Below are 119,479 nucleotides of genomic sequence, written 5' to 3'. Positions count from 1 at the left end.
GTCTCCTCTCCCTCTTATCTACATACAGCACTCCCATAAAGCGAGGGGAAGCTCGTTAAAGACATCAGTGCTGAAGTTTGCTATTCTCAGAGGAGATAACAGGGATCAATTTTCACAGATCGCCTTCACAGCTCTCAGCAAGCTCACTGCACAGAGCCGCTGAAAACACACACACACACACACACACACACACACAGAAGGGTTTGTAAACTCACATTGGAACAGCATCCAAAAAACAATTTATCAGTCAGTCTCTCTGTCTAAAGGCGTGTGATATTTCCTACAGGCATTATGTAGAATATATCAGCAGTAGAAAACATCTATAAAATATTTTGGATGTGGGTGTGTGTGTATGTCTGGGCTGCCACTGCACAAATCCGCGTACATGCTGTGAATGCAGTTTGTTGTCAGCCTTTGTGTCGAAAAATGTATTTAACCTCAGTTTAAATGGGAACACTTGCGAATGTGATTTAAATTTTGGCATCTGTTTGTAGTGTGATAGCTTGTTATTCCCTCAGAATCTGCTCGGAGGATCAGCTGATGTGTAGGTGTGTTTGTGTGTCTTCAGTGTGTTGAGACAGCAGACATAAATTGCACCCCCCTATCTTTCTGTAATAATAAAAAAGTTTTAGATCAATTTTGGACTGACACACACTAAGTTATGACTATACCTCTTCATGCCCAGCTGATGCTCAACTGTTTGCTCTTGTCTCACTGATCCATCCAAAGCTGTGAGTCACCCGGGGACGTTGTCTCCCTGAGGGATGACTATCACCAATCAATCCAACAGCTTTAGCCAACAAACAACAGTACAAGACAAAGTAGGAAAATGTGCCACAACGGACACTATTTTGTCATTCTGTGCTGTTGTCATCGTGGATTCAATTTCCTATCTCTTGCTCGTCTTACAGCCCTCTCCTATCTCATTTCTATTTTTATCGACAGGTGACCTGTAACTGGTTGGAGAGAGGGAGGAGAAGAGAACAAATGGAAAGGGAGTGGAGAGAAAGAGGATGAGAGAGAGAGAGCAGGACCCAAGAGATTCCTCATGCAGAATGGGAGCCCCTCACCCTGCCGGCTTGTGATTTGAAAAGAACAAAGGGGACTTTGCCTGAAGAAGGCCAACGGGGCTTTGACATCAAATCACTGTTTTGCCCTGAAGTCTGTGCCTTCTCTTTGTCTCAGTAGGAGTAGTCATGGTTGTAGTCTGAACACAGAAATAAGTCATTTTTAGTCCCTTTTCCTCTTTGCAGTTTTCTGCTATTGATGTCTCATTCATAACAGCCCATTGCCATGGAGAAGACATATTCACTAACTGCCCACTATGATGAGTTTCAGGAAGTGAAATACGGCGGTCGCTACAGCAGTGATATCTTGAGCAACGGTATGACCCTTCACCTGGGTGGCAGTCTGGATCGTCACGTGGGTCGTAGTCGAGGAGGGACCTGGTCGAACAGTCGAAACAAAGATCAAAGCAACACCAGCAGTAGCGGTGGGCTTCCCCGATGGAGTCGGAGAGAGATTTGCCTCCTCTCTGCTCTGGTCTTTGCAGCCGGCATGTGCGTCATCTTGGGCAGCATGCTGGCACTCAAATACATTTCCTTGGAGGCCCAGCAGGACCCGCAGTGCAGACAGGACTGCCAACGCAAACGCTCCCTGCTGCGGGCGGCACGCTTCGTTCAGTCCAATATTGACCCAACCATCCAGCCCTGCCAAGACTTCTACTCCTTTGCTTGTGGTGGCTGGCTGAGGCGCCATGGTATCCCTGAGGACAAGCTCAGCTATGGCATCATCACCGCCATTGGGGAGCACAATGAGGAGAAACTACAGCGCCTCTTGCTGGAGCCAATACGGAGGCGTGGGCCCGACTCAGCAGAACGTAAGGTCAAGGAGTTCTACCGATCGTGCATCAACATCCAGGAGATCGACAAGCTGGGCTCTGAACCTATGACGGAGGTGATAGACAGCTGTGGGGGGTGGGACCTGGTATGGGCTCCCCCCAGTGCTGCTGGGTGGGAGAGAGAGGGCGCTCCACAGAGGCCGGACTTCAATGAACTGCTGTACAGGACCCAGGGGGTGTACAGCACCGCCGTGTTCTTCTCCCTCACTGTCAACGTGGATGACAAAAACTCCTCCAGGAACGCCATCAGGGTGAGAGAGCACATTTGTGAGAACATGACGTGTTTATAAGACCATGAGTGTATTAGAGTTTCTGTAGCTATGTGTGTGTTTTCCTAGAAATCTTAAAAATGGTCAGATACTGCACAGTCAAAGACCTATGACATTCTTTGAGGTTGATTAAATTAATGGGACTGAACCTGAGGATGGAGTTTCATTCTTAACCTTAAAAACACATTTCTGTGGTAAAAATATTCTAAATTAGAAGGTTCTTTTTATCTCTTTCTGGTTCTTTTGACCATATCTCACAGCCTTTTTCAGTCATTCAATTAGATTTCAACGAGTCATTCTGGTCAAAATTGCTAAATACAGGCCTCCTGATAAGTATGCTGGTGGTCATTATGTAAATTATTGCTCCATTAATAAGATTTGAAGACTTATAATAGCCTTGATGTCTGATGTGTGTGCGTTGACTGACAGTTAGTTCACCTGGCGCTTTCCCTGGCACTCGCACTGAGTTGGACTATCGTCGTAATATTTCAATAAGCTTAATGTTAGCTTGGTTTTGAGGTCGCAGGGCATGTTTCCAGAGTGTGAAAGCCAAAGAACCGCATTGCTTATTTGGAAGCCCCTGGCTCCAATTAGAAAAGATGGCACTGACCGTAAGTTGCAACTCTTGGCTTCAAAACAGTTACAGTGAAAAAGAGCAGGTGACGTTACACCCATAGGTTACACCTCATTATATAGCTACAGTGTATAGTTAAGACACCTGAGCCAGTTCCATTTGCTGAAAAAGCTTGTGCGATATGGTTGAAAGCTCCAGAAAAAGCTAGTAAGTGAACCTTGAGTTTATAATATTTTGTTTTAGAGGAAGTTTATTTTGAGGTTTTCTGACTGACAGACACATTAAAAGCTGTCAGGCACAAGCATCTAATATTGTCACTAGCCTGTGAAAACCATGTATGTCAATTTTTAATGAGTTGAGAGAAGCAGTCCTGCTTTCAGCTTTGTGACAATGTCTTTTTCAGATAATCAAAGTGGCTTTATAGTTGTTTGTTCAGCTTAAAAATCCTGAGTAGTTTCCTCAACCCATAAAAGAATACATAATCCTTCAGTTTATCTCATAATACTACATCAACACATGTGGGGAGATGCTTAAATTTTCACTGAACAACACTGACATTAAAGATTTAATAAAAGATGAACGTCAGTCCAACATGCAAAATGTGTGGATATGATTTATTCATTGAATTTAATGATTAATTCACATTTTTAGCATATGTTTAATGGCTTGTAATTATTGGCCTCATTGTCGATCATTATTACATTAACTAACCTTCGAAAGTCCATCTGTTGGCAGCTTAGCACAACATATGTGATCACGTACCATAAAATATTAATTATAATAATAGTTTGTGTGTGTGCGTGTGTGTAGATTGATCAGGAGGGGCTCACACTGCCTGAAAGAAGCCTCTACCTGGGCCAGGATGAGGACAGTGTGAAGGTAAGAATGCTTCTTCTTTGACTCCTTCCTTCACTCCACCTCACTCCTCTCATTCTTTCCCTCCTTCCCATCATGCTTTCCTCTTTTTCCTCCCTTCTTCTCTCACTCCCTGTTTGACATCATCCTCTTCTTCCCTCTCTTTTCTCTCACTCCTCTCTTCCCCCATCTGTCACATTGACCGGTCTTCATCAATCCACCTGTTTTCCTCTGTCACCCACTGTGCTTTTGTTATCCTGTCCACTTCACCACATGTCATCCTGTCACCGGCCATTACTGATGATGTCGCAGCTCCTCCTGTCTATTAGCGTTGATGTCATTTTGCCTCTCAGATCTTGGCAGCGTACAAGGCCCTGATGGAACGCTTGCTGAGCATGCTGGGAGCTCACAATGCCACGCAGAAGTCCAAGGAGATTATACAGCTGGAGACCCGTCTGGCCAATGTGAGCTGGTTGCGTGTCTGCCCTTGTGTGTGTGTGTGTGTGTGTGTGTGTGTGTGTGTGTGTGTGTGTGTGTGTGTGTGTGTGCAGTGTTGAGTAAAAATCTCCTCTCTCTCCAGATCACTGTATCAGAATATGATGACCAAAGAAAGGACATCAGCACCATGTATAACCGCATCACCCTCAGGCAGCTACAGCGAATCGCTCCCGATGTGAGTACTACACACACACACACACACACACACACACACACACACACACACACACACTCACTCTCTCACACACACACACACACACACACACACACACACACACACACACACACACACACATCATTTACAAGTACAAGCACATCCATTTTTGGTGGAAGCAGACGTGATGGGTTGAGATTTGAACTCCAACTGAGCATTTTAAGTAGTGTGGCGAGCACACTAGGGGAGGGTGTGTGTTTGGGGAAAGAGGGAGTGGTGAAGCTAAACGCACGCACACACACACACACACACACACACACACACACACACACACACACATACATATATATATAGAGAGGCCTAAGTGTCTCACAAAAGATGTCAGCCCTGCAGACGGGGGAGATTGAGGGACGAAATGAAAGAAGTAGGTTGAGAGAAAAGGAGAAAATGAGGAGACATTGGGGGGTGCTGGAAATTATTGAGGGAGGGAAGAGAGGAAGACACTGCAGATAACAGAGGGAGAGAAAGAGAAAGAGAAAGAAAAAGGAGGAGGAGGAGGAGGAGGAGGAGGAGGCTCTCCCCTGAAGCTGCAGGAACACTGACAGAGAATCCTCAAGATGTTTCATGGTTGAGGGAGGGATGGATGAGGAATGGAGGGAAAAAAGATAGAGTGTGATTTTTAGTCATACAGCCAAGAAAACAGAAAAAGGAAAGAAAAGGAAACATGTTTAAATATGAGTGTGAATGAAAGGGGTCACACTGACAAGAAAAAAGGAGGACGCGGAAAGAAGAGAAAGACAGGACAGTGCTAAACAGCTTCACTGTGCTGCTGCTCATTATTTGATTTAAATTGGATCTGGAGTACAAATGCAGCCCTTGTAAAAACCCCTGGTGGTTTTACTGTAATCCTTTGCACACGTGGGACGCAATTTGCATCAAGAGACGTACTTTTTAATCTCAGAATGATAACTCAAACCAAAATCAGTGAAAAAGTATAAGTGAAAGATAAGAATCAGTCAATTCACTACAAAATCAAAGAAAAATACTTGAGATCTTGGTTTATAAACATCAAATCTCTAATTTTTTCTCCAGTTAAAATAACCCAGTCAATCTCTTTACTGTGTGTAAACCTGGAGCTTTAAAATAGAAAAGATCCATCCATCCATCCATCCATCCATTTCCTGAAAACATGACAGTACACCATGATATCTATCAGAATGGTGTTTCATGCTGGCTGATACAAAACTATCAGAAGAAAAATCAGGCTGATAAAATCAATGAAAATGGGGTTTGGCACTATCTATACATTTTGCATTACCAAGGCTCAGAGTGTCCTATCACTGTAGTGTAGTGTAGATATTTGTGCTGTATTGGGAAAAATATATATCTAAATGTAGGACATAATGTCTGAGGCAGAACTAATGAATAGCAGTTCCAGGCGCTGCACAGTCACACAGATGTCACACAGATGTCACATATTCAGATTAATTAGATATCCGCACAGGTTGGAGCTACTGTATGCTGAAGTCTAATCAGGCAAAGTGACAACACCTGTGTGTGTCTACCAAGCATGTGCAATGTACTTAATGTTATGCCTATTAGTGTTGTCAGCATGAGTAGCAGAACATAACTTTATATCATGAGTTTTACAGACTTTACAAATGATATTATGCGTAAAGTTTATGCAGTGTGACATACTGTGTAAATGTATGTCAGGCGATGGTCTATATTTTCCCATGAAAAGACCTAAACCAACACTTAATTGGTCCTAACATGTATTGTTTGTGTATCCTAAGTCATATATATTATTCCTCTGTGCCGTACAGCTCCACACTGCACTGGGTGACATTTTCCTTCATTATGATTCAGCGTGACTGCAGTTTATGTTCACTTAATCCCACAAACACTGTCCTGCTGCTGTAAATACTCACGAAAGCAACACATGTGTATTCATCCACAGCTCAAACTAGTCCCAAACAAACGCACAATTTACTCCGGTTTGAGTAACATTAGCTGAAAACTACACTGGCTAGCTTTTTTCAAAGATGACATTATCAAAAATGAAACTATATATTTGGAAGTGGTTTTTTTCAAGATTTAACCTCAGGAAGAGCAAATAGACCAAGAAGAGAAGAAATAGACACATATAGATGAAAGGGGAAATTAAGCTGGGAGCCACAGACAGGGCAGGGAAATAATTAAGTATTGAGAATCTTTTTATAGGTTTTGTTGACAGTAAGAAAATACAATAATCCAAGCCTTTAACCCTCACACAGTGCTCATATTCTGACTCATAATTAGTTTCTACACCAATTCACATTCATGAATTCCCCTTCAGTCATTAATACATGTGTGATTAATCTTATGGAAAAAAGATGTTGACAATCACTATTTTATGGTCCAGTTGAACATGTTATATAATATGAAGAATACATTAACATGTTTGACATTTTTTTTTCTTTCTTTCTTTTTTTTAAATAAACACACACAGGCCAGCTGTACAAAAAAGTAAAACTATTGTGTATTTAACAATTAAATGAAAGAAAATAAATAGATGTTTTTTAGGAAGATAAACTGCATGACTCTTTAAAAATCTAACACAGTATCATTCACACCAAAGCTTCACTGGAAACGCCTGCTGGACAGAATCTTCCACGACAGCTTCTCAGAAGACGAAGAGATCGTGGTGCTCGCAACTGACTACATACAGAAAGTCTCTGACATCATCAAGACTACTTCAAAGAGGTAAAGGACAAGAGAACGGGTGGAGAATGGGTGGGGCTGGATCTGAAGGTTAGGGGTGAGGAGGAGAGGAGAGAGAGGGATGAGGGTGTAGAGGTGTATAGAAAATCGATGAAATTAAACGCATGCATTTTTTTTAGTTGGTACTTTTTGAGCGTGAGTAAGCGCTTTTGTTTGGGGTTGTTTTGTGTGTGTGTGTGTGTGTGTGTATCGCATTTGGTTTAGGGCTGTCACTGTACTTTGGGCTACACAACACAAGTGTCACAAGGTGTATGGATTGCTTTTTGAGCGCTGTGCATGTATGTGTGCACATTTGAGTGTGTTTGTTGGAGGTGAGTCACTATTGGGTGAACTTCCAGTTCTGCTGCAGCTGATTATTATTGATCTATACCCACACCTTCCTACCACCTGCAGACTCAGACAGACACATGAACTGAAACACACACACACACACACACACACACACACACACACACACACACACACACACATTCTTTCCCCTTCTTCCTCTTGACAGACTCCAGGGGAGGTCTTAGAGGGCTGCTACACGTCAGGATCTGTGTTACAGCCACTGACAGCTCGCCAATAGTCACTGAGCTCTACACAAATACACAACAGCACTCAAGCCTCATACATGGCTGACTGGCTGGATGACTGGCTGGATGACTGGCGGGTACATTACTTGCTTGTCATTTATGTCTGAGGCTGGATACATGTCTGTCTGTAGAACAGCATAACCTATTCAGATATTTTGGTAATTTCATGACTCACCAGTTCATGACATTATAGGCTACATTCTGCGTTGGTCATTTTATTACCTGCTGTCACTATTTTGTTGTACACTGTATTGTATGATAGCTAGATTTGACACGGGTCAGGGGCTTCATAGACAATCCTGGTGTAGTGTTGATCAACTGTACAAGAGTCAGTGAATCCACTTTATCAGGGTTGAGTGACATAGCCACATCAACAAAAATCCATTTTTTTATCATGGGTTGTGACACGTGTCAGTGAAATGAGTTACTAGAAGTCCCACAAAGAAATGTACGGTCATTTTTGTTTTACTAAGCCAGCTCTTTGATTAAGTAATCCATTAATGCATTTAAAAATGACACAATGGGTGTGATCAGTGGGGGCAAGTATTTGTTCAACTGTGTGGGTGTCTGACGCTGCTATCTGACGCTGTTGGGACACAGTATGAGTCAGAATGAAGGTTTCTCGGAACGGCCACATTTCTCAGAAAACCTTACTGCTACCTCATCTAGCCTTGGTCATGTTAACCAGTGTGTCATTAGGGAGCAGGGTTGGAGGAGGGGTTTTATTGTTGTGCTAAGTAATGACTAGCGACTGACAAATTTGTACCACCAACGTCATTTTTACTTGACATGGAAGCTTCGGTAGCTGTTATTAAGGGCAACATTTTCACCCTGATTGTGATGTGCCAATTTGTTTTGTTGTAATGTTTGTCTTTCATGGATGAACCTAGGTAGCGAGCTTACATTGGAGGAAGATGCCTTCACCATTTATTGCAAAACCTTGATTGGTAGATATATTTTGCAGTGTAAACAGCTGTCAGTGGGCACAACACCAGACCTATTAGATTCTCTGAACAAATCAGAAGTATGAAGAAGCAAACTGACTACTGTACCTATCATAAAGGACGTAACGCTTAGCTTCACTGCTTCTTAAAGTACTGTTGAGCTACAAATCTACTTTTCCTCTTACTATAAAGTAAATACCCAAATAACCTTCCTAATACCATAAAATAATTACTATTACCCCCATGCATCGGCAAGGTGTTGGGCAGCGTAACTAACAACTGCCCCCTGCTCCACTGTTGCACTTAAGCCTGTCTCAACTGGCAGTCAGCACTAACCCTTGCAGAATGGTTGTTGGCCATCACTTAAAGAAGGACTAGCTTTTGGTTATACTTCTTTTCCAGTTGCATTTTTACAATATTATATTTTAATTCTACCTTCATTAGTATTTTACATTATTTCAATGAATCAGAAACAACAAACAACAGGATGTTTTCTGCAGTGATTGGGCTCAGCTCCCATCAGTGCTACATCTCTTCCATATCAAATGTTCAACCACATGTACTGTTCCTGGTCTCTTTGATCTGGTCTCATACTGCTCTCTCTCATTGAGTGAGGGTCATATCATTAAGGGATCTATAATCCCTTTGTAATGGTTACCATTGCTGCTGTCACTTCCCCCGCAGGTTGCAGAAGCTAGGTTTGATGCCCTGCATCATCCATGTTGTTTATCAATCTTCTATTCGAGTTGCCTGTCCATCCATTCCCCATGATGGCTTTAGTAATGGATTCTTCTCTATGATTCAATCATCCTTTCTCTCCCTGTCTTTTGCTCCCATCGTCCTCCTCCTGTGTTTATCTGACATCCCATCTTCTCTCCCTTTTGTCATTCAGTCTCTCAGTCAAGTTCTGTAAAGTCTGTAACGTTTGAGTCAGGCCTCATTGTGGAGCCAGCTCAAAGTTTAAAACAACTTCTCTTTTATGAGTTGTGGAATCAAATCTCAATTGTATTTTCAGCTTATGAAACCTGCCTCAGTTTGTACTTTTGATTAAAAATAACAAGTTCAGGTGATACGAGTAAATACATATTTTAAATTGCACTCGTTTATTTCTCACATTTCAGATGTAGGGAAGCATATTTCTGCCAGAGAAAAAAAGTGATGAAATGTAAACATACATCAAAATCAGACTGCGTTAATCAAAATTTTAAGATAATAAGACAGACTTACCAGAAGTAATAAATCATAAAGTGAACCACAAATCAGCCAAGTCACACATCATACATACAGAATAGTCATGTAATGATCTGGGTAGCAATATGATAAAATTGCTACTTTTCTAAAGACTTAATAAAAGCCAATGCTGGGTAATAGGACAGTGGTGCATTTTTATGACTTCTTGGACCTCAATGCGTAATGATGATGAGAAGCACAGCTGATAAACAGGCTTACATAGAAAGCAACGGGTGCAGGTGTTTCAGGTGTGACATAGGTTATATTCTACCAGTGATTTGCCTGTAAGCCTACATTTTGACTTGATACATAATTGTTAAGTCATAATTATATGATAATGGATTTTGACTTTCTTTGTCAAATTAGGAGACAATTTTAAAAAGTTACTTTTTACTGTAATTTTGTATCTACATTCTTGTTATTTAATTTAATCCTTATTTTTTTCTGGACAGCAATCGGCTTCCATACAGTGACAGTGGGATGTAGCAGTTTGAACTTTCGACCCAATCCACAGACTCTCCCCAACTCTGTAACTTTCTGACTAGTTTGTCTTTGTCTTTCATCATCCTCACCAAACTCTTTCTCCTTGGCTCTCTCCATCTGTCTCCTCCCCCTCCTCCTCCACCCTCACTACATCTCTCCCTCTCAACTTTGAATAACTCTCACTTTTCCACAACTCCTTTTTGATCCCTCAACACTGTTCAGCTCTCCCTTCCCTCCATCTGCACATCTTCCACTGTTCCCTATCCGTCTCTGTCAACCTCCTACTCACCTATTCATTCTTTCTACTCTGTTGCCATTGTCTCTCCAAATATAAGACGACCTCACTTTTTCAGACATACCAATGTGGTAAACTCTTCAAATGCATTTATTCCTGTAGTAGTATTTTAGTCTTTAGTCTGCCTCTATAATCTCTATCTTTATTCCTGTGTTGTCATTAAGAGGCCAACTTTGCAGCAGGAATATTGATCGGTAATCGGCAGGCACGTCATTCGGCATAACCATAACCTAACCTCAATTTACCCCCAACTTTAACCAGGACCTCAGAAATGACACTATGTGTTTATAACGGAAAGGGTCCCCAAGAGGTTTAATAAACGCACGCACACACACACACACACACACACACACACACACACACACACACACACACACACACACACACACACACAACAGAGACTCATACATCCTAATGGAGGAACAGTTCAATATTCAATTTCCTTAGGGGTGTTGCTCATTAGCATAGCTTATGAGAACTAGGTAAAAAATGCACCTGTTCCTCACATCAAGAGGTCTCTCCACCACTGACTGTTATTTGACAGTTACACAGCTTGTTGCAAGCAAAAACACACACAAACAAATAATTTAGGATTAGGGTTAGGGATAGAGTTATTGATAATGTTCCTTTAATCAATATTTTCCACCTCAAATGCATTACAGTAACAAGTAAAACAGCGTAATATTATCCAGTTAGTCAATCAATAAAGTCATTTAACCAGAATGAGAGTCTACAGACTCTATGGTAGCAGCTCTGAGGTTCTACTAAGGCTCAGCAATCCTATGAGCTAAATGCAAACGTTAGCATACTAACATGCGCACACTCACACAGTGACAGTGCAAAATGCTAATGTGTAGCAAGTATAATGGTTACTGTGTTTGTCATCTTTGTTTAGCGTGTAATCATGCTAACATTGGCTTATTAACGCACTAAACTCAAAGTGCAACAGAGGTGAGAGTGCTAGTGTAGCTAAAAGTAGAACAACATAATGGCAACTAAAACAACATAATTCATCTATTTTGTTCATATTTATGAATTGTATTCAAGGTCATTCAACACAGGATATTTGAGTTTCCTTAAATACACCCCTGTTTGCTTTGAAAGCATTACTTGTACTTCTGTCCAATTTCTTTAATTTCCCTTAATGTGGGCGATGGAGAGTTGATATTTGCTACACTACCAGTGCATGATAAACCTGCATGACTGCCCAGTTGCTAATGCAGCCAAGGCTTACAGTCATCATGTAACCTATGGAATAATTCAATTTACACACCACACACACACACACACACACACACACACACACACACACACACACACACACACACACACACACACACACAATCTAATTGTTTGGCTTCATATAGTGAGAGTCAGGGCTCGTGGCAGAGGTCTTGGTCCATTGTATCCAACCAGTAGAGCAGTTGCAGAGGAGGTTTGCTCTCAAGGCCACTATTGGTCCACAGAAAATCTTGTACTCTTTTATACTCTTTTTATACTACTACTAAACACAGTATAACACAGTTGAAAGGTGAAAAAGTGACAGATGAGTCATGAGAACACACAGGAAGGTGCTTGTTGGACAGCTGTATGTTTCAGGATGAAAGTGCAGGCATTCAAATATGAATGAATCATGTTTCTACTGTGCCGTCTTCTTCACATATTCATTTCCTGTTTTTTTTGCTTTGTCCTGTGACTCTTTTCCTTTTACCCATCATTTTCCTTCTTTGTTTGAACCTCCCTCCTCTCTCTCTTCTTGTGTCTCTTTGGTTAAAGTTGCTATTGACAACTCAGTCTGTCCATCGCAGGCTCATTTTCTCTTTGTCCATTTCATAATGTCTCCATCAGTGACAATACACGCTCCCCCTATCTGTACAGACATTTATTGACTAAGTCCTTCTCTTCATTGTGCTCTCTCACATTGATGTCTTCCCCATCATACAAATCTACTGACGGTAACAGTCACACATCCATCTCCTCATTCTCAGTACATCTTTTCTTCTTTCTTTCTTTCCTTCTTTCTTTCTTTCTCTACATCCCTGTGTGTGTGCATGCATGTGTGTATGTGTGTGTGCAGTCTCCATGCACTGCAGTGACTGTAGCCAATCCCATTAGCCAGATGAGCAGGCCTCCAATGAAGGGGAAAGCATAATGACAACACCGGAGTCTCTCTCTCACACACACACACACACACACACACACTCCTCCCTCACTGCCACTCTCCCTATGTCGGCTCCCTCCGTTCATCCCTCACTCTCCAGAGTGTGTGTATGTGTGCTTGTGTGAGCACGGGAAGCTGTTGTGTGTTATTTTTGTATTGTTTTAGGCCGTGCAATTTGATGGAGTGTCACCTGGCTTCTGAGCAGCAGAGTGTATTATTTTGTGTGTTTTAGCGTATGCGTGCGTGTGTGTGTTTATGACTAACCCATAGAAATGAGACGGTGGCAGTCGAGAGTTCACTTCCTGCTTGGTCCACTGCTTTTAAAAATATACATTGAAGGTAGTTGTAAAGTATTGTCAGATGAAGCGGTTCACTGAGTTGTGGATTTCATGGAGCTGTAGCTTCCAGCAAGTCAAGGTTTGCTTCCCGGCTGGGCCACCTGAGCTGAAAATATATGCAGTTGTGCTACTGTAGGGAGCCGTGAATGGAAGTCTCCAGCAGAAAGCATAAATGTGTATGATTTTCTGTCTCTATGGTGTTTGGGTTTGCAATTTCAAAGCTTAGTTTTTTTCTGTTTTCAGATCCCATTATTTCACTTTAAGTTTACATATGATCAAACTACACTACACGATATTCTCCTTACCTGCTGTCTGGAAAAACTGTGTAATTCTAGTAAAGTTTAGAATAGAGGAGGCCTCCCTTCCCTCATTACCTGTAGGGTCATTATCTGTGGTAATGTGTTGATGCAGTGCACAGGGACAGTGTCTTTTCATCTCCCTAACTAGCCCCATTAAAATCCATTCAGCTAATGAGCCTTCACTCAGTCCTCCGGTGATTAAGACCTACCGCTTGATCTGTACAGCACTGTCACCAACGGGCCGAGGGCTTTCATTTAGCTCCACTGTGACTCCATTACGGCACGGAGCACACGCTGACATATACATATGTGGCTGTTTAGGTGAGAGTGAGAAGATTTGACACTGTAGGAAGCTTCTACGAAGACAAAGATAAAGTGATGTGACACAATGCTGCTTTTAGAAGTTTAGAAAATAAATGTGTTGCCATTTTAGGTGATGTTTTTATGTTGAGGGAGACTTGGCTCCTCATTAAATCAATTACTGTACAAATAAAGTAGTTAACAGTTAGTATTGCAGCATAAACTCAAAATGCTGAGATGATGTTGGCACTAAATTGTTACTATAGATGATTCACATTTTTAAATAACCTGATGATCTCCAGTCATGCAAAGCAACCTGTAATATATATAGAAAACCAACAGCCATAAAGAATACTTAATACTTGATCATAGGGTGTGCATCATTTTCAGCTCCCACTATCGCTACTATTCTAGCTTAAAGAGTAACGTAACATCAGCTGGAAATAGTTTATGCTGACCTCTAGTGGTGTAACTGCACACTGCTGCATTGATGTAGAAGTGTACACCAGGGTGTGTTAGTACACTGTGACGTCACTGTTGGGTGTGATTACACATCCCGTGAGATGCTACTCATATCCATACATTTACTCATTTCAGCTGTTACCAGACTACAGCATCTCCTATGTACTTTAACAGTAAATCAATATTTAATCCAAAGTTTGACAGAGAAAGTATGAAAGAACAATGATTTAATGTGGGGGTCAGCTGTAAGGTTCAATCATGGGTCCGATTGTTCAAGGGGGGCCAACAGAGCTTTACAAGGGCAGTGAAGATATAGGGATATTGTTGGTATAATAAGTTGTATATACGTTGAATCATTTAATATATAATAATATAAATTTACACTTGACATGACTTCAGAGTAAGTCATAGCCAGTGTGGTAAAGTAGAATACAAAGCTCAGCAGTGTATGTAAAGTTAAGACATGCTGTGAAAGGATCTGTTTTAATTGACTCATCAGGCAAGACAGCTGCGATCAGTTAAAAAGCTTTACAAAAGAAATAAAAGTAAGAATGAATTTTTATATAAACCAAATTGTGGATTTCGTCCCTCATTTCTAACAGCTCTACTAAAGGACCTCTTCATGGCCAAAATGAACATGAGGAATTATTACAACCACCAATAACTGTTCAGCCAATATACAGCATATGAGTATTGCATTCAGGTTTAAGACTATTCTTTAAGGCTCACTTTAAGCAACTAGATCCACTTATTTAATGTTAGGAAACAACTATTTAACAAGCTGTTTGGTACTTTAAAACAGTGGATCATATTTTAAAGGCTTCTTTTACAGTTTCAATATAAAAAGCTACTGTATAAAGCAACTAGTAATTAGAGACGTAGAGTAAAAAGTACAATACTTCTCTCTAAAATGCAGTGAAGTACATCGACAATTTATGCACACTTAAAAAACCACCACTAGGTGTCACTCTGACCTGTGTCATTACGAAAAATAATCGCACAGGTTATTTCTTATAATTGTACATGCTCTGCTGATTTGAGGTTTTAATGATTAGATGGTGGATTATTATTCCAGTTTACTCAACTAGATTACTCCAACAGATTACACTCATTAGTTTTCTTCAAAGCTGCTTCGAGCTGAGCGTGTCCCACTCCTCATCACATCGGTGCAGAGATGCTACACTGTTTCCATTATCATATAGATGACTTCCAAACATCTAGCTGCACTTCTGGGCACACACTCCCACACGGATACTCCGCACACAAACACATGTATTCCTAAACTCGCACCGTCCGACACCAGCCGACAACAAAATTAGCGAAATTAGCGAAACACAAACCAGCTCATTAAGCGAAGCGGCCACATCTGTAAAACATGTTGATTAGTAGACAGGCCTGATGATCAAGGACACCACCTGAGTCTCTCATTTATTTATTTAGCCCCCCCACCCACAACCCCCTGCCTACCTCCCCCCTCTTTTCCCCCCGTCAATTAAATTCACTTCACAAGTGCTTTGTTGGCGGGACCTTCAGGGTGCTGTTGCCAAGGCGCTTTTGATTTAATATCTGTCATGCACAGGGAAAAATAAAAAAAAAAGTATTTAAAAAAAAAAAACAAAACGGGGAAACAACAACAACAACAAGCCTCAAGGTTCACATGGAGCCTCACAGTGGGAGAGGGGGGCATTTGTCCCCTCAGGGCAAATTAAATGTGCGGCACCCAGTGGGGGCATGAGGACACACCAGCACTCCATCGTCTGAGGGAGAAGACACAGCTTGAATACATAAATGAATGATCCATTTTCTCTCCTCCCGCGACACATTTTGCTCGCCCCCTCTGCTGCCTCTCCGCTGTGAGTCACTCTGGATTAGAGGGAGTCACTCTTTAACTGCTGGGTCCTCTTGACTCCTCACCATTCGCTCTCCATCACTGTCGCCCCTCTTGTTTTTTTTTTCTTTTCGAACTTTTCTGACTCTTAAGAGGCTCAGAGGGCAGATGGAAAAACAGAAAGTTTGGGCCAGATGGTAACAAGATTACAGTGAGACTCAGTAGATGTCACTTTAACAAAGAGAGCAAAAGAGGAAGGGAGCCGCAGTCTAACACAAAGGCTTCTGTATCACACTTTAAGCTTTCTACTATAGCAGATGCCTTTTCTTGTGCTTTATTTAATCACTGGTTCCCTTCTGTGGAGCTGTTTATGGATAAAACACGCCAGCTTTTCTTTATTTGGGGGGGAAGCATGTTCAAAAGTGAGGGCAATTAACCATTTCCTCTTATATCCTCCATCCCAGGGTTCTACATAACTACATGCTGTGGCGCATTGTGGCAGCGCTCAGTGAACATCTGTCCACCGCCTTCCGCAGCACCATCCATGAGTTTTCCCGGGAGATCGACGGCACTGAGCAGCAGCTGGAGCTGGGCAGACTGTGCCTCACACAGGCCAACAAACACTTTGGCATGGCCCTCGGAGCCCTGTTCGTCCAGCAGCACTTCTCCTCACAGAGCAAAGCTAAGGTAAAGATGGAGGTGGACAGACTGATACTTGTTGGGACAGTGGGATAATGGATAGATTTTACCCATATTCTTGAACAGTAGCCAGATTCCACCTATCTGTCCAGTAGATTTAAAGATTTAAGATTAAAATGTGAACTCCACATATAGATCCTCACACGACCAAAACTGTGACCCGTACCTGACTTGTGTTTTTATGTTTTTAAGACCTTAATCCCCCCCCAAAACCCAACTGGTACTGCCAAATCTGAGACCCCAAACTGACCAGTGGCTTTATTTTTGCCAGCTAATGCGACACATTGGCTGCACTCTCTTCCCCTCTACTGGGCATCGCATATCTACATGCAACACATGACTCTAAATAAATATTGGCACAGTCAGAGAGAACGAGAGGAATTGCTTAATGAATTACATTTGAAAATAACCAAAACGCAAAGCCAAGCTGGAGCACTAAGCTTTAGAAATGATCTGAACCTGAACAGAGGCTAAAATACTTTATTGGGATCTGTTGGATTTGGGACAGGAAGCACAACTTTTTTACACAAGATTCCACTTGAACCAATGGAAATAAACTGGCATTTGGTCATATTCTAAGACCAGAAACTAATCTAACACCAACAACACTTAAGTTTATTAATACACTGTATGTGCTGTGATCAAACTGTGATATCAATTTATTTTTGAGAGATTCTTGGATACAACTAGTGATTTTATGTCTGCCAATGTGAAGCTGGGATATATTTCACAGGAACTGACTGCTGTAGCCTATTATTGAGAACATTTAACAAAATATTACATCTAGTTTTCATCAAAATATGTAATTTTCTGACATGCAGAGACAACATCTGATACAACATTTTAAAGACTGCAGTGGACAGAGCAGCAGTTTACAGTGAGGTTGAACAGTGTGTTAATCTGGAACTGCCTGATCTCTCATTACTTATTAATGAAGATGTTTCTGTCACGACTTAAAGTAAAAGAAATATGCAGTAATGGGAAAGTTATTTTCAATTTCCAATAATTGGACAAGAATCTCAGTTATGATGAAACCACACAACCTTCAAAGACAAAACTGACCTTGGCCTTGAGTCTATTACTGAAAACATTTAACAACATTCCTATTATCTGAGACAGTTCCAATTTTTGGAAGCAAATTTTTTTTATTGTAATATCTTTTGGGCACAGGTTACGGTCAAAGGTGTTGTAGCTGTGTATCACCATAACTCAGTATGTGATAATGATTTGTATGAATGCATTCAAATGTGTAAATGTGTAAAAAAAAAATATCTTTGAACAGATAGATTTCATTTTTAAATCCACAAGGAGAGGCCATTGCTGACACTCCATCAACAAATGAAAATTATTTAAACACATCATTTCCAATGTTTGAGTACATGAAGATACTGTATGTACAAAGGTTTGCAGTTAAACATCTATCTGTTTGTGGGTGAAAACAAATCACACAGAACTGAATTGCATATATTGTATTGTATTGTAATGTGTGTGTGCATGCATGGACACTGCACACAGTAGTGTTAAAGGTTAGCATATTCATATAATATCAATCTAGATAATGTCATATACCTGGATTGCAGTCCAAGACCAGTGTTGTTGAATCATTGTGGCATAATGTTGAACCTGAATCACTTTGCAGGGATACACTGACTCGCTGACTGAGTGATTCATGTCATTTGTTCCCAGGAGGTATTGGGATGTGTTCAAGACTGCAAATATGTAGCTGTTTCTGGTTGCTAACGTTCAGCTGCAGTGATTCAATAAAATCTAGATTCATATTATATGCATAGGCTAACATTTAACATTACTGCACACAATGCCATACACACACACACGCACACACACACACACACACACACACACACACACACACACACACACACACACACACACATAATGTTTTGAAAAGAGGACAGCCATAAAGATGAATGGATTGCCTGTGTATGTGTGTGTGTGTCAACTTTCAAGCCAGACTTACAAGGTGCTTCACAAAATACAATATCATACAAGATAGGTATGGGGAGGCTTTTCTCAGGTGGTGGTTAGCCATTAGCTCTGCTAGCTATTAGTGTAGCACCAGGTATCAGGAGGAATACACATAGTTTGGCCATGTTTCACTTCACTGAATGAGACTGAAGCACTGAACGATTCAGTGAACACGTTTTTTAATGAAGTGACTCAGCACACTGAAAAGGACAGTCCTGTATCAGCCCTGTAGAAAGGCACGCCTGCCTCAGCCTCTGTGCTTGGATAATTAGATGATATTCCTGATTGGATATGTTGATATCCAATCAATGCATCCCCATTGGTTATTCAGGAGGAATTGTCAAATGTAGACCAGAAGTATTTGTACCCACAGGTCTTATTTTTAGTTTTGATTTATTTGTAGCTGTAAGATTAGTATTCTGTAAACCTTTGTGCCAATCTTCTTTATGCACTCACACACTGTGAATTATGTTTTTTTATTTGTTCACAAAATGGCATGTAAAGCTACAGTCCCTCTTGTAAATTTAAAAAATTAAATCTATTTGTTCAGATAATGCATTTGATCAACACATTTTGAAACATTCACACATTCAAAATGTTTCCACACATTCAGTATGGTCATACACAGCTACAATACATTTGACCCTAATTTGAGCCCATAAATTATGTAATTCCCACACTTTCCATGGCTGTGGCAACACTGGAACTGTTTTCTGATGATGTTTTTATATCATTCATTTCTACTTTATCATTTTTTGGCTGTTCGGGGGCAGATAGGGGGGCCAACTTGTTTCTAGTTCTTATCCACTCCACTTTTTACTTCCATTTTGCACACAGCCTGGGTCAGTCACAACTAAGTCCCCACCTCAACCCTTCCATCACCTTTGGTCTCTTTCTCTTTTACCTTAATCCTGCCCCATATGTATTGTTATATCAGTCTCATGTCCATTCTAGGACATGGGGATATGATTTCCAATGGGATTTCTAACCTCTATAACCCTATACTCTTTCTTTAAGCCCTTCATCATCTCCCCCATCTTCTTCTTATATCCTTACTGTCAAGCCTATAAGCTTCATTTTACAATAAGCCACCTCTCTTCTTCTTTTGCAAACTTCTAAATCTCCCATGCTACCAAAGCCCAGGACTATCAAGCATGCATGTCTGGCACAAGTTCTAGGTGTTAATTACTTTTTATGTACTTTACCATAATTGTAATTTAGGTTCCCAAGCTCCTAATGTTCCATTTAAGATTCCAATATCATACAAATGGTCCATTTCAATAAGGCTTCGAGCCAGTGGTGCCTTTCTGATTAATAAAATAATAGACAGGGGATTTTTGGGACGAAGCCTAGAGTAAGCATCTAAAATCATTCAAACTATCATGAACTTCTTCCTCATGTGGGGGATTGAAAACTTCAAACTGTTACTGTTCCAAACTATCACATATTCACTATTGTCCATGTCCACACTGATCATTTCACACTGCTGGTAGATATCAGTCTATAATATGGTGGCATGTCCACACAGGCTGGAGAACCTGTGTACCTATGAACCAAGCCAGCAGTGATGTGTCTTGACTTGCCTTGACTGACTTGCTGATGGTGCTTACCTCAGCAAGAACAAGAATTAATGAGTCTCAGGAGCTGAAGCTGAGAATCAAGAGACAGATAAGGAAAGAGCAGCTTTCTTGTTATCCTGAATCACCAACATAAAAAAACAAAACACATCCTTGTCTTTCAGGAATAGATATTCTGTCTACAGTAGTATAAGATAGCACCAGTAGAATTCTTTAAAAGTAACCAGAGGCTTGAGCAGCACGTGCTCTCCAACATTATTAAAACCCCTAACATTGGTATCTGGCAATTCTGCAAAACATTGTCTTCTTTCTTAATGACTTCTGTCTACATTTACATACATCTGTACATGGAATCTATGCGGTGATGGCAAGCATATAAACTATTGTTAAGGTGTGTTCAAGGTTAGGCAAATAACCCTCAAATGTCAAAGTATGCAGGAGCACAGCCCAGTATTGAATTATATTCATACTGTACAAATCTGCAAAGGATGATTAATGTCCAAATTGAGTGTCAGTGCAGCGAGCATGTATAACTTTAAAAGAGTACTTCACCAATTTAGCATAGCACTCCTATAACAGATACTGTCTTTTTTATTGATTCTTCATCTTTGTCAAAACAAACATTGACCAAGACCTTTTCCCATAGACTTACATTGTGAAAGAGATGCCTGGCCCTGTACACATTTCACTAACAGCATTTGATTCATTCAGTCCAATCACATTTCAAACATCTAGTAGGAACCACACAATAGAATGATTGTATCCCCATTCAAGTTAGCAAGTTAGCAGACGGATAAACCGCCGGTGGAAGTCTGCTCTGTATGGGCCCAAAAAGCATGGACAGTATGTTTTCAAATTGCAGGTCATTTCTTTACTTTCATATTCAAAAGCTGACAGGTCCCAATGATGTATCCAATTCTCTTTGTACATCCATGATTTGTGTGGGTTATGCTATGTAACACATGTAGCCTCAAGCTGCTACCCATAACCAGAAATGGGGAGTGAGCTTGCTCTTGTTTTTCCATATACACAGTAATCCTGACACCTGTAAACTGACTCTGATGTGTAAAACCAGTGACTGAACCTCGTTATAAAACTTAATTTATCGCCCTACATTAATTTGTGACTTACATGTATTGCAGAGTCAAAGTTAAAGTGTCCTTTTTCATTCAGCTGCACCATTCCAGTGGCATTGGTGCTTATAGCTAGAATATAGAAACATATCTCCAATACATTTTTGGAGTGATTTTTAAAGTGAAATTCAGTGATGGTAGAATGCACAGGCTTTTGCTTTATGGTGTGTTTCAGCTGCACAGAGGGTCAGAAGTAATCTGATATTGGACATGGGAATTTGCATTTAACACAATGGATTGATCAAAACTGCAGCAAAGGTGGCAGAAACACCACCAGTGAAGGCTAATGTAACATAAACTCAAATGATCAATTAGTTATAGTAACTCACAAAGATTTTGTGTAACCATGACCTTACACTCTTTAATTACACCTTTAATTATTTGGATTTGGGTGATTCCACAAGGTAAAGCCTCTGAAAATGTGGCTTCAAATATTCAGTTATTCTCTAACTTTAAATATTTATGACTGCATAAGCACCAGTCCTACTTTAAAAATCATTATTTATCAAGAGTTTAACACTGGAAAAATTAAGCTAATCTGCTTCTTCAGGACCGTTGGGTTGTAGTTTGATCATATTTGGTGACCACAAAACCAATCAAATTAAGCTGATTATATTGTGTTTATAGTTTATATATTTTCAGTGATTGATGTGATGTGATGTGATGTAATGTGATGTGATGTGATGTGATGTGATCTCCATCCAGGTACAAGAGCTGGTGGAAGACATAAAGCATGCCCTGGACCTCCGGCTGCACGAGTTGGACTGGATGGATGAGGCCACCAAGGAGGCTGCCAGAGCAAAGGTTCGGAGAACGAACTCAGCTTCTCCATCACGAACATGAATCCCTGCCAGATCCGATTAGTATTTGAAAAGGATTTAATTATTAGTTGCAATTCTTTTCTTTCTGGGGGTTTGATTGATTGCTCGGTTAGATGGAAGTATGCGATAGAATACATCAAGGACTTGACATTGAGAAGTGAGGATCGCCTAATCCGGCACTCTCTGTGGTGCTGATTTAGGGTCTGCACTGCTAGATATCCCTTCTAATACTTTTACAATCTGAAGTTATAATCCTTTTAGAGGCCCATGCTGAATATAAAGAGCTTCCCTGTAATCCTATTACATTGGGTTTGCTTGATTAGTTGATGCATGGGTGTGTGCTCAGATGGTTGTGTGCCTGGGTCCAAAAATTGGTAGTTATTAGTTACTCCAAGTGGATATAGGGTGTTGTTGGGTAGGTTTAGTTGTTTCTCTCTTTCTTTCTCTTTCCATCCATCATCCTCTCCTCCTCTTCTCTCCCAGCTGAAGCACATGATGGTGATGACAGGATATCCCGACTTTCTGCTCAAACCTGAGCTCATAGATCAAGAATATGGGGTGAGTCATGAGCTTTCTATTTCACTCTGCGTTATCAGGTCTTCCTCACCACACACAAGCCCCCACACATCATACTCACAAATACCATTTTCCCCACATCTCTCTCTCTATTGCTGTCTCCAGAATGATATTCCATCAGGTATTACCATGTACCCCAGGAGATTGTATTCAGATGGAGCAAAAATACATCATGCACAGGAATGCATTAACCCAAGTGACACTGGCGTCTTCGTTCAAATATATACAACAAATGCATTAAGTATGTTGATCCAATCAAGGAGAACATGAACAACCTGGGAGCAGTCAGGCCAGCCCTCAAAAATATGCAGTCAAAAGTTTGTTGATGGAGAACTGTACACTGAACATGTACATCTGTAAGCAACTATGCTGGTTAGCGTCAGTGATGGAAAGTGACTAAGAGGCCAAGTAAAAGATGGAAAAGGGCTTCTAAAACAGATCAGCTCATACAGAGAAGAAAAGGAAGGTACCTCTCAAATGCATAAAAGTGAGAATATGCTGAATATGTTACAAATAAAGGCCTCTAATGGCATGGAAAACACAAGACTTGGATTGGCCTTGATGCTGCTTGAGAAAGAATCCCAAGCTTGAATATTGGTGCAATCCAGAGTAGCTGCTAATACAAGCCCTTTTGTGTTCTTCATTAGTAGTGCTATGGAGCTATGTGTACATGTGTATTTACATCCTTGTCAAAACATTGCTCTACAGCACTACTAGTGGTCAAAAAGTCCACAGGGCCCCTTTAAATAAAATATCACTGTAGTTCTTCAATGTGTGTATTGCATTTATACAGATAACCAAACTTGGTAAACTTGACTGGACTTGAGCTCCAATACATATCACTGGACTGCTGATGACAGTGTATAATAGGTGGCTGTTCACAGTTGCTACAATACAGTTGCATTAAATTTGATTTGGGGAAAAATTTGCCAGCTTCTGAATCATTAATCTTACCTTATGTATTTGAGAACATTTTGGGAAGTAAGCTTATCTGTTGTCTCCAAATTAGTTGAAAATATCAGCACCACTCTCATGTCTGGAAGGCAACTATGAAAGACTGGAAAGATGGGTTAATGAGCTTAAGTGGCTCTGTCCAAAGGTAACAAAGTTCACCTACCAGCACTCTCATTCTGAACTTAACTCATACCCATCTGTTTCACTGGCTCTTTTCTTCACATTACTAAGCACACAGACTCAAGGGTTGGAGGATATAGCAGAAACTCCATCTGCCAAATACCAGCTAGTTTTTCAATCTGTCCAGATGTGTATTTTTGTCACAAATTGACAGAGGCACATCTGGCCCTATACGATTAAACAAGCAAAGAGATTACAAAAAGCAAGATGATGTGTTTACTGTCAGTTCAAAATAAAGAGATGTTGCAAAAGAAAGATACATGAAGTCCCTTTGGCAAGTGAACAAAACAATTCTTAATCTGTGTACATCCTACTGCAAATCCATTATTATGTTAGATGCTGAATCATAAAGAACACATATTATCGCTATGTACTACTACTTACTTCATATCTGTGGTTTTGCAGTTTGACGTGGACGAGAAGACCTACTTTAAGAACATCCTCAACAGCATCAAGTTTAACATCAAGCTGTCAGTGAAGAAGATCCACGAAGAAGTGGACAAGACAGCGTGAGTTTCACACCTCCTCACATTACTCTTGCCACAAAAGCTAGCCAACTCAGCTCCCTGACACGTGGCGCAAAGTCATTAAAGAAGGTTAATACATTTGAATTCCTGCCCGAGCTCGTCCAGCTGTGGCTTGCACAATCTGTACTATGTTTGACATGCCTAACATGTGTCCCTGTGCGTCCCTTTTTAGTTTGACATATTTGTTGATACACCACTAAATCAAACCAACAGATACATAATCGACATACACAGCTGGAGCAAATCCATTTGATTTACTTATCTATAGCAGCCAGGCAGCAGAAAAGTGCTGTGGGGCATGCGCTTCATTTTTTATACAGTACAGCCCGCCACGCCTGGATTGAGTGATTCTCTGCTATGACAACACATTACAGTCACATTAGTATTCCAAGGTGCCTAAAACAACTGGACAATATCATTATCACACTCGACACCCTGAAGAGTTAAATCACATCCTCCCTCTTTATCACCAAAAAGTGAACATGCAGTCCGTCTTGTCACAAGGAAATAAAAAATAAACACTCCTCCTCCTCCTCCCTGTGTTTGCAGCCTATGCAGAGCCATCAGTCTTTCACTCCTAGACCAAGGGCATCTCACACTTTCAGAGTTAGTCATTTGGGGGATTTTCTGCCAATCAATTGGTCTGGCTCTAAGTGGATTAGAGTAAAGGAACTGTCCGTGTTTTCATATGCAGGGAGGAACTTCGGCCGTGGGACCACACACACCTAATATTTCTCACCGGAGGGGTTTAAAGAGCGAGAGAGGCCAGCCTGGCATCACCAAATGGTGTATGAGTCACACAGCAATTTCTGAAGTCAATTTCACATGTCATTTAAGGCAGTTTAGCCCATGTGATTGTCAAGTTTATTTCAGTGAAAACTAAAAAAAAGGCAGACATTTCTTTTATTCTTAGTGAGGAATACAATATTTTCACATCTGAGAGTTACATAAAATAAAAAATAATAATATAAAAGCTCAGATAACTACACCATGCAAAGGCTATTATTCAAACAACTTGTAACTGTAATTTCACCAATGGCAGTATCCATAGCAACCACCATAGCAACAATAGAAAGGCTTAATGAATCTTCGTAATAACCGACAAACTAAACATCATATACATTTACTGAATGAAGATTATGAAAGGAAAATGCACATTTTTGACTAGAAATGTTATCAAAAACACATTTTAGTATCGAAACAATCTTAAAATATAGCATCTTTGCACTGATAATCAAAGGAAGGTCAGCATTTTTTGTTTCACTGAGTTCATGGGGACCAAACAGCATTAAATGATATGCAGAAAGCACAAAAATGTGTAAACATGACAGGCCAAATGTCCTCAAAAGTGATGTGTTATTTATATGCCATCCCATGAGATCATTTCAGAGAGACAGAGGTGTTTGGGATTCTGTTCAGGACTAGGGAGTGTTTCGAGGAGATAGATGAGTGATTTGAGTGTGTGTGTGTGTGTGTGTGTGTGTGTGTGTGTGTGTGTGTGTGAGAGAGAGAGAGAGAGAGTGGAGGATCCCATCTTTAAAGCCCTGTTTATTTTGACTCCTGTTTTTATACTCAGGTGGCTTCTCCCACCCCAGGCCCTTAATGCCTACTACCTCCCAAACAAGAACCAAATGGGTGAGTGCGTGATCGTTCATCTCACATACTGATATTTGTGTTCTCTCTTTCATCTGTCTCCACACACATACGCACACACACACCTCTCATCCCTCCCATTGCTATTCTGTACCACGATGTGGGCCGTGCATTAGTTACACGCAATTACACCATGTTGCCGTCTGTTTTCGACATGTCAAACGCGACGGCCGCTTAGAGAGAGAGAGAGAAAAAAGCGTCCACCTCCTCATATCATATTCCTTCTCATCACTCACTCTGCTTCGATCTCCACCTCACATACTTAATACCCCCCTGGAGGAAAAACAAGCAGTAACACCTTCCCGAGTTTTTAACAAATCTAGCCTTGCGATTTCACCCCTCCCTCCCTCCCTCCCTCCCTCTCTCGTCTTCTCCCAGACTCAGCCCGCTGTCTGTGTCTGCCTGCCTGCTGGATTAAATCTCTCGCTGAAAAATCAATAGTGTGCTCGCAAGCTGATGCTAGAGGACAGGAGGAGTCAGACAAACACAGTCATCAGGGCCTCCTGGGTCATTCTTTTTAACCCCACACATAATTTCTCTCACTCCACGTGCTGCCCCTTCACTTTATGGCTCTTGCTCTTTCTCCTCTGGTTTGATTTTCATACTCTCACTAGCTCTAATCTTTGTTTGTTTTCTAATATAATCTAATTATTTTTATTTTACTGTTACATGAAATAATAGATTATTCTTAAATTGCACCTCTATCTTTTAGCTTCCTTTAGTTCATTTCACTCTGGTTCTGTTTGAAGGTAAAGAGACAAAGACATATACAGTACATTTTTACAAATGTGTGCAATTTCAACAATATTAGTTGAACAGTTGTTCTTTTTTTTCAGATTATTTTGCACATATGCTAAATGGTTTAAATATGACCACAATATGTATTCATAGTGTTTTCAGAGAAATGGATTCTGGTTAGGGTAAAACAAGCTGGTTTAGTCTGTAAAATGCTAAAAATATATGAAAGAAGACTGTGAGGTCATGCTAGCTCATTGAGGTGTTATTCATCCACAGCAATGCTTTGTGCCAAATGCTAACTGCTGAAGATTAGCTGATCAAATTTACAATGCTAACCATCACAATTTAGTGTCACTGGATATATTTTACTTGACTGGAATATCTTATGTTAGCTTTAGCAGAACTTAAGAAAGCATTTTGCACATCCAGAACAAGGATTGTATGGGTTTAACAGTCCAAAAAATCAAGATATTCACTATGTCGTTTGCCACTTAAATAAAGTCAAAGATACTTACGATACAGAGCTGAACTGTTCAATGCTAAAATATCTATTTAATGTAGCTAGCTAACTGAGCTAGTTAGCTATGTAAACCTCAGATGTGGAAACACGAGATGACTGAAATGTTTTAATGTTTGAATCACACAATCTGAAATGTCGTATTCAGATTGTGTGATCAGAATCAGAATCAGAATATCTTTATTGTCATTCTAACAGGTACAACGAAATTAAGTGCAGTCCCTGGCAATGCAACAGAGCTATTAAATAATAAAAAGAAGAAACACATAAAAAACAATATAAAAACACATAAAAACTGTATAAAACAACCCACTCACTTGTCCACATAACAATATTGCACACAGTCCTTGTTTACAGTAATCTAAAGTGCATATCCAGTGTAAGACAGAGGAGCATGTGTTATTTGAGTCACTGCCTGGTAGTATTTAATGTAACACCGGCTGTAAGATAGAAACTGTGTTTTAGTCTGTTAGTGGGTGTTTTGATGACCCTGTATCGTCTGCCTGATGGCAGCAGTTCAGCAGTGTGATGAGTCCTGTAAGATGGCTAGCGCTTTCCTGAGGCAGCGGGAGCTTTGTAGGTCCTCCAGTGGTGTCAGAGGGCAGCCGATTGTTTTCTGGGCCACCTTAATGACCCACTGCAGCGCTTTCTTCTGTGCCACTGTGCAGCTGGCAAACCAAACACAGTGGCAGTACGTCAGGATGCTCTCGATCGAGCAGCGATAGAAGGACACCAGCAGCTTTTGAGGGATGTAGTGCCTCTTAAGAACCCTTAGAAAATAAAGTCTGCTGGGCCTTCTTCACCAGCTCTGCTGTGTTTGTGCCCAATGTCAGGTCCTCTGTAATGTGGACTCCCAAGAAGCGGAAGTCTGAGACGGTGATGGTGTCGAGGAGGTCAACAGGTTTATTCATCATTAGAAAAACAGCTTTCTCTGGATGAAGTGTTAAGTTGTTTATATTTAAGGGACAGAGTAAACCACTTATTTGGGCAAATAGAGTGATTCTTTTCTTTGTCGCTGCCCTCTATTGCAGCAACACAATAAGATTTGGGATGATAGTGTAGATGCCTTTTACATAAATATCTTGGCTAGTGCAGGTTTAAAGTCAGTCAGGGTTTTTCATTTACTCTGCACTGAACTTCTCCCTCTGTGCAGCCCGCAATAAAAAGCTGCTCCTCTCTATCGTTTGTGTGCCTCATCTTGTGTCTTTATCTCTCCCTCAGTCTTTCCAGCCGGCATCCTTCAGCCCACTTTGTACAACTCTGAGTTTCCACAGTAAGTACCCGTCCTCCTGTCCCCGCCTTTCCTTTCCCTGCCACTCTCCGTAGGGAAGCAACAACATCTTCGCAACCACAACAAAGGTCATTAAAGGCAGTGTTAGTGTGCCGAGCCTTTACGTCCCAACACACCTGATTAAACCAATTTAACTACCCACCAAGAGCTCAATTACTGAACAAGGTCCCACTAATGGAACAGGTGTCATTGAGAAGATGCCTCCCTTAAATTTGAGCCCATCTAGTAAATTGACAGTGCATGAAAGCAGATAGCTTCTCCGCCCGTCTCTATCTGATCTGTTTATCTCACTTGTTCTCGTCCCTCTCTGGCTCTCAAAGAAACTCCACATGAGAAATGTTTTAATTAATTATTGCAGCACCATACAAAACAATCCCTTACCTCAAATTAGTCATTCATTTAAATCAGAACACAAATTATTCCTCCTCAGCTTTGGGTTTTAGATAAAAGCTCTTTGTGTTTGACATTCTGCTATTTTGTGGCCAGTATTAATATTTTTTGGATTAGCTGTTGATAAGCAACGTTTTTCTGTGGCAGCACACAAAATATTTAAAAATGATCATCTTTATTCCATAAAAGGACTGCGCATTTTCTCCAGTTTCATTCTTGTCCAAACTAATATTTTTTTAATTGTGTTATTAGATAATAAAACTTAAGTGAAATCCAAACCAGTTAAAGTTTTAGTTTTAACACAATATCTTAACAGGAGCTATATAGTATAGGCTTACCTTTTTTATTTTTTAAAAAAGCCACATTTCTCAAATATTAAATGTTCTAGCATATACAGGCGCACACAAACTTTATCTGAATTAACAAGATAAAAATGGACAAAATCTTGATTTACATCAGGAACTATTTGGTCCATGAATACGCTAACAAGATTATAATCCAACCAGACAAATGATGCCAACTTTTCATACCTGGCACATTTCAGTATTAAAACAAATACTGAGGTTCAATGCCCAGCTATCAGTATTAAACAGGAATTCTATAAATAAATATTTAATCATAACTACCAATGCATACATGTATAGAAAATGATCAGACTGTCTCACTAGAATATATTCAGGGTTGGGACTCCTATAAACAACCAGTGTAATATTGATTAGTTTAACAGAATATTGATTTAGTAATCAAACCTTGACACTGAGGGGTGAGAACATTCTGACTGATATATGATAGTGATAAATAAATTATAGGTCCTCTACTCTCTCTTTTTAATATTTGCTTTAAAGCAAAATTATAACTTTTGAAAGAAGGAATAGCACAATTTTTGTTACAAATAAAAATAGTTTGATTCATAAGCAAGAAAACACATGCTTGCTCATTTCAGTACACTTTTGCTGGTACAGTTTTACTTAATCTATTATGCCCAGAAGTTTATGATAAAACTAGATAACGTGACTTCAGATTGATATTGCTTTGTAACATTTTGTTCGGTAGAAGTTACATAGTGTGCCTTTAAAAGATCATGCTGTTTAACCCAGTAATTACAAACTAGGTATACCTTGCTTACTTATATTTAATCATTTACAACTGTGTGCAAATTTTTCAAAGCAAAAGTTTAATAGATTAATTTCTTCCTTCTAGACTGCCACTGATTTCAATTAATTACAGTACAGTATGAACATCCACTCAAGACTAAAGTGAGAAGTCATACATCACATCACACTTAAAGTTATGTTACCAATACAAGGTAATGCATTAGAGCAGGGACTGTTTTGAAATGTTTTTCATGGTTGTGCACCCAGGCATTATATAATACACAAACATAGACAATGTAGACATTTAAATGAAATATTTTTTTTCACATTAAGTGATTGTCAACAAAGTCCTTGTTAATGATAGAGTTCCCTCAACCGCACAAGGGGAAAGTGCTTCAACAACAATCTTTTTTTCAGTGGTTCCTAGTGGTGAGTGAAAAAACATAACATGAAGAAAACTAATTGTTCACGATGATGTATTACCTGTCTCAAGCAAGTTTCAACTCTGTGAGAGCTGATTTTCATAAAATACTGGCAGGAATTAAAACCAAATCAATCTAAAAAGTTAAAGCATGGGTCAGAAAATGGTCATTGAGGAGGCGACGGCTATCAGTAGAGAAAAGACTTCTAACACCAGGCACATCATTGAGAGAGGGAATTCTAAGGTAAACAACTATTTTTCCTTCTCAACAGACCCTTTGTTAACCAAAGCTATTCACCAAGGAGCAAAGCTACTGCTGCCAGGAATCACTATTATTCTAAGACAACACATACAATACTAATCCAAAGAGCTACACCTCCTGCATTCATATCAACTCCACTGAGCAACCATACACACACACACACACACACACACAAACACACACCTCACAAATATGAGATAATTAGACCTAGCAGTTTGCATACCCAACATTAGCTAACACTTCTATGTCTTCATTAAAGGTGATCACCGCTACTTCCACTACCTGCTACCATGCATGCTAATCAATATTAATTAATGCTTATTTTAAAGTGTGTACCTGCCCCCTTTAAGTTATTACTGCAGTAGCCCTCACCTCCCATAAACTCTCGCTGCCTTACTTCTTTACACACACACATGTGCACACACACACCTCTCCGCTATCACGTCGAGTATAATGAAGCTTCAATCAGGCAGTTAGTTTAGCGAGGGAGTGGGGCCTGGTGTGAGGCAGCGTATCGACTAGCTGTCAGAAAGTCATTTTCAGACGTAGCCATGTGAATAGCCCTGAGTCTGCCCTCTCATCGCTCTCCATATCTGCATGTGCAAAGACAGCACTCTCGCCCTGGACCAGGGTCAAGGAGAGGTGGAGTCACCTGCTTTTTTTTTTTTTGGGAGGCTGCTGGCACGGGTGGAGTAGGCATGTTAGTTGTGGACCAGTGGGTGCATATAAAAGAATGGAAGCTGTTCGATGGGAACATGTTACAAGGTGTTGAATTTTGTGTCCGCAACTTGGTGGATAAAGATTTATGTTCACACTGCAGCCGGAAATGTTCCAAGTGCTGATTCTTCCCTCACATGTGAAACAGATATGTGATGTTTTCTAATCAATGGCAATCGGAGGCACATGGATCCAAAATGATATCCCAAGTGAAAGTTTTATCTTCCTTGGCTGAGCAGAATTTGTAATGAGGACAATGGGACGAAATGAGGGAAAGGAAGGCAATAGTGGACTGTAATGAGACACCTTCAATCAGTCACAAGGCATTGGTCTGCTCTAAAGTGCAACCAATGAAGACCAAAGCTGCATGCTTAACAGTTTGAAGGAACAGTTTGACAGCTGGGGAAATACATTTATTTGCTTTGTTGAGTTGTTAGATTAAAGGATTGAAGATGTTAAATATAAAACTAGAGCCAGGAGATGGTTATCTTAGCTTAGCATACAGGCTGGAAACAGTTAGCTTCCAGTGCCTCCAGTGTTAAATCAATGAACATGCTATATCTTATTTGTCAGCCAGGCTAGTGGTTTGTCCCTGCTTTCAGTATTCATGCTAAGCTAGTTAATGTATCCAGGTTCTAGTTCCATATTGAACTGACAGTTATAAGTAAAAGCATCAAACTTCTGATTTGCCTCTCAGCAAAAGCTAATAGTGTTTCCCAAAAAGTCAAACTATTACTTGAAGTGAGACTGTGTGAGTTGTTTTTTAAGGCTTTGTTTCATTTCTTATCATTTCAACTTTTCATAAAGAAAATGAAATGTGCTGTGTCTTCTTTCATAGTGTAGGTAACTGGTAGATAGTAGGATATAATGTATAATATCTTTCCTCCCTGCTGCCAGGTCTCTGAACTACGGAGGAATAGGAGCCATTATTGGCCATGAATTAACACACGGATATGATGACTGGGGTAAGATTGACCACCTCTTCACCCATAATCCATGGCAACAAAGCTAATTTTATTATCATTGCTTTGAACCTTTCTAATTCACAGAAAGATGAAGTGCTCCCTGATGATTTGTGTAAATTGATGACGTGTGTAGGTTGTCTGCAACTGTGCATTAAACAAAATTATTAGCCACAATCTCTAACTTTCATTTCAAGTCAAAGTGCTACCCTTTAAGATACAGCAAAAGCATTTAATGAATGTGTTAAAGTTCTGCCAAGTTTGTACTTTGGCAACTTCTTTGACAGACTGTCAACCATCTATTCTACATATTTAGTTGGCTGACAGTCCAGTTGGTTCATATAGCGGATACATCAGCCAAGGTTAACTTTTGCCCCCCCCCCCTCCCCCACAGTTTGACTTCTGTGACGTGCTGGGCAGCTCTTTGGACTGTGAAGGAAAGTTTTAGGTTGTGTTGTCTTCATGCTAACACTGCCCCCCCTGCCCTTTTGCCCTTCATCTTAGTGATGCAATGGTTCATGTCCCTAGGGGGCCAGTACGACCGTCACGGCAACCTCAAACAGTGGTGGACCGAGGAGTCCTACAGAAAGTTCCAGAAGAAGGCCGAATGTATCGTCAAGCTCTACGATAATTTCACAGTTTACAACCAGAGGGTGGGTTTGCACACTCATTGCACAAGTCTTAACACCCTTATGATAACACTATAATGATGTCATACTGTATATTGGCTTGTGATTGAAGATTGCGTGCTTATAACAGGAAGCCGCGTCATCAGATTTGAAAAATGTTGGCGTTTACTTGGCATGGAGGTTCTAACAAAAGATATTATTGAGTTGCATTTTGCCAAATGTTGGTCCAGCTGAGTTACGTTAAAAAAATTACAATACCAGTACCAATCCAAGTACCCTTAAAGTCATACAGATACCAACTGAGTACCTAATTTGATACTCATCATGTGAATTACATTTCATAAAATGTCACCATTCCTCTACATCTAAATGATTTAATTTTTACACAAATGCATTTCAAGTCAAGTTCAAATTATTAGTATGTATTAATCAAAGAACACTTGCGCTGATTGGCAAGTATTTTCTAGCTTTGGGTGCAAAAAGGATCGAATGCAGGTATCGTTTGATGGGAGATGTTTCGATACTACTTGGTATCGATTTATTTCAGTTGCTATCCAGAATGAGCTTGCCCAATGCTGCCATCTCAGCCTCTGCTTTTTGACCAGCTTAGCATAAAGACTGGTAAACTGGGGAAACAGCTAGCCTAGCTCTGTCTTGAGTATCTACTTGTACCCTAGCAAGTTTGAGGTCCTGGTAGATGATTGCTTCATATTTAGCATAAAGTCATACAGTAAAAGTGGTACCATTCTCCTCATCCAACTCCTAGCAAGAAAGCAAATGTCTCAAAATACCAAGTGATCCCTTTAAAAGTACTGAATCATAGGAAAAGACCAGGAAGCAGTAACTTGTCCTTGAAAAAGATATGCTGTTTGAAACTGTCCTTTAAACCACATACCAGATCCGAGAGTTAAGTACATCAGTAAGGTAAACCTATGAGTTACATATACATACCTACACACAGGTATTAACACAGAGATATTAAGACATGTTATAGTGTCAGAAGTTCAAGTTTCTTTCTCTGCATTTAGGTGAATGGTCGTCTGACACTGGGGGAGAACATAGCAGATATGGGAGGACTCAAGCTGTCATACTTCGTAAGTAATACCAGATAACATCATTGTTCAAATACTGCAGCTATGTGGCATCACAATGTTTAAATATTACACTTTGTTCTTTTACACTTTATGTCTCTACTTTCACTTTATGTCTTTATTTTAATCATTTATTTGCATTTAAATTACGTGCAGAACTGCTCTGGAATCAGATAAAAGATCAACATATCGACTTGAATTTCCTTCCTCTGCTTGTGTCAGTGTGTGTACGTTTTCGACTGTCTGGACAGAAAAGGTTGTCTATTTGTCTGTATATTGAAGTTAGGATTATTTTGTGTGTAGAAACAAATTACAAAGGAAATTAATGAAGGATTTTAAATAAGTCATATCAAATGCAACTTTGTCAATTTCAACTCTTATTTTCCATAGTTCATGGTAGGTATTTACTGTACAGGGTTGGGGAGTAACGGATTACATGTAACGGCATTATGCATTTAAAATACAAAATATGAGTAACTGTATTCCGTTATAGTTACAGTTTAAATTGGTGTATTCAGAATACAGTTACTTTCTTAAAAAAGATTAGTGATTACTTTACTGCATCACGCAGGTTGCACTGTGTGGATGCAGGTGGCATTATGCACGCGCAAATACGCTGCAAATCAATGCGCAAGAGCACTTTCCACACAACAGCAAATGACAATTGTGGAGAACGACATGAACGACCAAGAGGAGGAGGACAAAAATGCATTTTTGCCATGGAAATACAGAAAACATTTTACCTACACACCTGGTAAAGAAGGTCGCAACATCAACGTGCAGTGACAACGAAGCTGCTTTCAGCATTGAGAGACGTCTAATTCGAAGAAGCATCTTGAGTTAAGTCGGCTAATTAGCGTTAGCTAGCCGGTCGGGTGATGTAAGTTATAACCATTGGGTGGGGAGTGGAGACTGACAAAACAATCACCCGGCAACTATTAACCCTTTAAGCCCAAGAGCCCACGCCGGCGGGGTCAACAGTGCCCCCATAAATTAAAAACATCTCAGGGCAGTTAAACAAGCACAAATATAGTCATATGACACTGTGACTCACGGAACAAACCGTCAAAGAAAAATCCAAACAAACTTCCCATTGTAAATATACAACTACAAATTATGTCATACCTTTGCTATTTCTATGGTTAAAAGTTGTGTCTGGTTGCATAATATTCCTAGTAACAGCTACTCCAATGTCTCTGGATCATTTTGAGTCGATTCAAGCCAGTTTCCATTTATTTACATGGCATGGGGGATGAATTGCAGATAGCCTGCCTCGTCGTCCTCAATGCGAACACACGGTTTTAGTCTCCATCTAGTGGTTGAACTGTGCTTTTGTGACAGATTTAGCCAACTGCAACTACTTTCTAGAGGGTGTGAAATTTCTGCTGGAGTCCAATTTTTTCTTCATTCATCAATATTTAAGAATAAAAAATTTAATTTTAATTTCCCTAATTTCTGAGCTGTGGAAATTAATAAAGGTAAAATAAATTGAAGAATGTTGACTCTTGGATGCCATTTTTCTTTAGATAGTATCAGTTGCAGGACAAAGCGTACCACATTTTTCTCTGAAGACAGGAATACGATCGTAAAAGTAACCCTCCCAACACTGTGTACATACTGTAACATTTCAGTGATTTCCAACATGGAAATAACTTTGTACATGAGTTGAGGAGTCATAATTTCATTAATCATTCCCTGCATACTTCTCTGTCTGTCCATCCAGGCATATCAGAAGTGGGTGAGGGAACATGGTCCGGAGAGGCCTCTGCCCGGTCTCAAATACACTCATGAACAGCTGCTCTTCATTGCCTTTGCACAGGTACTGAAGCTTCTCTATGGAACCCACACCACAGTCTTTCATTACATTTACATGTTAAATCATTTAGCTGCTGCTCTCAGCCGGAGTGACTGATCATACAGAGCAGGTAGGAGTTATAAATTACCCCAACATTAGCTGATGGATCCATTAACCATTGGAGGGACAAAAAAAGCATTGTGTTGATGATACTACAGTGTCTCCAAGCACTAGACCACCCTGCAACTATTACATCTATCATTTAAATCCATCAGCATCATTGAAATTCATGGCTTATTGTAGCAGTAACAAAATCTGGAAAGACTTTTTTATGCAATCTGTACTGTTTAGCCCATTAAAAAAAAAACTTATGCTAAAAAGTAAAGCTATGAAGACTGAATATCATGAACTTGACAAAACTGTTTTTTGAATATCTAAACAGCAACACATAGCTTGTAGTAAGTTGTGTATGTGCAGATTTGGCTGATCACATCCAGTTGTAGACAGGTTTGTTTTGGGCCAAGTTGTATCCAGGTTGGGTCACTACTGCATTAAAGGGGCATTCCACCAATTTCACTCATGAAGATCTGTTTACTTGTCAGTAGAACTATTACTACTCAGCCTTTGAAAACAGATGTATAGTGTCCACTGCAGCTCTGAGGGAGCATCCTGAAGTCTGAAATTTAACCCTCATGATGTCATTCGGGTCCCTTTGGATGTGGCTTCAGGTTTTATATTTTCAACAGAAATCAAGTCAACAGAAACAGGAAATTACCAAGCAGGGTTATTCTAATGAAATATACTGTTAAATTATATTATGGGAAATGTAGGACACCAGGGTTTTGGATCAACCTCCTCATCTCATTCTAGGAACTATAAATCAGAATATTTGACCGTGCATTTGGTTTAAATCTGTCTCTAACATGTCCTGCACCTTAATTAAAGTGCAATATTAAATTGCCAGAGCGACCCCTTATGGTTCTATGTTGTCTTTTCAGAACTGGTGTATGAAGAGAAGATCTCAGTCCATCTACCTACAGCTGCTAACTGACAAACATGCACCAGAGCATTACAGGTACAAGACACACCCACCAATACAAACTTAAAAAACACTCACAAACACAGAGAAAGCCATCAGTGTGTTGCATTTGTGTGCATTGCTTTTTTATTTTAAGAATAATCTTCAGTCACAGCATATCATAAAAAATGACACAATGTTGGGAAATAAGTTAAAGTACTTTACACTTAAATTATCATATAATTATGCAACATATGTGCACATACACACTTGCAATGTCCACATTGCTATAAAATGTTTCCATTTCCTCCCCCCTGCAGAGTCATTGGTAGCGTTTCCCAGTTTGATGAGTTTGCCCGTGTTTTCCACTGTCCGAAGAGTTCACCAATGAACCCAGTGGAAAAATGTTCAGTATGGTGACCTCTCTGCCTGGCCTGTTGACCTTCAGATGACCTTCAGAACACTCCCCACCCTTACTCACACACACACACACACGACCTGTCCTACATCATACATTCATTAAAGCTAACAGGATAATACAGAACGCATACAGCAGCCTGATCAATTATAGAAGTCTATACTTTGATTGTCCATTGACAATTCAGTCTGTATTAACCAAACTAAAGCATGGGTCACGTGACCATCGATCATGTACATACTATATCATTTGATTATATATATTTTTCTATGTTTAAATTTATTTTCAAATCATATATTTTTGTATTTTAGCCGATATATCACACTCATCATACGTAGGGTTCATAAGCTGTTTTTGTTTTTAATTGAGTAACATGTTTTCTCAATTGTTTCTCTTTGTAGCACCAGATAGAACAATCTCAGCATATCAGATGATGTAGATTAAGGATTGGCAACAACCAGTGATTTCAGTCCCTGATATAAACTGTACAAGGACCAACTTAAAAATGAACTGGGATCAGTAGCATCCTCGTGCCTGCCAAAAATGTTGCTGTTCTCTCAATTCAGTACTGGAGTGTGATTTGTGTCGCGATGCTGCGCTCTTGTGGCTGCAGAAAGTGATGGTCACTGTTCAGCCGTCATAATTGTTGTATCGTTTGCCTGCACTGGTCTCTTGTTACTGTGAGTATTTGTAGGGTTTTTAAGATTTGTCAATTTTTACAAAAAAAAAAAATAACAACAACAACAAAAAAAAAAAACAGAAGGCGGACTCATGGTTGATGATTTTTCTCAGGATTTGTAGCCAAGTGCAGCACCAAAAAGGTGGATGCTTATCTTTGTGTATCTACATTCAACTCAGACTACAGTACAAACAGAACGGAGCTGGTGTATTGATCAAACATTGGACAGAAAAGGAGAAGATTGTTTTTCCTCACTGGAATTCTTGGCAGGGCCATCAACTGATTCAAGTATTTGAGCCCCTTTCCATTGGAAATGGAAGAACCTCAGCTATTGGATTATTCACGTCCCTGCGTTTCCCGATAAACTCTGAATGATCTTAAACGAGCCGGGAATCAAAGTGGAAGTGAGAGCATGAGGTCACATCATATATATTCACAGTTAACTCACCAAATAACAGAAGCCAACATTCTTTACATAATAAAGTACAACTGTGGTTAATGGAGAATCAAGTATTTGTACACAGTGTTATTAAAAAAAATACTTTTGTATAAAGAATATGTTGCTACAAAACAATGAGAATCTTTGTACAGTGGAGACGTATATCAGATGTTATGGTTGTACAGTTGGTTTTGATGAGAGTGCATGTTTCCTTCCCTCATGGTCAAAGCTGACCAACTCGAAATTCTAATCAAAATTCACACACACACACACACACACACACACACACACATCTGATTCAGCTGCTGGTTCACGTGTGGCTGCTATCGTTTCCTCGCTGTTGGTCACTGTTTGATGTCTGAATAAATACAAAGGATCACTGTGGTGCTCAAGTCTGTGTGTGTTTTGGTGGGTGTGTGTGTGTGGATGTGTGTGTGTCATTATCAGTGTGTTACCAGCTGTGTCCTCACAGGCTGGGTTTTCCAGCGACGTGAGCCAGCTCTCTCTTGGCCTCCCAGCGTTGGATGGTAGACGTCCACCTCTCCCACTCCGCTTCCCGCTTGTTTAAAACCTTCAAAAACCCAGCAAGAATCAAACATCATCATTTATAATGGACCAATAAGCACAAAAGAGTGGTTTGGTCTTGGGCCATATTTGCTGTATTTGCTTGGACTCGTCTCATCTGTCCAAACAGTCATGCTACAGATGGACACTTTGCATTGTAGGATTGGTTTGCTCACAACATCAATGCCAACATACTGATTCATAGTTTAGTTTACATTAATACATTATCAAGGGATCATGTACATAAATACATGCAGATAGTGCATTTGGGGACAGAATCTACACATTGTTGGCCTTGTTATTCAATTAGTTGGTTGTGAAACTAATAAGAGGGAGATTGGGAGAAGCAGGGGAGCTGTTTTGACTGTTTTTTTGGTTTGGGAGGTTAAAAAGGGGTCTTGTTTCAGCACAAATTGGGCAGCGTCTATGTTAGGTTACATAGATATCCAACTGGAGTTTCTGGGTTTATGTGGGCCAGTAAGGCTGGGATGACATTACATTGACATTGATGAGAATTAGATGATAAGGTTTTATTTTAGTTTTTGTTACTTTAAGATCAAGTTAATTAACCCTAACCCTAACCCAACAGCACCCATAGGCCCTTTTTCCTTTGTAGCTATTCTCTTGTGTTTTTGTTCCTTGTAAATAAATGATTTTATTTTACCAATTGCATCTGGTTTTATGTTGCTTGCCCTTCCTTTATTGAGCTGGGTCGTAACAAACCTCCTTAATCTGCTGGAGTAAGGGAAACCTCATTACGGATGTAACACTGAGAATTTCAGTGGCGCAGTACCTCGTCATCATGCTTGAAACTTTGTCTGCCTTTTTCTATAAGCAAAAACCAAAATGTCAATGTTTTAGTTTGTCACTTGCTGATGATGCAATTTTCAATTTTAAGTCTGAACTGAAATGTGGCTCAAAAGCTACACTTTTCCCACAAATCAATAGAATATATTATTCATTCTGACCACGACTATATTAACATTTGGAGTCAGATGCAGAAGTATTAAGACATCATATGGAACAAACACTTAGCCAGAGGTGTTTTTTGACATTAGTGGCTCTTGAAAAGTCACTGAGTATTAATATGTATATATATATATATATATATGTATATATATATATATATATATATATATATATATATATATATATATATGTATATATATATGTATATATATATATATATATATATATGTGTGTATATATATATACATATATATATATATATATATATATATATATATATATATATATATATATATATATATATATATGTGTGTATATATATATATATATATATATATATATATATGTGTGTGTATATATATATATGTGTGTATATATATATATATATATATATATATAAATAAATAAGTACACACAAAATAAATACTGTAAAAACCAGTGTATAAGTGGCAGTCTATTTTGGAGGTGTCATGCGGGGAAAACACTTTTCTATTAAAGACTGATTTATTTGAATGCACCAGTAGCTATTCATTTCTAAACACATATGTTTATGCTCCAAAACTTTCTCAATTTACTTTTATTAGAAACACAATCAAAACAAACATTTTACACCTGGAACAGTGTGTTGGGTTAATGGTTAATGGTCCAGTGATGATTTGATTAGCTGAACTGGACCAGTATGTTAACTCAGACAGGGTTCAGGTTAGGCTGAGTTTAAAATAATCATTTTAAAAGAACACAGTAACTTCACATATGTAATACAGTGTATACCTGTATGCTAACTTGAGTCCCAAAAACTCTTCATCAGAACTGTCGCTGTTCGTAAATATTGCACGGAAGTCTCACCAAGCACACTGTCCTCACTCCCAGAGTCAAACAAAGCATCATCCTCTGTTCCATCCAGAGGAAAAACAACAAAGTTAGTGAATCTTTTATTCTTCAGATCTGTGCTCATACTGTGTGTCTGCCACAGCTCAATAAAAGCTGCTCATCTGTGTGCTTTTACTCATTACGCTTCAACATCTGCTGCTGTTAGTCGGGTCAGCTTGGTCTGTAAAAACTGAAACACATTGAATCAGCACGGGTCATCGATAGACTATTTTAATTAGCCGCAGACACAGCTGGAGCGTGCACGCGTGCTTTACACAGCTGTTTACAGGACGTTATAGTTCATAAGTGTGGACGCTCACATCATTATCTTTATAGTTATAGTTAATGTTATTAGTGTGGACGGCCTTTTACATAGCTACAATCATATCCAGATCCAACCTCTCTCTGTATTTTAAAGGTGTATAGGTCACACCACTGTATAGGACACACCCCATTTTTAAATGAATAAAAATTGCGTTTAAGGTGCGACTTATACACCGGTTTTTACGGCAATACTAAGTTAAAGCAGGAGAGGGGAAAACTGTTTGAAGACACTCACCTGCTTGGAGTCCACCTTGACATCCTGGAGCTTCCTGTCAGCTGACTCTTTCTCATGCTGATCCCTGCTACTCTCCTTTAAGCTCTGTGAAAAAGATTCACCTTTAATCCAAATGATACAAAAATGTTATCTGGAAAATGACTCATGTTTAAGGTTCTTCTATCATGAATTGCATGTACCTGTCCTGGCCTCAAACCCTATCCAAACCATCTCTCCTGTTTCTGCACAAGGATTTAATAGAGAAAAAAGGACAATACAAGTATCAATAATATTATCTCTCTCTCTCTCTCTCTCTCTATATATATATATATATATATATATATATATATATATATATACTGCTAACAATATGTTATGTTATTAATAATATTATAGAATATTATTAATAATTAATTCTGACAAACAGCATTTACTCACCCGCTTCATATCTAACCTGTTAGCTGCTGCTGCTACTCATGGAAACTAAAAAGTTGCTGATGAAGAAGCGAGAATTGTTTTTCACTCACTGTTTCTCAGACTTGCCTCTCTAACATTTACATGATTACTGTGTGTAGGGTGAAGTAACTCTACCTCCACTTTCTCACAGTGGTCCTGTAAATTTCCACTCTTCTGCTGCTGCCTCAGCTGGCTCTTCTGCTCTTTGATACAAGCTTTCTGTTTGGACACCAGCCGCTCGAGCTCAGACGCCCTTCGACGCAGGTCTTGATTGGCCTCGGACAGGTCACCTGACCTGCTCGAAGAATCCTTAACTGTCACTTTCAGCTGGGGGAAGGACGCGGGAGAATTCACACACACACACACACACACACACACACAAATAATAATGACAAAGCATAAATCTGGAGCGTAGGATTTTTTAAATGAATTTCACATTGATTAAATATTAGCTAATTAATTTTTGAGAAAGAATGGATGCAGTAAACAAAGACAGATGAGAAGCTTGGCAGCCTCTACTGTTTTGTACATTACATCAAAGGAAAACAGCACAGTCAGAATTAGCTTCTCAATAAGGATTATGTATATCCACAAATATTTACATCCAGTATTTACATTCAGCAAATCGCTCAGCAGCTTAAGCTGTTTTTGGACACCTCCAAATTTTACTTTAAGGCCTATTAGAACGTCTTTTCCACAACTGTGAGATCGATGTGACCATTTAGTGTGGAAAGACATCAGTGTCAAAAATCAATATGACAAAATGGAAAGTTTGCTATTATTTTGCACCTCGGAGATTTCACGCTGCAGTGCCCTCACAGACGATTTGCAGTCTTCCCTCATTTGTTGCTTTAAAGTGTTCAGCTCCTCAGACAGATGACGAATCTTTGACCGAGCCTCCCGTAGCTCCTCATCTCTGCAATAACATGCTGTATTAGATCTCTTAATCACACATACATACATCAAGTCACACACACACACACACATGTTTTGTGACTGTGTACCTCAGTGTGATAGTACCCTGGTACTGGTCTCTGGCCTGCTCCAGTCTGCTATGTAAACTGCTGTTGGTGGACACAGCCAGCTCCAGACTCTTGGCCAGCCTCTTATTGTCCACTGCTGCTGTGTCCAAGGACTTCTGCAAGGACTCAAACTAAAGGATTCACACACACACACACACACACACACACACACACACACACACACACACACACACACACACACACACACACACACACATACAATTTTAGTTATACATACATTTTGTGTACATACTTAGATTGCCCCAGAACAAAGGGCTGTGTGCCCTTATTGATCATTTGCTTCCCCCCCCTCTTTGTGCATTGTGTATGTTATTTGGAGCACAACAGACTACATACAGTATGACAACTTCATTATATTTTACCCAGAGTCATGTACTAGAACCAGTGCTCCTCTGCTGCAGTACATGCCCCCACATTTGTTGTAATTTAATTAATCCAGAATGTATTTAGGAATATGAGTCATGTCAGCACATTATTAATAAAATAGTACAAGTATTAAAACTCGATTTTGGCAAGGCTGCAACATTAGGTCATAATGCAGCACCTGCCTTCAGGCCCTGATCATTTCAGCTGCTGTTATTCCTTTGTGGTGCATATTTTCAATCGTGTTATTCAAATTGAAACTAACTAACTGACATGCAGTGAACTTGGGGTATATTGGGCATTGTTAGAACTGTACATAAGCTTTGTGTGCAGAACTTTTGGGTCCCCTGGGGGTCTGAGGCCCCATGTTAGTTGCTGCTGACATAGGCAGTAAGGTAAATGTTACAAGCACCTCTCCAAATTCACAAAACCTTCTGATCAATAAATGTGACAACCGTTTGTTGACTGTGAAGTTTATTTCACTTAATGATGTGGAGCCATCAGCAGGAGAAATATGTGTGTTTCATCTGCAGTCTCACAGCTCAGCTATGGTATTTCATGAATTATTGAAACCTAACAGGATCTAACAGTTAACTGACCTTTCTGTGCATGATGATTCAAGGGAGATCATTTTGTAAAGCTGACCAACTATTTCACTTCAAGCTATTATCCAAACCACTCGTCCTCCAGATCATTTAAATAAATTCTGTCGTGTCAGAGGATTATTATGTATTTGTCAGATTGTATGAGAAAATGTCCCCTAATCTAACTTCCTGTATGCAACCTTTTAACCATCTCATTTTAAAAAAATACAGCCTATAGTTGCCAAACTATTTTAATAGAAACATATTTCACATGCAGTCCTAATTTTGAGATTTCTGAAATCATTTTATTTTACATGACCCAATGACACTATGCCTTTCATCTTTTGTATTTAGACCAGAATTCCATTGGTTCTTTTCACATTTGCAGTCTGAAATGATGTTACTTTGCCATGACCATTTCATTCATTTCTGCGTAGGAGAAATCTACAGTCACCTTGTCGAGTATATACTTCTGATGAATATAAGTCATTTCTTTATCATTTGAATAACAACAAAATATGTGCAACGTTGATATATACAGATATCAAAAACCTAATTAACATCAAATCTAATCAGCTTTGTGGTGTGATATGGAAATTCCTATATTCCCTTACATTTATAACTCATATCACATTTTTTATATGAGTGCATCTGATGAAGAAGCAGTGTGTTCTTACAGCTCCGTTGTTCTTGGAGTGAGAAGATGTCAGGAGCTGCTGAAGTTTCTCCACCTCTGTCTGGTGTTTCCTGATGTCTCTCTGGACCTGCAGCCTGCCACAGAGGAACACAAAACACCACCAGTTACTCAGTTTCATATGATCCAGAAATACAATATGATCTAACATAATAAACCTGACGCTCCATCTAAGCATGCCGTTCTGACCTGTCCTTCTTGAGAGTGTCCAACTCCTGCTCTTGACCCCCCAGCTCCTGCTGCTGGATCTGGCTTTTCAGTTGGAGTCTGTTATGAGAGACCAGGATGTTTTCCAGGGTTTGACTGACAGCTTTCCCTGCAGGATCATAGACACTCTGCAAGACCTCCAGCTCATCGATCTATAAGAAAAAGCAGGAGCCATTACTGCTCCTGCCATTACCACTAGGTGGATGTATCAAGATCACACCAATGTTTAGACTGTAAGAGTCTGTAAAAGCTACAATATATTAGGCTGCACCAAGTAAGACACGTTTCACTGTTTAATTGTCACGTAATAGTAAAAATCAACAGCTCTGCAAGGAATTCGATCTGGGGGAATAATCCCAGAATTTTTGTCATATTTGACCACATTTTATGAATATAAACGATTACAATTAATGTTTTTAAATATAAGCAGTAAATGTTTGTACATGCACCTCAACTCATACAACAACCTCAAATTTTAGAAACCACATCAGTCAAACTCTAATCTAAGTCAATTATCTCATATGGACACACTCACAGTTCAGTGTTCAGTGAGCTGTGAGACATCTCAGTAATAAAGTTGATGCATAACCAACAATGTACCTTGAATGCATTTTAAACAGAAGTCCTTAAGGGAGACATGTGCCACTATGTTTGTGCAACTCTGAAAAACACAGTCCCATGTTTCACTATTCATTTATGTCTTAATCTCTGAAGAAATGGCTTTGTGTGTGTTTTGTACCTTTAGTTTCCCTTCCTTATTGGCTAGCATGTTTTTGCTGTTGCGATCCTTCAGTGTCTGGTCCGTCTGCTGCAAAGCATGCTGGATACAACAACAGAAGCAGGTGTGTGAAAATATAGTCTGTGCATTAGCAGTCAAAAGTTTGGACACAGTGTCTCATTTAAAGGAGCAGGAAGGTGCCGTGTACTAGGAGATCATCAATGACAGCTGTAATGATGGAGATTATCACAACAGTCTCTCACCACTTTTCCCATGAGCCTCTTGTTTTCGTCCCGCTGACTCTGTAAGGCCGACATCAGGGATCCCACCTCCAGCTGACATGTACAGGTTCACAGACCACCAGCATGACACAAGACAGCAGTAATGATCAATTACTGAATACATGAAGTTCATGATGTGGCATGGTACAAGCAAATCCTACCTTAGCCTCACTTAGCTGGTTTTCCAGACTGCTCCGCTCACCCTCCAGCTTAGTGACGACCAGACACAACTGGTGTTCAAAGATGGATTTAAGAGAGGGCAGAGACACAGAGAAGAGGGATTGCTCTACATGGTACTCATCCATCACACAAAAAGTAATGTTGCATGTGTTGAATGTACCTCAGCTTTAAAACCCTCCAGATGTTTCTTAACTGCCTCCTCCTCTTTTTTGGCCGCACACAGTTCCCCCCTCTGCCTCTCAAAGGTTCGCTCCAGCAGTTCCTTCTGAGTGAGCGCCGTCTCCTGTGCGATCAAGGAGCTCTGTCGGAGCTGATCATGTTCACCTTTGAGCTTCTCTCTGAAGACAGACAGATTTTATTCATTAGATTTTAGATTTATTCTTAAAAAGGTACATTAAAAAAATCCACTTGTCTCAGTTTATTTATTTATTTTTTCAAATTTGACCATTAATGTTTTCCCAGAGCGAGCAGAATTTAAACCATCATATAATGAATCTCCCCACTGAATCCGACTCTCATATCAGTGCTTTAGGTGCTTAGATAACCAGCACAGTGAGACAAGTTTCATTAAATAAAGAGTCAACAACTGAGAAACTTCTGAGAAACACTTGACGGCAGTGGCTTTATTTTTTAATAAAGGACAAATGTCATTCTGAGATATTGCAAACCTATATATTTGTCTAACCCTGCTATTCTCACATATTAACTCCTCTCACACCAAAACCCATCAAATCTATCTCTTATGAGGCAGTGACTTGGAAAATATGATAGAAAATGTAGTAAAAGATGCAATGCTTCACCACTGCTTATTATGCATGACCCATTTTATCTCCGTTCCATCTGGAGAGTTTATTTAAAAAAACATCTGTATTTGTTGGCCACAACCCAAAACTCTGTACTTTAAAAAATATGATATAAAACAAAAATTACAAACAATCAAAGCGACTTTTATTGCTGCAGGTGTTTTTTTTTTTGCTGCTGAGGAGCTGAATATTAACACAGTCTTTGTCTTTGTAGAGTTACATTCATTTTATTTTCATTCACAGCAAAATGTTTGTTTCAATATATTTTACAAGTTTATTTTAGTTTAGTCATGAGGCCAACCAATAATCATATAAAGAAATGAAGGATTTAATCATCACCATAAAGGAATTCATTACTATTCAGTTAGGACCACAACCATGTCTTTCATTTCTAATATTGTGATGTATAGCAACAATGGGAAATATGACACATTATGAATAATGTTGATTTCAGTTCAAATTGTCCAGCTATATTAAAAGGAATTATTAACATTCTTTACTCTGCCACATAAAACCTTGCTTATGTAAGTCTTGCAATAAAATTCAATATTGTGAGCACTTGCATACTTGTCATCTGTTAATTGTTCCTGCTGTCTCAATCTTAATTACAGCATTAGAGTAGTGTAAAAAAAACCCAGCAGCACCAGATTTCCCAGGTGGAGACAATCATTGTGACTGAACACCTTTGTCTATGCAAACACAAAAGTGTGTGTGTGAGTGTGTGTGTGTGTGTGTGTGTGTGTGTGTGTGTGTGTGTGTGTTTGTGTGTGTGTGTGTGTGTGTGTGTGTGTGTGTGTGTGTGTGTGTGTGTATGTTTGTGTGTGTGTGTAAAAAGCCAAACTCACAGCTCCATCTGCAGGTTTACTTTGTCTGTGAGCACCACCTGCAGCTCAGTCTGAATATTGCGTCTGGCTGACTCCAGCTGCAGGTTTTGCTCTTGTAGCTGCTTCACCGTACGACTCCTCTCGACCTAAAGACACAGAGAGAAACATGTCTGTGTCCATCAGAATGTATGTGTGTGTGTGTGTGTGTGTGTGTGTGTGTGTGTGTGTGTGGTGTGTGTGTGTGTGTACCTTTAAGCTGGCCTGATGTTCAGACTGTTGTTGTGCATTCTCCACTGTGAGTGAACGCAGGGCTGAACTGAGCTGTGAGCACTGACTCTGCAGCTGCTTGTTCAGAGTCTGTTTATAAAAATATAAACATATAAACAGATGTGCAGAAAATTAGACACTGCTGTTAAATTACACTTAATAACTGAAAATTTCACTAAAAGTTGAAAACCAGAGGGAAAAAGTGTTCCTACACAGTTATTGTAATTACATTTGAATTTATGAAAGAACTTTACAAATTATAAGGTGTCTGTTGTTAGATTTGAATGAAATCTTTAGCAAAATTTTCATTTTATCTCCATATATCTTGGAAATTTGTTATTCGGGTTGTTATAATTTAACATATTTTGAACATTACTGTCATATTTTCAAGCCTGGAAAACACATTGTAACTTTTACTTTGGTGACTGTGATGAAACAGTCTAAAACAGTTGCATGGCTTAAAGAAGGAATGAAGAAAGAAACATTCCTGCAGTAGGAAACACTGTAAAGCTTCTGACCTGAACTCTATCAACAGTAGCTCTTAGCTCTCTGCCCTCTTCCTGTAGCTTACTGTTTTCTCTCTGCTGCCACTGAAACACACACATACAATATTCAGCAACATAAATACAGCACGGTCGTATCCATTCATAGAGTTCACAGGTGAGAATTGACTGAATTGCTCTCTCTTTTGACTTACTTTCAGTTCAGTTTTTAACTCAAACACGAGGGAGTCCTTCATTTCTGTAAAAAAGTAAATGTGGTTCAAAATGTGAACATCTTGTGTATCTGTAGCACTGAGAAATATTAATAAGGTAGAGTTCAGTTTTCAGCTTGTTTCTCCTGCAAAAACATGGCCTATAAATCATTTTGAAAGTAGATCAAGTCATTTATTAAGCAAAAATGCCAAATAGTTCTACTCTTCACTGGCAGCTAGTAAAATTTATATTATCTACATCTCCTTTTCCCCCTAAAGTCATACAGCAGCATTCAGTGTTATTGTGCCACATCAGATTTGATATTCCTTACCTCTCTGTTCTTTGAGCTGCCTGCTTATCGCTCTTTCTTCCTCAAGTCTCTGCCGGCCGGTCTGGACTTCCACATTCAGCGTCTGGCAATCTGACTGCAACAGCAGAGCCTGCGAGACCAGAATCAAACAGCACACGTCAGCTGCCGTTTACACATGTTCGTCTCTCAGTCCGCTTTCTTAAGATGTACCTGTCTCCTCTCCATCTCCATCACTCCCTCCATCTCCTTAACCCGCTGGAGAAGCTCACAGTGAGATTTCATGGCTTCGTGGGAACAGGCCGACTCCTGCCTCATCTGCTCCTTCATCTGGACAGTAGACAGGTTTGTTACTGTGGTTCATTTTCAGTTGGTCAATGCTAATAGAGTAATTGTTTGATAGTTGGTGTGCTAGGTGTGAAAGGGCTAAAATAAGGATCAAGAGACTGTATTTGTCACGTGTGTTAAAATGCCATCAGTGCATTTCCATACAATGAATTCTAGTGCTCTGACTGCTAAAGAAATCAGACACTTACCTCCTTCAGTTTCTCAATCATCTCTAATTTAAGAATCTTCAGCTCCTCTGCAGCCAGAGCGACATCCATCTGTACAGAAAGATATGACCACCACTGATTTTACATCATCATACACACTTATGCAATTTGTGTTTCCTGGCAAGAAAATGCCTGTAGTTTACAGGTCTACTTGCAACAACCTCAAAAATATCTGTTACATAGGCTAAAGAGAAGGAAAATGAAAGAAAACAGAAATCCCTCAACAAAAGCACAATAAACAAGAAATGGTGAAATAACAGGTGGTGGTAATATAATCACAATAAAATTATTTTTCTCAATTTTAAGTTAATTCCTGGCTTTCCTGCTTCAGAAAACATATTATGGAGAAATGATACATAATGCTGATACATGTATGTACATATATGCATACATATATGCAGGTATTTCTAATAAGATTAAGCAAACTTGGGTTAGTTTGGGTTAGACAGCATAATGTGTAAGACAGTGGGTGGAATGCTGAAGGCAGAAAATGACTTTTGAACCCAAGAGAAGACTGCAGTTTGTTAAATATTAATTGTACTTCTTTGTACTTTTTGTTTTGGCCACACGTCCTATCACAGCATTTCACAAAACAGCATCATTGGCAGGAGCACTTCATAATGATGTTACTTCAATTAATGATATTTATCCTACAATAAGCTGTAATTTTTCTTTTTTATTACTGTGTTGCCTTTTTTGCATATCCCATTTTTTAATGAAGTTTGTCTTTTATATTGTTGTAAAATTGAATTATTTAAAAATGGTTCCTTCTAATTATTGTCTAAATCCATTCACTTTACATCTGATTACCCCAGAAGCTATAAATATGATGTAATGTTTTTTCCTCAAAGCTATTCAATTTTCACTCCTTCACCATAACACTGCACACTGTAACCATCATTCTTAAGTGCTGCCTACAATGAAAATATTGAGTAAAATATCATCCTAACAAATAAAAATTATTGTCAAAAGTACAAAAACAGTAGTATTTTCTTTTCTTTATATTATTACCTTGGCAGCAGTAGCTGTCTCCAGTGTCCCTCCCATCTGCTGCAGCTTCGTACAGGCTTCATCTCTCTCCTGGTAAGCCTGGTGAAGTTGATCCCTGAGCTTCATCACCATCCTACAGGAGGCCTTCTGCTCCTCTGCACTCTCCTGCTGCAGTGCTGCTAGCTGTTGCTCCAGACGAGCTGCACCGGCAAAAATACAAAAAACTTCCGGTTTTTCCCTATTTATTTCTGCACCACTAATCTCACATTTAGACATCATTTTTTATTTGTATTCTCACATTATATCAACAATTCTTGTGTCATATTTATTCATAAGCTATTTCCATTGCACAGCTGTATCCTGATATGAGTTGCTGCTGTAACATAGCACTACTGTATATGTGGGATAAATGATGTTTTTTGTAATCTTCTCTGTCTTAGTTAATAGGATTACACATCAGCCGTTACCTGTGTGAGAGGGATTCATCTCTCTCTCAGTCTCCAGATGAAAGACGGTGAGTTTCAGAGTGTGTAGCAGACTTTCCATGCGACACACTCGCCTCACTAGAGAGTCACTCTGTTGCCATGGCATGCCCTCATCCCCCAGGACCTGACGCATCTTCAGTAGACTCACAGGCCGTTGACTGGCAACCATTGTCTCTGTAGATCCCAAGATCTGGTCGCTAGAAACCCCCAGTGAGCTAATGTCTTGAATAAGAGCTTCAGCTTGCTCCTCGGCTAACAACAGGCGCTGGTGGAGAAGGGACAGAGAATCTGGGGCTGTGGCCTCAACACTGACGAACGGCATGGCTGAGCGGGACATTGCCAGGCAGAGAGACTAGATGGAGGTGAAGGTGGGCTGGAGGTGAATGAGGGCAGACGGCCCATCTAAGTGAACTTGTGCCCACTTCTGTTTTTACTTCTTTTCAAACCTCCAGGAAAATGAGAAGTTCAGTTAGATAAATGACAAAATATGGTTTGTTCATTCACAGCATGTATGGCACATAGGCTACATAGTCATAATAATACGTATCATAATAGGTGGTACTATACTTTCTGGCAGAATACATCATTATGACTAACTTCATTATTTCTTGGATTTTGTATAACCATAGTCCCTAAATGTAGGGTGGATTCGGGTAATGTGGGACACTTTTTGCAATTCTGACTTGTTTACCATATTTATATATGAATCCAATACATTATATCAACACTTAATATCACATGTTTCCTTGTTGCATATACACCAGTTAGCTTTAAAAGAACTGAATAGAAAAAGAGATAAATGCACTAGAGCCTAGTTGTCCTTAGTCAATGTCTCACATTACCCTGATCCACCCTATGTATAAAATACAGGAAATCGACAACGTATTTATAGTGGAGGACCCCCCAGACCCATTGTCTTATAATGTATAATTGGCATACACACAACACAAAACAAGCGTTCATTAAAATAGACTAGTGCTTTACTAACACTTCACCACTCGCTTCACGCAAACGTTTAACTTACAAAGGTTTAAAGTGCCTTTTAAGTCCTGTTTGTGTATCAGGTGTTTGCTGGAACAACTTATAAACACTTGACATTAAAAACAAATGTCTTAATACAGCAGATAAGTTGATCTTTTTGTCATATTTTACTATGAGGAAAGGCGCGCGAACAAATCACAGCAAAAGTTTGTGCGCGAGACTAAAGCGACACAACACGAGCCAATTTGAACACAGCGTCAGGAACGTGCTAACAGCTAGCTACACGAAATAATAATAATGTTACTTTATTGTGCTTTACATCAAACTAAGTAGTGGTTAAAGACTCAGCTGTTCTCACCATAACAGTCCTTACTTCCGGCAGCTGTCTCCAAGGCGACGTGCTGAAGCGTTTCCTTCCTTCCAAACTGTTTTTGTGTTGCATTCAAGAACTATCGGAAACAGCGGAATGATCACTTCAACGCATTGTAGGTTGTAGGGTACATTTACTGTACAATGGCAAACATATGGCAAAGGCTACTTTATATTAGGCTGCAATGGTGAAACATGTATTCAGATTCTTTACTTAAGAAAAGTAGCATAGCAACACCGTCAAACTCAAGTAAAAGTTTTGCTTTTAAAATATAACTTAACTAAAAGTTTATTATCAGCAGCATAAGAAAAAGTGGGGATTCTTGCATATGCAGAAAAACACATCTTTGACGCTTACATTACTGGATCGTTATTCTTGATACATTTACAGTCAAGCTTTTACAGTAGGGTAATATAACCTATGCAATGCATCATATTTTATGAGGTCATGTCGGTGATGATCATCTGACTTTTTCATGCAGTATAGAGTCGAGAGATAAAACAAATAAGGGCTCGTATAGATTACTATAACATTCGGTAAAAATATGTATCAATTGGTTAATGTGTGTATTAGTCAACAGAAATCAAATCTTCAGTGCATAGATGTGTCTTTTCTTTTCAATCTTTTTTTTTAATCTTCTCCATCATAACCCCAAGACTTATGTAAACACTTTTTGCTAACGTTTAAGTAGGCTACTGTATGAACACTTATGGTAAATTTAGTTTAATAAATTTATGATCATTTGAAATGCCATTGATTATTGTTCATACCTGGACGTGTTTTCTTCAGCTCACTGTGTGTAGTATAGATATTATATCTTTCCTACCACGATGGCAGCAATGTCATGATACAGAAAAAACTAAAGTCGAAAAAAACTCACATTTTTAAAGTCTGACATTGCCTCTTCATTACCTTTTAACTGTTGACATTTGCTAATGATTTAACTGAATACTGACTTCACCTTTCACCCATCATGCTAATCAGTAGTTCTATAAAAAAGTAATCCTAGTCACTTGAATGAAATCATAAATCATATGGAGGGATCTTTTGCGCCACCCTGTGTCACGTTCAAAGAATTTCATCATGTAGTGAAAGATATTTTCACTTTCTGTTCTGGTGAACCGACCTTCCTCTGCTGTCAGTGGATCATTTTTAAAGATCTCTGTCAATGGATACGACGGAAGCAACACGCACCTGTGGCCAGTGGTGAGAAAAGACTTTGTCAAACTTTCCAGGGCACCAAATGACTTTCAAAAGTCTGGTTGTGTAATGGTATTCTGATTACTGTAAAGTGAATATAGTGTCAGTAAGACGTGAATCAGTACGGGCGTTGACAGGTTGGTTGTGGTTATATAACTGCATAAATTAAACTGAACAATATTTAACACCTCACCAATCTGTGAGAAACTAGACATCCTAACACATATAATGCATATCTGATGTAAAGCTATGTGAAAGCAGGTGTTTCAATTGAGTTTTTATAAGTGTTGGCATAAGTAGGCTACATGTCAGGGTTCATAGGACAGGCCTTTCACTTTCATTTAGGTCATAGAGAGAAATATTAAGTTAACTGTGTCAGATGACAATGAGAACAAAACAAACAAACACTTCACTTTCATTTTCGTTAAGATGAATACTTTTCCAAAATGTGAAAGAAAAAGTTGTCTTTTACATTCATCAGTAGGACACATGTTGTTGATACACTTTCATGTGTCATATATAGAGAGTCACCCAGCCATTTATAAAAACATGGTTGCAATTTACCATTATTTTATCTTCATCAATTAATCTGTCAATTATTTAAGTCGTTTGGTCTATAAAATGTCAGAAAATGCTGAAAAATGCTTATCACTGCTTCCTAAAGTCCAAAATGCAACCAAAATATCAATCAGGACTAAAGAAATCAGACAATATTCACATTTGAGAAGCAAAATGATGAATCAATCATCAAAATGGTTGGCAATTAATTGTCTGCCAATCAACAAATGGATTAATCAAGTAATTGTTGCAGCTCTAGTTAAAAATGTGAAGAATCTCTGAACTGGTTGAATGACAGACCTCCTGAGCAGATCAGCTCTTGCTGCAATTAAATCCTTCTGGTTACATAAAGGTCACACAGTACTTAATGGACCTTTAAATCTGGAGTTTAAGCTGTTAATCAGAGTAATTCCTTGAAATTGCTACTTTCCAATTTCAATTAAAATGTGGGGTACAATCTGTGGAACTTTTGGCTGGTACTGTACACCATTCAGTACAAGTATATACACCACTGTCCTTTCCATCCCTATCACACATATGGCTTTCAACACTTTGTCTCATGACCATCTCCCTCTGTGTTTAAGCCACAAGGAAGTAGCAGAGGCCAACTTCGCTTTGCATGAAACACACTGCAGCCGCTTCTTATGCATCTGTCCTGACTGCAAAGAATCAGTTCCCAGAGATCAACTGGACCAACACAAAGAGGAGCAGCACACCATGGTATACACACACACACAGATATACGCACATGTGCACACACACACACACACACATAGAGTCACATGTTAATTCTCTGTATATTTACAACTGTGTATATGCAGGTAAGATGCTCCAAGTGCAACACGAAGATGGAACGCTGTCAACTAATGGATCATGAGGTAAGCTCAGTGGTACTGTTGTTGCCTTTTGCCTGAGAGGTATCGTATTGTATAGTATCGTATCATATGATATCATGTTGTATCGTGTAGTATAGTATCGTATCATATCATATCGTATCATGTAGTATCGTGTTGTATCATGTAGTATAGTATCGTATCATATATCGTATCATGTATGGGAAGTGTACGATCCAGTGTTTCTGGAGCTTAAACCATATAAGGTAGTAAAAGTCAGAATATCTCCAGTATGTCTCTACTGCTTCAATTTTTACCTTTTTTTGTTTTAATTTCTGTTGTGAGTCCCCCGACATTGACTGCTAACAGATTTGTAGTAATAGTTAAATATAGGTACACACCCTATGACCCTGTTCTGCTCTGTCTCCCAGTCTGATGAGTGTGTGGAGCGCCTGCAGTCTTGTCAGTACTGTGAGCTGGACATGCCCTGGAAGGACCTGGATGAACACAGCAAGGCCTGTGGGAGTCGCACTGAGCGGTGCAGTGACTGCAACCGCTATGTGACCCTGAAGGACCAGTCCGAGCACAGATTGACCTGCTCAGCTGCTGACAATGGCTCAGGTCCTCCTCAAACTACGAGCAGTACCCCTAACAAGAGTAAGGGAATATGGGCTTTGGCACAATAAACCCAATCAAACTCCCAAAATATTAATATTTATACTTATACCATGCCTATTGTCTTTCCCCCAGCGAAAATAACAGTGAACTGTAGCAGATGTATGGCTTCATTCCCAGCTGGAGACATAGAGGAACATGAGGTTTGTAATATTCTTCTACATAACATTGTGATTGAACTTTCGTCCTTCAGCAGATGAAGTAAACACAGTCTTCTATCATCAAACTCTGCACATTCATCACTCCACACAGTGAAGCTCAAACATTCGACTGAGTGAACAAGATGAAAATCACATTTTTTTAATGGAGGGAGACTTTAAGTTTTGAAACCTCACAATTAGTGATTTAATCAAACACCTTGTTAATAACTCCATTACAGAAAATATTTTTATATCTATTTTGGACTTGGTGAAAAGTTGCTTTTTACAATTAGCTACCATACTGCACAGTAAGCTTGCTAACACACAACCACTGCCAGTGTTCTTCAGCAGACATACAATTATGAATTCTATTGTCAGTTCAAATCTTATAACTGCTGTCAGTAATTATTACAAAGTGTTAAAAGTTTGTCTTTTTCAAGAAAGTGTTTTATTTTTTTGTTGTTGTTGTTGCTCCAAACCAGCTGGAGTGCTTCCCAGTATCCACGTGGTATCATGGAGATGCTGATCCAAAGGAGGAAGAGCATGATGAGGATGAGGATGAGGATGATTTCTCCAGGCAAGGGGCCACTTCTCAGCTAAGCGGCACCTATAAGGCCACCTCTCTGTCATTCAGACCCAACAATGGGCCTCAGGTTAATGGACTTGACCCAGACTTGATCGCCACTTGTCCCCACTGTCATCTGGCCCTGCCACTCATTACACTACGCTGGCATGAGGTACCATTCCTGCATATCACACCATTTATATGCACAATATTGAAATGTTCTTACAATAAGAGCTTTTATTTATCCTGTGTGCTTTCAGGCGAAGTGCAAAGTTCACCTTTTCCTGAAATGACGAAGCACTCCTCAGGATGGATATACTGCATCAAAGACCTTTGATTAATGTGTCATAAGCATGGGATGGAAGACAAGTATTTGGGCTGTCCATATGTAGCTTTATTAGCCAACATGAGACATTTGATTAGATGTTTCAGTGAAGGTTGTTAGTATAAGTTAGGATTTTAAGACTGTGTTTACATTAAGAGAAGGTAGTTCCAAATATAATACTCATTATTTTAATACCCTTGACACTCTTAATAACCTTTTAAGATAGCATGTGTCACTCCTATCACAACACTTTCATTCTTCCTGCTATAAGACATTAGAACATCACCAGTTGTAACACAACTTCCAAAAATATGGCTTTGTTTAGCTGATATTTGCATACATTCATAATGTTTCATAATTTGAGGTATATTTTGTTGTTTTTGTGAAATGTAATTTGACAAAAGTTTTCACCATTTGATCAACTGTCAGGTCAGACATGCCAACCATATTACATATTACTTCCTGGCTTTGCTCATTAATCTAAACAGTTTAGTTAGGGATTAGCAAAGTAGTGTTAGTTTTGTCTGTTGGCTCAGTTCCACTTGGCAGATATTGAGAGTAAATGTGTAGTAAAAGCTATTCTCTACAGTATGTAAGGACTAGTCTGTGTGGTGCGACCGTCTCTCATTCAGTGATAAAAATCTCCACTTCACTCCACTCCAGTTAGCATTAAGCTATAACCACGTTGAGTTTGCCCTTACAAACAGCTGTGGGCATGTCTTGGTCTCTATTTTTACTGTTTCAATAAGTGACATGTAAAGATATTTGATCAATTTTATTCATTCATGAATTTGAAAAAAACAACAACAAATAAAATATGATTAATTTTGGAAGAAAAAAGCTTTTCATGATGTTGTGTTTTAATACTCTGAATTTCTTTAGATGACTGTATGAAAAAGAATTATATTCACACGCACACTTTGAAGTGATTCTTTTTATATAAATGCACTTTGAAATAAATACCAGGTATATGTGGAACTTCCCAGTGCGGCATGCTCAGAAGTTATGGATGATAATGGGCTCCCTGTGCTGGGCGCAGATGACCTCATCAATGTAGAGAGAGTTGGCCTTGATCCCGATATTTTCCTGCAGATCCAGCTGGCAGCGAATCAGAGCCCTCTGCTGCTCCTCTGACTGGGCCGCTGCCTCATGCAGTCTGACAGCACAGAGATAAAGAGACAACATTTAATGATTGGTTCTAAATAGTAATATCTCAAATATGGGAAAGAAGGTGCCAGAAAACAGTCATTTGTGGCCTTGACCCTTCTCATCTTACTTGCTGATGTGAACGGTGAGCTGCTGGACCTCGGCGAGGAGCTGGGACTGTGCTGGATCATGGCAGTGCTCTTTGCCAGGCCTCTGCCGACGCAAAGTCAGTCGGGCCTTGGCCAAGCTCAGGAAATGTTCATTCTCTGCGATGGATGCTTGGAGATCTTCTTTATTCCTCTGCTGGCTAGCGAATTCAGACAGAATCTAGAGAGGAGGGACATCGCAGCAGACGGAGGTCAACCTGTGTTTGCAAATACTGTCCCAGGTTCAATAGATAATCCACAGACCTTGCTGCCAACATATATTGTTTTGGGGTTTTTTTGTCATTTGGGTGTAACCAACCTTTAAACTTTGCGCTGTTTCAGTACTGTAAACATGATTATTTTTATGAAACAGTCAACAAAATTACCCGTAAAAGTATATTCTGTGTATTGATTCTGCTACGGCAATGCAATAATGTTTTATGCTAAAGATGGAGAGTATTCAGGGTGTCATGGAAGGGTGGAGATGTGTCTGCAGCACCATTCACACCATGTGCTACTAAAGCAATATTAGCATCCACTCCAATGTGATCCAATTGAATAAAGTCAAACCACATTTATATCCATTTGTCTGTCCTTAATGAAATAAATCATTACTGGACCTCCATACACTCATCTACTCTACCTTAGACAACTGATCCTCCATCAGGCTCTTGGCCGTCTTGATCTCCTGCACATTCAGCTGAAAGGCCGACGTTGTGGCCTGGACCTGCTTCTGCATGTCACTGGCCGTCTGCTCCAGGAGAGACTCCGTCAGAGCCCGAAGTGACTGAGAGTTGATCTTCTGCTGCTCCGCTTTGATTATGTTGATGTCAGAGATGTTCTCCCACTGCTTCGGAGTCACTGTCAAGCTGAAACAGAAGGAGATAATGAGTTTTAATCAATTATGAAGACCTGGGAGTAAAAAAACGTATTTTTTATTTATTTGCTGGCTTCTAAAACCTGTGTAGAAACCTTGACGACCATTTCAAACTGTGAAAACTGTCCTGTCAAAGATCTCATATCATCTTCCTGCTTTCATGGATCAAACAAGAAGATGGTGGTTCACCTCGCCAGGAGAATTTTGGCATTTGTGGACTTCTGCAGGGTGTTCTGGGAATGGGTGGTCATTAAGGCACAGGAGTCGTCAATGCACTGAGCCTCAGCTTTCTCCTTGAGATCCTGCTCCACGTAATATTTGGCAGATCGGTTCAGTCTGGAGCACAAACAGGATAAAATTATAAAGTAAATTGTACAACTGCGTCCAGATTAAAGCGGTGAATCATCTACATGCTTTATCTTTGTCCTTTACCGTATCTGCTCGGTGATCTGCTCTGCTACACGCTGCAGAAGAGAACCCACTCCGTCAATGAGCTCCCTCTCCCTCAGCAGCTCTCTGTCCACCTCATCATGCAGCCTCTCAGAGGGAAGACGCTTCATTCTGCAGAACAAACAAAAAAAGAGCGTTACTCCTCTTTTCTTTCCTCTTTATCCCCAGTCTTAAATGTCTAATTCTAAACATGATCGCATAACATCCTCTTTTCTTCATTTTCTCTCATTTTCAAACCTCACCTCTCCTCCAGACAGAGAATGGTGACTCTCATAGGCTCTTTGCAGGCCTCTAGGGCTTTCATGACCCTGCTCTGTAACACTAAGAGGGCATCAATCTCCAGAATAATCTCCTCCAACTTCAGCTCCAACTCCTTCCTCAGAAACTGGATGTCTCTGACCCGCTGATCTGAAAAGCAGAAGAAATACCACTACAGTCCATCTCTGTAATCTTTGTGAAAACAGACTCAGATTTTTCTATTATTTCCACTCCTTACCTAGCCGCTTGTTGTCGTCATCTTGCATACGCTTGCATGCTTTGTCACTTTCCATGATCAGCCTCATGCATTCTGACCTGAAGAGCTCGGAGTGATTCCGCATAACCTCAATACTCACTAGATTGGGGCCACCACCCTCCTGGGGATTACGGTCTGGCATAGACATTGTTCTCCACTGGTGGTCAGTCACTAACAGTATAGGCAGGCAGGAAGAAGAAATAATCATTTTGAGTCATATTCTGAGAAAATAAGTCCAACATTTTCAGATTCCAGCTTCTTGATCAAGACAAAAGAATACATTTGAGGACTTTATCTTGGACTTTGGGAAACAGTGATGAACATTTTTCAGCATTTTCTGACAGTTTATGGGCCAAACAAATAATCAACAGACTAATCAATAATGAAACTAAACTTCAGTAGCAGCCCTATAGTTTGATGAAAAAGCTTGAATTGTCAAAACTGAAGCGGCATTAGAAAGTCTCAGAGTATCAACTTATGTACAGTATGAAAATAACACTGCACTCTGTATCTTAAGACACTGAACAGTTGATTCATTTAAAGTTACTAGTAATGTCAGTAGTGTCATAAACATATAAACAGACAATATGTCATTTAACCTTTGTCAATGATGGTCATGGAATTTTTAATGTTATTTTAAAGCATTTCTTCTCTTATTGAACTGTGAAGGCTGTTGTAAGTTAAATATTTATTTCATTGTTACTGATAAAAGTTCCATGAATACATTTAAACCTGTGTTATGAAGCTGTTACCATGAATATGATATTGTGGGAGTTTGACGTTGATAGTCAGAGGCAAGCGCTACCCTGGGTCAAAGTTATTCATTAAAACGTTACCCAAAATATACATTATGACAAAACACAAACCAAAAGACTGTCTTATCACTTTACCTTTTTTCCGTGCTGTTACAAACCCCTCTGCAGAGTAAATGTGTCCCTTTTAATGTCCTCTGCCTCTCGCTGAAGTTAAGAGGTAACAAAACATACGGTTACCATGGCAACGCACTACACCCGGCGGCTACCGTAATTTCTCTTATAGACGAACACACAAATAGTTGCAAACAATTGATGAGCACACCACACAAAGAATAAAGTTAAGACTTATTTAATATTTGCAAAGCTATAAATTTGTTGGTAATTTTGTTACAGTACATTAAAACATCTCATTGCTATCTGAGAAAATAGGTCACTCTTCAGTGTAAATAAAAAATAAAAAAGGTGTCAAATTGGCTAAAAAATAATTGATTCCAGCAAGCCAATAAAAATAGAAACATTCAGTACAACACATAGCTGAAGGCTGAAAAGTTTAAAACAAGAGGCCATGAAAATGATACCATGTTGTGAAAAATAATCTGATGAATATTAATGATACACATAGTATCAAAATTGAGCAGCTTGGTACAGTACAAATGAATGTAAAGCAACAATCATTTCAAAAGGCACTTGCTGAATCGATATGGTTGTCCAAAAACAAAACTTTCTCAATACACACTTATAATGACGTGACAAGCTATAAATACTAACAATAAACAGTGCAACATTTCTTTACACTCTCCATTTTGCTGTGATACAAATATCAGTATTAAAAAGGGAAAGATTTATATATATATATATATATATATATATATATATATATATATATATATATATATATATATATATATATACTTTTAAAAACTGCAAAGTGCTAGTGGGCTAATAATAAGACAGCAAGCTGAAAATGAGCCATAGCTAACCTGCTCCCCAAAAAAACAAATTTATATTACACACCTATGTTTTCAAGTCCTCCAGGAACAACTGAAGTTAATTAAAATACTGTGAGGAGAAAATCAAAACGCTTATCTTCCACAACACAATGGTTAAATATTCTGTGAGCCCCTGTGAATATGTGAAATAACATACTAAACCCTTTAATGTGTAGATCCAGCTTACATACTACAGCAAAGTTGCTCTTTTTTAAAACAGTACACAGATTAAGATCCCCACATACCTCAGAATGAGGTCAATACTGCATGTATTAATATAGAGGATGGAGAGGATTTTAAAGTAACAGCTATCCTCAATAAAATTTAATTTCTCTTTCTGCCGTAAAGTGTTTTATTCAGTCATCATCTTGTACTTCACACTGTGTCGGGCAAATCTTAAGTCTTCATTTTCTTCACTGGTAATTCTCTGGAGCCTAAACTGCTCACACACAAACCTGCTGTATGTTTAGAGATCGTATGAACTCTATCTGAGTCTGAGTTGACAGGGGTTGAATGTAGAGAGAGCTCTACCTGTTCATTACTGCCTCCTGAAGTTGTGAAGCTTTGATTATCTTTCTATAAACAAACACTTAATTAATTCTTAAAGCTTTATCTCGGCGTGTAATGAACACTTGGAAAATGTAAGTAAATATTCAGCCATTAACGGAGTCCTTTCCTGTGTAAGCTTCTACTCCAGCATTATGTTTGGAGCTATGATCATTTTGCAATTCCCTTTTCCTAACTGTCAGCAGTCAGGTGAAACTTGACTGGGGTGCTTTCATTCTTCCAAACAACCCAAACTTTAATAGAGAGATTTCTAGCTTTTCTTTCAGCCTCACAAAGTAGCTTTTAAAAAAATGTTTTGATCTATCACCACGGCCTTGAAAGGAGAACTTCCTCTCACAAACTGACACATACAGCAGGACTGATCCTACAAAGCAGCAGGCCTGTACATATCACATATTTTTACCTCCCATTGTATCAATGCACTTAACCTTTTCCCTCCCATTCCTCATTACCTAAACACATCATATTTGGTCAAATCATTGCATCATATCTCATAATGTTATCTCATACACAGTGCAGTGATTTTGTCAGTTTATTATGCTTCAGGCCAGGACTAAAAGCTGGCACGTCTCGATTTTTGCCAATTTAAATTTGATTTGAGCACTCTAATCGATTCATTCTCTGTTTTTAGGTCAGGTGATAGATTGTTCATGTTTGCTGCCTTTCTTTTAGTCAGACCTTCAACTCTTCTTCCTATATTATTGGAGGTGTGACCCTGGAGACCAGTTAAAAAAAAAAAAAGTGTGCTGACCACAGAGGTGTAAGTAACTTATATCTAAACCAGTAGCATTAGAGCTTTCAGTGGAGAGTCTAACAGCATGAACAGACAGCATATTTCCTAAACTGCTCCTTCAGCTGGTGACAGGTTAAGAAACATAATTATTAAAAGCCTCCTTGTGGTTCAGGTGAACCGGGCCAGATTGGATCCATCTCTACATCGTACCACGTCTAGTTCCAAAAGGGATCACCCGCTACGGTTTTGTCAAGACTGTTGATCCTCTCGGGCACCAAACCTTCCTCGATGGCTACTTTGGATTCGTGGACCTAAAAGAGAGACCAGCAGATCTCATTGGTACCTCTCTACACAACCAGGAACTTTAGTAACAAATTTGAAGTTGTCAAAATGGATTAAAGGAATACTAAATGTCCATTAGTGGATGTCGTCCTAAATGCTTTATGTGGATTCAAGTACATCATCGAGTGGTATGACATAAATGTAACACTTACTTTGAAAGGTTCACTGATTCCAATGACGCACTTCAGAGTACTGCTGTAGTAGGCCAGCACAAAGTCTCCTCCTTGCACAGGGATTTCCTCTTTACTAATATATACCTAGAAAACCAAACACATTTATCATCACCTGAGTACTTACTGATATTACTCCTCCAGATAAAAAAATCAAAGCAGCTTCTGTTAACTAGTTACTACCTGCGTGACTTCATCGTTGAAGGCCACTTCATCATCTTTGACCCACGTGAAGGTGGTGTAGTCCGACAGGCTGGTGAACCCGACCTGAATTTCATACACACGTTTAAGACTGGCACTAAAACATCAACATCACGTTTAAAACTGACAGTGTTGAGCGGTCGTTGTTAAGCTGACCTTAAACAGTCCGATCCAGTCCCACGTGCTGGAGGAGAACGGCTGCAAGGGGCTGTAGAGAACCATGGCGTCGATGTCGGCGCTCCAGTCGCCCTCTGCCTGCAGACGCACCAGAGGAGTCTCGTACATCTTCCTCAGCTGGACGGACGGAGAGATAGAAATGGTGGAAGAAGAATTGAGAATTCACATTTCACAGAATTCGCTGACAAGTCACAGTAGGAAAAGCACAGGTGTAAATTTGTATTCAACAATGGCTCAATTCCATTCAGCTACTCCAGTTTCAGGGTCAGTCTCTCTAGAATAAATAGTACATTTGTTGGGGACTATATTCAGTAGCGGATTGCTACACACTTGGCACTCTATTGAGTATTTCCAGCAGCAGGATCATGTGTGTTGGATTGAATCTAAATAAACTACAGTGTAGTCTTTAATACTTTGATTTCGACAGATTTTACGTGCATGATATTATAAAATAAACATAATCCCTCATTCCCACTGACTACCTCAAACTGAGAGTAAAACCTGATCAATACTAGGGTTCATATTAGCTAAGGTATTTCTATAACACACAAGCATTCATCAGCTCTACAATAACAACTACACCATGGTCAGAAAGCAGTGGATAAAGGGTGTGTGGAAGAAGTAGATCCAAAGAGAGTAGAGGCTGGTTAGTGTTAGAATGAGGCCAAAGCTCTGGTAACTCACCTCCAGTGTGAAAAGGCCGATGACCGGCTTGTGGTCGCTGATGCCGTACTCCATATTGCTGGTGTACAAGTCCTGCCTGATCTTCAACGGGTACTCCTCATCCTCTTGCAGCTGCTTGACCTGTTTCGCATCCACAGTGACGTTGTTTTCCTGCTCGTCGGGGGGCGGGGCTTTGGGTCTGAGCCGCCACAGGATCCTGTCTGTCCAGGCAGGTTTACGTTTCTTACCGCTGGACAGGGTGATTGTAGGAGAGCACAGAGGAGGCTGGTTTAGTTAGGGGACAAAGTCAACTCTTAGCATAAATTAGGACTGTTACAAGGTGCGTGACTTGGTAGTGGATGAGGAAAACAGAAAATGTGTTGAGACAATACAATAATTCTACCATATATGGCATACCAGGCAAGATGGACAAATAGAGGGGTGTGGAGGGGGGGCAAGTTACAATCTCGATATCAATGCTTATTAATGATGGGGCAACTTGAACACATTTTGCAAGTAGTACAAAACCACCACAGCAAGTAATATTGAAATTTGTTTATGGATTTATACTCAAAATCGTTCTTTGTTGACTCATCTTTCTTGTTTTGATGCAAAAGCAGCCTGCAGGAAGGAAAATGTTCTAAGATGTACAGGACACACTTTCATGTTATGTTAACCCATATCATGAAAAACCTGAATTTAAAGACGGCAGGTAAATTTATTATCCTTAATGTGAGCTCAACGTGCATCAGAGTTTTGCGTGCAGTGGTGCACCTATGTATACAGCCGATAAAACAAAGTTTATTTTTAGATCCTATAGTACTGTAGCTGTAAGCTGCTATCTTAAAGTTAGTACACTATTAATGCTAATGTCTCAGATATGTGATGACTTGATGACACAAAATGTCTCCAGTTTCTAGTCTTTAGATGTTAAACTGAATTCTAAAATGAGGTTTTGTTATGAGCAGATATATAGAATAACATGTCTTAAAGGTGCAGTGTGTAGAATTTAGTGGCAACTTGGCATTGAGGTTGCAGATTGCAATCGAGTGGCCCTCTCAAGCATGTAGGAGAATCTAGTGGGGCTGTGAAATTTGAAAGGGCCTTTCTAGACCCAGTGTTTGGTTTGTCTGTTCTAGGCTACTGTAGAAACATGGCGGTGCAACATGGTGGGCTCTATGGAAGAGGACACGCTCCTTATGTAGATATAAAAGGTTCATTCTAAGTTCAAAAAATCACAATGATTCTTATTTCCAGGTGATTTTACACTAATTAAAACATACTTATCAATATTGTATTACATTTCTGCCAAGTCCGTTATGCTAGAGGTCACTAAATTGTACACACTGCACCTTTAAAATGTATTTAAAACAGGCCTAACAGTAAAACAAAAAACGGCTGACTTGGCACATTTTCAGTGGTAACTAACACTTTACCACCGTCAACATCAAGCACTCATAAACACTGTAACATGTCATTAATCACTAAGTAAAATCATCACTGCAGATTTTTACAGTGTAAGCACAACCATGTATGAGTGATATCCACACACATTAACCACAGCCATAGCATCTGTCTTACCAAAACTTCTATTTATGGCCATGCATATTAGTTGTTGCACAGCAGCTGTTCTGGGAGCCAGAGTGATCTGACCACAAAGTTTTAGATAAACAAGCTATCAAAGCAGTAAAGCTATATTAAACACTGCAGGTTAATATGGACCACTGATACTTTGCTATTTAAAAAGGTACCCCGTGGAGTTTTTCTCAGTAAAGTGTGTTGAGTGTATTCTTGAGGTCTAACTAACTGAATTAATTTCCATCTTTGTACAGCATTTGCAGATTTTTAAAAAAAATATCAGATCCTGTTATCTACATACATCTTTTTTGTGCATGTGCTTTATGATATATTAAGAAAAAAAAACAGATAAAGCACTCTGAGATAAATCATTCAGTTCATGTTGAGCTTTTTGTGTTTTAGGGCCCAGAGATTATCAGGCACTATCAGTCCTTCTTCCACAGAGTTAGATTAGAACATGCACAGACCTTCTCTGGCTGAGCACACATGAATGGCCTGCACCCTCATGCTTGTGCACGTGAAACAAACAAAATGACAACCAGCTAATAAAACCACTGCTCATAATGCCAGTACCCTTCATAAACTCCACAGAGTACCTTCAACAGAAACAGTATTGGCTCCCAAAACAACTGGCCTTTGACCTCAGACAATATTCTATAAAATGGAGAAAATATTTCAGTCTTTTCTTTGCAGAGACAACCTGACATTTGTCTTGAAAAGACTGTTAGTAGCTCTTGCTTAACTTGCAGTTAGGCCTGTCACAATAACTAAGTTTTCGACTTATCGTACAATTACATAGTTATCAACATCATCATGTCTATATATGGACTTATCGTATGGAATTAAAGGTAAATGACTCTGTCCCAACCCATAATGGCAGTCTGTGTTTTTACAGAAGTGTAGCGCCCACTCTCCAGTCCCACCCCGATCCCCTTGCCTTATTATACTATTATATTATCATTATATAATTGGTATTAAATGATATTCAAATGACAATGACATTGTTATCGCGATCATTTCTGAGACAATATATCATCCAATTAGTAGTTATCATGACAGGTCTTCTTGCAGTTAGTAACAGATGCAGGTATTAAGCCTTGACAAAAAACATGTGGTTAAGACTCTAAGTTATTAGACTGCTTTAAAAAAGAAGAGGGTACTACTTTTAGCATCTTGTTAAAAGTAGTGTGTACAGTATGTCCGTACCGAAGTGCAGTTAGGTGAATTAAAAAAGGGGTGACGTGGTACATTAAACGAAGATGTGGACATGTGTTTTTAACTCTCTTACTTAAAGGCAAACCATGTCCTGTAGTCCCTGTGAAGTCCAAAAGAGTCGTAGATAAAATATATACAAATGAATACTCTGAGAGGCAAGTACTAGAAATAAAACCTGATTTTAAAAGCATGATTAAATTAGAATTGATCATGATGAGGATTTCTTGTGTGTTACTTAGAGAGAGTTACCTGCTGTCATAAGTATCAGAGTTTAAGTCAAACTTGTACGTGGGTTGGAAATCCAGGGGCCCTTCCTCAAACTCCTCGAGCACCTGCTCTTTCTTCTTCATCATGATCAACTGTGAATGACAACACAAAACACAGTGATGTCTCATATCATCATCAAGGTTAGTCATTCCAGTGTTGGGACTGTCACATGATCAGAAGTCTCATTTTAAACTGTCAAACCTGGTCTTTGCTCCACAGCAGGTTGTAGGTTTGATTGTTGATGCAGGTGCGGACAAAGTGCATGCCGTGGTCCTGGATTCGGAAATTGAGATCTCCAAACCAGAAGACCAGTCTGGATTGAGAGAGGGGACAGAGGAGGAGGGAGGAAGGACGGAAAATGAATGTGTAACATAGTGCAGCTTCATGTGATGAAAGTCTGTATTCTACTCACCTGTGGTCAGGAATTGTTGGAGCCTTTTTACAGTCAAACGTCTGCGTGTCCATGATGTATTCAAACTCATCCACTCTCTCTGTGGCGTATTTCATGTGAGCTGCCAAGTGACAGTTGAGGAAACACAGTTTGTGGCCGTATAGAGACAGACTGATGGACACGCCACCTTTGTTACCCTGAGAGGCAAATGGGAAAGTAACATGCAAACCAGTGTCTATTAAACCATTCTGCACTCTTCATTCAGTTTTTTAAGCTATGTGAGAGACAAGTTTCTCACCCAGTAACCGAAGATGCCTGTGCGTGTGTATGTTGCCTGGATGTCTCTGATAAAGGGCACATGCTCCAGTTTGGAGAAGAAAATCAACAGTAGACCCTGCATTCTGATGGAGGACACCTAAACCGCACACACAAAAACATACACAGTAAATACAGCAGAAAGTCTATTTTATGTACTCTCTTGCAGTCCTCTGGGCAGGTGAGTCAAAACATTCATTTCAGACACTATTTACACTGTACGGAACAAAAGACAAAGTAAACAAAGTGCTGTAGCTGAGCAGCCAATTAGCCATGTAGCCTGTTAACTAATGTTAGCAATGCACCTCATCACGATGCAAATGTTTGTTTGGCTGCTTGTTCAGCAAGTTAAGGTGCAGGACAAGACCGGTTCTTGTTAGTAAGTTAGATAAAAAGGAGATTTAGCAGGAAAGCTAATGCAGGTTGTTGTTCTGTGGCTATAGTGTTGTGTATCAGGATGCGGTCAGGCTCAGTGTGACTATCTGCTCTGTCTATGATAGAACACAACATTATTGCTTTATTTGAGATTTGTTTTTTTCTTCCTTTTTACTTGTTCTCAAAAGTGAAAACATGATAAGTGATTTACAGAGCAGATATGTTTGCTGTACAGAATTTAAAAAACAATGCAATTCAATTTTAGTTGGGGGTTTAATCGATTAATTTTATTTTCAATTATAATTTTGGCTTCCAACAATTATGAAAACAAGATAATCAAGATAAAATCATTATTGTGCTGCATGAGTTTCACAATGATGCTGCTGTTTACAGTCTTGTATTATAAATCAAGCACATCATGTGGCAGAGCAGCCGCACAGTGCAGAGCTCTTCCTCATACTGCAAAATGTGTCTAAATTTAACAGTCAAATATTCAGAGGAGGAAACTGACTTATTTAGACATCTACATGTTTTTTCCTTTTTGTTTCAGTCTAGTAGACTTTGTATTCTATCATTTTAAATACAAGTGTAATAATCTCTGTTGGCAGTCAGTTACTGTACACATGTTTACTTGTCAAAAGCTGATTAGAAACCTGGTTACGTGTATCATGGCAGAGAAACTGGTGTTCTCCAGGGAGTGAAATCCACCTGTGGACCCAGGTTTCTCTAATCCCACACACTCCAATTACAGAGAGTAGGTTTCTTGTTCACATGACATTTAGAAATCAGCTTTCTAGAGAATAACCAACTGTAACCTGGTTACTCAACTGTCTGTACACACACTGCATGATAATAATCACTGTTTAATAGTCATCATGATAAGAGTCTTCTCTTCTTACTTCTCAAAGTACCATGATGAATGACCATTTTAGTATTGATCGCTCTCCAAACAACATGCATCTTAGCAATCATTACAATTACATTATCTTAACTATTTTGGTCTAATTTACTTTTAGTTGTCATTTTTATATATTTAGCCAATAAATTCATGATGTTTCCAAAGTCAATGAGTAACTGTATCAAATAATGATGATCTCAATATGGACTAAAATAATCATGATTATCATTTTTGCCATAATGGAGCTAATAAGTGTGCATGTATACGAGGATGTTTTGATCACATCTGTACCTTAACATAGCCCCGTGGTGCTAACGTGGACATAAACAGATGACTCCATGGATCGTCAAACACAATGTCTGACAGGAATCTCAGTGGTCTTGCGTACACCTCCTGCAGACTATCACACAAACACAGCATTAATTGTCATTTTTCTCCAAATCATATGAATTAACCACTGCCCCCAACCCATCATTGCACACTCCCTGCTCCACCTACCCAATGATATAGAGGTCTGGACTCTTTGGAGAGCTTAAACGAAGAAGCGAGCTCACGTCATCCGGAGGATCGGCTGTGGCCACGTTCCAAGTCACCATCTGCAGCCTGCAGGCATGGAAAAAATGCTGTCATTTTACTTTGCTTAAAAAATATATATACATTTCTTTACTAATAATTGAACATTCAGAACTAAACACACTATTAGCTATTATAAAACACCTTGAAATATTCTATATTACAATCAAAGAGCTTAATTGATGAGTACAGTATCTGGGTTTAAAAGCTGTAACAGTAGGGATGTGTGCTACACACACACACACACAGGTCAGGTCAGTGAACACATAGTTGTCCTTTCACCCAAACTCTTAACATCCATAACATTGAATTTTCTTTGCTCAGCAAAACGCATGACAGAGAATCAAAGGACAAAGTTCAGCTGGAGGGCTTCAGCCAACCAGAATCAACTGTGTCTTTTGTTGGCTGGTGATAAGGCAGTTTATCTAACATACAGCAGGAAAATCCTTGAGGGCATGTTAAAGAGAAAAAGAAAAGAGCTGGAAAATAAAAAAGATAGAGGGAAGATCAATACTGTACTACAATGTGATCTACTGTATCTCTTCAGCTTCAGCACACAGAGAAGACACAGGAAAAAAGATGACATCTTTCTCCACCTGAAACTGTCCTTTTTGGGCTTGTAGGCTCTTTTGCCACAGGCGAGAAAGGCGCTATCCAGTGTTTTCACCACTTTATCATGCAGCTCGTTTTTAGGGTCCAAGTCATCCACGCAAGTCATCAACTGGTTGAGCCGATGGCGCAGAGCCAGTCTGCTGCCTGTCGACTGGGTGGCGTCGCTGGACACGGTGTCGGAGCGGATGCGCCCCATGGTGCCCAGCAGCCGACTGATATCATCCATTATGGCTCAAGAGCTGTTCTTGACACAAGTCCTGCTGTCTTCTTGAAAGCCCGAGTGTTGAAGTGAAAAATTTGAAAGCGCACAGTAATTCCAGAAAGATGAAAAATTGTTAACACAAGAATAAAAATATAAAATTTGATAATTTAAGGTTTGTTTGGATTGTGAGGAGAGAATCAAGCGGACAGCAGTATGAAGCTCTGGTTGCTTCTGTAGAAAGAGGGAAATGAGGAAAAACCTGCCTCAGGGATTTGGGTGCTCCAGAGTTGGACTGAGTGATTAGGGAATTGGTTAATGTGTCTACAGGTCTTCTTTGTGTGCTAAAAACTACATAATCTCATTGTAAAATGCCTCAACATTAAGACTATTTAAAAAATTGAGAAACCAACTTGCAAACTTGCACACATGAACATAAAAACTCCCTTCCCTTGTGTAAGCTGTTTAGCACAGAGCTGCTCTTTCCACTGGCAATACATTGTTTTTTTTTCATTCAAATCCGCATTAAGTGTGTATTGTTAGGCAACCTAATCCACCTGCCAGGATACAGGCAGATTTGTATGCTGGCAATCATTGCATTGTGTCTAATCTTGGAGCGTATTCAATCCTAAATGAGACAGATGCTTTCAGAAAAGCCTCAGAGGTCTGGGACCAGCGGTGTGCACTGACACAAACATTTAATTCAACAAAATAACAGAAATATTCAGCAGAAAAGTCACATATGGACAAAAGAATAATGTCAACATTGTAGAGCCTGTTTTTCTGACTGACTTCATGGGCAAGACTTGGACAATGTCACCTCTGTGTAGAGAAGGCGACACCAAACTGGGTTCAAGAACACAACATATTGTGTATCAGTGGCTCTTGGATTCTTCAATCAAGCTTATTCTAAGTATAAACTACTTTAAAGCAACAAGAAAGCAGAAAAGTCCTTAGGAGATACATTATCCAGGAACAATTCCCTGACAGACACTTCAAATAATTTAATATCTCAGCGACAAGACATAGAAGCAGTTTCTTTCCACATGACATGACATTTATGAGCAGTAAACCCTGCCACTTTATGGCTGTGACACTACAACCGGTCAAAAGAACACTGAATACTGAGTAGACAGCATGTAACAAAAGTGAGTACACTCATGTGCAACATTACTAAAATGTTAAATGGTTCAAAATAACATCAGCTTACTAGTATTTGATCTTATTTAAGAGGTTAACCAGACTTAATTCATTATCCTAATGGACGCTCACATTTCAAATAGTTGTACATAATGTGAATATCCACTCAGTGTGCTCTATGTAGTGCATACTCTGGTGAGTCTGGTGGGTCAGGTGTGAAATTTCTCAGGCCAGGGTCCATTCAGAAATCTGGCAATTTGATGATATAGCTTACTGACACACTGGTGCTGCTTCACTGACAAGCTTTTTAACATATATGTATATTGATCCTCTGCTATGTTCGGCTTGACACAATGAAAGCTGGTGGCAGGTCCGACCACCACTCCTAGTGTAATAAGGGAAGTTGCAGAGAGGATGCGAAAAATGCCTCACCTCAGGCTCTCTCCGTCGTAGTCTCCCTTCCTCAAACTGAGGTCTGGCTGCTTGGCGTCTGACTGCTCCGTCTTTGACTGCTCCTCCGTCTCCTCCATCATCTCCAACCTGGGAGAAAATGAGCCAAACCTGCGATAACTTACACTTGTATTGCAGACGGTACACAGTTAAAACACAAACTAATGTCAAAATAAACCCATTTCCCGAACAGTAACGTTAAGTATTAGCTAGCTAACGTCGCTAACATCAGTTGCAACCAGGGGTTTAACCACACACTGCAGCTAACATCTTTAATCTGACTTATGCAGACTCAGTTATCACAAAACTGAAAGCGTTACATCGAGCTAACTGCGTGTAACGTTAGCTACATCATGCCCCACTGTTGTCATGGTGTAACGCAAAGGTAAACATTAATAGCCAAGCTAAACCAAGCTCCATTTTCTAATAAAACATTTAAGACTTGAATAAAAAACGGTATTAGAGAATGTGTTTTCTTGTACACTACCTGGTATGCTTTAATGGTACTTGTTCTCGTAGTTTAGCTACTTGAGACGTACAGCAAACAGCCTGAATACAGTAGACGATTTTTTTCCTAGGACGGCGAAGTCATGACCCGCCCTACTCTGTCTTTGATTGTCTTACTCTAATGTACTGACACTAACTCTAACCAATCAAACTCCTCACCGCTAAACCTAATCAGCCCAACCAACGATGGCAATGAGTATTAGCCAATCAGAAACAGAGTTGGGTGGATCAATGCTTGGTTATCCTAGAGTGCCTCTAGTCTAGGTTATCCTAAAAAAGAAAAAAAAAGAATAGGCGTACAGTAGCTAATGTTGTTGTTCCCGCCCCTAATCCGGAAGACAGTTCTCCGTCAAAATAAAAGCATAACACCTGAGTTGTAGATGAAACCAGACATGGAGGGTCATTTCATCTTGTTCTGCCATCATGTTATCATCGCGTTTATATATTCCTAAATAAAAATCGTTTATTTAAATTTCTGCCCTGCAAAAACTGCTCAAATTGTCATTAATTTTCTACGTGATTTTTTTGAGGTTAGCAACGGGGCATTCTTTGCATATAGCGTTGTTACTTATATACAAGTTAAGAGGCCTGTTTCTGTTTGGTTATAAAGCAATGCTTTTATTCTGAGTGATAGCTGCTGCTAGTGGTTTCACATTTCTGCTCTTTCACAGTTTTACTTCACCTTAACCTTATGTACTCAGTCGTGAGGCCAGGAACACCTTTACTAGAGAAAAGACCAGTTTAAGTGACTTGAGGGTTTGTGACTCACAACATTATCTTGACTCTGGTTCAGTCTGTCATGTACTCAAGAGAAGTACAGGTGAAAAGGATATTTGCTTGCAAACATGTGTATATTATTCTAACAGATGTACAAATGGACTAGAAAACAAGGAACAAATAAATTGTCTTTAATATACACAATCACATGAATAGTTACATTAAAATCCAGGTTATTTCATTCAACACAAGACTTACAGTATAACTTTTGAACAGTTATCGAGACATACTGTGTGTCAATCATTTTACAGTCTGTTCAGAGTTCAGGTTCTTCTTACGTACTGTATTATCATCACCAACACTCAAAACCTCAACCCAAAGCTATAATTAAAAAAAAACATAAATCAGCAGCTGGCATCGACAGCAGGTGCAGCCAGACCGGGATTACCACACCGCATTGATAATCATAAAGAAATCAATCATAAGCTGTATTTTCATTGTAATGCCTCCAACCACCATGTCATGATGAATCATATTACATAAAGACCCTTCATGCACAGGTGGGTGGAGGATTTCCAATACTGAAAAAACAGCAGTAAGAGATCTTTGTGAGAGGAAACTAACTGAATTTTCTTAAAAGCACTTTATTTTAATTATAAAACTACATTTTAAGATTGTGGTAACGCTGGAGCTTTTGCAGACAGAAGACTAGTAGAAAAGTTTGACTTGTGCTGGTAAGTAAACATGGAAAATACAGAAATGTTGCTTTAGAGTCAGTTTGCACCTTTTCCTTTCGCTTTTAAATTCAAAAGGACCCATGAGGCATATGCAAGAACAATTCATCTTCAAAACTGATTGTCTTGCAAATGTGTTTCTTAGTGCTGTAGTTGTAGTTAATTGTAGTGTATGAATACACAAAAATTGGTTTGCAATCATGAGCTCTTATTAAGAGCATATTTCATTAGAGTGTAACTGTGGTGTTCTTGTTTATGCCTATCAAGTTGTTCTGGGTCCAGTATCCAAGGAGTGGAGTCTGAGCTTGCTGACTGAAGTCAAGTCCTCCTGTATCAGAGTGATCTGAAGAGGAAAACATGATAAGTTTTAAAGATATGACTGATTCATCTTGGTTCAAATTATGCATGTTAATCTCAACAACATAAAAAGTTTAACACTTACTGGGTTAGCCGGTCAGTCATCAACACCCATGCCTTTAATTTCTTCATTCTTCCTCATCTAACATATGGAAAAACACATTTTATTGACAAGTGTACAAAAGTATCTGATTTCTTTTATTCAGCACAAGCAGGGCTGATGGAGGCAAAACAATGATGAGAAAAACTGTAAAGACTACGGCAGCATGTTGGAACAATTCATATTTTAACATAGTCCTTTTCACATACTGCAATAAAAACATATTGTGTCATTTCTAATTGTACTGTATGTCATTAAAACATTTCTCATTGTAATGACATACAAGTTGCTGATGTCTCACATACATCATACATATGTTTTTGTCCAGATTAAAAGATGTATGTAAAACTTGTGGGAAATGTAACAGTGTTTGTAGTAGTAGTGGTAATTAGCACTCCATACTTTATAAGATACAGAGGGTCCAAAAGTCTGAAACCACGATTTGACCCTACTGGATATAATCCTCTAGAAAACTATATAATCATATAACTATCTTAAAATGACAGTTTTCATATATATTCTATGCATGTACGTGTACTGCCTAGGTCATTCACTGCCCCCTAGGTTGTGGCATGTTGAGTATACTATGCAGCAAAATCACTCAGCCCTATCTCCTTCTGCTGGTTGTATTTTTAATTTTGAGAGGTCATTAAGCTCTTTGAGATCTACAAATACAGGATTGAACTTGTGAAAGTAAACGCAGTGCACAATAAAATACTGAGCTCAGTCACCTCGTCCAACTCCGCCTTTGTCTCTTCCTCCATACGTCGTATGTCATCCATCGACAGATCGATCCATTTGTCGATCCAGCAGAACAGCTGTCTGTGGAAGTGGGTGAACACACGCTTCTCCACCTGAACAGAGTGAGAGATGTGTGAGGAGGACATTGTGAGGATACAGCAGGGACACATTGGAAGATAGATTAGGCAATAATTACAGGGAGAAAATATAAAAGTCATCTGAAGTACATCTCTAACTCAAAGCAAGACTGTCTTGGGCGCAATTCATACACTGGCCACAAGACGGCAATATATAACAAACCCCATATTTTCCTTCTTGACAATAACAATTTCATACCTTTTGAATGAGGCCCTCCATCCTGTTCTGCAGTCCCCTCCACTTGAATTTGACTGTAACTAACTTATAGGCACACATATGGGGACAGCTGGGGTTGTTGGCGAGTTCTTTCTGCAAACACATATGCACAGAACATTAAAGACACCTTGTTTCCAGGCTGTTGAACCCAAAACATGAAATAATAAATAAACATTAAATAAAAAGGTATAGTGTACGTACCTTCCAGTCAGGCCCCAGAGGCCCTCTACCCGTCTTCTCTGACTTAAAGATGGCTGGGTCTTGGTCTGGCTTGTAGTCCTACAAAATGAAGAAAGGTTGTGAATGAGCGCTTACAAGCTGATTGTAAATCCTTTTTAAACATGTCTGGCTTCTGATGTGCTTGTTTTTCAAATCATGTAGAATTTTTGCTCTTACCTTTGCATTTATGCAACTTCTGTCAGCAATATCAATGTCAACAATCTCAGTTTTTTCCCACGAGCTTTGGTCTAGTCCATGTACCTGCAGCGAGGCAAATACATCAAAACATTATGTTAGGTCAATTTCTTTGTAAAGGCAGGTAATACATCACATTTCATTTATACATACAGCTCAACAAAACTTAGTTTTACAAGTGCAGGATGAGTTTCAATATATATCTATATTAGTGATTAATGGAGTAACGTTATCCAGACAGAGATCACAAAGTCCCAACAAAAAGCAGTGAATTTCATCACATTAGTTTCAGATGAACTTTGAAATGCATTTTAGCACAAAACAAGGACTGTGAATTTTGTCCCCAATTTCCCCCAGACGGCTTGCATTAGTAAGGCAAAATGCCTACTAGAAGATTCACCAAAAAGTATCTGCCATTTCCCAACTGCAATGACCTTTGGTCAGACAATTGATAATGACATGGAGCAGCACAAGAATGCTGACCAAAATCTAAAATCTTGATAGTGGTGGGACTAGTTTCAGATTCATTCAGTTCACATTGAAGATTGAGGATAGCAGGACACCAACTTCTAAACATACTACCCGCTCTATGAAGCTGTTCATAGGCACAGTGGTGTTTTGAGCTAAATGCTAACATCAGCTACCTAACATGGTCACCATCTTCGCTTGCTAACCTTCGCTAATTTGCACTAAGTACAAAGTACAGTTGAGGTTGATGGGAATCATTACTTTTGCCAGTATTTGGTCATAAACTAAAGTATTGCAGTTAGTTTGTCATCTATATAGAAGACAGAATATGACTTAAAAATGAGTAAGAGTATGATAATAATAATAATAATAATAATAATAATACATTTTTATTTATAGAGCTATAGTTATAACTGTTTTATGATGCTACTAATAATTTATTTACATTAGTTCTATAATTTCTGTAAATACAGCAGTACAGCAGGACAGTACATTCAATTACATTCATTTAACTAAATGTTTATTCTTAGCACCAATTTTAATTATATATATATATATATATATATATATATATATAACTATACCTGTAATGTGTAAGACTCCCTCCTGACTAATAAAAATACCCTGATTGTGCCCAATATAGTTTTCCACATAAAAAACTACCACTTTAAAATCCTAGAACTGGCATCTACTCCTTCTTCCTCATTAAAAATCCCCAAATCTATGAATACTGTTCATTATGGAAATTTAACTGCAGGACACAAAATGTCTATTACTTCACTGTGAAGTCCATTCTCACTGTTTTCAGCACTGACGACTTTAAGTTCTACATCACACCAGGATGATGTCACAAATTATGCTCATAGGCCCATCCCTTAAAGGGTCAGATTTTCAATGAGCAGAGAGAAAAACTTTCCACTTTTCAGCAGACGAATGTGAAAACAGTCTTCTAGTGTCAAACTCCTAACGTACGTCATTCTGCACAGTAGAGCTCAATCAATTCAACTACAGAAACAAGAAGAAAGACATCATTTTGAGCAGAGGTGGATAGATTGGTCCCACTAATGCTATATGTGAGAGATTACAGAAACCACTTATTACTTGTACTTTGGTAGTAAGTAGAGAATAATTCTCCATGTGTCTGTTAATGAGATGTTGGGCAATGCTAGATTACATGACTTACATTGTCCTGATCCCCCATATCGGGCTTGTGCCACGTCTCAATCTTAATCATGAAGTCGTCTTTCATGTATTCATTCTGTAAGCATGGGACAGACAGATAATACAGTCAATCAGCAATCATACCTACTGTGTGTGTACACATGCAAAAGTTATTACATAACAGTGTGAGGAGGCATTGTGTATTAATGTCTGCACATGAACATTAGCACATGTGTGTGTGTCTGCCATGCACACACACACACACACACACACACACACACACACACACACACACACACACACACACACACACACACACACACACATAACTCTGACACACAACAGCTACTCTGTGAAGTGAAGCTCATCATTGCAGTATCTCCTTTCATCCAACATGGCTAGCATCTCATCTTTCATTGTGTTAAGTTGAACACTGTTTCACTGAACACTTCATTTTGTTATAACTGCACTCCTGTTACTAAAGCATGTAATAGACAGTCCCACAGTTAAAAAGGTAGACTTAATTGTGACTTTTATTTGGAACCTAAAATGAAAGAATACTTACTGTAAGAACTGCATCAGAAGAAAAGGACAACAGCGATGAAAGGAGGATGGATCAGAGAGAGAAAAGACAAGGTTATAGGTCATACACGGATTTCCTTGGTGAAATGCCACAACATACATTGTAACTGTGCATCATCATTAAACAGCTAGTGTTGGTCTTTACAGTACAATATGATCACAAGGCACTGACTGAGAATGGGTTGCTAACATGTTAAATTATGCATTGTGGTGTTTTGTGTATGTAGTGGGACTCACTGGTTCGACAGTAAGGATATGCATTCCAAGCCTTCTCGTGAACCTCCAGAGAACCTTTTGGAGCCAACGCACTGATCACACGTGGCACCTTGCTGCAGAGAGACAGACAATGATGTAGATACATAAGTGTGTACAATTATAAAATACCAGTTATTGGACTTTCAGAAACATAAGACAGAGTAGGACCAGATCTATATGGTTTTACAGTTTCAGCGTTAGATAAATAATGTTCATACATTTACATTTGGGTTATTTTGTTTTTCTCTGTCCCTGTCTGAATCTGTCAACTTGAAAACCCTTAATTAGATTCCACCAAAGTATGTTATGCATGAATACCTTTTCAAAATAAAATGGAACCTTGGTTTTAATGGACAGTTTTTGGGCCTCTGCAAATCCAAAAATGCTTCCAAGGATTTTCCACTCTCAAAAAAATAGCTGATTTAATTAGACATAAAATATCATGATTAAGGACCAGTTTGTTTTTTGCCGACTTGGCAACTCCAGAGTTCTTCTTTTTAATGGCTTCACACTCATATTAAGCAATAATAAATTATTACATATCATTATTATCATTAATAAAGCTTTTAGTTATAAGTGACAATAACTTTATCAAGGTAGAATCATTTCTGTGTATTCCTCCTATGTCTTATGAATTGTGAGGCATGCAGTGCTGAGCTGCGTACCTCTGCAGGTGGTAGATCTTGTGGGTGTACTGTCCCTTCTCTTCATCCTTCTCGTAGGGCTCGTTGACCAACACCTCCACACCTTCTCCTCCACCCGTCTCACTCTTACTGGCCTCTGCTACGGCATACAGCTGACCCACTTGGTACTACAGGGACAAAACAGAGAGTGGATTATTGTTGTGTGAACAGATACACAACAGCGTGTTAACAGCAGACATTCTGACTTGTCATAGCAGGAAAAACACAGGTGGAGCTAATAATAGGTTAGTATCATGCTATGGTGTGTGTAAGGACCTCTACACAGCATTAAAGTATCTTTCAGCTTATTGTTTTGGCCAGAAGATTTGCTGCTGTGGTTCAGTCAGAGAAAATAATAAACTAACTGTATGCTGTCTGTTCTGTACCAGGCGGAAACAGACAAGGTTAGTGACTAGCTGGTTAACATAGTGGAGAACTTTGCAGCTGATTTTTTTCCTCTAGAGTTGATGGAGACCAAAACAGAGCTAAATAAAGAGTGAATACTGGATTTATATTCATTATATAAAACAGCAACATGACTCCAAATAATTCTAATGTTGCTCACTATCTATTGGATGTGTAAATAGGCAGTTTTCTAACATGTTACACTAACAAGTGTAAATGGCAGATGCTAATGTTTTGTTTAACGCTTGTTTTACTGCCTCCAAATGGCTAATGTCGCTTTATGTTATCCTGTGATAAGTTAAAATGTCCTGAAAAACATCTACTAGTAGCCTATTATTATTATTATTTCATTTATTTTATCACAGTTAATGAAAACCACACTCACTTGATAAACTAAGCTAAAGGTAATGGTTTTGTTAAAGACACTTTGCTAGTTTCTAAAGTAGTTTCTACTTTGCTAGTTAGCTGCTTCTGGCTCAGTAGCAGCTAACAGCTAACTAGCATACTGGGCAGCTCAATCTTTGAAAAATGGGATTTAGAGGATTTCTTCTAAAACAGTTTCTGTGTTGAATGTTTCACCCTGGTGCATAGAAAACAATACATTAGTGTTGTTACACTATTATACAACTTCGGCAGAAATTGATAAATATATATACTACATTAAGAGAGTCTCAAGAGAATGCAAAGACAAATGCATAGACCCCTGTTGAAAATCCTTCTAACATGACCTCTGTTAACCATTCATTATTGACCGTGAGTTACAAGTTCCCTTTTGGTATCCCAGACACAGTCTTTAGCATTGGTAAACTAGCTGAGTAAGCCTTTTCTCCACTTTTTCCACTTGTTCTTCCTTCCTGCTCACTTCTTCCTGCTACAACCCCCAATAGTTCAAACCCTCCCTGACTCAGGCAGAAGTGTTGTCACACTGGAAAGACTGACTCATATTACTGGGGCTGTAGCCTTTGCCAGAGCCACACAACTCTACATAACACACACACACACACACACACACACACACACACACACACACACATACAGAGACACAGAAAACCTTTTTGCTTGCATTGCTTGAAACAGGGTTTGCTATGCCATGCTGTAACAGCTGCTTGATTTACATTCTGGTCCTCTGAGGCTTCTGTTTTTGGGGGAATACCTGTACCTTTACCTGATGTGTATGTTAAAAAATGTTTATGGATTTGTGTGGCAGCTGGTGAGACCAGTGATGACACATCCACTGTTTGAAGTTTAGCAGGACAAATGTCTTGTATTTGAATCAAGCCAAGCCTTCTTCTACCCAGAGACAGAGCGCTGCGACTGTACAATCTAATAACCTATTTTGGTAGCTGTAGATGCTCAGCCATGTCACTGTGTGTGGGAACTTCGGAATGTGACTTGCCGTGTAGAACCAGTGTGTTATGTCATTGTCAAGCCCAGTGAGACAAAAGGAGGACAACATTTGGCTACAAACGAAACAGGCTGAACCTGAATGAAGGTGGACAGCAATATTGGGATCAAACAACAGGTTAAGGCAAAGTACTCCCTTTTTTAAAGTTTGTCTGTTAAGCGGATCTACTGGTTCACATTGTGTGATTAAGGTGTGGGCTATGAATTCATGTTTCCTTGCTTTATAATGAGAACAACAATCATTGGGTTAAAGCCTGATGGTACGTTTTCATCACATGAGCAACTGTCAGAATGATTAAGGCGCTCAAAGCAACACCATTGTCGTCTATGTTTTCTTGTCTCTACTTGTTTGAAGCCATTAAACCTGATGACAAAAGTTATCTGTGAGTTGTTGTTGATCATCATCATTGGTGTTTATGAAAAAACTCAGCTATAAACTGAGTTATAAAATATACCACCTGGAAGCTGATGTAAACAGTAAATTTGAGGGGGCGGGGGGGTTAATTTTCCATAGAGAGCTGCACAGTAACTGAATATTTATTTATATTTAAATTGTGTGCTACTATTACATGAACTATTGATATGGTGATTATTTTCTTCATTGAAGGTTCACACAGCACACAGAAAGTTTAATTCATGTGGAGTACGACTTAAAACAGCTATATATCTTCTGTGGCTCAAGAGGGAGCTTTTTAAAGTCTGAGAAAATAACCCTGAAGATCTCATCAGGGTGTTAAAGGGCTTGGTGACTAAAAATCTAATTAAAAAGAATAGATGCTACATTTCGTCTTAACCAAAAGGTTGAAATTTGGCCAGTTTAGTCTGTTTATGTCAGAAAATATCATTCCAAGAGCCCACAGTGATTTTTTTTATTTTTTTTTTTACATTTGATAAGCTGTAAATAGTGGTTTTATTGTAATTTTTACCTAAAATACTAGAGACAAAAATATGACTTAAGCGTAGGCCTGACACAATAACTAGCTACTTCTGTTGGACGATGTATTGTCACAAAAATAAATCGCAATAAATGATATTGTCATTTGAAGATCATTTTATACCACTGATATAATGATAATATAATAGCATAATAATGCAAGGGGTTGGGGGGGGGGGGGGGTGATTGGAGAGTGGGCGCTACACTTCTGTAAAACACAGATAGCCATTATGGGCTGGTACAGAGTTATTTACCTTTAATTCCATTTAAGCAACAGCGCTCGCTTCTGCAGTCTCCACTCAGGACGTCACAGTGAGGAACGGAGAACACTGTTTGCTTAGCCAATGTGACATGATAGCCTCTTAGCTGCTAATGTGAAGTGTGGCAATGTTGAAGTATGATAAGTTGATATATACACCTGATGATGTTGATAATTACATTATTGTACGATAAGTAAGAATGTTGCTCATTCATTTTCTGACAGACAACTTACCCCAATCAACTTACAACCAATCAATTGTTTCAGCTCAATAATATATGACAGAAGAAAAAAGAAACTGCATTTCCATAGTTTTTTTTAAACTAAACGTAATAGAAATGCAATAATGAGTAATCACACTTTGGACCCAGATGGAATCATTTTTTTAAGTTTCCAACCAAACCGTGTTTCCAAATTCTGTGAATGTAGCATCAGACTACAGAGCCAATCCCATTTCATTCAAATTTGCTCCAGCTCGAGTATTATAATTTACACGGTTATTACTCTGCTAACGCAGGAATCCAGGGGATCAGAGAAAAAGCCAGTCATACCGCAAACACTGATTATATGGCTTAGTGAAACACTGGCTTCTGCTTTGTGTTAAGCAACAGAACAAACAAAGCAAACATTGTTGTATGGAACATTTGATTAAACCACAGAGTGAGTCTGTGGATGTTAGGTAAAGAGACGAAAGGGTTCACACACAGGCATGTAGTATAACACTAGAAAAACACTGACGACACTGCCATGAAGCACAAATCTTAAGAGGGGGAAAGGTAAAGAAGCAGAGCCTGCTTTCTCCATGATATGGCAGCAGCCAGGGTTATGGCAGATTAAACACTGCTAAATAAATTCTGGACCTGATATGAAGCTGCAACAAAGGGTTTCAACTGCAAGGGCATCTGACAGCAGCCTACGGTGACAGTCCTGAGAGCAGCTAACTTTAAACACCAGCACACGTCTGGGCACATATTGTACTCAGTGCTAGCCACTAGTACAGTATGTATGTAATGCCTTTAATCATCTGAAAAGGCAGTAAGATCAGATTGTATGATGATAACTGAAATATGTTGACCATCAGCCTGGAGCAGCATTCCAGCTGGGAAAAGAGAAGTGACTGCGACATGGAGACAGGCTAAACATAATAAGATTCATCAAATGGTACTAGAAGTGACTTTTTATACAACTACTAGGCAGAAAGGTTTTTTGAAATGCTAGAAAACAACCCTGATGCGACATTTGTAAAACCCTTATTGTTTCCTTGTTCATCAAATGTGATATCTACGATTATATTCTTTGCCGTAATTGTAGATTGTCGGATTTGGACAAAAAAAGCCTACAAATAAAAATATAGGATCACATCTGAATGTACATTACAATGATGTCAATTAAATCGTACTGTCCTTTATAAATAAAAGTAAATAAATGAGTGCTTACCTCCTCCACTGAAACGGGCAGGACGATTCGGCTACAGGAGACAGAAAGCACAAGAACGTGTTAGGGAACAACTCTGCCAGTCAGCCATGAAACTGAAGACACAACATTATACTGTTGAATATAGGAAGGGGATGAGGATATTAGTGATGATGTCGACCTATGAACAGTTCCCCTCTAGGTCTAAATTACAGACATCAACGTCCTGCTTCAATACTCTCAGTATTTAGTCATATGTTGTTTTATGTGCAATAGTTGTACTTGGTAAGTGGAAAATAAAAGAGAGATTGTCTCTTGGATGAACCAATAAAATAAGCAACAATAATAATGCATGTTTCAGAAGTGCTCTCAAACCTTCAGAATTGATAGGAGCCTCTGAGTCATCAAGTTATTTTTGTGTCTTTTTGATATACACATCCCAATTAGTGCTTGCTACCTAGCTACATTAACGAGCACTCCAGTGATTGAGTACAGCACTTCCAAAAAGCTGAGGGAGTCACAAGAGACAGACTGAACAAAGAATGATTGAAATCAAAGTAGCGGAGGCAGAGATATCCTGACTTTTAGTCCTTTGTATTGGTCGAGCTCCACAAAACACTGGAGCCTACATTTCCCATGATGACATCATCAGGGTTATTTTTGTATAACTTTGGAAATCTCCCTCAGAGCTACACAAGACATTATTTATTCCTATTTTTGCAGACAATGTGGTAGGGCTGCAACTAATGATCAATATCATTCTCGATAAATATGTAGATTATTTTCTCAACTAACCAATTCATTGTTGGATTTACAAAAAGTCAAAAACCAATGAAAGCTGTCCATCACACTCCTCCTAATTCCAAGATGACTTCAAATGTTTGCCTGACCAACACTCCAAAACCCAAAGACATTGAGTTTACCATTACAAAACAGAAAAAAATATTCAATCCTAACAAAGGAGAAGCTGGAAACAGAGATTTAATGTGATTTTTGCTTGCTTTCCTCAAACCGATCAGAGCGTTGGGCACACGTTACCTTAAAATGAAGGGTGTGGGTTTGATTTCAACACTCACACACATGAAATCTGACTTCTAGCACAATGTTAAATGGACAATTCTTTCTTCAACAGGACACAGATTTGAGGTCAGCTGGCCTACATAGAGTGACTGTCATAGGCTATTTACACATGTTTACCAGAGACCTCATAAAACTATTAACACTTCTCCTGGTGATGTAGCCATAAAAGCACAATAACATCATTGTGAGGCATGTTTTTTTAATTAGAGCTCTGCTTTGGAGAATATTTATCAGCTGATTTATAGTTAATGCATAATGAGCACTGGGAAGTAGCAAGACAGTCTTCTGCTGGTGTGCAAACCTACACAATGCTCTACTATCACACAAACACAGAGAAGAGGAAATGATAAGAACAATCAAGAATGCTAGCGCTAGCAAACAAATTATAACTTTAGGTGGAAACCCTGCATCTGTACGTGCCCGTGTGTTCTCCGTGTGTCCTTCTCATGTGCCATGGTACAATAGCCAATTAATTGCCACCTGTTGCCAGTCTAGCAGGGTCTGAATATTTCATTAGAACAGATCAGAGTGGAAGAGGAGCCTTTCAGGCATGAACTTGATGGCTGGTTTAATGAAAAAGAAACTGTATGTTCGCCTGCACCCATACACTGACAGAGACATGGCACAGTTGACAAGTTTCGGCCAACTACTTATTGATTTTAGAACTATTTATGATTGTACTTTTAAACAGTAAATGATTATGTTGGAGCAAAAGTCTAATGGTCTGTGATGTATTGAAAAGGTTTAACAGAGAGATACTGTTTCCTGTTGGATAGTTGCCTTCAGGAAGGCCACCAAGAGCCATTCTCATTTTATTACAGTCTACAGTGAAATAATATAACAGTTCCTGAAAATGACAAACAATATTTTTGAGTCACGAGTTCATTCTCCTAAGCATAACATTTTAACATGGCTGAACCTTTTAATGCACTTTGCCCTATGGTCAGATGACAGCTCCTGTATGTCTGTCCTGTAATGATGTGCATATGACATGATAGTCATAAAACAAGCTCAGTAGGTACAAGAATGTACCGCGACTGGATCATTGATTTATTCACTCCATTCATTCATGCCCCCTGAGACACATGTGTGACTTGTGATTTTGGACTATAGACGCATGAAAACTTTTTTGCCTTGGCTTACTGACTTGTACTATTATTTTATATTTTCCCATATTTGAAAAAAACAACAACAAAAAACCTGAAACCCCATTCAAATATTGTCGAATTTGATATGTTTGTGCTTATAAACTCACAGTAATGCCTTATGAAACGTAATGTAATATGTTTTTCTCAATATTGGAGATGAAATGTTGAATTCGGCATCAATCATTTCCTTAAAAGTATAACTAAAGTAAGAGGAAATGTCACTTTCAAAACGTGCTTCGCCGCACCTCTTCCTACCAAATGACAGTCAGCAGGGTGACCTAGGCGGGGTACACAGTACACTAAACCTTAACACTCAGTTCTATGCGAAGATCAAGCTCAGTCTACCGATACCAACGTGACGACTGGCTGATACCACAACACGACCTGCCTTGCTTTAAACTAGACCTATATCATGTACGTTGTTTTACAAAGAAGCGAATTAACTTTAAATTGTCTAAACTTTCTACGGAGTTCTGACCTGGAGTTCAAACTCACTCATGTACATTAAGCCCGTTGCTTAAACACACAGAAACTTTGTTTACCTAGCTACATTTGAACATGAATATCGTTTTTCCCACTTGTAATGGTCACTCATTTTAAATAGTTTGCTATGTTTTAGTTAAGAGTTATTGTCGACAGTAACAGTCTGTGTCCTATCCGATAAAAAAACAACAACGCAGTTTCATAAAATGATAATACTCACAACTCTTTAATCAGCATGTTGACTGTGTTTCCGTGGGACAAGCAGTATACGAACAGCAGGAAACCCCTGGAAGCTTCTCTAAAGCTGACAGGAGCCGTTCATTCACCGCCGACGCTTCTTTTACTCCCGAGTTTTCTTCCTGGAAGATGCGGTGTGTGTGCGAAGGGGCGCGGCTTAGAAAGAGGAGGAGACCCCCACCTTTAGTTTCACACAGGTGACTTGATGTGAGGTTCAAGTGCAGCTCGTAAACCATTATAAAAATCAACGTGAACTTCCTGTTGTGGTGATTGCTGTGTGTGAATATGATAATACCTCTTCAACCAATTGTCATTGCTGAACTGCTGCTTTTTATTACTGTGCATAAAAGTCATGGATTTGCTTTTTTTCCCTATTCATACTGTTCCTATTGTGGCTTCTGCAATGTAATACTAATCATGATAACATACTTATTATAGTTATAATGAAAATAAAGTCAGACTGTAAATCATGTGCCTTTTAGGTTTCATAGTGGACTTGACTACATTTTCAAGCTCACATGACAAAGATCCTCATGAGCTTAACAGATGTGATGGTTATGAGGTTACATTCATACAGGTGGGTGTCTGCCTCAAGTTTACCAATCATTTTATTTACCGGCATCAGTTTACAAGGATCATTTTGGGTTAGGTCGTCGTCTTCCCAGAGGGTGGGGCCTATAGTCCTGTTTACTTGTGAGAAAACGCCCAGCATGGTCAAACCAGTACAGGTAGGCTGTCAAACTCTGGTTCAACCTGTTTATATGGCGCCTCAGACTGTTCACATCCACTTACCAATGCTCTCCTGTGATTAGGAAACAATGCTGAAGAAACTGTATTTACTGTAGTTGCTCATCAGGTTTACCTACAAGGTGTTGCTATGTATGCCTTATCAAGCAACAGATACCCGTTCTCATCTACTCCAGATACCAGGAGTATCAGTAATACAGTGAGAGCCTGACCCCTACTGCCCCGAGTAAGTATTGCAGTTTCATTGGAAATAAGAGACACATCTTATACAAATTATTGTCTTTATTTTGCTTCATATATTGATCTGTCTTTTTGTCTTTCAGTTGAAACATGACTTAAAATGTCAATGACAATGGCTATACTGTGGTACAAGACAAGAGAAAACCAAATATACAATATAAGAACATGTAAAATACAACATTCTCGTAAACATCAGAGGGAGAAAAAAAAGCTAAATAAAAGAAGAGAAAACTATGGTAGGTAGAAAAATGCACAAAAGGGTCATCCTTAGGGGAGGGAAACAAGGCGTTGGTGTTCCAGCTGAAATCCCCCATTTAACATCATCACAACAGCCATAAAACACCCGCGAGCAAAAGCTGACACTAGGATTCATCTTCAGAGGATAAACAATCCATCAATACATCAATCAATTAACCAAACTACGACAGGATCTTTATCCTAGGGAGACTGGGCTGAATCATTATCATCAGATCAGGAAGGTAATGGCGTCAAGGACAGGGTGAGTCATTTAAGGTACGGCAGTGAAGGAAAGTGCTGATTAGATTCCCTATTTTGAGGGAATGACGGTTTTTTGTTTGTTTTACCTGGTAACTCATCAGTCATCTCAAGATGGGTTTGCAGGCAAATGAAAAATCAATGTCTATCATCACCCACATTCATAATGCTGGAGGAAAGTACTGCATCAGAGTATATATATCTGTACCTGCCCTTTATCTCTCATCTTAACAGCATGTCAAGCCACATGGATATTAGTTACAGGTCAAAACAGCATGCTATTAGATACATTTCTATGGAGTCAAATGAATGCCGTAATTACTTGAATGTGTTTTAAGACAGTTTTGTGTCATGGAAAAAAAAGAAGTACAACCCACATGTTTCAGAGCAAATTTTACAATATCATATGTCTGAGGTACAAAATTGGTATTTATAGAAATAATTTTTTCTCACGTTTAGTCAATTAGTCTTGTAAGTCTGTAAGTCTGCATTTACAGAGAACAAATTATTGACACATTTTAAAAATCTGACTTGTCTTTCATCTTGTCTCTATAGAGATGAGGATCTGGACTACCTTGCATTGCCTGCTGTCACCTCACACTGGATAATGGATGGAGACATGTTCTTATGACAACATTAATTAGCGCATAAAGAAATTATGAAAAATAAAGAAATGCAAAAGAATGTAATGAATTCCTGCACATGATCCACACTAAAGTTATTGAAAAGGTGCTGCTTTTTGTTCATTGACCTTGGTTGGGATATTGACATTCAAAAAAAAAAAACATACTGGTGATATTGTGCAAGAATTCATTACTGTCTTCAGCATGATTTCATTTTTCTAAACATCTGTCCATCAAGTGGACAATAACAATGCTCACCTTGTTTGTGAATGTAATTTGCTCATGCAAACTAATTTGAACACATGTGAACACTTTGTTTTTCCATTTCACTAAAGCTACATATGTCACTCTTATATAACATGTTTAAATAATTACGGCACTCGTGTCACTCCATACATTTCTCTTTGCTCCTTTATAGATAACAAACTCATGCAGTTTACTAAGGATGAATACAGAATACAGATCTGATGACGTCCATGCTGAGAGCTGAGAGACGAGCCTCTGCCACACTGTCCGTGCACATAAAAGGCGACATAATGAACATATAAAGCGTCAGTTTCTATTCTGTGAATATAAAAAAATAACATATCTTTCCCATGTTCTGCAATTACAAATCTACATCTGAAGCTCGGAGTATACATTCTCTGCATCATGCACCACTGGTAAGCGGCCATGCACTGTGTGTACAATACAGTGGGGGCAGGCCATTCAAAAAATACATGACTGAGGTCCATTTTAGAGGTCTAAAGTGCATCATGTGCCATTCACTTCTCACTAAGTCATTCACTGGGAGCATCTGATGGCAGCAGACGCTTGTCTCTCAGCTCTGTAGCCTGTCAATCATTTCAAGACATATTCGCGGATGAATGAGTAGATGAAAGCGATAGATAGATGGATGGATGGATAGATGGAGGGAGGGAGGGAGGGAGGGAGAGAGGGCCACATCCTGCCTGGATCATCTCCTCCCATCATCTGTACACATAGAGAGGCACTCTGAGGGTCATGGCTGTCTTTGGAAGTGCCTCTGTGAGTTACTGCCAGGTAGAAAATATCTGAGGAGCTTCACGGTATGGCAATTTGAAGACAGCAGACTGAATCCAACAAGTGATTATTATCTCTTTATCGCCTCCTCCACACACCCTGCTCTTCTGTTCTGGGCTTTTCTCTCTCTCTCTCTCTCTCTCTCTTTATTGGCTGCGTTGAGTCTCATGAGTCTCATAAGTCTCACGCTTCATTTTTTATGAGAAGCTAGATGCATCTTTATCAGCCTGCTAGCATTCAAGCGTGTTAAGTCTCCCTTTGTGTCTAAGAGGTGAGTTCAAGTTTCCCAGAGCTGCTGCTGTAGTTGCACTTTGAGTTACGGTGAAGATTAACCACAAAACGTATCAGAAACCAAGACCAAAGTAGAGATAAACAATAATAAACTCGACTGGTTCTTTGGAATCCTGTATTTTAAAAATTACCATGTGTGTTTAGCACTTAAAATTTGATGGCAAATTGTTGCCTTTGTGGTAAAGTCACCTCAACTGCTCATTAAAGCAAAATGCAAACACATTTCTGTAATTTAATTAGCACCTTATTTTTGTTTTTGAAATACAGTCCATAAAATGTATACATTTGCCTGCGTACGTGATTGTGTGTCTACATGTTGCCCAGCACCTCACAGAAGCACTTATTGCTACGATGAATCAAGACTTGAAATTCATGTGTGTGAAGCGGGGTAGAATAACCTCTACGCCAACTCCAACCTTTACAAGCACACTACGTCTTTTTTGTCCCGTCTACCTACTCTAAACACGTTTCCTCCTCCGCGTCGTCATACCATCATACATATGGAACAAAGATTTAACCACACGCCTGCGATCATATTGCAAGTAAATACACTGGAGAGAAAACAACAAAATATTCAAAATGTGATACAGTCTGGTGATACAAACACGAAAGACTGACATGGCAAGTTGAGTGTCTTCCTGCGCTAGTGAAACAGTAATATCACGTAAAACCAGCAGTGTATCTGGCATGCAGTGTAGTTCATCTAACAATAAAAACTAGTTTCTCACTGCAATGTTTTCTTGACTAACTTAAAAAGGCATCATATCACTCAAACTGTGTGTTTCGATCCGCTGAGCTGCTACCAATACTGCTGCTGTCTGTGGAACCTTTTTTTTTTTTTTTTTTTTTTTTGTAATCTTAATGCCCTCCAGATGCCATGGCCACATTTAGAATTTTTTAAAAATCCTAACGAATAAACAGACAACAGGCATCTCTGTTAAAAACTGCGCTGTCTAAGATAGAAAGGTGACAAGTAGATGACGATCATGCATCAGATAACCACAGATGAACCTGGACTGGTCGGAAAGCAAAGGTCGTCATGGTTACTGGCATGTTCATGACGCAACAGTTTCTTCGTGAGGTGGTTTAAAAGTACAATACTGTCCTCACTGTGGCTTCCCATTGGCTGGCATCTTCTTCTTTTATGTTTTTTTTTTGAAAGTGGGAGGACAGACCGACAGAGGCTGAACCACCTGACCGATAGTGAAAGACGTAACGGCACATAAATCAAAATTGGCAAGAGTGAAGAAAAGATGTGAAGAGGAGTCATTTTGGAGAGATATAAAGAGTCTGGCTCTGCTTCTTTCTCCTGTTAGTCTATTTTCTCCTCAGTTCAGCCTCCAGGAGGGCGTTTGTGTGTGCCAGGTTTCTCACAGTGTGTAACAACAGCGAGGTTTGACCAAATTTGATTGGCAGTATTGTATAATGTGTGAAAACGTGTGTGTGTGTGTGTGTGTGTGTGCAGGGAATGTAAGGGATGTGTAGGTGCGGATGAACTGAGAGAGGCGCCGGTAGCAACAAGGGAAGACAGGGGTGAATGAATTGATCCCCTCCCCTCTCTTCTTTTTCTTCTCTCTCTCTTTAGCGTGGCCTGTCCTCCCTGTTTTTTTAAGTCTTCCTTGCGGTTTAGACAAAGGCCTCTGGCTTGCTGCCGTTGTTGATCTTAACGTAAATCTTGGGATCCTCGTCCTGCTCGTCTCTGAGGCGCTGGAGGTGGCGGCTGTGGTTCAGCAGGTACAAAGGCAGGCAGAATCCCAGCATGCTCACAACCAACAGGCCCACGTTCACCTGAAGACAACACCAGGGTCAGACTGACATATTGAACTTTGATTAAATAAAAATCATAGTTCCATGTTCCCTCCTTCACTCATTTATGCTAACATCCATTTATTTGTGTCATCTTACCCATAGAGGGTCTCCTTCCAGGGGTCCCACCATGGCCATAAAGAGAGGCTGCTGGATCAAGGCGAACAGAGCGCTGATCAGAGACTGCATGCCTGTCAGGCTGCCAAATTGAGAAGACGGGTACCTGCAGGGGACAAACAACATGTCTCAGATTCTAAGTTTCAGAAAGTTTTATCACTAACCTGTGGTGTCGTTTTTTTTGGACCAGATTATTTATGATAAATATGAATACCAACTTCTGTGTGAGCAAAAGGTTCAATTCCAACTGAGGCCAAATCAAATTGAATAGTAAATTACCAGCTGTTGTTGCCAACTGTTGTTGTTTTTAGTCTGTGGCTGTTTTTCATAGTTTAATTTCAGTTATGAGAAATCTCAGTTCTAGAGTACACAATGATATTTTAGACATCAGTGTAGTTCCAACTGTGTGTCAACAGTTTGGGGAAGGCCCTCTTCTGTTTCAACATGAGAATGTGCCAAGCAGGTTCCAAAATGAAACAGTTTTCCCATTTTGGTGGTGAAAAACATGAGTGCCCAGCCCTGACCTCAACCCCATCTGTAACCTTTAGGGTGAACAATTTTCAGATGAATTTGCATTCTTAAAGGGCTCTCAGAGACTTGTGCATGCGTCTGAACTATAAATCAAGACATGTGTCAAAATTAACGCAGGACAAATTTATCCCATGTTGCAAATTTGGTGAAATGGACACCAAGCCTCATTGCTCAACATCAGCGCTCAGCCTAACTAATGCTGTGCTGACTGAACTGGCACAAATCCAGCAGTGTGATGCCAAAATCTATCAGCTTGCATTCACAGAAGAGTGCAGGCTGATATAGTCACATATTCATGTCTGTGGTTTTGCTATCACATGTTCAGCAATCGCAAATAGGTGTAATATTTGGGAGTCCACATACATTCGGGCATGCAATACATAAGTAATAAATTGTATATACAGTTTTATGCTTCATTACTTCTATAAGCATTTAAATATATACACTTACACAGCAGCATAGAGGCCTCCGACTGCAGAGTGAATGAAGCCTCTGACAACAGTATGCAGGATGAAGGAAAGAATCTGAAGAGGACAAAACACAGGGAAAATTAAATTTCTATTAGGTACAGGGTCAGTTCACCGCTACAACTGTTTTCAATGTGAAATGGCTTTCATCTTTGACAAATGAGATTCAGAACACGTAAATAACATGCAATAACTATTTTGTCCAGTAGGTGTCACTCAAGCGCTTAGAAACATCAGGAGCTGCATTGCCATGTGAATTGAACATCATGTACATCTCAGTCTCTCCCTCTCTGCAGTGTTAACTCCCCCTCTGAAGGACACTCAGGGGTTCAGCAGCACATGCTGGGAAAATGTGCATCCCCACAAAAGCATGAATGAGCCTTAATCTTAAACCTGCTCAAGACAGCATGTGAAGAACCAATCAAACAAGCTCTCTATCCACCAGTGTGTCTGTGTACCTGAAGGGGCAGGTTGGGGATTAGGCAGGTGACTCCAAAGCAAACCAAGAGGAGGTTGGTGAAAATGAAGGCTCTGGTGGCATTAATGATCTTCTGAATGGTTTTGTCAGGGCGACGGGGCTGACCAGGCTCCCTGAGAGAAAATAATACAATCAAATATTTCCGTACACTAAATAGTAAACATCAGAAATGATCTTCCTTTCCACCACTAATATGTTTTTCTTCTTCTTTGTAGTGAGCCTCACCTTTTGCCGCTCTTGTCCTTGTCGTCCTCGCAGTCTTTGAGTCTCCAGTCCATGACATAGCCAATCACAGGAGAGGTGATCAGACACAAAAGCTGTAGCACGCCGAAGATGGATGTGTAGACGCTCACTGAGAGATAGACAACCATGCAGACAAAGTTAGGATCATTTTTTTATGCTATTTTTCAGGTTATTGAATGGGGGGATGGAGGATGAGTAGCTTAGAGGAGTATCGCACACAGAAACAGGCAAAGACACTGAAAAGGTCGAGAAAGACAGTTTTGTGGATGTTACAGTGACTTTTTGGGTGGTGACCAGACAGTTTACTCTAGAGTTTGTGCTCTCACAAGACAGACAAAGAGGACAGACAGCTGAGGAGAGAGGCTGAAGAATGTAGGTGGTTAGAAGTTGTAAAGTTCAGCCTGAAGTTTCTTACCCACTTGCATCCTCTCCACTGAAACAGCAGCAGGAAGCCAGCGTGACAGGAAAAAAAAAGAAAGAGCGAGAGAGACGAACAGAGACGGAGGGGAGTTAGCAACAAGCAATATAGGCGGTTAAGCTGAGCAAAAAGCAGCTGAGAGAGGATTGTTAGGTGTCACAGAGCAGAAAGAAACAGAGTCTTAAAGAATGAACATCCAGTGCAACAATTAGACATCTCCAATCAGGTGTTAAAGGAAAAAACCAGAAACCATTCAAATAAAATAATTAGTGATTTCATGTAGAGTTTAATCCATTATGTGCAAGCAAAAGCGCACACCTGTGTTGAGGTCTCCCTCTGTCAGAGACTCCAGGATGGTGTTCATGGCCCCCATGTAGAAGATGAGGCGCAGCTGGGTCACACACATGGTGATAAGGCTCAGCATGAAAATGGGACTGAAGACACTTTTCATGAAGGACTGAGCTGCAGAGGAAATGAGAAAGCAGTCATTAGAGTGGAGGCGAGATCAAATCTGTGACTTCTAAACATATGTCACATAAGTCAGTGTTCACATTTCCTATTACAGATATCCTTTTGTGAGCACCTCAATACAAATACTTGTAATGAAATGAGTGTGTTTTTTTAATTTAACATTATTTTTTCCTGTTTTTTATAAGATAATTATTCATTTGAAAGTATTTAAGTATCCAACAGTTTCCCAAACACTTTGCATAGCCTCATTTGTGGTCTCTTCAGCATGGCATACGTTACTCAGTTATTCGGTTACAGTGTTCCTGATATACATCTTAGAGTAAAATACATTTTTTACATGTTATCAAGCAGCAGCAGAAGAAGAAGAAGAACAACAACAACAGCAACAACAAGAACAAGAATAAGAATAAGAGAGGAGCAGAGTCTGTGGAAGTATTGGATTTAAAGGTTGTTTTCTACCTGGGCAAACATTTTAACACTGTGGGCAGTCAGAAGAAATCTATCAGATAATGAAAATAAGTTTAAATTTCAAACACACTCCCACTTCCACAAAGTTGGGGGATTACAAGAAATTGATTTGAATCAAATTAAAGCAAATGTCAAGCTGGTTAAACTAAGACAAACTGATCATTAATCAAACTTGTGAATAGAAAGATAAATAGAAAATGGATGCGACGGCCCATGCAGTGATGCGCTGGACAAATCAATTAATGATTGGTACACAGATGGAGCTGAGGTTATTACCCAGAACAACAGGTATCCATCCAAGGCTTAATTAAAGGGTTTGTTTGGCAATGAGTTAAGCTCACAAGACATTGTAATGTTTTATACAAACATGCTTTGCTTGATAATTGTTAGAATAAGAGAATGAGACCTTTTTCTTTTTACATGAACACCCACAAAAATAGCATTTGCAGGTAATGTTTACAATGACCACCATGTCAGCTTAGCCTGTTAGCATGCTGACATGCAGTAAGGGATAGTCAGTAGGATATATTGTTTGGAGTCATGAACATTTTTAGCCAAATTATGTATAATATTTTGAGATATTTCATGGGCTAAGCGAAATTTTGACCTGCTAGTGGCACTGAAGGAAAGGTCAGGATTTTGGCACTGTGGATATCTATATCAAATAAATGTATGGTGCTGAAAGAAAGGTCAATCATTGTTGCGATATATTATTATGGACCAAAACAGTGACCCAAACAATCAATGCTGATGTCCTTTAAAGCCATGCTACTAGCATGGCTAAAGAAACGTGTGGTTTGATATTGTTCCTGCATTGACCAAGGCACAAATAGCTACAATATGATAAAAGCAGCCTGACAAAAAATCAATTACAAGATTTTTAAAAAGCATTTAAAGAGACTGAGATATTAAGAGACACAAGATACACAGAGAAAACCCGTCTGCGCCTGTCGTCGGTGCTGGCTAACAAAGTAGTTTACATACCTAACAAGTACACAGTGCTTAGAGTGTCAGCACAGCTACATGATTTATGCTTGTTACCGATGATACGGTCATAAAAAATAATGTGTTCAAATTCAAATAAGGCATTTTAAATCTCAACAGATCAAAGACACAATGACTAATAAGTAAATACACTGAAATCTTCACAGCTGCTGTCAAATTAAAGAGGAACTGGTGTAGCGGTAATATGGGCCTCTTGAAAGCTGCTGGCAGACAGAACATATCCAGCTGTTATGAAACCAACCATGGGCATCATGACTGCGCTTGAAACACACACACGTACACACAGAAACACAGACAACCAGCTGATGCTTGGCCTTCAATCCACAATAATGCTTCTCTAGAGCTCCCTGCTGATGAGCTCCACACCTGCTGAGCAGCTTTTCTAAGGACGGGGTCCGAACCGATTCCACGGTCCATTTGGTACCAAAGAGACCAAGAGAGGAGTAACCAGGCCACCCCTGCTGGGAGTCCCTGACCCCAATGTGGGAGAACCAGAGCGGTAGACGGAAGCAGGAGGATCTTAGGAGGCCTGGCGGTGTAGGGGTAACAGAAATTAGCTTAGTTTGGATTTAGGGCAGAGGTAAAGGGGCATTTAAGGGGTACCATTGGGATGTAAGGGGTGTTTATACCTAATTGTTATGTACAGATCTAGGTCAGACCCTGATGCTCCAGCAGGCATGATTCAACTGTACATATACATGTGGAGTTGTATTTAGGGTAAATGTTAGTTCACCATTCACTCTTATCCGGTCTTTTCCAAGTTCTGTCTCTTAAGTGGCTAAGTGCTCCACAAAGTTCATTAGCTAATCACTCATTTGTTTTGTCATTATTTGGTGCTGAAAGTGTATAATCGCAGCTTACGATCAGGATTAATGAGAGTGCAGCATCTGTGCCGGAAAACCAAAACCACAAACAAAAATAGGCCAAAATTAGCCGTAGAGCTGAGAGGAAGTGCAAAGTCAGATAATAATTATCTGTGTGTGAAATGTGTCGCTATGAGCAACATATTTCAAGTTACACGCATCACGTCATTGTTGAATTTAAATTAAAATGAAATAAAGGGATTCAGAATTATATAACTGGCAGCATTATAAATTCTTTGAAACAGAATTTTTACCATTTTGGTCAAAAATACTAACAAAAATAGGACTGAAAAGTAAATTAATAAATACAGTATATTGTAAAAATCATAATAGTTTTTTGCTGTCAAACATTTGTGGTGGAGTTGCTGTTGCCACATTTACCTTGTGTTAGGAGAATTTCCTTATTAATATTCAATGATTTCATATTGATAAGCTCAAATTAACTACAAACATGACTGTAAGAGAACAAAAACAGCTTAATGACTTGGGTCCCAATGGAGCACTTCATAACATGCTCATATTACAACTCCTCCCCAGGACCATGGGGTGGACTGTTGTCTAGAAAAGGCCTTTGTCCATCATGGAGCTTTCAGACAAATCTGGCACAGATGTTTTCTCTTGCCCAGTTCATTCACAATGCTCACTCTTAACAGCAGACCGGCCTTTGAGAACCATAAGATGAATATTCATAAGTTGGCAAAGGGGACGAGACAAATAGTGAGGCTGTCTTTGCTCAAGACCGAACCATTAGAACACAAGGGAGCACTTATGTTGACTTATCTAAATGTTTGAAAAGCTTCTGTTTTACCATTGGTATTGTGTCTCTGACGCAGACACAGACGGCTGTTGTGACGTTCTCTTAGCAGCGTGTTGGGAATTCCAGTCTTGGATGGCAACAAAGGCCACAAAAGTCATGAGTGGGTTTGAATAGAGGGAATGCCTACCGCAGTTATTCAGTTATTGGTTTCCACTTTTACTGCTGCCTTACTATAGATTTCCAAAGCACCTCCCAGGACTATTAAAGTTTCATCTCAGTTTTAGACTTACTCTCATCCTTGCCCTTGCATTTCACCTCCAGGTCGACGGTGGACAGGCACAGCTTGTTGGCCTCCTGCGAAGCAAGATCTTTGGGCGGCTGGTTATGTTGTTTTATGGAGTTGCCGACACTGAGACGGCGTCCCACAGTGGTCACCTGTCGATAAAACTGCTTCCCTGTGATCTTGTGGTCAAAGCCCAGCCAGCTGAACTTGATCTTCACCCTGAACAAACAGTGGAAGGAGGGGAGAAAGTGTTAGATGGTTGGAGACAGGAGGGGGGGAAAAAAGACGAAACAAAAGATCCAGGAGAATGAGAGCAAAGCCCCCTCATCATCTGGTTTTATAGTCTTTCCTGTCTGCGGGGCCTCTGCTGAATTACACTGGGATTTAGTGTGCATGAGTGTGTGTATGTGTAGGACTGCGGTGATCTCTGGCGGATGTAGACTGTACAGACAACACACAGTTGGAATCAATTTACATCAGGTATAAGCTCAGTTTAGCTAACAATATTACAATGGCTACTTAGAGAGAGATAGCTGGAGGCTACAGAGATGTATGCTTTGGTATGTGTGCCAGAGAGAGTGTGTAGTCTGGTAGTCTTACGTGAAGTCCATGTCCTCTGGGCCAGGGAAGGGCTCTAGAGGCCAATTGAGGAAGCAGTTGAGGAAGACGAGGCAGGCACAGCCAGCCCAGACCAGCAGGATGCTGATGAAGGTGGCACCCAGATCATAAATTACCTACAGGCAGGTAGACAGGACAAACAAATACATCATAATGGAGAATCGATAACACATTGTAATTCCTTCTGATTTATTAACTGCACCACACTTTTAGAGAGAAACTGTATCTGATGGGTAACAGCAGAAGAATTCATATTTTGGGTTTTCGATGTAACTGACAACACAAATTAAATGTTACCTTGATGCCAGGGAAAGTGACAGCAGAGGAGGCGTAGGATCCAATCATCAGGGCAATGAAGGTCGACCTCAGGTCTCCGAACATGCTGGGCAGCTGAGAAGAGGGCAGAGAGAACACCAGAGGAGTCAGACTACACACTGAATCACATGAAAACACACAAAAACATGTGATGTCAACAGATTCATTGAGAACAAGGCGGATAATCTCAATCTTGATCACCTTATAATATCTGAATATGATTTACATCACCATGAAAAAACTATTAGCTTGGGGCCTAAAAGGAGAAAAAAATCAATTATCCCTTTCTAACACACCATGCAGAAGCACAGACTGGTCTTGCGCTTCTCAAATGTCACAGTGGAGGAAGAGAAACAAGAATGAGAGTCTACAGACAAGCTAGCGGCTCTGTGAGGCTGTACTTCAGCACAGGAACCCTTCGAGCTAAATGCTAATGTCGTCACAATGACAACGCTAACATGTTGGTGTTTAGCTACTAATGTTTAACATATCTTAGTTTAACATGTGAGCTATGCAAACATTTTTTGGTTTGAACAAGCACTCATTACTAAAATAATGTCCTTAGTTTCACAGGTATTTGGTCATAAACTATTGGACAAACCCAAATTGTGACCTAGTCACAACACTAGAGGAAAAATTAAGGGGTTCACCAAAGTTGTTGGGGGATATGAGTGGCTGAACCAAATGTCATGGTAAGCCATCCAAGACATTTTACCCAAAATAACAAATGTCAGACTAATGCTGGTGGCGTAAAATGAAAAGTCAGAGGATCATGACCATGAATGCCTGCACAAAATTTCATGGCAATCTGTCTAATAGCTGTTGAGATATTTAGAGTTTAGACTAGAGACAGAAAGACGCTGCTATCCCTGGAGCCATACCACTAACATGGATTAAAAGCCCTCTGAAGTGCATCACCTCTGTGCGCTAGTGATAGACTCAGGCTTTCTCTTCCTTTGAAGCTGCAACACCTTCCAAACGTGATTCACACTGCGCACTATGCTGCAGCAGTAAGATACACAACATATCTCTACTGCTTTAAACCTTCTCATCATGTATCGAAGGGATGCAGTGTAAGTGCTGGTTTAAACCTGTTTGCCCAAATTATATCTATAATTGGATTTAGTCAATTACTTGATGTTTATTCTTTGGACAGCATGTTAGCTTGCACACTCACCTCTGCTGTCATATTATTATTGTCCTTCCACAATCCACAAACAGATGTGAAATTTGCACATATGCAGGCCAACACGTAGCCCTGCCAGGCCTCTACATTATTGACTATTGATAGGCCTGTCACCACAAAGTACACCCTGTGCTGCAGCGCGATGTTTCTCACACTGTTATTCTTTCCGGCATTTGAAGCGAAGAAGCAGAGCGAGAGAGAGAAAAGCCAGAGACTCTTGCATAATGATGCTCAACTCGCCACTCGAGACAACAGCACACAATGTTCTTCACTAGACAACTTCAGACTGTAAACAGCCTCCTTCAGGAAGTGGAAAACAGCAACAGAGGGTGCAAGAGCCAAACGCGGCTGAGACATTTATCATCTTTATCAGTGTCATGTTTGATTCACTTTAAAGGAGCTTCAAAGCTCTAGTCAACAGCAGTGAATGAAGTGGTAGATGAGTAGAGGCAGGAAGATAAAAATGAGATGAGGGTGTAACTCCTCAGAAGCATTATTATTGTTCATAAATAGAAAAGCTGCACTCAAAATCCCCTCTCTCTCCATTGTCTTCATGTGTCCATCCACTTGTCCATCCTGCCGCTGTGTTCACGGCAGGGGTGCAGCTTGTTAGGCAGCTGCTTGAACCCTCTCACCCCACAAAGACGCCTCTCTCCCGGATTAATTAGACCAAAGGTGAGCATTGAAAATTGCTACACCCCTGCTATGACTTACAAAATAACAAGGGCCAACCGAGTTTCGGCGCTCGTGTTTCTCTGGAGCGGCACTCGACCGGAAGAATCCAGTTATGACACTTTACAGGAGGAGACTGACAGACTGACAACACCCGGGTAGGATGGGTGACCTTTGGCCCAGTTGGCGGGGAGGACAGAAGAAGACAGAAGGGGAGAAGGGGAGACATAAATGAGCAACTCAGCTTGTGTCCAGCTCAGCAGACATGATGCGGTCAGCATAATGAATCAAGGCTAACTCATGATAGCTCTGCAGAGTCAACAGGTTCAGATTTTACCACTGAAGTTCTATCATTTCCTCATCCTCCAGCCTGTGATAATGACTCATTTTTGTACGTCCAGTGTGTTGCAAGAGCTCTATTAGTGATGTCAAACCTGGGAAAATATGAAAATAGGGAACTTTTTGAAAATGATTGGATTGAAAAAGGGGTCAGAGAAGAGGAAAGGTGTTTTATTCTCTCTTTTGGTTGACTTTTTGGGAGGGCAGTCTTTTATTTTTATCCTGTCCAAAAAACATATTTAATTTCATGGCATGTTTCATTTGACATTTATAGAATACAAAGGTTCTGTCTCTGTACAGGCTTTTAATAATGTGTATATTGGTGGCAAATATTAGACGTTGTACAAACATATCAAAGGTATCCTGTGGAGTTTCTGACCTCTAGTAGTGATGTGAAGCAGTTCGATTTGTGCACGTGCAGTGTGAGTCCTGCCAATGTTTTCATCCTATTCCAGTGATTTACAGATAGCTGTACTGTGCCAAAACATGCAGCAATGCACCAAAGACTGCTGACTAGTAAACAAGGCAGGGTTTAAAATACTTCCCTCCTCACAACCCCAATCATTTTCATTCAGTTTTCTTTCTTGTAAATGAACAATTTCCCAGATATTCAGAGTAGATACATCGGAATAAAGCCACCGCAGTGTGGATGAGTCAGTCCCTAACCTCTCTGTCATTCACCTCATTTGTGTCTCTCCCTCTAACACACTCCAGCTTGTTTGTTCGCTCTTGGAGCAGGTTCATTTGGAAAGAGCACTGTTGCCACTGGCTATCATTTCTATGAATAAAATCTGTTTAAGAGTGTAAGCGGTGCAGTGTGCAGTGTGTGCAGCTGCATGCAGAAAGCACATCTCGTCCTTGTGACGATGCTGAGCGCAGCATTGGCCTGATGAAAAACGCTTACGTCACATCGGGAGTTTCTCTGTGTTACTGGGTCTGAGTCACTGTCTGTTAGCTGGTAAGACCACAGTTACCCAAAAAAACATGTCACAAACCAGTTTGCTGCACTAATCTTGAAAGAAGAAGTACAGATCAATAGGGTCAGCAAAATAAACTGTGACTGTGTGAGTTGATGGGAGGAGCAGCTGACAGGCTTGACAAGGGGCAGATAACAGTGTTTTTGTTGCTGGAGTTAATAACACATTAGTCACTTAGACAGGTGAGGCGGTGACTGTTAAAACAGTGGAGGACAAAGAATCTGCTGTGGCCTCAGGCACTAACAGACACACAACCACCAATGACAGCACAGTAACTGTAAAGATAACAGATAGACAGATATACTGCCATACAACTGAAATCTGACTCTATAGGTGCTCTAATCTGCAAGCGCCAATAAAAATACATTTGCTAACAAGTTCTCCTATGCTTAGAATTAATTGAGTAGTATGAATATATTGTTGTCAGTTAAAAAGTGCTTAAGTGCGAGGCAAAGACACAATGTTGCTATCAGCTAAATGCTAACCATACAGTATAGGATGTACACAACTCCAACTCCTGGAAAAGGCAATAAGTGTCCAGTAGAAAAAGTTGGGCACCATCATACATTTGATCAAAATATCATTGCTGACACGTTTCAGTAATACACAGTTCCTATTCAGAGGTTTACCCCAGGTTTGTTTAAGAGATTCCACTCTATAGTCTCCTAAATCTCTGTTACATTAAGGATCAAATATCTATTTATCTAGAGCCCGACTGATGAAGGAAAGCAAGCAGTCCTGTAGGTAGATACAAACGCCCACCCACTACTTTGTTGTTGCTTCTTCCCTGAATAGATCTTTTGTTAGCTCTGTGGTCACAGTGTATCCATGCAGAGTGTCAGGGTACACGCAGATGGACTTAGTGTTTGGACAGCCATCACTAAAGGTTTATTTTAGCTTCAGAGCAAGTCACCTGGAGATAAGAGATCAGGGTTCGGCGGCAGGGTTCGGTTAGAAGCAGGTGCAGACAGGTGCAGGTGGGGTGGGGTGGGGGGTGGGGGGGGTAAAGGCATTAGTCTGATTAAATTGTGTAAGAAATAATCTCAAAGTCACCTCCTGAGACACAAAAGGTGCTTTAAAGGATGGAAAAACAAATCGATAAGTGTATTTGCAGTGTGTATATCACGGCTTTGTTGGAACTGTGTCCAGGCAGCTCAGGTGTTAGTCATGACTGCATGTTATGGATTATAAAACAGATTTATGAGGATCAAAAATGCAAAAATGGGTTAAATAAAGCTTCTTCTTCTTTGAAAGACTCTCCTTCAGGTATTTTAGGGAGACATTAAAAAAAACACTCATAGATCTCTGGGATCATTGCCAAATTACACTGGAGCAATGTGCGGTTTTTTTGTTGTTTTTAAAAAAAAAAGTTTTCGGGTTGGCCAATGAGAGAACAGCTTTTGGAGAGTTTTTCGAAGAACTCAATGCAGTGATGGAGTGTCAACGCAACTTTTACTTGTCGGCATGAATGTACCTAGCCTGCTTTCACTATATACATCAGCACTATGAATGTCAGCTATAGGAGTAAATATGACACTCACTTCAAGCTTTTCCAATATTATTCTATGTAAAGTTGAAAGAAATACTGATGTCTTGAATCTGGCCCTGTTCAAACCTGCTCAGTTGTGATTAGATCTTGTTTGGAGAGACTGCTGAATGTTATCAATGCAGGCAGAGGAGATTAATGCTGTTTGTACTGTAAAAACTGTACTGTGACCCCTTATGAATACCTTTATTGAATATATTTCAGTATTTAACTGTTTAAGGTAAGAGTGGCCTGTAAAATCTATTTTTAATCACTCATGTCTTTATTGGGTCCTTGTTCTGAAGGTAATAAATATGAATGTACAATAAATGGGTCAACGGGGAGTCTGTAGCTCCACATTTGTTCCACATCTAGCTGTCTAGCATCCCTGTTAGCAACTTATTCAAAAAGCAGCATGTGGTTAAAAGTCTCCCTTGTGACTGCAGATGTTTCGGCTGCCGTGTGCTTTTTGACACATCTCGTGAGCCACGCTGGATAAGAGCGTATGCTGAGTAGTGAAAATGGAAAAGGAAACGCAGAGTGTGTGGTAACAGAGAGAACCAGGGAGTGACAAAAACATGCTGAGCCTAAAAGGCAGTCAGAGGGCGAAAAGAGGAAACTGGACAGAGAAATGAAAGAAGGAACAGGGTTTGCTTCAGTGAGTGGAAACTGGACCATTGAGAACCAGCTCTGACCGGTCCTGTCCTGTCCTGTCCTGACGCACAGGATAAGACCCCATCCGTCATTAAGAACTGCCAACTGGGCCGTAAGATGAGCAAACACCAGCTGACGAACACCAGACTGCATACCTCCATCGTCCTAACGTCAGCTTTTGGTCCCTCCCTTTAGAGTCCAATATATTTGGGGGTTTAATTTGATGTATTTTGGCCTGAAATTTGTTGACTTTTGGAAGTTTCCAGCAGAAATATATTCTTGGAAGGGCGGTGACGTTTCTGAACATGTGTTAAGACCCCTCTGTGTCTGGAAGGGATTTACAGTCATTCCAGCTGCATCCAACAGATCCAGCAACCAGATTCACACCACTACACAAAGCCACATCCACAGCAGGCTGATATCAGCATATGGCCAGCTTGGATCTCAAATTACAGAATGACTCTTGACCTTTTGGCATCAGTTCATCGTTCCCTTCTCTTCATTTTATGTGGTCACATGCAGTAAACAGAGCATACACTGTACTTCCTCCATCTCACACTGCCATCTCCAGCATGGTATAAATAGTCCGCAGCCTGATCTCACCACTTTTTCACTCCCTTCACCCTTCCACTGAGAAGAATGAAGTGCTGTGTGTGTGTGAGCTTGGTGAATTTTCCACCTAACATGCAGTCATGCCTTCGGCCCCACCTAAAAGTTCATTCATTAAGGTGAAAATGTTCTCTGCTTATTTGATTTCTCAGCTAAAAAATACATCTGTGGCCAGTTTGTTGACTGTTGCACACAAGAAGGTCAGGTAGATGAGGCCCTTAAGTATGTACTCAGCATTATGAAGAGAAGATATACTAGAGGTTTAGACAGCAAGCAAAGCTTTAGAACAGGAGACCAAACCCAGGAAACAGAGGGGGCTCCAACACGTGCCACGAGCAAGACAGAGAACAAGAGGAGGAGTTTCATGTGTGCTGTGGGTGTGGATGTATGTACATATATGTGTGTGTGTGCGTGGGGGGGGGGGGGCATGAAAACTTACTCTAAAAGAATTCGAAGACATTTTCTGTAACATGAAGCTGTTTACATGCGGAGAATCAGGAAGAATGTAAGGCAGCTGAGGGAGTTTCTCGCCTCCTCGGCTTCACTCCCTGTTTTCCATTGGAGGCACATTGAGTGCTGCTGAGTGTGCATCCACAGGAGAGAATGAGGAAGTGAAGCAAAGATAGATAAAGAGAAGAAATAACAGAGAAGGGTGGGAACGAGCCAAAGTGGCCACTCTGAGCTCCTGAGAAGTTGGAAAACAGGAATGAAGACAGAACTATGGCTGAAGAGAATGAAAGAAATCTCTTGTTCTGCTCCCAAAAATCAGTGGAAAACACACACACACGTCACTCTGACCTGAAGATATTTAAAAGACCTGTGATGCCTAAGATGCCATCCTACCCCTCCCCGCCCTGTATATAAAAGTTACAGGTTTCTTAAAATAGAGGTTTTCCTCAGTAACAAGCCTTGATCCTGAGATTGAGGAAGGGGAAAGGAAGGCAGCACACAAAGCAGCGTAAACATTTGTCAAGGCCTGCAGGGAGCTGTAACTCTCTCAGCTCGCTGTAGCTCACAGCTAAAACAACACACACACACACACACGCACGCACACACACACACACACACACACACACACACACACACACACACACACACACACACACACACACACACACACACACATTGCTGACGTACAGTAGCATACAAGGCTCTTGCGTGCAGGCCTGACAGCTTTGACAGTTGCGTACAGGTCCAGCCTTGCTGAGGGAGAGCAGCTGAAACTGGAGAAGACAAAAACAACCAGGCTGGGACTAAAGACTGGGAGGTTGGAGGGATGTGGGGGGAGCGGAAGGTGAGGAGTGGGGGTTGAAACCAGCTGAGCAACTTCTGTGTATATGCATGTGTGTGTGTGTGTGTGTGTGTGTGTGTGTCAGGGTCCCAGTAGGCGGCCCGAGTGGGAAACAGTGAAGCATGGGTGGGGAGACAGGCAAACTCAGTTCCCCTGTTGCTGCTTCCTGTTTGTCTCCTCTGTGGCAGCCTGATTCTGCTCTCACTGTGTTTTGTGATAAAGTGACAGAGTGTCGATGCCTCAGGGCAACACTGTTGCACAGAAATGACCGCTATCTTCACATCTAATGTGTGATAGATACAGTATGTTGCAGCCAGAACCCCTAATTTGTGTCATTATCTCAAGTATTTTCACCTCTAACGCGCGGCCTGTTGTGCTGTTACAACAACAGCACATCTGTGGACGCTGTGAACAGCACACACTGGGGATGCATGTGTCCTAGTGTGGATGAAAAATTAATGAGGAGAGGTCTTTTTTTGGCTCTAAGCCAGAGCAGGGGAGCAGGAGTGAATAACGGATTACTAATGCAGTCTGGTTCTCTTTTTTACCACTCTCTCTCTCTCTCTCTTCTCTCTCACGTGTCCTCTCCTGTGATGCAGCACTTTCTCTAACTGATGAGATCATCCTGACCAGTGGCTTTTCTTGTGTACTCCCATCCATCCACTTCCTCCTGTCTGCACATCATTGCTCATCCCTCCAACTGCTGCCCAGGCCGTCTCCTCCTCCATCCATCTTTTTAAAACGTTTCCTCTCTCTCTCTCTCCCTAATGCATCTGTCTATCTGCCATTTGCCATCACTGCTCACTGACCCTTGTGTTTTTTCTTCTCTTCATTCTCTGATGCTATCACTTCACAGCGTTGCGCTGGCTCTCTTTCTTCTCTCTCCTCTTCCAATTACAATTCGTCTTCCAAAGAATCTCTCAGCTCATATCGAGGTATTAAGCGATAATGGGTTTGCTCAAATTGGCATTGATTCTTCCACTCATCCAGTATTTGCTTTTTAACTTGTCACACCAAGAAAGTGGTACAGTTAAATTCATTTGTGCTTTCATTGTCTATTCATGGTCTGTTATCTAGCACTCCAAAACCCTTAATATATTCTATTAACTATATGAGAAGAAAAGAATGTGATACTAGCAAGTTTTTGGTATCTTTGCTTGCAAAATGATTGGAAAAATTACTATTATTTACTACTATTTTTGTAGTAAATGGACTGTACTTATATAGCGCTTTTCTAGTTTTCTGACCACTCAAAGCCATCTGTAGCAATTAGGAGTTAAGTATATTGCCCAAGGACACATTGACATGTGGACTGGAGGAGCCAGAAATCAAACCACCAATCTTCTGATTAGTAGACGACCTGCTTTACCTCCTGAACCACAGACAACATGGTTTATATATGTCTTATAAATCAACTAATTGTTTCCTTCAATCCAAAAATATCAGCATCACACACTTCACAGTGTCAGAATCAAGCATAGCTCTGCTACTCACCGTCAGAGAGGTGAAAGTCATGCACATGCCTCCGAACCCATTCAGCGCCAACGCAAAGAAGATCAGCATGGACAGATCTGCGGGAGAAAGAGCGGATTAGCGACACAGGCTGAGCTGGTAACCCTACTGACACAATGCAACTCCCACACATCCCATCTGACTGATTGAAGTGTCACCACAGCATCGATACAATGTTTGTGCCTGTGTGTAAATGAGCTCTACGTTATTGCTCACCTACAAAGGCAACATGATTGAGAGGAGTGTGTGTGAGGCAGTGGGGTCCCTGAGTGAACGTATGATGCCGTTAAAGTGATGTATTAGCGTACGTACTGTTGGGATCGCTGGCTCCATAGGCAATGAGGAGGCAGGAGCAGGCGAAACAGGCGCTGGGAACACAAAGCATTGGCAATAAACAAACTGAACAGTCCATAACCGCTCAGTGTCATAACAAGTGGAAAATGGATTAAGAGCTTTATCTCCAGCCTCACCTGCCAAGAAGTCTCAGCTTCCGTGGCCCGTATTTGTCCATGACGATGCCCATGGGCAGGGTGATGGCGGACAGTAGGAAGGAGCCCACTGTGAATGCCAGGTTCAGCATCTCATCCTGGTCCTTGCAGATAGGCCAGCCTTTCATTTCCAAGTACTCCTCAGCCGGCGCAGAGGTTGTGTTGGTGGCGTTGAGGTTGGAGTTGTTTACTGGATGGTGAGAAAAATGAAAGAGTAGAGAGGGAAAGATGAGGAAACACTCTTAGTTAACTTGAGTCCCAAATGACCATTTTTTAATTATACATATATGTAGGAATTATCTGTAAGTTAACCAACATGTCCAGACTGTGAGGTTTTACTGCCAAAGGCTGAAAGTAACTATGTATTTACCTAAGTGCAAGTCTGAGGTTCTTCTACTTCACTACACTCCATTTTATCTAAGTTAATGCTTGCTGCATTTGACAGCTGTACATAGCTCTAGGGATGGCAGTGTCAACCTGTCAGTCATCACTTTGGTCCAGACTGAAATATCTCAACAATGATGGACTGTCATGAACTTCTGTGAAGATAAATCCTGCTGACTTTGGGGATCTTTATTTTTCTTTACCTCTAGACCACAAGCAGGTTCATATTTTGGGATTTAAGGAAAACGTCTCAGCAACAATTAGATGGATTGTAGGACGTTATAGTTCATAAGTGTGGACATTCACATCATTATCTTAATAGTCATAGTTATCATTTTTTTCATCATATCCAGATCCAACCTCTCTCTATATTTTACTGCTGTATAGGACACACCAGTGTATAAGACGCACCCCACTTTTCAATGAAAACAAATCACATTTAAGGTGATTTTTTTATACACTGTTTTTTATGGTACTTTTCCATTGAACGCCATACTTTGGTTTATGACCAGATACGAGCATCTAGTTCCATTCCCAGCAGCTCTACTTTTGGTTAATGCTTACGTGTCAAAGTGCAACCTCACTGAGCGGCTAGAGCAGCTGTAGATTTGTTTACATAGCAAATGTATGACATGTACAAAATATGATGCACTGTTATGCAGTAAACGATCCAAAAGTAAATACCTCAACACCTCAGACTGAAAGATGAACGTTGCTTATATATTCTGATAATAATCTAATACAAAAAAACAGCCTTACTTTTAGAAAATGAATGCAAAAACAACCTTGCACATAAATCATTGTGCACAGTGAAGCTCAAACATCCAACTGAAGGACAAAGAAGAACAACACATTTTGAGGGGAGGGGGGATTTAGATAAATGATCTAAATACTTCCATTGTTTACACCAAATAAAAATGTTTAAAAAAGCAGCAAAAAACACTCTGATAAATAGGGTGAATCTGGGCTAAGTTCATGAGAAATCTTGTATACTGTACCTTTAAATCAAACTAGGAGGTCTATTGTGCTATAAAAAAACAAGCATCTTGATTCTCTGTATACAAGAAATAACAAACACGAAACAACACCAGAGAGGAAAGAAACTGCTCACTTCATTCCTTCTTGAGGTTTTTTGCTCTTATCTAAAATAAACACCTTCTTGGCATTTCTAATATTCCACTTTCAGGTCAGAGTTACTGCGTCTGCCTTCCCTCTCCGAGAACTGAGGTGCTGATCGAGAAAAAAAGCCAGGAGACTCATTAAAGGTCAAGTAAACCGACCGGAGGGGAAAACAACACAATACAGGGGTAAACAGGTGCCAGAAATAGCCACAAACTGAACCCCTGCAGGGTACGAGGGGGGAATTCTCTGTAACACTTTTGCACAGACGAACTCCGGCTCAGTCTGCCTCCTGCTGAATCCCTAGCTGGTAAACACAGTCCATCGCACTTCATGTGGAGTCTATTTTTGTCTGTCTGCTCTATTAGACTGTCGCCTCTGGTCAATCTCAGTTGATACAAACAGGCGTGATGCAGAGGAAGGACGATTGAGGAAAACAACTTCTTCACCTTGACTTGTTATTTTTTGCTGGGAAAACAATAGAGACTGACTCAGCATTTACCACATATTCAGTGTCTGGAGGAGGGAGGTGTAAAGCACTTAGTCATCAGTGTTTTCTTCCCTTCTGTTTTATGGGGCACGCAGTCAACAGCAGCTAAAGTCTAATAAACGACTGAGCTGAAAATCTGCTTTCCCGTTATGTTCATGAAGGAGGTGATTTAGATCTGTGTTGAGCCAGCTTAAGGTAAAGATGAAGGGGGGAGGGAGAGGAGGAAGGGGGTACTGACGCTGGTTTCTACATTTCAGGGAGATTTTAGAACAACAACAGGAAGCTATGATGTCATATTAAATGCATCGTGGTGCAGAAAGTGAGTGAGTGTGTGTGGCTTGTGAGCATGCGTTAGGGGAAAGGTCATGTGGTTTAATGAAGACCTGAGGCCTGCAGTGTTGTTTTATGTTGGATCATATATTTACTGAGAGATGTGGGGATGACTTGAGCTCAAAAAGCCTGCAGCGATGTCTGGTTTGAGTTAACGTGATGGTAGATAAATGACTTAAATGTTGATCTATGGGTTTAAAAAGCAGTTACTGAGATCTGAGTTCAAAGCGGTATTGCTACAACAAAGTCCATTCAGGCAAGAAATGAGCAAACAGGTTGTAAATAAGCCAAAATACCTAAATATCACTTTATTTGGAGGTAAAACGTAAATGCAAAATTTAACCATTACCATAAAATTAAGTTAATGTCAGTCTATACACTGTGGCAGATGTTTACAATGAACTGTTTGCCTTTGGCCTTTGTTTTCTCTTCCATATACATTTGGCTGAACTGGAGGTTAGTTTACAGTCTGTGTGAACATCTTTATTACCTTGTTTCACGTCCTTTTAGCAATGTCACCGTCTTCCCAGATCTCAGCCACAGAATTTTATTATTATGAATAAAAATGGTAAGTAATAAAACTGAAATTAAGTTTTTAGTGTCCCTTGATAACATTGATACAGTTCCAGGCTCTAATCTGACCATATTTCTTGATAAAAATGGTCAGAAAAATCTCAAATATGTGCATTTTATCAGCTTTAAAGACCTCTTTGTGATCAAACCTTTCTGTCAATAGCTGGATTACATGCATCTACAGTCTCACGCTGGTATTTGAGGTGTATTGGAGCATTAAGTGCTGACTGTTGGGCTAATAGCAGGTAGCAGCATCTGCCCCATGGCGAGCCACGGCTGCTGACTAATCAAATGACTGCAGCAAACCTGAGTCAATAAGGGAAGAGCCCTGACAACAAATACACACAAACACACTCAAGGGTATAAAGGCTGACTCCTTCTCTGAAAAGTTACTCATGAATAGTCACACAGTGTGTGTTCAGTGTGAACCGGCCGTTTTTCACAAGTGTTTCTCCTTCATGGCAACAGTACAAAAACAGCTTTTCATGTCTATGTTTGGCCAAATTCCTTTTTTTCCTCCTTTCAACACCCCCCCCCCCCCCCCCAAACCCCCATCCCTTCTCTTCTGTAAGCTTCTCCTATACATGCAGGTGATGTCAAACACTCACAGTCTACATCATTTGGTTTAATGATTGCTAGAGGGCAACAACTGGATACACACAGAGCAATAAATTAGAAGGGATGAGGAACAAACTAGCAATGTGTGCTTTTGATATACTTCAACTATTCTAATCTTGCACTGGTTCCTCTCTGAGTTAAAGTACATTCTGTTCAGATTGACCTGAACAAACAGGCCGATCCATTTGATGAGAAAACGAGGCGAGAGCAGATGACGGGTGAGACGAAGGAATGTACATCTCTCTATGTGTGCTGTGACACGTATATATGTACACTTCTCACACAGCCGCTGTAACCAAAACTTCATCGTGGGAGAACAGGTTGCACTGAACTGACAAACCACATAGAGTTTCACTGCCACGAGGAAGCACGTGTTGGAAGCTATAGATACTATGAACTTTAAGAGAGGGTTAGATGTTCAAACAAAGGAACACAAGTCAAACAGAAGAAATGATTAAATGAAGCCCTTTTATCACCGACATCTCTAGCATTCTCCTCTATGTGTGGTCACAGGAATGCTTTAGGACCTTATCTACTGTAACGCTCTATGTAAATGATCAGAGGTGCCGAGGCAGCAGCCTTCTGGGGCCGTGCTTTGTTTCCTCAGCCAAACACCAGACTGCCTTCACAATGTGCACAACAATTGTAGTCTGGCTGGCCCAGCCTCTGAATGCCCTCTCATTTCTGACTCAGAGTGTGTTTGACTACCTCCATAATGCTGCAACCCTTTTTGTTTGTGTAAAGATTGGTGACTGCCTTTGTGTAGTGCTGTCTCTAAAAACCCATATATTGTTCATGACCTCCATTGTGGGTGTACTGTGGAAACTGAATGAGTGAACAATTACAGAAGCAGTACTTAAAGTCTATCTGTAAAGTTCCAATCACCACTGTATGAGTAACGTGACCTAAAACTGTAGAAACCAGGTAGGGCTCAACTTTTTTGCCAAGTTCTGCTAGAAGTAGGACAATATCTGCACATTTTACCCAGAGAACAAACAAACACTGACTACATACACAAATTGAGCATATTGAGCAGCTTCCAGATTCCAGATGTCCTAAACATCAAAATTGCTGATGTTACTAAGCAGGTCAGAGAGCGGAGGTGAGAAAGTGAGATGTGAAAGAATCAGGTGACTGTAGGGTCAATACCAAGGATCCATACAGGTTAACTTCACACAGCTAAACCTAATCCAATCAGATAAAGAGGCTGCCTTCAATAATACATCATTGGACCATTAGCTTTTCATTCTCTGTAGATGAAGCACACTGTAAGCACTGATAAATACAGAAATGAGAGTTCACTGGGGAAATACGTGCCTACAGTGATGTTTCACAGTCACAGAGACAGTCTTCACAAGTGCTATATAAAGTGTGACAGCGGCAAAAGCATACGCGCAAATTAACCCTGCAAGGCTTTCATCATTGCTTCTTTTGTAGGATACAAAGAGAGAAACACAGGCAGAGACATATCAGAGGATCAAAGAGACAAAGACAGAAACCAGCCTGTGATAATCACTGCAGAGAAGAAAAAGGATGAATGGTCTCATTCACACATACATCTGTTGCCTGGACAATGGAGACAACTCAAAACTCTACTGATGATGACAAACTTACCTTTCAGTATATTGTTGTTATGCATGTATGTAACTTACACTGTTACTGTGACTATGACTGGACACTGGCTCTTTGTCAGGATGACCCAAACTCCTCATGTGATTTTGATTTTCTGAGCCAAAGCAATTTTCTGTCATAAAAACACAACTTAATAACCCGCAGAGTGCAGCAACTCACTGCATCACCTTTGATCACGCACAGAGTAAGATAAAATAACCTGATCTGACCCATATGTTGGTCTCTTCACAGCCGCTTGTTTAGAGCCTGACGGCCGCTGGCGTATCGACTAGTGTTCCACAAGGAAATCCTAACTGTTGGATCAATAAGATTTCTGCTAATACGTAGGTAGCTGCTTTGCTCAAAGGTCACTGCCAGACGAAACTTGAGCGATTCTCCATAAAGTCTATTGTACACATTCACACACCCTCATTCAGCATTAAGTAACAATGAGTTTTTAGGTTTCTAAGCAGCTCACAGATACTCAAAGTGTGGTCACACAAGGTCTCCTTAAACCATAAAAACCAAAACAAGGCTTCTACATTATAATACTGGATGCTAAAAAAGGCTATTAGCACTAAAACTTCTTTGCATGTGTTTTAGCCACATATTTGCATGACAAATATGCAGCAGATGTAGGAGTGAAAACGGTCACTTACAAACGCTCCTAATAATGTGGGGACGTTGTACTATTAAAAAAAAACCAAATATAGCAGTAAAAGTTGTGGTAAGCTAGTTCTAAATGACAGCGACACTTAGTTTCTAGTGTGGCTAACCAAAGTAAGTCAATCATCTGACCACAGGGCTTTTACTTGATATAAGTTCCCCTCAGTTACACTTGGGGTCCAATGGTGGAAGAGGTATTTAGTAGAACTACCAATACATTTACCGATTGCAATTCTTTATTGGCAATATAAAATATATGACAAATATAAAGTAATAATAAATGCACAGATTCAACCAGGAGGCATCATATCTTTGTACAGCAACTATCAAAAGGATAAAAATGCTCAATTACATGTAAAAGTTCTGCATTCAAAATCTCATTCAAGAAAAAGCACAAAAGCTTTAAGTGTTTGTTCTGCTGCTGGTTCTGTGACTGCTATATTATTACATACATGTGTTATTATAGTTTAATATAGATTTATCATCAGTGGCATTAATGTTCACTACTTTTTACACAGTTAGGATACAAGTTTAGAGGGGAAATCATTCTTTGGTGTAACTGGCTTCAATTAGACACTGTTTTATTGTGAAGAGTCACAAGTCTGAAAAGGTTGAGAATCAATGGTTTAATCTCTTTATTTTAATATAAAAAAGTAAAAAGTATATTTTCTCCTCAAATGTAGTTGAATGAATGTACAATGTAACATAAAATGGAAAGAGTGAAGTAAAGTGCCTCAAAGAAGTGAATAAGTAGTACACAGTTGAGCACAGTTACTTTCCACATTTGATGGTCTCCAACAGTTCTCCACACCTCCCACCCCCACACCCTCCCTTTGTCAAATATCATAACTTGTGTAATACTGACTCACCAGGTCCTTCACACAGGTAGGAGTAGAAGCCCTCGGACTTGAGCATGATGAGCAGGGACCCCCAGCCTAGCAGCACAGCCGAGAAAAGCAGGTTCTCAACGACCGCCGTCACCGCCATCCACCAGCGGCGGGAGAAAGCCGTGGCCAGCGAGGGAGCCATCTCTGCTGGGTTGGAGGTAGCACTTCAACTGGCCTGACTAGTGAAGAAGGGAGGCTGCTGGAGCCTGGAGGATACAAGGGGGGGTGATAGAGACAAGATGATGGGAAGTCAGCCACATTCAGGATGGTTCTCTTGAACATATATATATATATATATTTACAGGAGAGGAAACATGGTCACAGATATTGTGTGACTCTGATGGTGCATTGCTTGTTTTACTCAGTGGGAAGTTCAGCATCTCTGGATATGTACTCATATATAAACAATATGTTGCACAGCTGCTTGACTTCACAATGAAATGTTTAATATGACTCTTTAAGGCTGAATAATTTCTGTTTCTTTGTTCTTGCTTGATGATGATGATGATGAAGTGAAGGAGGACTCTCACAAAACAGAAAACAGCTGAGGCCTTTGAAGAGCACAAATCCCTCCCATTAATATTAAACACCCCCGCCCCTGAATGATCTGATTGGCTTAAGGGTTTAATAGCTCCTCTCTTATTGGCTGGGAGTGACATAGCTCATGTAGCAGTTGCACGTGAGGTTGATGATGCATTCAGGACCCGTGGGGGATGAATATAGAGAAGGGGGTCTTTCTTGCGAGAAAATATAGTTGACATAAGCTTTTATTTAAAAAATAAATAATTCTTAGAGGATCTGAGTTTGGTGCTACAATGCAATTTTTATATTTCTCAAATCCAGCTTTTTATGATATATTTTATTACATGTAGGCAACAAATAGCACATAAAAAACACCTGCAGTCTGACTTAAATAGGTCATTAAATATACATCAACAGACGCGACTATTTTTGGATTGCTCCTTTGTCAGTATTAAAAAATGTTACACAGTGTAAGTGGGTGTGTGTGGGGGGAGACCACACCGCTTTGAAGAAAAACAACCTATGTTTACAGAAAACTCCGCGACACGTGAACGCAGCGCGAGCTCCAGCCGGTTCGAACCAGTACGGCGCGAGATTGACTTTAAACCGACCTGTGATAGGAGCAGAGAGGATGCTGCTTCACGGTGAAAGCTGAGCACCGTGACGCTCGTTCACATGTCACCTAACCCTAAGAAACATGACATGAATCCATAAGAGACATACATTCCATTCACATCTTTATTATTACATTATTATAATATGATACAAATAAAAATCACTTAAATCTGTCCTACTGTACTGTATGACAACTTGTTTTTGTCTGAATATGAACTTAATGCCACTCATCAACCCCAGCACTGAAGACCATTGAGAATAAACTGCATCATAACACACACACACGCACAGTCACTTGAATGTGTGTGTGTGTGTTTTTAACAGCACATCATCGCGCTGAGAACAATAAGACAAAAGTAACAATATTGCAGTGAGTGAAGAGCAGTGTTAGAACTGGTCTGAACTGGACTATCTGCACACCCCCGCCCCTCCCTCCACCCCATCCACAATCTGCATCTCCAGCCCTCGTCCCCGCACACAGTCAAGCTCACCAGAATGATACGTTACACTTCCGGTGGGCAAAAATAAAATAAAAGGAGCTAAATCTGTGTACTTGTTATAACAAAGATTAAAGCTCCTATATTAAAAACAAAAAAACTCACAGCTTTAATTTAAAGCTTCATTAACTAGTCTGAAACATTATGATAATATACATTAAAATAGCGAGTAAACATTTTAAATCCATCCACATTATCTGTGCAGTAGCACATACATGAGCCATATTAACAACAACAACAACAACAACACTAATTTTATTTTTAACGGACCTTACATTTGAAGCAAATCTCAAAGTGCTACAAGATAAAATCATCAATATAAAAGAACCTAAACATAATAAAAAATAATAGCATAAATGCAGCAATAACATAATCTATGATTAATTTTAATATAACGGATGAAATAACTGCAGGGTGTTTACATGTACTTACAGTTTACTGCTTGGTGAAAACACACACATGTTTGCTTAACTAGATTTTTCCACTTTTAACCTGGATCAAATTTAATTAATGCTTTTATTTAGAAGACTAAACGGAAGTGAGCGATGCTGTTTCTCTCAAACTTGACGCAAATCCACGCAGGAGGCGCTCAGCTGTTCGGTATCAACAACAGTACATGATGCTGCTGCTGAAACAAAGACACTAATCAACAGACTGCTGCTGCCAACAAAAAAGCCTCAACATGCAACAAGCTCCACTGTTATACAGCTGCAAACAGATGTTCACTGACACCGCGCGCTCCTGCATTTAAAGCCTATAGCCTACTGATTAAATCTTTCATGTAGCGGCTGTCGTCTTCACAGAAATAGGACACGGAAGAAGTGATCCTGACAGTGAACGAATAACAACTGTAATTAATGTATGTGGTGGAATAGAATCAGCTGTGCGTGTCTTTTCTTCTAGAAGTAACAACAAGATGTAAAACTGATCAAACACGGTTAGACTTGAAGTTGATAACAATGTCACAGGCTGATTCCTCTCTGCAGCCGTGACACAAAGAAACACTAAATGAAGAACACCTTACTGATAAAATAACGCCTATGATATTTTTAAGTCATTATGAAATGTTGATTTCTCCCGTAAAGGACGCCAGAAACTATGAGTCAGCCTCTCCTCTAAGCAGCGGAGCGTCACAGCTCCAGTGTGGAGCATCCTTGGTGCGGACAGCCTACCTGAGTCAGTGGATTAAGAGATAATAAAGCCGCTCAGTCTTCAGTCCCAAATTGTCTCTGCTGCTGGTCCACAATGTCTCTCAATGTCAAACACGCACACACACACACACACACAGAGTAGCGGTGCGAGTTCACAACACACACATATGATGTCTCTTTTTGGATGACTGTTTCTCCTCTCATCCCTCATTGCTGAAGCTTTATAGCAGCGCAGCAGCGGTGCACAAACAACACCGCCTCCCCATTGGTCCGAGGCTGAGCTAGGAGACCAGCCGGAGCCAATCAGAGAGGGACAATATTACATGTGTGTTGTTTCTCAACACTGCAAAAATGTTTGGGATCACAGTCTTGAAATGTTTGGACACACACATACATAAATACATAAATATATAAATACATAAATGAATAGATACATAAGGAGCGGACAGCTGATCATTATAGAGTGCCAAATACAAACAAATAAAAACAGTAAATAAACAACAACAGTAAACATACCTACTGACAACTCAGCGCCACACTGAATGAATGATCGATTATAATAACTTATAATAACTTGCGAGCCAATAAAACTAGGAAATCGTTGGTAGAAGGCAAATGAGGAATGTAAACTTAAAGGTATTTTTTGTGGAAATGTAATTAACACTCAATACAATCATAATAATGTTATTTAATACCAGACAATGATAATAACAGAACCACTCTGAGACAGTTTTCTTCCCTTTCCTCTTCATGTTACAATGAAGCACGTTCAAACTAAGAAAAAAACACTAAGCTGAGGCCTTCAGTGCCTTCTGTTTTGAGTGTGTAACCCATCTTTAGGACATGCGTAAGCACTGCTATCTCTCCTGTATGAAGACTATAAATCACATCCACACGTGAAGTGGCTCAATGTTTACTTCAGACCTCATGCCAAACTTTTAATTCCTAGAAATACATGAGGGGTGTTCACATGAACCAGTTGAAAACAAAAACTACAGTGGGGAATTTAACACAGCGAGGGCGACACCTGGTGGCCGCTCCAAAGTATGTACACTGGAAATTGTCATGAAGGACTGCGGTGGACGAAGAACTTGGATGTGTTACTTAATGCATTAAAATATATATAAGATATGGAAAAGTCAAAGTAATCATTAAGCAAAATAACACCTCTAAGAGTTATATATTAATGGGTTATTAAAACTGATGTGTTAATATGTCAGCTGGTCAAGGTGAAGTTAATTTTATTTACTTTAGATATGGTTAGATTGTTTCATTTATAACAATTCATCATATTATATAAACTAATCACATTTTATATCTAAAATGTTCATCTTCAAAGTAACTGGTAGTCAAATATATGTAGTGGAGTAAAATGTACAATATTTAACCCTGAAATATACTGGACAGGACAGGAGGTATGAAGATGCATAAAATGGAAAAACTCAAGAAAATTACAAGTACTTAAAGCTCTATTTCACTATTTTGCTTTACAGGTGGAATGCAACTAAGTGCATTCAACTTAGTTGCATTCCACCTGTGTTGATGGATTACACCATAGAAGTAAACCCAGGGGCCCAAGACGTCAGGCGGCTCCTAAATCCAGACCCTCTCTGTAAAGTTACTGTTATCAATACATTTTCTTAGAAAAGTCAGTGGACTCAGCAGGGTGATGAAATCATTCTTTGTCTGGAGAACAAGGATTTACATATATAATTTTGAAGGAGCTAGATGATCTTTTGGCCTGTAATCCCATCCATGCAACATTTCCTGTGC

At 39.7% G+C, this 119,479-nt stretch overlaps 7 protein-coding genes across 8 annotated transcripts; 2 read left to right on the top strand and 5 right to left on the bottom strand.

Annotated features, from left to right (window-relative positions):
* Positions 1 to 1,293: 1,293 nt before the first annotated feature.
* LOC128360379 (endothelin-converting enzyme-like 1) lies at positions 1,294 to 37,459 on the top strand. The gene is made up of 18 exons (XM_053320794.1): positions 1,294 to 1,402; positions 1,469 to 2,151; positions 3,554 to 3,622; positions 3,952 to 4,062; positions 4,179 to 4,271; positions 6,871 to 6,995; positions 16,393 to 16,615; positions 22,029 to 22,127; positions 22,628 to 22,702; positions 24,260 to 24,363; positions 25,958 to 26,016; positions 28,511 to 28,562; positions 32,362 to 32,429; positions 32,955 to 33,079; positions 34,084 to 34,149; positions 35,870 to 35,965; positions 36,940 to 37,016; positions 37,280 to 37,459. Exons 1-18 carry the CDS (start codon positions 1,294 to 1,296, stop codon positions 37,377 to 37,379), a joined length of 2,334 nt encoding a protein of 777 aa, XP_053176769.1. The 3' UTR covers positions 37,380 to 37,459.
* Positions 37,460 to 38,931: 1,472 nt separating this feature from the next.
* On the bottom strand, positions 38,932 to 51,326 carry ccdc150 (coiled-coil domain containing 150). Of its 2 annotated transcripts, XM_053320792.1 has the most exons (20): positions 50,870 to 51,326; positions 50,424 to 50,602; positions 49,395 to 49,463; positions 49,072 to 49,188; positions 48,883 to 48,991; positions 48,554 to 48,597; positions 48,375 to 48,446; positions 47,839 to 47,946; positions 47,611 to 47,735; positions 46,123 to 46,300; positions 45,944 to 46,012; positions 45,765 to 45,836; positions 45,523 to 45,603; positions 44,766 to 44,935; positions 44,560 to 44,653; positions 42,897 to 43,045; positions 42,682 to 42,808; positions 42,028 to 42,219; positions 41,458 to 41,541; positions 38,932 to 39,066 (listed from the first exon to the last, which is right to left on the bottom strand). In XM_053320792.1, exons 1-20 carry the CDS (start codon positions 51,222 to 51,224, stop codon positions 38,962 to 38,964), a joined length of 2,499 nt encoding a protein of 832 aa, XP_053176767.1. In that variant the 5' UTR covers positions 51,225 to 51,326; the 3' UTR covers positions 38,932 to 38,961. The 2 variants fall into 2 exon arrangements, with proteins under 2 accessions (XP_053176767.1, XP_053176768.1); XM_053320793.1 differs by lacking the exons at positions 38,932 to 39,066; positions 41,458 to 41,541 and adding an exon at positions 41,877 to 41,930.
* Positions 51,327 to 53,360: 2,034 nt separating this feature from the next.
* On the top strand, positions 53,361 to 57,336 carry xaf1 (XIAP associated factor 1). Its single transcript, XM_053320798.1, has 7 exons — positions 53,361 to 53,444; positions 54,581 to 54,716; positions 54,818 to 54,874; positions 55,261 to 55,486; positions 55,580 to 55,647; positions 56,127 to 56,381; positions 56,470 to 57,336. Exons 1-7 carry the CDS (start codon positions 53,407 to 53,409, stop codon positions 56,500 to 56,502), a joined length of 813 nt encoding a protein of 270 aa, XP_053176773.1. The 5' UTR covers positions 53,361 to 53,406; the 3' UTR covers positions 56,503 to 57,336.
* A 194-nt stretch (positions 57,337 to 57,530) lies between these two features.
* On the bottom strand, positions 57,531 to 59,815 carry tekt1 (tektin 1). The gene is made up of 7 exons (XM_053320796.1): positions 59,650 to 59,815; positions 59,396 to 59,561; positions 59,136 to 59,264; positions 58,893 to 59,039; positions 58,470 to 58,695; positions 57,811 to 58,007; positions 57,531 to 57,690 (listed from the first exon to the last, which is right to left on the bottom strand). Exons 1-7 carry the CDS (start codon positions 59,813 to 59,815, stop codon positions 57,531 to 57,533), a joined length of 1,191 nt encoding a protein of 396 aa, XP_053176771.1.
* Positions 59,816 to 62,266: 2,451 nt separating this feature from the next.
* inpp5ka (inositol polyphosphate-5-phosphatase Ka) lies at positions 62,267 to 72,909 on the bottom strand. The gene is made up of 13 exons (XM_053320795.1): positions 72,765 to 72,909; positions 72,260 to 72,367; positions 69,802 to 69,906; positions 69,595 to 69,703; positions 68,014 to 68,130; positions 67,737 to 67,912; positions 67,526 to 67,637; positions 67,307 to 67,416; positions 64,286 to 64,514; positions 63,581 to 63,718; positions 63,407 to 63,490; positions 63,206 to 63,310; positions 62,267 to 63,022 (listed from the first exon to the last, which is right to left on the bottom strand). Exons 2-13 carry the CDS (start codon positions 72,358 to 72,360, stop codon positions 62,927 to 62,929), a joined length of 1,482 nt encoding a protein of 493 aa, XP_053176770.1. The 5' UTR covers positions 72,361 to 72,367; positions 72,765 to 72,909; the 3' UTR covers positions 62,267 to 62,926.
* A 767-nt stretch (positions 72,910 to 73,676) lies between these two features.
* Positions 73,677 to 86,856, bottom strand: LOC128360190 (phosphatidylinositol transfer protein alpha isoform-like). Its single transcript, XM_053320560.1, has 12 exons — positions 86,697 to 86,856; positions 83,790 to 83,820; positions 79,333 to 79,478; positions 78,650 to 78,741; positions 78,396 to 78,403; positions 77,853 to 77,927; positions 76,184 to 76,267; positions 75,989 to 76,066; positions 75,770 to 75,880; positions 75,424 to 75,546; positions 74,678 to 74,734; positions 73,677 to 74,578 (listed from the first exon to the last, which is right to left on the bottom strand). The coding sequence occupies exons 1-11, from the start codon at positions 86,711 to 86,713 to the stop codon at positions 74,690 to 74,692; spliced, it is 810 nt and encodes a 269-aa protein (XP_053176535.1). The 5' UTR covers positions 86,714 to 86,856; the 3' UTR covers positions 73,677 to 74,578; positions 74,678 to 74,689.
* Positions 86,857 to 87,730: 874 nt separating this feature from the next.
* Positions 87,731 to 117,878, bottom strand: LOC128361063 (large neutral amino acids transporter small subunit 4-like). Its single transcript, XM_053321628.1, has 14 exons — positions 117,728 to 117,878; positions 114,904 to 115,127; positions 108,226 to 108,433; positions 108,068 to 108,123; positions 107,738 to 107,814; positions 98,973 to 99,065; positions 98,658 to 98,791; positions 98,065 to 98,276; positions 94,529 to 94,672; positions 93,775 to 93,901; positions 93,530 to 93,662; positions 93,055 to 93,128; positions 92,056 to 92,179; positions 87,731 to 91,938 (listed from the first exon to the last, which is right to left on the bottom strand). Exons 2-14 carry the CDS (start codon positions 115,061 to 115,063, stop codon positions 91,777 to 91,779), a joined length of 1,704 nt encoding a protein of 567 aa, XP_053177603.1. The 5' UTR covers positions 115,064 to 115,127; positions 117,728 to 117,878; the 3' UTR covers positions 87,731 to 91,776.
* Between the last annotated feature and the right edge of the window lie 1,601 nt (positions 117,879 to 119,479).

This window comes from Scomber japonicus, chromosome 6 (assembly GCF_027409825.1).
Source record: "Scomber japonicus isolate fScoJap1 chromosome 6, fScoJap1.pri, whole genome shotgun sequence".
NCBI classification, from domain to species: domain Eukaryota; kingdom Metazoa; phylum Chordata; class Actinopteri; order Scombriformes; family Scombridae; genus Scomber; species Scomber japonicus.
Note: the sequence above shows the minus strand (reverse complement) of the source record. Positions and strands in the feature narration are given on the sequence as shown.

Bases quoted from the DNA above. Each gene is read 5' to 3' on its own strand.
- LOC128360379 (XM_053320794.1), top strand. From the start codon at position 1,294: ATGGAGAAGACATATTCACTAACTGCCCACTATGATGAGTTTCAGGAA. The intron at 22,128-22,627 runs GTTCGGAGAACG...CTTCTCTCCCAG, and splicing joins AGGAGGCTGCCAGAGCAAAG to CTGAAGCACATGATGGTGAT. The intron at 35,966-36,939 runs GTACTGAAGCTT...TTGTCTTTTCAG, and splicing joins TCTTCATTGCCTTTGCACAG to AACTGGTGTATGAAGAGAAG.
- ccdc150 (XM_053320792.1), bottom strand. From the start codon at position 51,224: ATGTCCCGCTCAGCCATGCCGTTCGTCAGTGTTGAGGCCACAGCCCCA. The intron at 46,301-47,610 runs GTGAGTTTGGCT...GTCTGTCTTCAG, and splicing joins GTAAACCTGCAGATGGAGCT to AGAGAAGCTCAAAGGTGAAC. The intron at 45,604-45,764 runs GTGAGAGACTGT...TGTTGTATCCAG, and splicing joins AGAGGCTCATGGGAAAAGTG to CATGCTTTGCAGCAGACGGA.
- xaf1 (XM_053320798.1), top strand. From the start codon at position 53,407: ATGGATACGACGGAAGCAACACGCACCTGTGGCCAGTG. The intron at 54,717-54,817 runs GTATACACACAC...GTGTATATGCAG, and splicing joins AAGAGGAGCAGCACACCATG to GTAAGATGCTCCAAGTGCAA. The intron at 55,648-56,126 runs GTTTGTAATATT...GCTCCAAACCAG, and splicing joins GAGACATAGAGGAACATGAG to CTGGAGTGCTTCCCAGTATC.
- tekt1 (XM_053320796.1), bottom strand. From the start codon at position 59,815: ATGTCTATGCCAGACCGTAATCCCCAGGAGGGTGGTGGCCCCAATCTA. The intron at 59,265-59,395 runs GTGAGGTTTGAA...TTTGTTCTGCAG, and splicing joins ATTCTCTGTCTGGAGGAGAG to AATGAAGCGTCTTCCCTCTG. The intron at 58,696-58,892 runs GTGAACCACCAT...CTTCTGTTTCAG, and splicing joins GCCAAAATTCTCCTGGCGAG to CTTGACAGTGACTCCGAAGC.
- inpp5ka (XM_053320795.1), bottom strand. From the start codon at position 72,360: ATGATGGAGGAGACGGAGGAGCAGTCAAAGACGGAGCAGTCAGACGCC. The intron at 69,907-72,259 runs GTGAGGCATTTT...CCATGCCTGCAG, and splicing joins TACGACGGAGAGAGCCTGAG to GCTGCAGATGGTGACTTGGA. The intron at 63,491-63,580 runs GTCAGCTTAACA...TATGAAATTCAG, and splicing joins ACTGGATCGGACTGTTTAAG to GTCGGGTTCACCAGCCTGTC.
- LOC128360190 (XM_053320560.1), bottom strand. The intron at 79,479-83,789 runs GTAAGCACTCAT...TTGTCCCTGTAG, and splicing joins TGCCCGTTTCAGTGGAGGAG to TACCAAGTGGGTCAGCTGTA. The intron at 74,735-75,423 runs GTGACTGAGCTC...TCCATATGTTAG, and splicing joins CAAAGGCGGAGTTGGACGAG to ATGAGGAAGAATGAAGAAAT.
- LOC128361063 (XM_053321628.1), bottom strand. From the start codon at position 115,063: ATGGCTCCCTCGCTGGCCACGGCTTTCTCCCGCCGCTGGTGGATGGCG. The intron at 108,124-108,225 runs GTGAGGCTGGAG...TTGTGTTCCCAG, and splicing joins AAGCTGAGACTTCTTGGCAG to CGCCTGTTTCGCCTGCTCCT. The intron at 93,663-93,774 runs GTGAGGCTCACT...ATTTTCTCTCAG, and splicing joins AAGGACAAGAGCGGCAAAAG to GGAGCCTGGTCAGCCCCGTC.